A 130,000-nucleotide genomic window follows, 5' to 3' on the forward strand; every position below is an offset into this window, starting at 1 on the left:
ATGCCAATCGTCGCGGTTAATAAACGATCATGTTGCCAAAGTAGTATAAGGTAGGGGTGGCAACAATAGTCCCAATGGTAGAGTGCTAGGGCAGGAACAATAGTCCACTGATAGAGCACCGAACCCTACCCCTACGGACACAAGTTCAAACTCGACTCACCACCCCCCTCCCCTCTCACACCATACAGTATGCGATAAAGGAACAAAGCTCTCACACCATAAGACATGCAATAAAGGAACAAACCTCTCACTTTTTTAAAATGTATGTATAGGATGTACATCTTGAGAGGTGTACATATAATAAGAGAAATTAACTTTTGATATATCTCTTTACTAGGATATACCTACATATGTATTGCATATAGTGATGTAATTCATTAGTGTAGTAAAGCTTAAATAGATGGGTCATTGTGGTGGCAGCTTGAAGCCCAAAGCATGAAGGAAAATTTTTTATTTTTTAAACAAGTAGCCTCACCCATCTTCGATGAGGAGGGGTTGGGCACAATTTCACTCAAATGCTCAAACAGAGCTCCTCCACGAAGTGGAATGTGAATATTTTCCCTTTTCATGTTGGGCTATGCATCTCCCTACCATCTTCATATTTGGGACACGAATGATGGGTATCATAACATCAATGATCGTAACTTGACTTACATCACCAAGTTGCAAAAAAAAAAATATGTGGCGCCTTCACTCTAATGTAGCAAAACTACTAACTTGTTGGGTTCATCCCAAGACAATGGGTTGGACATAGGCACAAATCCACTTCAATTCAACAGGTGATCCAATCTCTCTCATAGATTTCATCATCTCCTATAATCTCTCTCTCTCTCTCTCTCTCTCTCTCTCTCTCTCTCTCTCTCTCTCTCTCTCTCAAAAGTTGAAAATTAGTAAATGACCAAAACAATAATTAGGATCATGAATGAACATTATAAAAATAACACATTGAAAAGCTATACAAAAATTTAGTGCCCGAAATGCTTTACATACAAAAGTCCCCATAAGTTATATAGTGGTCACCAAAAAATCTAATGAATATAATAGACTATACTAAAATGTGGCAACCAAAATGTTTCATAAAAAAAGGTCATCATAACCTATATAGATGTAGGATTCCTCTCTCCAGCTTTTGAGGTGAAAAGGTATAAGAACCTCCCCTAAGGGTCTATTTATAGGTGAGGGAGGCCACTAACCAAGTCCAACTGGGTTCTAGAATTTTATAGGTTCAGTTTGACTCGATTTGGACCAGTTTGGCTCCCTTTTTGATTTGGTTTGATCCAGGAGAGAGGAGAGATAAAAAATTACAATTTTTTTAAATTAAAAACCCTTCCACACATGTGAAAAAGGCACCTACCTCAAGAGTCCCCCTCTCCTTACCAAGGTGTCAAAAATGCATCATTATTCCAAAATATCTCATTTTTGTAGTAATATCTCATAATTTTTAACTAATAAACCTTTTACTCAATCAACTCTTCATCTTATGTGAGCATTTACTCATTTTTTGGTATTTTCTTTTATTCTTTAGATTTATCTCATCCCAACCCTTGGATTAATCCAATTGGCCCATTGGAACCTTAATTGGACCATAATCCAAAAATTTCTGAAAAATGTAAACCCTTAGGCTAAGGTCCGTTATACCATTTTTCAATTAATTCCTAATGCACATTAGAAAGTTCATTTTGCACTTCTGTTTCAGGGGAATCCATTTTAGACACTAGGAGGATTTTTATATCCAAAGATATCTAAATTTTGGATTATCTCTCTTTAGATATTTTCTCTCTCTAGGCCAAAACAGGGTAAAACAAGATCTTTCTTCTGTTTCAGAGAGGGGAATAATTTCAAGAACACTTAGTCTTTTGTAAAAAAATATTGGAGCTATACCATCCAGTATTATATTAAAATAATCATATTTTCTATTATCCCTTAAATTTTTCTCTCTCTTGGGAGCTTAAGTTCTCTCTCTCTTCAACAACTCTTGGAGCTCTCTTCTCCATTTGCTAAACTAATTGATTGGTTGGGGGCTTCACTTCTAGATAAAGAAGCAAGCTAAACCTTGAGGTAAGAAGGAATTTTATGGTTTTTGTTAATATTCTCAAATGCTTAAGAAGTTTCTAATTAATTGTTTTAAGTTCAAATCAAGCTTTCCCTAAGAATTTTAATGAGTAATTAAGAAAAAGTTAATCTTTATGCTTATTTAGAATGCTTTTTATGTATATCTTTCTCTCCCAAAAGAATAGTCATTCCTATGGCTAATTCTTTAACAAAAGAATGCTTCTCATTGATGAATTCTTATTTCAAAACCAAACTCTAAGCTTGTTAAGCTAGAGGATAAGAAAATAGTATTTTTATGCTTTTATGATAACAAAATAATGGTAAATTCTTTTAGATTATTATAAGTAGTTTAAAAACTACTTTAATTGATTCTAAATGTGAGAGATCATTTTGGGAAAAGAGGAATAATAGAAATAGCTTAATCTAGTAGATTAATCATAATTAAGTTTATGATTATGGCTAAATTTATGATTTAATTTCATAATTTAGATTTAAGTTTAAGAATAGATCTTCTATTGCAATGTCTTATTTTTTTAGAAAATTTAAAAATTATCAATAATAGCAGCAAAGCTATGGCAAAAATTTTAGAAAATAATACATATCTTATTTTTATGCATAATGCTAAAAGAGGACTTCCTACCATATTCTAGGATTGGACATCCAATGTAAAAAGAATGATTTTTATCATATTCATGAGAAATAATTTTTTTATAATTATGCTTAATTAATGGATTAAGAGAAAAAGAGTAATTTTTGGTAAATTTAATTTTATGCAAAAAGAGAAATTTCTGTGATATTTGAGAATCAAGTATTTAAATGGTAAAAGAGTAATTTTTGGTAAATTTATTTTTATGCAAAAAGAGGAATTCCCATGATATTTGAGAATCAAGTAATTAAATAGAAAAAGATGAATTTTTGGTAAATTTATTTTATGCAAAAAGAGGAATTCCCATGATAATTGAGATCCAAGTAATTCCTGTGAGAAGGAACCTAGAGGGTGCTGACCATACGATGCTCGGGTTCTGGGTCATCGAAGATACCCACGTGTGCGTCGAGAAAGAATCTGGAACAAGAAGTTAGAGTTGTTTTCTGAACTCGGGCATGGATCTGGTTGATTATCCTTGCTGGTCCTCAATGGATGAGTCCATGGCTCTTTTATATGGATCTGTTGTGGTTGATCTTGCTGATCTTCAACGGAGAGTCCATCTGGATTTTCTTATGTGATTATATTGCCGGGTACTATGAGCTAGGAACTATTGAAAAGACCCCTGAGTGAACAGGTGGTGAGCGTTCTAGTTGCCAATGATGCCATAGGTACACCAATGAAGGAATGATTGGAAATTAGAATTCAAGCTGGATATTTTGGAGGATTATGATCAGTGATACTATGGTTTCATTAAAAGATTGTTTTAGAGACAGCTGAATTTGTGAAAATAGGCAATTTCATATTGGGTGTGTAAGTGGTGTGACTTTTTTGAAGTTTGCTTGAAGTTTGCTTGAAGCGCGGCTGGGGGGGCCTAGGAACTCTTTTCCCTGGTACCCGGGACAAAACATAACCAAATTTCTAAATGGATCCTAGATATTACTAAAAAAATGAGATATTTTGGAATAATGATGCATTTTTGACACCTTGGTAAGGAGAGGGGGACTCTTAAGGTAGGCGCCTTTTTCACATGTGTGGAAGGGTTTTTAACTCAAAAAAATTATGATATTTTTATCTCTCCTCTCTCCTGGATCAAACCAAATCAAAAAGGGAGCCAAACTGGTCCAAATTGAGTCAAACTGAACTTGGAAAATTCTAGAAGGACTTGGTTAGTGGCCTTCCTCACCTATAAATAGACCCTTAGTCTTTTGTAAAAAAATGTTGGAGCTATACCATGCCAGTATTATATTAAAATACTCATATTTTCTAGTATCCCTTAAATTTTCCTCTCTCTTGGGAGCTTGGAGTTCTCTCTCTCTTCAACAACTCTTGGAGCTCTCTTCTCCACTTGCTAAACCAATTGATTGGGTGGAGGCTTCACTTCTAGATAAAGAAGCAAGCTAAACCTTGAGGTAAGAAGGAATTTTATGGTTTTTGTTAATATTCTCAAATGATTTCAATTCTCAACCCCTCTCAAGCTTGAGAAGTTTCTAATTAATTGTTTTAAGTTCAAATCAAGCTTTCCCTAATAATTTTAATGAGTAATTGAGAAAAAGTTAATCTTTATGCTTATTTAGAATGCTTTTTATGTATATCTCTCTCTCCCAAAAGAATAGTCATTCCTATGGCTAATTCTTTAGCAAAAGAATGCTTCTCATTGATGAATTCTTATTTCAAAACCAAACTCTAAGCTTGTTAAGCTAGAGGATAAAAAAATAGTATTTTTATGCTTTTATGATAACAAAATAATGGTAAATTCTTTTAGATTATTATAAGTAGTTTAAAAACTACTTTAATTGATTCTAAATGTGAAAGAGAGAATCCTATCATTTTGGGAAAAGAGAAATAATAGAAATAACTTAATCTAGTAGATTAATCATAATTATGATTATGGCTAAATTTATGATTTAATTTCATAATTTAGATTTTAGTTTAAGAATAGATCTTCTATCATAATTGTATTGCAATGTCTTTTTTTTAGAAAAATTAAAAATTATCAATAATAGCAGCAAAGCTATGGCAAAAATTTTAGAAAATAATACATATCTTATTTTTATGCATAATGCTAAAAGAGGACTTCCTACCATATTCTAGGATTGGACATCCAATGCAAAAAGAATGATTTTTATCATATTCATGAGAAATAAAATTTTTTATAATTATGCTTAATTAATTGATTAAGAGAAAAGAGTAATTTTTGGTAAATTTAATGTTATGCAAAAAGAGGAATTTCTGTGATATTTGAGAATCAAGTATTTAAATGGTAAAAGAGTAATTTTTGGTAAATTTATTTTTATGCAAAAAGAGGAATTCCCATGATATTTGAGAATCAAGTAATTAAATAGAAAAAGAGAAATTTTTGGTAAATTTATTTTATGCAAAAGAGGAATTCCCATGATAATTGAGATCCAAGTAATTCCTGCAAAGGAACCTAGAGGGTGCTGACCATACGGTGCTCAGGCTCTGGGTCACCGAAGATACCCACGTGTGTGTCGAGGAAGAAACTAGAACAAGGAGTTAGAGTTGTTTTCTGAACTCGAGCATGGATCTGGTTGATTTTCCTTGCTGGTCCTCAATGGATGAGTCCATGGCTCTTTTATATGGATCTGTTGGTTGATCTTGCTGATCTTCAACGGAGAGTCCATTTGGATTTTCTTATGTGATTATATTGCCGAGTACTATGAGCTAGGAACTATTGAAAAGGCCCCTGAATGAACAGGTGGTGAGCGTTCTAGTTGCCAATGATGCCATAGGTACACCAATGAAGGAATGATTGGAAATTAGAATTCAAGCTGGATATTTTGGAGGATTATGATTAGTGATACTATGGTTTCATTAAAAGATTGTTTTAGAGACAGTTGACTTTGTGAAACATGCAATTTCATATTGGGTGTGTAAGTGGTGTGACGATCTTGAAGTTTGCTTGAAGCGTCGGCTAGGGGGCCTGGGAACTCTTTTCCCTAGTATACCGGGGACAAAACATAACCAAATTTCTAAATGGATCCTATCACTACAGTGGTTGCGCGGTTGGCTAACCCATGGGATTGGATGGGGTTAGGCTGGACTGATGGATCCCTTAAATAAGACTCAATTCTGTTAAGTTACGATAGTTGAAGTAAATCCTGGATAACCCTTGTTCTATGGAAAAGAATCAACAGCTGTGCCTCTTGATGAGGAAAAAAGCATTGGACTCTATGATCCAAGTGCAAGTCTTTTCCTTGATCTGATCATGTGACTTACGGGTTCGGTCGGATCAGTTTGGTTAGTCAAGGCATTTGACTAAGTTAGAATAAAAATATCCTGGAGGAATCACCTGTCTGCTGGGCGAGGGAAGTTTTTCCGGGTTCGGTTTTGGAAGAACCGAGGGATTAATCTCTTGTTCTGATATCCATGGGTGAGGCCCTGAGTGAGAGGTTCTGCCTTGCGCAAGAAGTGCTACTTCCGGTGCTAGCACCCCCGGAATTCGTTGCGCGGAGGGGGCAAGGATCATTAAAAAAACTCATATACAATGACCCTAAATTGGAAGATATGATTTATCTAAGTAGAATCAGATGGTGCCATAGAATCTTGGTGTGCTATAGACGTAGAGTCTCCTTCATAAAAAAGACAGTGTCTATGCGCATGTTGTGAGACGTAGAATCAGATGGTGCCATAGAATCTTGGTGTGCTATAGACGTAGAATTAGATGGTGCCATGGAATCTTGGTGTGCTATAGACGTAGAGCCTCCTTCGTCAAAAAGGCGATGTCCATTCGCATGCTGCAAGACGATGCCTATACTCAAAATTGTCAGCTCTATTCTTAAATTAACATGTACCTAGGTAATACACAAAAACCCATTAAAAACTTTGGATTATTGAGATGAAAGGGCTTTATAATTATACGATCATAATATTTAACATACCTTGGTCAATAGACGACGTATTTTCATGGACAGGCATACGGGTAGGCCTTAAAAAGCTATACATATAGTCATCAATATGACCATGCCCAATAGCTTGCCAATCATAATAGGCTACCTAAGTAAGACACAGTGATGCAATTTGGACTGCAAGGTCGTGCAACCCTATGAATATCTACCTTATAGAACCCAAGCAAAATGCATTCTCCATCGAAGAACAAATCATGTACAAAGGGTTTCAATATAAGCACAACCACATCAAGAATGAACTTGTTACAAAAAGAAGATCCCTTGTACTCACTTATGCATGAACCAAACAACACCCTCTTCTTCACAAAGAATAATTACAAAAGATTAGAATATGTACCCACAAAGACTTGCAATCTCGAGAAGGTCAACTAATTAACTGAGCACACAGACACGAGCTCTCCATCAAAAGGGATATACATATTCAACTTGAGTAGTAGAACCCATAAGAACTTTGGATTTTCAAAGATAAAGATCTCTACAATCATACAATCACTATATTTAACCAATCTTGGTCAATAGATGTTGCATCTTCTTCTACAGGAGTACATATTCACCTAAAAAAGGCTTTATAAATAGTTCTCATCATTATAACCATGCCCCATATGCTCCCTCTTAGCAGGCTTTTAGTAGCCAAAAAGAACACATCAATACAAAATGGACTCTTAAAGCCTATAACTCCATCAAGCTAACTTATAAAACACTCACTCAAGACCAACAAGGATCACATCCAAAAAAGTCAAATAATACACAACAAGAATATACTTGTTATCATAACACTATCCCTTATACTCATGTATATACTAGAGAACATTATCTCCTTAATAAAAAATAATCAACAAAGAAAGGTTAGAATATCAACTCGCTAATTTTTCCATGTCTAAGAGCTCAACCAATAATTGAGTAGGGAGACTCTGAGTTCTTCGTAGAAAACAGATCTCTATAATTTCTTAGGTAAAGCACTTTAGTGTTGTTATTGAGGACACATAAGCAACACCCTTAGTACTTTTACAATTGTGTATCTTCCCCTCAAGTAGAGGAGTTTGTCAACGAGAAACACAAAAGTATTCGTGGGAGTCAGCACAAAACAACTCCTCATTCTAATCCTATATAAAGCACACATGTATTAATGTCTATGTAGAGCTAAAAATTCTAAAAAATTGTAAGCATAGAGGAGATACTAAAATTAATTTGAATCACATAAACAGTTAAGTAAATGACATAAAAACGTACCTTTCAAAGCCAAAAAAAAAACTTACCAAAGTACCTCTACATTCATCTCGAAAAGCTAATTGCAAGACCTTCTTGAATACCACATTCGTGGTGCAAACAATGTCGAAAGTACTCATGTCAGTTTCAGATGCACTGGTTGAAATAAATACTTTCATAGCATCTCATGATCTCACTCGTGAGAAAGCTACGTATAATTCTCCATGGTTGAATACAAGTGCCACCAAGTATAACCCTAGAGCTGATCGTGTTTATCTGTGTGATTTCTTGATGGTCATGGCAAATGCAAGCTTCACGAGAAATTGCCTTCGTCTCATATCAAAATGAAGCTACAAAGTACTTGGTATGAAAGTTATTATAGGGATGAAAACCCTACCGCCAATATTTGTACTTGTAATTATTTCTACTTAAGTGCTTACATATTTATCTCGTCCCATTGCACAATCCTTTTCAGCGGATCCAAATTTTGCAAAGAAATAATAGGAGCATTTTCTTGCAAAACCAATCGATGAGCTGGATAAGCGCCGCCTAGATTTAAGCTATTAAGATATTCTGTTGCATACAAAAGTTAGCCTTACCAACTCCAAGCACAGAATCTATACTAAAGTATTTCTTGTTATTTGCAGGCATTACATTGAAAGCAATGTCATTAATAGCATCAACCTCAACATTTCGAAATATAAGGATAGCACACACTTTAAAAAATCTTACATAGTCTCAAGTTCTCAAAAGCCCCATTTTAGTTGTTGCATAGACCTTATCTGAAGAAGCACTCTGGGAGGGATTGACACAACACCTTCTTCTATTTTGCTATGTACAGTCATATTACCAATGTCTAGGATCCACCATGCAAATTCTCGCTCCATCAAGTTACTTGTGTTCTGAAGAACATGCATGTTTTGCACATAAGCTTTAACACTTTGGTCTCTCTCCAGGCTTTTTAATGGCACAACGTTGAATTGACAAAGTCCTCTCTTCCTCCCTTCGGAACAACTAGCAAAATCTATCTAAAATTCCCACCAAAAAGCATGACCTTTCCACCAAAGAGCTTGTCATTATACATTACATCTCACACTGTTCTATCTAATGCGTTGAAGGTATATCGATGTGTCATTGGTGCCTCATCCCAGACTATCAATCTAGCCAATCTCAACACCTCTGCAAGTTGATTAGTGTCCTTTATATTTCAAGTGCTAGTGGCATTTAGATCTAATGGTATCCTGAATTGAGTGAGTTGTACACCCATTAGCTAACGGCAAGGCAACTATACCAGATGAAGCACACATAAGAGCAACATGGCCATCTCCACATACTCGACAAAGTAAGCAATTGTAGAGGAATGTCTTTCTAGATCCTCCAAGACCTTTAAGAAATAATACATCACCAACATTTCTATCAATTGCATCAAGAATCAGTTGGCTGACAATGTTGAGAGCCATTTACATCTGATTGGCCATTCCTACTTTTGTTGCATAAGATCAAACATTATCTCTTCTTGCAACAACCCATTCATAAGTCTTACCATGCTTGATCTATTAATCGAATGAATTCCTTCAAACTCGAACAACCTTCGCCAATGTTGTTGAAGAATGCACTCTACTTGTAATTTTTTGCCATAGCTTGACAGACAGTAATAGTTTACATTGTACCTTGTAAATCATAGAATATATCCTCTGAAAGATATGATGAGAATGTTTCCCACAAACGCCTGAGAAATGTAGGCTCACAAAAGACCAAATTTGTTGCAAATAATTGTCTCAATTATCCACACTTTAATGAAATGCAGCATTTGGCATACATGTAAACCACTCTTCATCAATTTCCATAAAGTTGATCATAAAAAATACACAAGTCAGATAAAGTCAACCATCAATAGTATGAAAGTCAGATAAATTCAACTGTGTCAACACTACGCAAGTAATCAAAAAACTTACAACCCCTACAAATAGTAAGCAAGATACGTAAAAAAATATTGCTCATTCACCATTAGCACAAGCAACAATAGATGGAGAAACATTGTACATGCAACCACCCAATGGTATTACTTGCCTTTCTTATAGTCCACTTCTTTGTGCATTTGTTTCTAACCCAATTGCAAAGGAAGTCACTATACATCTGAAGCTCATTAGTTACAAACCACTCTATAAGAGTAGTTTTCTTATAGTTATCCTCCTCAACTACATCTCGCAAGTCATCATTACCTTGAAACATCACGTTATTTTATAACGAGCACATGAACTTGCAATCTTTTGATATCCGGCTTCTCCTAATGCAAATCATATTCAAATATTCTCCAGCATGCCTCTAATGCTGATACATAACGTGCATCCAAGTATTTACAACCTTCATCCACTACACGACTATGCAATCATCCATCCTTACAGTTATCGTTGCTCTGTCAAGACCCTTACACACATACTTATATAGATATTTCATAGTGAAAATTATGGAGCACACTTCAATATTAATGGAGCTCTATATCTCATGGAAAGGAAAGGAAAGTATGGCATGACCCACCTATTGTCCATTTAATTCCCTTTACTTGTACACTATTACCATCATCTTAATGCGTGTAAATGGGATAACCATCACTATCCACTATTGTATATTGAGTGAAGTTATATGGATAACATCGAATACATCTCCCATCAACCATACAAATAGCACTGAGAATTAATGTATCACTATTTTGTAGATTGAGTGAAGTTACATGGATAACACCAAATACATCTCCCATCAACCATACAAATAGCATTGGGAATCAATGTACTACATGGACCAAGAACATTACACTATTTGATAACTTCATGTAACTCCAGAAACATTTCTCTATTGGGCAGCTTAGCACATACCAATTGATCTCATCGTGTGTTGTCACTTAGCTTGAATTCATCGCTCAAAATCAGTAATATGTGTGAGGGTGGTAGACCTCTCTTTTGAAATTCAATCACACACAGATACATAGCCATCCACTTTTCCAAATAAACTTTTCTTTGTGAGTAACCTCATTATATCCTTATGCTTTTTATAAAGCACACAGACAGTAAGATACGGTCAATCCAGGGTAGTTTGCTCCTACAATAGAGCATGTAATATTTCATTCCATTTTAGGTTGCATGTGAAGGTAATAAACAGGTATCGCTTACCCTTCTTCCTTCTTACAATTTCCATAGCAGCTTGGTAAAGCCGATACATAAAGCAAGGCCCTCCCGTAAAAGAAGGTGGCAACATAACTCTTCGCCATCATGTTGCACTCCTTGATACACTGTGCACCATCAGCTACATTAACCATGGCAGATAGTCCCTGGTAGATTTCAACATGTAAATTTTCTTGGTTATTTCAAACCCATACTAATCTTGACTCCTCGATAGCACTATAAGCATCAATAATGTATTACTGCAATAGTCTTCCCCTGACAAAAGGCATGCAATGGTATGAGTTCTAATTTCTAATCAATATGGATAATATTGCCTCTGAGTGACACATTTATGAGTCCTAGTTATTGCAGGCATGCGCACATCATCATGGAAATTACTTATTCTTTTCACACTCCATTACGAGAACAAATTTGAATATCTTGAAACCCAAGATCAAAATCATCCCCTTGCCCTAGCATAATTGAAGCAACTTTGCTAGTAGCAGTTTGGCACCAAATACTACCTTGAAGTACAATGTGTCTCACAAATTACCATCCTTAACTCTACATGTGGATTACTTTGCAGAAATTCCCCCACACATCGAAACACATTGGCATATGGATTACATTCAATGCATTATTTCTTGCAACCTTCCCAACACATCGAAATCCAACCCAGGCATGCCATCTAAATAATTCTATAACTCATGTTTTGTCTCATACACATACAGTTTTGTATATCGTGGTCTGTCTTCTCGTGTCTGGTTAGGCAACAATGTTTCGACACGATGATATAAACTACCATGGATTCAAAAATCATACACACCTTTATTTCTACCAAATCTTTCATCAACATGAGCATCAAGTGAAACAAAAGCTAAGGCATTATTGTAAGCTCGTATATCCTTTTGAAATAACTTGTTTTTGTCGTCATTACTGAGAAAAAGAGATTTTATAACCTCAAGGTGATTTTCTAAGGCCAACAAAGATACCTTCTTCCCAACTCCATAACAATGCTTCCCCACAACTTGTAATGGAGAATCGTTATCTCTTCTTTTCAACTAAGCATGGCAAAAACTACAAATATAATTCACACACTACAATGAGTGAACACTACACGCACCGAAAAATAATGGATATGTTGTTGGATGCCTTATGTCATCTCTTATAGGATATTGATAAGCAATAGAAAAGACACGGGACTCTTGAATCTCGCACATCACCTCTGATCTGCGAACCGTGCTCCCTGCAAACTAAGTAGTGAGAACCTCTATTTCCTTCCAAATGAGTGAAACTATTTTGATATGGATGAACTATTACTACTCTCTCTATAGAACGCTGTAGTGTTACATTCTAGGCCAAATCGATACAGTTACGTTGATCCCAACATGCACTTACTCCTAACACATAACATCCTTTCTTTTGTAAAGCTAGATACTTGATTACTATTTTGATCTTGATTAATTACTACTACTCTCTGTTTAGAAGTCCGTAGTATCATATTCTAGCCTTGATTATTACACTCAAGTTGATCCCTACATTCACTTACTCCTATGCTAACTACCACCCTTTGTTCAGTAAACCTAGATGCTTGATTTCTAACCACTATTCTCTGTGTAGCAATGTTGTGACATGCTCTACATGTAACATCCAAATAAGCAAATATATATTGATTTGGATCAACTACTCCAACTCTCTGTGCAAAAGTTTGTACAGTCACATTATGGGTTTAATCATTACACTCATGTTGCTCCCTATATTTACGTACTCCCCTCCTATCAGTTTTCACCCTTTCTTCTGTAAGCTTAGATGCTTGATTGTTAAGCATTGTTCTTTGTCTAGCAATGTTTGTGACGGACTCTACGTGTGATATCCAAGAAATGACATCATTCAAGTCATGCTAAACGTGAATTATTATACACTTCCAATAATTCATTATACCTTCGTGTCACCATCTTGCATTGGAGAACAAAACCAAGTCAATAACCCTCCTCTTCCATTCCCATACATTCATAGCTACTTATCCAAGTGTATGTGTATATAGTTTGTATTAGTGTGTGTATTAAAAACTATAATTAATTACTTATGTATGCACATGACATTGTAGTTTACAGATTTAAACTTATATGCACATTCATTTACATGGATATAGCTAAGGCCGCTTTATACGTTCCAATACCCTCTTACAACAAATTCAAGCAAGTAAGATGACAAAGCACCTACGATAGGTTGGATGGATGAAACCATGTTAAGCGCTATAAAGTGGTTAACACCACAAATGATTTTGAGTAGAGAAACACATTTGTGATATTAAATCACTTTGTTAATACTTCCTTTAATATCAATAGTACCACCATGGGTTTTTGCACTCGTATCTATTATGGGCTACCTAACCTCCAAGAGAGAACACAACCGTCGTGGGGTACTTACCAATGCTTCGATCTCGAGTCCCTTGAGGCCTCCAAGCTCGCTTGTAAAGCTCCAAACTCCAAGCTCCACCTCCACACTATCACTGTGGAGTCGCTCACACCATCACATAGACCAATCACACACTCTCTCACTCTCTCCCACGAGCATAAACACACAAGCATGAAAGAGGCACAATGCTACAATGCTCTCACTCTCTCACAAAGCATAAGGGGAGAGCTCTCAATAGCACAAAGGGGATTGTGTCCTTTTCTTATGAGAAAATACCTTATATACAATTGGCCCTTATTCACACCTGGGCGCCCAAAACCTAATTACTAAGCCTTGGGTGGCCAATATCTCATAATGTACAACCTTTATAGCGCCTTTGCAGGACACTTATTAACGTCCTCAATTGAGGATCATGTTGTTAATCCGAATGGGATTAACATTCCCCCCTTCCTGACGTAGGTTCTGTCCTCAAAACTTGTTACCGAGGTCGGAAGACCTGGTCACCGAATTTAAGCCAGTAGAAGTTGCGTCTGGACTGGAGTTTCCAGAGTGCTCGACGAAATGCTGAGTGGGACTTACAGAATCCAGTGTCGATCATGTCTTCAAATGTCAAATGCATATAAGCTAGAAGACATCTTAAGCGGTGGTAATATAGCATCATCTCTCTGTCTGAAGGACCTTGGTTCATGTCAAACTGTAGATGCTATGTGCTTCAAAGCCATCATAAGGTTCTTTAGGTTGATCTATGAGGACCACCAATAATTTCATGAACTGGCCACAATTGCAGGATCAGGTGTTTTGTGCCAAGCCCTGATCCAGGTCAGCAGTTGCTGTCGTTGTTCTTGAATATTGCCAAATGTTGCTGGATTGAATATAGGAAAGTTATAGCAAACATGAGAGTCCCTATTTTTGGCATCTTGGAACTCCAGCAGCGTCCACCTTCTCTTGATAGGCATGTACAGTGGCTCCACTCGCAGTCTTGGTGGCACACACATGTAAACTCTAATGTATTCAGGAACTGTTAGAAACTCCTGTCTCCATGTAGGTTGGAGTCCAAAATTTGGCAGTTGTGGCGCTTCTTCATTTGTGTGGATGGTGGTGTATCCACCTCTTGTATACACAGGATGCCGCTTCCTCCATCTTCTATAACAATAGAAAATCTCATGAATGTGACCAGGCGAATTTCCAGCAAGTCAGAGAGATGAGGGTTTGCTAGCCTTGTGTGTTTTGCGACATTCGCCCACGATGTTCCTTCTCCTGCCAATGGAAGTAATTCCTCTAACTCTGGATGTGTGGCATGGAGAGGGTATGGTACATAGTGTTGCCTTGTGGGTGTGACTGCAGAATATGCTTCTCGCAAAATTTGGTAGGTAGGATCAAATGGAGTAATCTGCATCAACACTTTGAACATGAGCTTCGGCTTTAAGAGTGGATTGCCTTCTTGGATAAACATCTCATACTCTACAGCTGTCAAGGAATCCAAAACATTTTGTTCAGTGTAAGGCACAACATTATCATGTGGAGGCAGATTACGTACCTCCTGAGGTTGCCGTTGGTGGAGATGGGATAGGTGCCAATACCTCCTCGCGCGAGGAAGAGATTGTTAGTGGGAAATTCTAATTCTGGCAGAGAGAAGGAAGAGTAGATAAAGTCAGCTTGGGAAGATGAAGTAGGTGGCGCGCTCGGATAAGGATGAAGAAGTCTACTGGCGATATTAGAATATACAGGGTAAGTGTTTTTGGAAACTGAAGATGGACCCTCATCTTCGCCTTGACTAGTGCTAAGGGGTGGGTGACTAGGCTTATGAGCTTTAAAAAAGTTTTGAATTTCAGGAATTTCTTCAGTATCAATATCCGGGTAATTTATGTGAGTGGCATCAAAATTATAGCTTACATTGGTGAGCATAGCCTCTAAATGCTTGTGTATATTAGTATAGAGCTTAAGTATGCCAACCGAGTGATATAAGGTAGATTCACAAAGATTTAAATGTTGGTGAGTATTGTATACTTCTAACCACCCATGACTAATTACCCATTGATAAGTATTAGCCACCACCTCGTAGTTGGCTGGCGTTGCGCTAGTATGCCATTTGGAACAAACAGATCGAGTTTTTTGACACTGTTGTGAAGGATGTCGAAATTTTGTAACACACGACACCAACTACGGAGGTTGAGGACTATAGGATGCAAGGGAGAGAAGAAGATGTCTTGAGGGTTAGTTGATATAAGGTCCCCCCTCAAAATGCCCATAATGATTGTTGGGTCAGCATCCCTTTCAGTATTTTGTTTAATTAGGGTTAATTCTCCTAAGCCTATATCTTCAGCTAAGTTGATATCATACTGAAGTAATGAGAGTGTCAGTGTAGATAAAAACAAAGTTAGAGTTTGAGGAGGGGCCTGAGGAGTTACTGGCAACTGTCCTAATTTCGAGGCACGCTCAAGGAGGGTACGTAGATCATCTGTGGGCTCCGACGGGCGTTGACTCCTTTCTTGTGCGGCTAATTGGTGAGCCAGATCCTACATGCGGATGTCAGCATTGTTGAGTTGGTCAGAGATGGCTGTTTCTCGGATCATTCTCTCAGCATCCATTTCCTCAAACCTTCTTGTTGCAGCTTCCTGTGCTCTCTTGCTGGCAGTGGCTTCTCATTGTTGTGCCTCAGTAATTTGATTTAGCCGTTGTGCTGCCAATCTTTGTGTATCCTGTAATTGTACTTCCAGTTGTGAGGTGATGATATGATCTCTTGACTCCTTTGCGCGGCTGCTTGGTTGGTGATGATGGTTTCGTTGAGGGCCTTGATTTTTTCTGCATGCGCTTTATTAGCCTGTTCTCTTTCGTGTTGCAGACTTTGCACTCTTTCTTGTTCTTCCTTTAGTTGGGATGTGAGGAGCTCTAATTGTTGTTGTTGAAGCATATCTTCATTATATTTTGCACTATCTTGGCACTCCTTTATTTCCCTGGCATGCATAGTTGTGAGGCTCTGTGTGTGTGCTATCTCTTTTTGAAGCTGCTCTTTTGCCTGCTCCAACAGCCTTGCGTTCAAGTCAGCATTTTTGGTGATTTTCTGTACAATGGTTTGACTTAAAACGAGATTATTGCTTTCCAAGGCACTGTATATGGTTTCTTATTTTTCTGCAGCCTTTAAGCTCTTCATGGTCACTTCTTTATGAGTGTCTTTGCTCCTACCGCTAGATTTGCTTTTACACTTTGTATTCGTGCATTGGCAATTTCTAGCTGCTTCCATAAGTCGGCGTTCCTGTCATGTAACATGTGTATTGTTAATAAATGGCAACGCCACACCTTTTGCTCCTGTTCCCAGTTGGTACTAGTGTTAGCACCCATTTCTGTAAGGGGAGCATGGAGTAGTGCCTCTAATCTTTCCAATGTATCCTGGATGAAATGCTGTGAATCCATGTCTTTCAAAGATTCAAGTTGCAAAATTGGCTCCTTATCATCCAACCTTCTCCTTTTGCTTGGACTGGAAGGATCTGGCGAGCGTTGGCGCTTACTAGACTTTACTGGATCCTCCAGTACTTGTGTTGCGATTAGTAATTCTTTGATTACTGGTCCTTCCACAGCATGGTCCTTTTGTGCTTGTTTCGCAACAGCTGCCTCTGTTGGCGTATCTGCTAGTTGTGAATTTTTGAGAGGAGAGAGGTCATTAAAGATGAGTTGTGCAGGGCTTGTTGGAAGGGTGAGCTGTTGTTGTTGTTCCTATACAGTGGGGCTTAGTAGCTTTTCCTGCAAGGCCTCTTGGTATGTTCTGATTTCAGTTGCCACTGCCTCTTCTAGTTGTTGTGATTCTGTTGACGTCTACAAGTAGTCCTCTCATCCTCTTGTCTGTCTTCTTTCGTCGGTTCTTTTTTATTGTCTTGAATGAGCTCTTACATTTCCATTAACACTGCCTGCCCCTCTTCTATCCTTCTAGTAGCGTCTATAGGTTAGTCGAGGATGATATAGCTAGCTGAGGCTCTCCTCTGGTTCTGGCTCTTTTAAAGGCCTCTTTGCTGCCACATGGTTAAGTATGTGCATTAGGAGGTAAGGATTGCTAATCTTTGATTGATGTGCTTTTAAATAATTCTCCATCTCCTTATGCAGATAATAGACCCAGTCCTCCTCCTTCTCCTCATAAGCTTTAGCTATCCTGTGTTGAAATATACAAGTGAATGGGTGTGTGCGGGAACAAGCCCTTAGCAAGAGGCTGTAAAAGAGAATCTGTAAATGAGTGAGAAGCAGTGAAAAGGTGAGAGGTATCTACTAGGAGAGAACAAAGGGTAGCATGAGAAGATTTAGGATGTATAGAGATATTCTGGGCAAAGTGAAGAGATGGAAAGAATCAAGCAAAAGAGGTGGAGTGAATCAAGGAGAGATCAGTGGGATTAGATGCTTGGCATCTTGTGGATGTAAACTCTATAAATTGAGGTATTGACCTAATGAGAATTTGCTGATTTTTGAGTATCCATGCCTACATTAAGCTATCAGTTAAAAGCTCACTAATCTCATCTTAATCATCATCTAATATCTTTGTTAATGATGTTGATTCTTGCATTTGATCCACCACAGCTAATCACTTTTCTTGCATTTTAACATGGTATCAGAGCCTAGCTTAGGATTAATCTAATTTATGAGCTTATTATCTTGCTAATCATCTTATTAATCTAATTTATGAGCTTATTATCTTGCTAATCATCTTATTAATTAGGATTAAGAGATAATCATTTTTTTAAATCTTTTTTTCAACCATTCTCTGCATCCCCAACTGGTGGAGGAGCTCCCTCTCCCTCTAGCCTTAACAATAGGCTTCAACCTTCTAACCACACCTAGCTACACTCCCCACGCTTTAGCCCATCACGTCAAATTGCCAAACCACCACCAGTTGCTCTTGGAAATTGCGAATTTACTGGCGCCTATTTTTGGAAGAAATTTATAGATCTACTCCTCCACAAAAGCAATTGGTCTAATCCTCTTGGCCCCAGGGGTTCTCAAGGGTGCTCTACATGCAAGTGATGTCAGATTTGTGAAATTCCTCAAGGAGAAGTGGCATCAAGCTCTGCATCAAATCTACAAAGTGACTTTGGTAAAACAGAGATTAAGCATTCAATGTTTGGTCAAATCTTTTGTTTCTTAACTTGATCCTCTACTAGACTAACTGCTATTGATGGCTTTGAAAGGACTGAGCTTATTTGAACTCTAAGGCCCCATATCTGGCCTCCCAGCACACTCTGTTTTTTGCACACAAAACAGGGGATTATTTTGCTAATCAATGATTAATCAATACTAATCACTATATTTTGGTGCAATTGAGGGTTCAAATTTACCATTGGGTATCTGATACAGATCCCTATTACTTCAAATTACAATTCGGAGATGGTTTGATACTCAAACCATTCAGTACAGATTTGTTACCCTTGGCTTTATGTAATTTTTGGTGAATTTATGCTTATAAATATGTTGTAATCATCACCTAAACACCAGATTGAGGTGTAAAAGGGTAGACATTGCCCTTGAATCTTGAATTGGATCAAGAGGTAAGACCCCCTTCACATCATCAGGAGCACGGCACAAGAGATAGCTAAATTTAATGGGGAGCAGTTTTATACATGGCAAACAAAAACCATGTATTTGCTCATGAGGAAAAATCTGTGGGGGCTAGTTGAGGGAAGAGATGAATGCCCAGAGGTGATTGGGGAAAATGAGTGGAAGAGCAGGAATGAGAAAGCATTAGGACTTATCGCACTCAGTTTAAATGATGAAATCATTCACCACATCACAGGGATACAATGGGTAAAAGATGCATGGGATGAACTCAATAAATTATTTGGCACTCAAGCAAAAAATTCAAAGATAAATCTGTTAATGCAACTCTACAAACTTGACATGAAGGAAAGTGAACCTTTAATCACACACAAACAAATACAAAAGCATTAAGCAACAACTGGCGGCCATTGGTAAGAAGGTAGAGGATGATGAGGCACTAGCAGTGCTTCTTAAGAGTGTGGACAAAGGTGAATATGAAAACATAGTGGCAACCTTAAAGAATGTACTTAAATTGAAGCTGCATGAGATAGAAGGAGCTCTACTAGAGCAAGAGACCAAGGTCAAAGAGAAGAAATGGGTGGACTCAACAGCTGGAGAGGAAAAAGCATTCTTCACCCGAGGAGGATTCTCACGAGGACGAGGAAGAGGAAGAGGCAGAGGAGGAGGAAGGACCTTCACTTGCCACAACTGTGGGAAGCCAGGACACATGGCAAGAGACTGCTACAGCAAACCCAGTGGAGAAGGAACGACATCGGCAAACTTCATGGAGACTCCTAAGGAAGTGGAGTCAGATCATCTTTTCTAAGAGAGAGAGAGAGAGAGAGAGAGAAACCCCACAACCCAATGTAACCTGCCCCAACAGAGTAAAACCACCTGTGAGCCATCGATGATGTAGGCCATGTGGTAAACGTATGTGTAAGCACTTTAGTCAAGGTCACGAGCACTTGTAGTAGCCTTGGACACTTAGAGAGAGAGAGTGTCAAGGACTATGAGTTAGGGACTTAAGGCACTGGTCGCGGGCTACTACCAAGTAAGAGGGAAACTTGGTATAGGGTCCAGGTGTGCTAGGATTATTCACTTGAGGGGAGGTGTTGAAATATACAAGTGAATGGGTGTGTGCGGGAACAAGCCCAAGAGGCTGTAAAAGAGAATCTATAAATGATTGAGAAGCAGTGAAAAGGTGAGAGGTATCTACTAGGAGAGAATAAAGGGTAGCATGAGAAGATTTAGGATGTGTGGAAATATTCTAGGAAAAGTGAAGAGGTGGAGTGAATCAAGGAGACATCAGTGGGAGTGAATCAAGGAGACATCAGTGGGAGTGAATCAAGCAAAAGAGGTGGAGTGAATCAAGGAGACATCAGTGGGATTAGATGCTTGGCATCTTGTGGATGTAAACTCTATAAATTGAGGCATTGGTCTAACGAGAATTTGCTGGTTTTTTAGTATCCATGCCTACATTAAGCTATCAATTAATTGCTTACTAATCTCATCTTAATTATCGTCTAATCTCTTTGTTAATGATGTTGATTCTTGCATTTGATCCACCATAGCTCATCACTTTGCTCGCATTTTAAGATGCTGTTCAAGCCCACCTTGTTGTACCTGTCAACCGGCTTTATTTGCATCATTAATGACATTGCTTTGCATGCTTTTTCGGTGGCTTCATCTCTCATGTTTTCGTATTCCACCCCATTTGAGTTGTAAGAATCTCTCTTTAGCATTTGTTTGATTGGCATTGTATCTATGGTGTGCCTGTGGGCATTCACTATAGCGAGGAGCTGTAAAGATTCTCTAAGTAATTCTTCTGTTATGAGCAGCTCTTCTGTGGTGCCATCTGCTTTTGTAATCCAGCCTCTTTTTGTCAGCTTGTCGTAGGTCCTTAGGTATTCTGTGCAGAGGTCGATGTCAACTCCTAGGGGTAGTACCTCTGCCATTCTGCCAAGGTCGACTTTGTCGAGTTTAGCTTTGACTTCAGCATCCTCTAATAGATGGAGGCACTCTTTATGCTCACTCTCTCACAAAGCATAAGGAAAGAGCTCTCAATAGCACAAAAATGTTATGGACTACCTTACGTCTAAGAGAGAATTGTAAACATTCACTTAATGCATGAGCAATAGAATACAACCGTCGTGGAGTACTTACCAATGCTTCAATCTCGAGTCCCTTGAGATCCAAGCTCGCTTGTAAAACTCCAAACTCCACCTCCACACTGTCACTGTGGAGTACTCACACCATCACATAGACCAATCACACTCTCCCACACACTACCATGAAAGAGACACAATGCTAAAATGCGCTCTCTCACACAAAGCATACGAGAAGAGCTCTCAATAACACAAAGGAGATTGTGTCTTTTTCATTATGAAAAAATATCTTATATACAATTGACCCTTATTCACACTTGGACGCCCAAAACTTACTAAGCCTTGGGTAACCAATATCTCATAATGTACAACCTTTATAGTGTCTTTACATGACACTTATTAATGTCCTCAATTGAGGACCATGTTGTTGATCCGAATGGGATTAACAGTATCCTTGGTGACAAATAACTACTTGCTTATCCTTGGTGATTTACAAAAATATTGAATTTGATGGAGAGTTTTTATCAGAATGTTTGGGTTTTTGCATCTCTAGACTCTATACCTACCCTTTGTACAATCGTGGATCTTTCACTTGTTCTTTTTGGTGGTTGGATAATCCAAGGCTAAATTCAACCTGAATTATGTTCAAGTACATGTAATTATGATCTTACGTTAGATATGAAGCAAATTTTGCTAGTAATGGAGCTTCAATTGTGCTTTTGAACAAGGTTGTACAAAAATGTCACTTCCAAAGACACAATGGGAGCATTAATGAGTTTGTGCAAGATACATGGCTTCTAGACTCCCAAAATGTATTTGAAACAATGTGTACCAAAAAAAGAAAAAAAGAAAAAAAGAAAAAAAAAAGAGCTAATAATTACACTCCATTTCTAGACACCTCTAGCCAAGGACGTTGAACCTATTTTAAGGGATAGGAGAAGCGCCTAAGAAAAGGTAAGCTCGAGTCACAAAAGAGAGAAAGAGCTAATAATTACACTCCATTTCTAGACACCTCTAGCCAAGGACGTTGAACCTATTTTAAGGGATAGGAGAAGGCCTAAGAAAAGGTAAGCTCGAGTCACAAAAGAGAGGAAGAAGCTTAAAGAGTCTATCACCTCATGTATATATCAAAATTCCAGTAAATTTGTCATTAGAGCGTATCTTAAGTTTCAAGGTTCCCAATTGGCTCTCCATTCATAAGGTTTATATTTCCACTCTAAAAAGACATGGACAAATGTTCCTAGGACCACTTTCAAGGATTGTACTCATTAAAAACCATTCTTGATTAGAGCTTCATAATTCCATCAAAGCAGTTAAAGAAAATTTGAGTATCAATACTTGGGTGTGCCTAAATGGTGAGTGGCATTGGTCCCAAGACAGATGTATGAATATACATAAATCTCGATCATCTTGATGGTGCCCTTTACCGAGGGTAGCTATACAGTAAGGATGTATCTTGTAACTACATTCTCTGAACCCCTTCATCTCCATGCGTCATTGGCAGACTTGAAGTATGCAGCAAGATACTTCTCATACAAAGAAAATCTTCCTAGACAAAGCGAAGCAATGCTCGAATCTTTTATGCCATGAGAAAAGCCCCCCCACCCCACCCCCCCGCCTGTCTCAGTATTCAAAGGCACGAACTGTGTGGTCGTCTGAGCTCGAAAGAATGAACCTTTCACCTCTGCCCAGTACAAGTTGAGTGAAATCAGCTTGAAGCCGTCGTGAGAATTCTCTAAAGTCCTACAGTAAAGAGGAAAATAAGATGCTTACTGTGATAAAGCAAGGTCTAAAATGGCATCTTCATGGCCACGAAAGGTTCTCTCGCATGTTCCAGTCCGGCTGTCCCAGACTCGTACCTTCCCATCAAGGCATCCCGTCAAGATCGCACTAGATGCTTGGGACCAAACCAACTTTACCACTCCTTCCTGCACACATCGAACATGCAGTGAATCACCCAAGATCCTTGATACAACATCAGCTCGTGCAAACATGGCATACACTACCTCATGGTGACAGGTACTCCGAGGAGAAGATGTCTGTAAATCCCATATTTTAAGCTGTCCATCCATTCCACCTGTGGCTGCCAGAGGAAGACTGAAAGAAAAGTAGAGTTAATCACCAAAAGAAGGTCAGAGGAAGATGCTGTGCGGGTGTGTCTATGTGCATGTGTGGAAAAACAAGGCTAATTGCCCAAGATAACATCCAAAGAAGAGGAGAGTGTAATCAGCTCAACCTCGTGAGACTATACTAACAACGCTCAGGCCAATCCAACTTAAGCACGCAGAGCACAGACTACGCATTCTGAGATTCCAAATCATATATGCACCACCTTATGCAGGCTGCAAGAATATTGCTTTCAGCCTGCATACACATACATGCATCCTGTCAATACCAAGGTATTACCATGTACACATGCACCCCCACCATTGAGGGGTTGTTTCAACCCGTAGCTAAACTTCCAAGATAAACCCAGAGGGCAAACTGTGTGCACGTTTGGAGGCAATGCACTCAAAGATTGCCTTTCTGCTTCACTGCTCATCCACTACTACTTAATGAATGTTGTGTCCAAAAGTCATGACCCGAAGACAGACAGCAGCCAAGGGAAAAGTGCAAACAATTTAGATCCAAGATGCTCTCTTGATCAGGGTCTTGAAGTTTCCAAAATCTCCAGCTTGAACCACCTATGTCAGAGCCAAGACTGAAGCTTCAAGCAACAATGCCCAGAATCTTAATGCCAAGCTACGCGTGAGGATTGAGTCATTGCCAGATGTGTATAAAAACTTTGCCGGACATTAGGAGGAGCTGTGAGCAGGAGAGACAGGCCTTGGGCAGCAGTTTGGTTGAATCAGCCAGATTCAGGCTGTGAGAGCATGAGGATAAAATTTTGGGCTGGCTGGGCAGCTGAGCTGTGGGCACCAAAAATGCAGGCCGACAAGAAGAATTAAGAGCACTTGGCCACTTAATACATTCGAATTCAGCCACTATACATACCTATTTGCAAGTCCAACACACTCAATTGATTTCGAATGACCATTGAGAGAGCCCACAACCTGAAATGCAAACCCCCTCCACACAAAAGTTAACCAGTCATTGACATGTTATTCTATCACATCATTATGTTGAACTCATTGAGAGAGCATAGAAACTACCTTTCCTGTGCGGATGTTAACAACATGGACACTCGAGTCAGTTGATCCGGAGATAACTATGCTAGAGTCAGAGCTGATACCAAGGCAGGTAAGTCCTTCAGCGTGGTAAGGATGCCCTACAACAATTTCCCCACAAGCTACTGTCATATACAAGTAGAGCATGAACAATTCCTACAAGGAGTCCATGTTCACCATTGGTGCCAAAGTAGACTTTTATGAAGTGGCAAGAGTAAGGTGATGGAAATGTGCAGCTTATTACCTTGCACAATGTGTACACTTTCACCTGACTTGGGGTTCCAAACCCTCAAAGTGGCATCCGCAGAACCGGTGCAGATGGTTTTTCCTGCAGCATCAATAACCTTTAACTGATTAACATAACTCATGTAGACGTCTCATGAAGGTTAGAAGAAAATGCTATCAACAACACACATGTTCAATAGAGCCCTTTGCCACGGCTTCCCACCCTCCTAGTCCACTAATACCATCGCACCTATCTTCAAAGATGGGGACCCATCTGACCCACGTAACTACACGACTATTATGATTGGTCACACTGGCCAAGCTTTATGGGTCTGTGCTAGAGGCCGAGCTTAGCTATGTGCTGAAGATGCATGGAATACAGGGCTACATGACAAGAAGGATTCTAGAGGACCTACTCTACATTGGACATCATCCTCATCTTGAGGGCTATTATCAAGGTGGCCAGGTCACAGAGACACCCAGTTTACTACTGCTTTGTGGAATTTCGCAAGGCATTCTTTTACAGTCCCTGGCACACTTTCCCAGACGCCTTCAGGATTTGGGTGTATCCTCAGGCATCGCAACCCTATAAGAGTTAGTCACAGGATGGGTTAGACCTCCAGGACGTATGTCACCTCCAGGAGGTATGTCACAGGAGATTTCTAGTACGATTGGTGTGAAACAAGGATGCCCCCTCTCCCCGACAGTGCAGGTGCCAGTTCCTCTGTAGCAGGTACCCTGATCCTTCTTACTATATGCAATACTCAGATTCAGCTGAGGGACTACAGAGGCATCTGGATGCTTTGCATGGTTTTTGTGGGCATCTGGGGGATCCAGTAGATATTGTATCCTCTTATGTATACCTGGGAGTTACTTTCTCTAGTCTGATTTTCACCATGCGCCTGGCAGCCCAGGCTAGAATGACAAGAGGTTATGCAGCCCTAGCCCTCCTTGACAGACCAAAAACATTTCCAGCATCCCAGGTCTAAGAGATGGCTTTTTGATACCCTAGTCACTCCAGCGACAATGTATGGGGCTCCTTTTTCAGGGCCAGACCTTGGTGATGAGGATTGGAGGACTCATGGTACCCTTGTAACATTTTGTCTGGTCTCATAGACCCTTTGTGTATTTCGATGGAGATATGAAGATGCAGTTTTACCAGGACCTGATTTATGAGGCTTACAGAGGGTGGCTTCATTCAGAAGCCTGGCTATCTTCATAGACACACATCACATGCCATGAGTATTGCGATTGACCAGACAAGTGTCTCATCACATCGCGCTTGAAGGTGAAGACCGGGTGAGCAGAGGGCATTGCTAGAGAAAACAGGACCTGCCGATTCTATTCACTAAAGGTTGAGACGGAGGAGCACTAGTTTTTCAGATACCCAATGTACTATAAGATGAGGAGGTTTCATTGCCTCTTCAAGGAGGGATTTGGTCCACTATCTCGGGTCATTGATTTCTTAGACCAGAAATGCTTGGGACTAACGGAGCTGCAGCGTGTCACGTGCACACCATTCAGGTGTACAGTGACATGGCATTATTTTATGGCATCATAAACATCATCAGGCATTATTCAAGCATTTAAATGAATGTTTTCAGCATGTACCACATGGTATGAGTTGGATTCAGCATGGTAGCATCACATTAGCCATATAGACCAGCATTTGGGGCTTGTGGAGGCAGCCGACAGCATGTATACATCAGCCGACCAGCGTTTGTACACTTTTATGACAGTCATGGGCTTTTTGCATCTGGCCGACTGCAGCCAAGCTGGCCGACCAGCACATGTTCCCTCATATAAATAGAAGCGCCTCATCACATCTCAGATCCCAGCATTCAGCAAAGTGTTCTCCAGCGCCCACGGCTGTCGAGGTTGGGAGGTGAGTCAGGCTTGCACCCCCGTCTTGTTTGTTTGGTTTGTTTGCAGGTTTCGAGTCTTGTACCAGGAGCGTTCCACGAGGAGATCCTATGGGGTTTTGACAGTGGTATCAGAGCAAGCCTTGTGAACGAGCAAGTCGGTAGGTAGAGGAAAAGAGGTCGAAGAAAAGGTATGAGTTCGAGAAGCTTGCTGTTTTTTCTGTGCATACTGCTGTTTTTCAGATTAAGTATGTTGCTTTTTCATCGTAGGAGCCCGTGATGGTAGAGATTGTGGTCTAGTTGGGTTGGTTTGCTTAGCAAGAAGAAGGGCTGTGTTTTTGCAACTGTTTGAACAGTTTTGAAGAGAGAGAAAACAAGAAAAGCCAGTCGGCTGTATGCAAGAGAGAGTGAGAGAGAGAAAGAGAGAGAGAAGTGACGCCTGGTGTGAAGCGTAGCCCTGAAGCATGTATACGCAGCCAAGGCAGGTGGAACTGAAATCGTTGGCGGCTAGTATACACAGAGAGGCGGTCGCTGGCAGGCTGGTACTCTCAGCCAGGTAGGAGCATAAAGCCCAGGCAGCCGTTGTACTCACAAGTAGGCGCAAGCGTGCCAGGTTATGCGCTGGCGGCCGACTGTATGCGCAGCAAGTTCAGGCGCACACGTTGAACGCTGGCGACAGTCGAGTGCAAGCGGTGCCCGACCGCAAGCAAACGGGTGGCGCAGAATTTAGAAAAGCAGTTGCGAGTTGTTTTTTAGCTTTTGTTTTTTTTTAAGAAAAAAAACAATCGATTGCTTTGGGTATTTTCAGATGCGCCTAACGTTTTTATAAGCCCACACTTTGGGAAAAGGGTTTTTTTTTAAATAAAAAAAACCCAAGTTTGCTTTATAATTGTTTTTTTTTCTTTTTTCTTTTTTTTGAAATCAGAATATATATATATATATATATATATATATATATATATATATATATATATATATATATATATATATATATATATATTGCCCAAAAAAAAACACACAAAAGCAAAAGCTAAAGTTGGCTTTTGGAGAAGCCTATATATTCCCCTTAAGCGGGCTCCTAGTCACACATCTCTCAAGTTCTCAAGCTCTCAAGCTCTCGAGTTCCCTAGCACTCTTATTTGTGCAAGATCAACTTTTCTCTCATCTTGCCCTCTTCAAGATATCGACCCAAGAATCCGAGTTGGAGTCCCTTATCGAACGTGAAGACCTGCCGGCTACGGAAGATACCGATGCCGATCTTTTCGACGATTATGTGTCAAAATCAGATTTCCAAGAATTTAAAGTTGCTCTTGAAGCTTCTTCCTCGGAGCGTCAAGCACAAATCGCCGCGCAGATGCAGGCTTTGTAGAACTCCATCTCTTTGTTGACCACTACCCTATCTACTCTTTCGGGTATGGATACCTTGGCATCTGCTTTAGGCCCCAACATTACTCCGGAACAGTTCGGGGGCGAGCACAAGCAGCGTACCAAGGAGATAGTGGACACTTGGCTACATAAGTAGCGCCAAATAAAAATCAGGTTTTTTTTTTTTACCGGCTGATATTCATGGAATCTTATCCAACTGCCACACAACGTGCCTCGGCTGTCACTAGTCATGACTCAGTTTGAGCATGGATTATGGGAGGTCTCAAAGCTCTGTTTTTTTTTTGTATCTACTATCGCCTTTCGACCTGTCTCTGAAAGCTTAAGCGTTATTCTGATTTGATTTGCAACAACGCTACTCAGAGTGTCCAGTCCTTGGACGCATTTTTGCAACCGGTCCAATTGAGATATCAATCTCTCGAGTCTCAGTAACCCAGGTCATCTACAGGTAGATTTTACGAAGGCAGGCCTCTTTGTAAGTTTGCTTTAATCCTCGTTTGTCATCAAATTAGCTCCACAATGCAATGCCTCTAATGGTTTGCTGCTGATACTACTGCTACCACTTAGCCTGATCATTGATATTTGTTTGTAGCAGAAGAGGTAGACAGTCCTTGAAGAAAATACCCAAAAAGCAGTGTCACGTATGTTTCAAGCTAGAGCTTTTTACCATACTTCAATCATACTTCCATATTCGTATGTGTATGCCGTATGATTGGAGTATGGAAAAACTATGTGTAAGACCCAAGCCAAAGGCAGCTAACCAGTTGTCTTTGACAGGTACGTCAGTTACTGTACTTTCTCGCCCTAGTACATGTTCTGATTATCTGTTCAACTCTAAAGTTCTTGGCTTGCATGATCTTCTCCGAGTTTATGGAGAAGTGAATGGCCATAGAATCCACATTCTTCTAGATCCTGGCAGCTCACACAACTTTGTTAACTACAAACTTGTGCAGAAATTGGGTCTTGATACGACACCCAACGATCATACCTATGAGGTATGCCTACCTGCGGGTCGACAAGTATGGGATCGAAAGGTGGAGAAGCTACCAATCTGGATTCAGGACTACAAAGATACTCTGGAATGCTATATTATGCACCTAGAACATGTAGACTTGTTATTAGGGATTGAGTGCTACCAATCTCGATTCAGGACTACAAAGATACTCTGGAATGCTATATTATGCACCTAGAACATGTAGACTTGTTATTAGGGATTGAGTGGTTTAAGACTCTTCAAGTCCAGATAGATTGGTCTAGTCATATTTTTTCTTTCGAACACAGGAACACCCAGTATAGTATCGTAGGTGATTGTATACATCCCTCTCAGGGACCTCTTGTAAATACAGTTGATTTTGGTAATATAATGGATTCTTCTTTGTATACTGCTTTCCATTGTGTATTGATTCCACTTACTTCATTTCTCATACCTTCTATGGATGTCAATGAATTAAGTGTATTTGAAAGCAAAGAATTACAGAAGATACTTGATTCGTTTCAAGATATATTTCCTAAGGAACTGCCATCAAGCTTACCACCTGAAAGGGCAGTAGAGATTACCCTGGCTTTTTAGTGAGCTCAGGAGTGAGCTCTTAGAGGAAGGGGAGTATGTCATGTGCACAGTGTGTATCTACCGTGTGCTACACACACACAAGACTAGCTTCGAGGTTTGGGGAAGCTTGGAGCTAGGCAGGCTGATTGACGAGCTGAGTTAGGGATAGACTAACGGGCAGGCACCCAAGTATGGACGGGCAGGCGCCCAAGTGTGGACGCCCGATGACCGGCCAAGAACCTTTAAAGGGTGGCCAAGGTTAGTCATTAGTCATATAGAGTCTCGAGTGACTTTGTGAGAGCTCTATGATCAGGAGCCTAGATCTAGTGCAAACATGCACCTGCTTCATGCAGCCGAGGCCGGCAGCAGTCTCGAGGCCCGCGAGGGTAGCTTCGTGGCGGTATGGGATGACACGAGGTAGAGATTGGTCGGTACGTCCATCTAGTTAGCTCAGCTCGTGGCTCGGTGGGGACAACCAAGTCTTGTGGGCTTGCCCACGGCTGTCGTGGTTGGGAGGTGAGTCAGGCCTGCACCCCCGTCTTGTTTGTTTGGTTTGTCTGTAGGTTTCGAGTCTTGTACCAAGAGCGTTCCACGAGGAGATCCTATGGGGTTTTGACATGGAGGCCCCTGCCAACGACCATGAGATAGCCTGACCCGGATGCCCCTACTCGACAAATTAGGCAATGCACACTATGTAATGCATGTCCAGGAAAAATTATGGATTAATGAAAGCAGCAGAGAGGGAGGATATGTGCCACATGTGCCACCACGCCTCCCAAGCCTCTCCCTAAACAATGCGATCCACGTGTAGCGAGCTGTATGCCCGAGACCCATTGGTCTGAGTAGATGCTCCACCCAACATTTTCGTATATGAGATATCCTGCAGAGATATAGGAGTGCCCCTCCACAAGCAGTGAATGTGGAGAGCCTCTACAGTCATAGATGTTGAGGACCCACTTTGATGATCCCCTCACATTGTATCATTGTAGCATTGTACCACTGAAACTTATAGGGCCCATTTTCTCTTTCAGCTCTAGTTGAGTTTTTTTAATTATGTTTTTTCCATGATTCTATCACTCATTGGACACATTGTTGTCTCTTTCGAGATGGGTTTGGCCCCTTATACAGTATGCAGAACTCACTGGATGAGGCCAATTGCAAAACATGTGGCATGTGTTTTTGTATGTATCCCGGATCTCCACCATGAGTCTCAAGAAGTGATCTCTATAGATCTCACACTTCTTACCAATCTTTGACAACATCATCCGTGTCCAATGTATGTATAGTCCAAGTAGATTTAACGTCTTCAAAAGACCCAAAGGGTCTACAAGACCAAAAAAGATGCAAGAATTCCATGATAATGCTAATCCATGGAAAAAGAATTGAAAAGAAAACCTGGAACAGAAAAAAAGACTGGCAACATGTGACAATACAAGTAGTTATGTGGCTATACAAGGTGCCAGTATATGGAATGTGAACGCCAGCCCAAGATCCTCCCACGCCTAAAAGTAGAGACTGGGAGAGCCAAGAATATCCCACAGGAGGAGAGGATATGCAGAGTATGCACCACAGGAGCAGTAGAGGATAAGGCCCATTATATGTTTAGCTGTCCGGCTTACTATAAGATACGAGGCAGATTCCATTGCCTTCCAAGAGGGATTCAAGCCATTCGCACGGGTGAAATAGTATGAGGATGCCTAGCAATGTGCTAAATGGAGCTCAGACAACACAGGGATGTAGTGTTGATGCAGCATGCTCACAGCCTTGATAGGACACCTCCTAGAGAGCCATCACATATTTCTTTGTGATATACACATTCATATCAGAGTCCACCATCCATACTAGTGCCTCTGCTCCGCCTTCACAGCCCACCACCCATACCCCCGCTCCGGCTCCGCACCCTAGAGGAGTTCTCAACGAGAGAGCCCGATCCATTGTTTAAGCTAGACACCCCCGACCCATAGCATCAGGACACTCCACCACAGGTGACCACACAGACAAATCTGGGAGGTTCTCAACCCACATGACATGCTCGTGGACCCACCTTGAGCTGTTGTGGACCCACCTCACTCGAGAGGAGTTACCTCTGACTGGGCCTCCGCATTCCAACGTGCCCCCCGGCCCCAGCCCCTTGAACATTGGCCACGATCCCCTCATCAGCTCCAGATCCAGGACATTCATAGCCCACCACCCCTACCCGCGGACTCCGCACCCTAGAGGAGTTCTTAGCGAGAGAGCCCGATCCATTGTACAAGCCAAACATCCCCCAACCCGTAGCATTAGGACCCTCAACTACACAGAGACAGATCTGGGAGGTTCTCAACCCACATGACATGACCCACCTCACCCGAGAGGAGTTACCTTGGACCGAGCCTCTGCATTCCAGCATGCCTCCCAGCCCCTTGAACGTTGGCCACGATCCCCTCATCAGCTCCAGATCCAGGACATGCTCCATCGCCATCAAGCTACCTTTCCACGTGACATAGCTGAGAGAGACCTCAGCCATACTCATTAGCACCCAGATCCCATGCTACCACAAACCCACCTCACCCGAGAGAAGTTACCTCATACCGGGCCTCCGCATTCTAGCGTGTCCACTGCCCCTGGCCCCTCGAACGTTGCCACAATCCCCTCATCAGCTCCAAATCTAGGACATGCTCCATTGCCATCGAGATACCTTTCCATGTGACGTAGCTGAGGGAGACCTCTCAGCCATACTCATTAGCTGAGGGAGACCTCTTGTCCATACTCATTAGCCCCATGCTTGATATTTTGGAGAGTGGTATACCGTCTACTGGGGGCAGATGCTCCTCTCATGTTTCATGTTCCTTGTATTCCATAATGATATTCAATGGACAGTTTTGTATCACTCCCGTAAGATAGTTTGAATTTATTTTCCGTTCCATGATGAGATATGCCATGGACGTTTTTGTATCACTTTGGTCTCATAGGCCCATTGGGTCTTTAGTAGACGCTTAGTATATCTTTCTTGCTTTCCTTCCTTCTCTACACACACACACACACACACACACACACACACACACACATTCCATTCTCACACACACATGCACACTTTCCATTCACATACATATATACAAATTTTAAATTCTACAACATAAACTTTTCAAATGCAAAATTTGATGCTTTGGTTTTTTTCAAAGCACAGATACTCACCATCTGGAGTAAAGTCTCCACATGTGACTGAACCATTATGCCCAGCAAAAACATTAAGACAAGCTCCAGTGTCAGCATTCCACATCCAACTGGTAAGGTCCTCTGATCCTGCTAGCACCACGTGCCCTCGTGGATGCCATCTAACCCACTACCCGAACAAAAAGTAAATAACAATCAGATTACCACCATAGATGTGACTACCGAACAAATCACATGCTTCACAATTTAACGTTTTTGGTAATCTTTGTGTATAATCATTTCTAAAAGCTTGCATATTTCAAACAAACTTATTAATATTTTGATTTCATGGGGAACAAAAGTTCAAAATATCAATGTAGCACCATGTGAAACAACAAGGCCTTCTTTAAACCTGAGTTTAGTGAGTCTTTAGCAATCCTTTAAATAGCATACATGAATCTGAAAGATGTAGTCGAGACGACACTAGATGGGGTCCCAAATTACCCACTGAAGGGCCCAACCCTACAGGTAGGAGTATTTGCTTTATTTCTTTTGGAGAACTCAATACAAGCTGAACTATGTCCACAAGACTGAGTGGAACAACTGATTGACTGACAGAAGTAGCTTTTTAGGATATTTTGTCATATGCCGTGACCCCTTTGTGAGCCCCATTCTGGGACATGTCAGGCACAATCTATGTAGGTCAGTCTCCTAGCCATAGAGGTCTGTCAGGTCAGTCCTCTTAAGCCACTTTGGAGAATTCAGCAAGGAGTCCTCAATGTAGGTGCATGTAGATGTCAGCCTTAGGAGTAGAATGCATCATAGGCATGTTAGTTGCATTCATGTAGTAGGGGAAGGCCAGCCCCAAGGCTTACCCAAAGGAGGGGCAGCCTTGCAAAAGGTATTAAATACCTTGAGCCACCAACTAGACCCAGTCAGCAGCCTTGGGCAACCAGACTACAGTCGGCCAAGGCTGACTACAGCCGGCGGAAAGCTTCAAACTTCTCTCGAGGCATGCTAGTAGCCTAGACAAGCCCACAAATATTTCTAGAATTTAATGCTATTGGATACAGTCGTGGCAGATAAAAACAAGCCGACAGCCTTTTTGGCAGTCGACCAGCTCCCAATGGACATATAAAAAGGTGAGCAAGCCTCAATCCATAAATCATTAAATGAAATCAAAGTTCTCAAGCAACACTCAAGCATGTGTGCTTAGGCCTTCAGCCTTTGCATACTTTCAGCATTCTTGTGCTTTCAAGCCCAAGGCAATCAGAGCTCAGTCTCTTCCAGAGTTCTAAGCACACTAAGCCTCAGTCTCGGGGGCCAGTGTATTCTCTTTGAAGATAGCTTCACAGTCGCCTACAGCTTATGCACAATTCTGCCAAGTGATGAGCCAGTTTGTCACCGTGTACCACAGTGCATGGGTGCACGTGACACTCAATAAGTTTACTAAGGAACGAAAGGTTTGTATATGAAACCCAAGAAACCTTGAAACGTTTCTTGTGACTAGGTTGCTCACAGGCAGAAATACAGAGTAGATATAGTCCTAAGTTATGTCTATTGAGACCATGTGCGTAGTTCAAGAGAGCTACAGGCCATTGTGAGACTTGTCTGATAAAGGGAGAATGCCATTCAGTGTACAAATATGATGTGCCCTGCCCCCCCCCCCCCCCCCCCCCCCCCCACGCGCGGTGTCGTGCTGTGCCGAAGAGTTTAGTTCCTTACTGCAAATTCCTACAGGAAGTGCAATGTGTGGATAGCAGATTTGGAGCAAGATAAATTAGCTGTAGGAAAAAGTGGTGCAAATGGGTGAGAAATGTGCTATAAAAGTGCTTCCACCATAGTATATAGTTAGTTCTTTTAAGAAGGGAAAAGGGGTAGCTATCTGACTTATTTATCGCTTTGAAAATTATCCATCATCCATAGAAGGTCCACTTCCCCATCGTGTGCATTCAGTCCCCTGATCATGGTGCCTAACCAACTCTTCCTTGCGTGGCAACCTTATGTATTCATCAACTTCATGGTACTCACACCTTTGCTTGTCTATGGAATGCAAGGAGCCCTATAATGTGGCATGATGACTTGGCGTTGGGACTCAATTTTGTTCTCTTTTCTTTTTGGCTACTTCAAAATGGTTGAGGGATTGTTGTTTCCATTCCTTAAGACATTTTGACAACTATCTTGGAGGATGCAACAAGTGGTATCTCTATGTGATGAGAGAAAGCCACAACTGGTTGATACAGGTGGCCTTTCAAAGGTGTGGGCTTACGAGCAGGTCAGACGGTGTCATAACTTGAAGGGACCACAAGCTAGGTGGTTTGGCTCTACACAAGCCAATTCATAGAGGAATCGGTTTTTGGTTGTGTGCCTATCATGAGACCATGCAACTCTCACTGGGAAGCATAAGGCACATCTTTGAGCCAGGCATGATGCATCCATCTACTATTGGCAAAATGTGGGCAGCTTTCGTGAAAGCACATCAAGCAGGCTACATGTTCATGCATAGACACAAGATTGTCACCATGGATGGCTGGCATTGGAGACAAGCAGTGGCCACCATCAAAGGCAGAGAAGTTGCACGATGTAGTCGTCAGATAAAACACACATTCAGCAGACAAGGTCGTGTAGCAGGCCTACCAAATTAGACCTACCAGATCGACCAGAAAATGAGGGAGTGATAGTGTCCCATATTTTGAGAGGATGCCAGGCCTCTTCAATCAACCTTAAGGGATTGTGTGACCCAATATTAACTTTTACATAGCTTACATATAAACTTCAAAAATGCCCTGACAATCGTTGGAGTTAGTTTACTATCACATTTGCTCAGTCAAATGTAGACTGTCATAAAAGATGAGTTGTTTTGTGCAGTAGTGATATCTATTATGACAGTCTCCATTCAGCCAAGTCCTCTTTGTGCTACAGCCCCAAAAGTGGCCCACCTCATCCAGAAAAAGGATAGCTCAAGGGTGGTTATTAATCAATATTACACTCAGCAGATGGGTCGCTGGGAAGAGAGAGGCATCTGGTGGGTACAAATATATGAGCAAGATAAGGCGCCTTCTTCCTCCCTCCTCTGCTTTACGTTAATCTCTCTTTATTTGGCTATCTTTTCAATCTATATAGCTTAGTCTAAAAAGCAAACACGCGCAAGAGGGAGGTTTTTTCTAAGATGGATAAGACCGCAACAATCACCACGATAAGTCACACAAGCAATCAAACGCTGAGATAGCAAAATGGAGGGACTCTCACAATAAACTAAACAAACCGTTCATGTGGCATAACCCAATCTTTAGTCCAAGCCCCACCAAGAGAGGCCGGGATCACCAAAAGAAACATACCATGGATGAGGACGCAAGTAGTACGGGCGAGTTCTCTTACCAGACGGCAAGGGATCGCGACAACGCATCCATAGAAACCCCCACCATAATGGATGGTTTAGAGTCCCTTCTATCGATGTCAAGAATAAAGCAGAAATACCTCCCATTATCAACATCGCGCCCGAAATGAGCCCCTCCATGTTAGACTCTTCAAAGAAGTGTACACCCTTTCGTTAGTTCCCGCATTAAATAACATACCACATATCTTTAATGCATGCTAGAATGATCGGAAGATGAAGGGTGCCGTTAACTCATTGAATGAGGCTAAAGCTGAGGCAGCTCTACAGGCAAGAAGTATCCTCCGGCCGAGTAGCGGCTTACACCGGAAAAAGCCTCACGCTTCTCGTTCTACTCTATGCTTGGACATCGAGGAAAGAAAAAACAACCAAGATATTATTGATGCTAGTAGCCATAACCTCGATAAGAATTGCTACAGCCAATGACCTCCAACAAATATGCAAAGAATGAGATGAAAAGTGAGGGGAAGGGCGAGAACCCTTATATATCCCTCTAGAGAGCTGGTCAGCCAGTTGTAGCAGGCTGACAGCTAATATGTAGCATAAAAATTCTATAAAATGCCTTAAAAATGGTAGAAAATTCCCTGATAATATCTACTAAATATGCCAATGCAGGGTCTCATAAAATGACCAATACAAGCATGAAAAAGGCGATGCAGACCCTCTGGAGATGATATATATTCCAACACCTCCTCTTCAACGCCGGAGGGGCGGTCCAATACCAGCACGCTAAAGTAACACCTCCAAAGTAGCTCATGGAAGCGGTTTGGTGAAGAGATCAGCCACATTGTCCTTGGTAGAACAGTAGGCTAGCCAAAGAAGTCCCAAATCGATCCAGTCACGTACAAATGATAATGTACTTCAATATGCTTGGATCGTCCCCGTATCATGGGATTCTGAGCTAGAGCAATAGCACTCTGAGAATCCGAAAAGATGGTAACTGGGGAAGTGTCGGTACAGCACAAATGCTCCAAGAATCTGATGAATCCAAAGTGCCTCAGTGGAAGAGATAAGGTAGGATTTATACTCAGCCTCGGTGGAAGAAGAAGAAACAGTCCTCTGCTTTTGAGACTTCCAAGAAACCAATCCAATACCAAGCATAAAGCAATATCCAGATGTAGACCTCCGAGTATCAATGTAGCCTACCCAATCACAATCTGTGAAACCAACCAAATCAGCACCACTGGAATAGGTGAGGCCATAATCTGAAGTACCTTGAAGATAACGAAGAACTCTCAAGGCTGCCTGCTGCGAATGAGACCTTCAAGCAGCTCATGAGAACTGGCTGAGCACACTCATAGCATAGGAGATGTCTGGACGGGTGTTGGCAAGGTAAAGCAATGAGCCAACAATTTGCTGGTACTCTGTGGAATCCACCAAGGGTGGATCATCCTCCTTGGATAACTTGGCATTGGGATCTATGGGACGAGAGAGGTGTACAACCTGACAATCCATAAAGTGAGAGCAACTTCTTTACATACTTTTGCTGAGAAATGAAGATACAGTCATCTTTTTGCTAAACCTCCAGCCCAAGAAAATAATGAAGAAGGCCAAGATCAGTCATCTCAAATGTCGCTGAAAGCTTGGACTAAACCTGTGTGACCAACTCAATTCTGAGCCAAAAAGAATGAGGTCATCAACATACAAAACAATGACACAAATATCCCCATAAGAAAGAAGCACATAGAGATTGTTGTCAACATGTGCCCTCTCAAAGCAGGATAACAAGAAGGCATCAATCTTTTGATACCAGGCGCAGGATGCTTGTTTGAGACCATAAAGAGCCTTCTGCAGAAGATACACATGGGTGTGATGGTATACCTGGTTGTAGGAGCAAATGTCTCATCAGAGTCTTCACCTGCCTTCTAAGCATATCCTTAAGCAACAAGGCGGACTTTGTCCTTATCCAAAGTACCATCTGCATGAAACTTGACTTGAAAATCCATTTCACACCAATCACACGACGATGTAAAGGCTGTGGCACCAAAGACCAAGTGTGATTCCTCTCAATAGAGGACATCTCTGCTTCCATAGCTTGCCGCCACTGCGGCTGTGAAAAAGCCTCCTCTGGACTCTCAGGCTCATCAATCTCCTGGAGAGAACTCGTGAGAGCATAATTCACTATGTGATGAGATGTGAAAGCCCACGATGAATGGCGAGGTCCAGGGATGGTGGTAGAGATTTGGTTATGGAGCTGTGCATTAGTAAGAGCAGACTCTCTCTAGAGTTGCTAAACCCACCGAGGTAGGCCAGCCTTCCTCTAAAAGCGTGAAGAAGATCCAGCTACAGTGGTTTTGAGGTGGCCCACTACAACCAATCTGCAAGAATTTGCGTATTCCTTCACGAGTCATTGGCTGGACAAGGGTTCTTCTGCCTCTGCAGTCGTCAGACATGAAGTGGCTGTCACATGTGGAAGCTCTGGGTAGTCTTCTTTCAGCCCTAAGCACTACATAGGAACACCTGATGCAAGAACAATCAACATAGACAGAGAATAGAGAGAGAGAGAGAGAGAGAGAAAGAAAGAAAGATTTTATTAACGTCTTCCAAAAGACCGAACTCGGCCTATGAGACAAATCGGTGTACCTGTATGGGGTATCCTCTGTCATCCCAACAAAATGAAAAAGTACTGAACTAAAAAGCTGAATCTGGGTGTGCAATAAGTACAATGAGTGGTGGAGGGGATGGAGCTCTACTACTAGGAGAATGCAAAGCTATATGCATGGAGTATACAATCATGATATGCAACCTAGCTAGCTCCATCCTGTACCATACTGGGGGTATAAAATGGTATACATCAATGAAGGGGGTGTCCACAGCTCCCAGAAGAACATGCCTGGGTGTGCTCTAAAGCGAGCCAGTCGCTCCGCACCCTCTCTGTGAAACTGAGCTCTGATCTCTGTCATCTCTCTCTGGTATAGGCGTGGTGTCCGAAAGCCAGGTGTCCTCTGTCTCCTGCGGGCTCTGAGTGTCTCTGCTCTCTGGAGAGTAATTCCCTGCCGTGTAGGGGCTGGGAGTGGGTTGGATCTCTGAAAAAATGTAGTAATCTGTGTTTGTCGTCCCCCCTCTAGAGCTGTCTGAGCCTGTAATGATGTCTCTCTGTGGTGCTTTATGTCTAGAATGAATCTCCCCAGTATGCGCTGGTCTGCTGCCTCAAAGATCCGGCGTAGGGAATGTGGCTCTCTGAATAAAATGGGATATCTCTCTCTCATGGCTGCATATGCTTTGCATCTGCATACATAATGCTCCTCACTCTCCACCTCCTCTCTACACAATCTGCATACCCTCTCCTCTCGGGGGATCCGTGCTGCTCTGCCAGTCTCAATCTCCTAAAACTCTAAGCTGACCAATAGCCACTCGGGAGCCGTGTGGTAAAAAGCCCTCCATGTATCTAGGCCTCTCTATAAATCCATCATCAGTGATACTCATGAAGTGATCTCTGTAGTATAGCATCTTCGATGGAAGAGGCTGTGTAGGTGATATCCATGTCTCTCGTGTATAGAGCTGCCATAGATCCTGTCTCAATACTCTGTTCCTCTCACTATGAGAGAGACGGATATGTGGTGCATCCCTGTCATACTGGAATGGTGGTAGATGATCCATGTCTAGGCCATGCTGTGAGAACCAATGTGTGACCTGTGCATACCATGATCCTCTGTCTCCTGCCTCAGCCAGCTGTCTAGATGCCTCAAAAGCTCTGTATGACAATCTATCCTGTGGCATCTCTCTGAATCTGTCTAGCAGGTATATAGTCTGAAATATGGCCTCTACCATCATAGGAGGCGCAGCAAACTCTGCTCGGATAATGTCATGAGGTACTGACGGTTTGCTGCGTATCATGCGTGCCATCATAAGGGCCTGTGGTCTCTCTATCTGTGTCCACCAATGGGTAGCAAGGCCTAGTGCCCATACCGCTGCTCCATACATCAATGCCGGTGTAACTAATGTGTCAAATAGCCACCCCTTCGTCCGGGGCTCCTGAAAATGCGCTTGGTGGCACTGTCTCTCTAGCATAGCCAATGCTGCAAATCCCCGTGTCAATCTAGCTCTGGCTGCTGAACCCATGGTGAAGCGTGTGGCTGCCTGCAGAGAAGGTAACCCCTAGATACATGTATGATGTCACCACCTCCACCTGGCGTCCTGCGAGAGTGAATGTCAGCTGACTCCTGCCCTGTCTCGATGTATGAAAGACCATAACCTTGGTTTTCCCAAGGTTCACAGTAAGACCTGTAGAAATCATCGAGTGCATGTAGATGCTGCTGTAGACCACCTGGAGACTCAGACACTAATACAATATCATCAGCATAAAGCATAATATGTACTTAGGTACCTGCTAAATCAACTCCATCTCCGCCTCCCCGTGTAATGAAGTCAGCCACCTCATCAATGTATAACCCAAATAGCGTGGGGGAAAGTGGGCATCCTTGCTTCACACCAATGGTGCTAGCAATAGTCTCGGACATACCTCCTGGACATCTGACTCGCCCAAAAACCTGCTCATATAATGCATAGATGCCCCATGTCATATCTGCTGGTATGCCAAGAGACTGCAGGCGCTGAAAGAGCCTCTCTCGTGGTACTGTGTCAAATGCCTTGCGGAAATCCACAAAGTAGCAATAGAGCTTTCTCTTCCTCAGTCTGGCCTGATCAATCATACATCTCAAAGTGAATACATGGTCAGTGGTAGAGAAAGCTCTCCTGAAGCCTGCTTGCCCTGATGAGCGTAAACCTGCTCGCTCAGCATATAAGCTAAGCTCTTGCTCCAACACTGCACCATAGAGTTTGGCCAGCACGTGGCCAACCATAACCGTCCTGTAGTTGCTCGGATCGAGCATATCCCCTGTTTTGTGAATCGGCACAATGGTGTGCATCGTCCACTCCGCAGGCAAACCCTCTGCTAGTGCCCTGTTAAACAGGTGTGCAAGAAAAGGAGCCAAAGAATCTACTGCATATATGAGATGCTCACCCTGCAGGCCCATATGGTCGGCTGCCCGTCCATGCTGTAGGCGGCGGATAGCTTCCTGTACCATCGAGTGGGTAAAGAAGCTAGCTGTGGTAGGTCGAGGCTCCTGTGGCTAAGGTATAGGTGGCTGCTGTGGGGTGTGGTATAGGCCCTCTGCATATGTGTGCCATGTCTGTGGGTCTGCAATAGGTGTCGGTGTTCGGGGCTCTCTGAAGTGCCGCCATGAGACAGGGCTATCTCTACTCATGAAGAAATGACAGATCTCTAGCTCCTGTATCTCTGCGAAGGCCCGCCTTTTGCGGCGAGTAAGTCTCCTCATCTCTCTCCTCGACTCCTGCTCTGTGATGGCTCCCAAGGCTCTCTGGATGCGGAGCCGTGAGTATAGGGCTCTGCACTCGTCATCATACCATCTGTTCTAGGGCATAGTCCCAGATCTCGCGGGCTCTCCTAAGTGGACACGATGTGGGAAGCTCTGTAATGCAGCCATGTGTAGGAGTGATGCCAGCTGGGCTGTAATGGTATCCATAGGTGCCAGGGGATCCATGAGTAGGAGCCCATCCTCTACTCTGCCAGTGTATATGTCTGCCATGTCATGTGTGAAGTAGATGGTAGTGTGTGGCGTCGGTATGTGGGGGGCTGGTGATACTGGTGATCCGGCTAGTGAAAATGCCAAGTATGTATGATCTGCCCCAATAGGACGAGGTGGAATGGAGAATGAGGTGACAAGCTGTGATGCCTCCAAAGACCCCATAATGTAGTCTACCATCATGCCTCCGGTCCGTGTATGACCTCCATGTGGGAAGCATGTCAGCCCTCCTGATCCCGGCCACTGTAGCATCCCGTTATAAATAACGAGACGATGCCTGGCTCCCAACTCTAGTAAGTCATAATGTCCTTTGTCTGGTCCAGTGTCCTCTAATGCCCGACTAGCCCCTATCTCCTCTGGATCCACAGGGTGGAGGATCTCCATGTCATCAGTCATACACCTCACACTGTCTGCTCTGTGTGTGGGCATTGAAGTCGCACGTAAGAAATACTTCCCCTAGTGTAGAATAATGCATAATCTCCTCTGACAGACAAGTGTATGGCGAGGCTCCTGTCTCCTCCTCCTGTGGCATGTCCTCTGTAATGACATAGGAGGATCCTGATGGAGAAAAGTAACATAGAGATATGTATATAACCCTGTCCTGTGACCACATGTATCTGGCCTCTGGATCCTGTGCTACCACTCTCAGTCTCCCCTGTAGCTCCCGTCTGAATAGAACTGCTACACCCCCCGACCCTCTCGAGGTACCCTGGTGTGTGGTCCTCCTGTATGCTGACTCCCACTCGAATCCCTCTACTCGAGGTAGCCCTCTCTCTGGGCTCTGATGTGTCTCTGTCAGAAGTATGATGTCTCTCCCCACCATAACATGCTCCTAGTGAACCATTACAGTTCCATATTGCCATGTGTATCTCTGTCAGTGGCCTGGTCTGTGTCCCATAGGCCCCAAACCGCTAATCCATGGGCCGGCCATCAATGATGACCCGACCATCTCGATAGAAGGCCTTCTTGCCTTCTCTCCTCGCGTGTAAGACTCGTGGCATGCAAGCTCTCCTATGCTCAAGCTGCATCCTCGAGAGATCATCATCCAAGAACATAGGAGCTCCCTCTAAACCCCGTAGTATGACCCTCTTCCTCATGAAGGTGACCCTCTCCGTCTCTCCTGCAAACTGTAGGATGAGGGCTCGCTTACGTGTTGAGTCTTTCCCGGCTCTCCATGCTTTGGTGAAGGGGAGAGGGTGCTCTTCCTTGTAGCGGAGCTTCATGCATAGAAGCTGTCCATCTTTCTCGGGAGTGGAGTCGGGTGTCTCGGCTATACCTGTGACTCGAATGTTGAGGCGGCGAGCATGCCTCATCTTCTCCTCCTCAATGGTGGTGTGAATGATTTGGTGTTCTTCCCTTTGAGTCTCCTCCCTCACTTCTTTACGGATGTTCTTCTTCACCACCTCAACCCATCCTGACTGCTTGGCTTCGAGTTTTCCCTCCATGTCCTTTGTGATCTCCTTGGAGATCTCTTCTTTGATGGCCGTGAGAGTGTTGTCATTGATCTCCCCTTCTTCCTTCTCAGTATTCTTGATGGGTACCATTTCCACTTTCAATGCACTCACCTCCTCCTTGAGTGCCATGTTCTCTTGTTCGAGGTTCGTGATCCGTGCTTCGAGAGCCATGATGTGCCGGTGTAGTTTGTTCTCCACCTCATTGAGGTTGGAATCGGATGTCTTCTTGTTCTCCTTGATTAGTACCTTCATTGCCGTCTCGAGGGCCTCGAGTTTCTCTTGGAGACTCGGGGCCATTCCTCCATATCACTCTGCAGTCCTTCCCACAGGCAGGGAGAGAGAGAGAGAGAGAGAGAGAGAGAGAGAGAGTTATGTTGCTGCCTTGGGGGCCTGAGCGTGGGTGGGTGGGAAAGGGGGGCCAGCCACCGCAGCCAACAGCGAACAGAAGGCACAGTCAGTGGGCGGCGAAGAGAGAGAGAGAGAGAGAGAGAGAGAGGGCGGACAGTGAAGCGGGCAGCGCAAGCAGGCCAGCCACCGCAGCGAACAGCGAACAGAAGGCGCAGTCAGTGGGCGGCGAAGAGAGAGAGAGAGAGGGCGGACAGTGTGGGTACGAACAGAAGGCACAGTCAGTGGGCGGCGAAGAGAGAGAGAGAGAGAGGGCAGACAGTGCGGGCACAGCAGCGCCAGGTGCAGCACAGTAGGGCAGCTTGGGCTGGTGGGTACGAATAGGCGCAGCACAGCGTGGACAGGGCAGCGCTAGGCGCAACACAGCCAGCGCGAGCAAAGCAGCCTGAACAGAGAGGGGGCGGCGGTGGCGGCACACAGAGAGAGATGGCTATATTTTTCAGTATATCCATCAAGTACAAAAACGGTACATCATCTGTGGCCTTTGGCCTTCCCAAAAGGATATTGTATCTATTTGGCCCTTCGAGGTCTTTTCAAATGATGGAACTCATGACCGGACACTTGGACAGGTTGATGGACGCATGGGAAGAGGGATCCTTGAAGTTTTGGACAAGATTTTTGTGAAGAATTTGTGGAAAAACCACCTTGGAGATTCAACTTGTGTGAGTAAAAAGCTTCATCATCATAGTCCTCCCCTTTGCCCCCTTGCGCCACCCTGCTCCGCCGGTGCGACCACTGCCCAGAGCCCATTTCTGCCTATGCCTCCCCCAACATGGTGTACTGTGTGAAACCCCTACACCCATCTCTCTCTCCCCCCTTTTTCTCTCTTTACATCTCTTGGACACATGGTAGAATATGTCACTCCACGCTTCGTTGGGCTTATAGTGGTATCACAGCAGGATTTCTCTTGAAGAAATCTTTCTTGGGGTGACACAGCCATGTCCAAAGTTGAGGGAGACCAAGTGCCTCAAGAAGGGAACAACTACAAAGCCAACACAGAACTTCTAGAAGGGAACCAAGGCCGCCAATCTCTCTCATGATTCCACGGCCATGACATCAACAGAATATCGAGATTTTCAAAAGTTCACACAGTATCTTCAAGAAGAAGAGTTCCTAGCTCCCTAGCTCCAAGAAGGAATACAACCAAAGAAAGGCTCGAATGTTTGAAGATTTCATCAAGGATCGAGCCACTGAAGCCGAAGGAGTTGAAGCTGCTAAAGCCTATCTTTGGGCCAAAGGAGTCACCATTGCAGAAGGATCCAGAGTTACCCGGTCTATTTCTCGAGGAGTTAACAGGAGGCTATCGCTAGGCCCACTCTCTCGGATGCAACTTCTTCAGGACAGGTAAAGGAAAGGAAGGCAAAGAAGACTTCATCAACCGGCAAAATGGACTTCAAGCCGGGAGAGAAGATCGTCATATTTGATGCTTTTCATGGAAAACGGGATACCCAGAAAGCTTTATCCTTTGTCAAGCAATTTGATGCTGCTTTTGGAGGTGATGACTACTCCGAAAAGTCAAAACTTTGCATGGTTCTTATGCATTTGAAGGATGCCGCCTTGAATTGGTGGCTAAAAGTAGTACTTGAAGGGACCCAGCCAAAGACGTGGACCGACTTCAAGACCATGTTCAACAAGAAGTTTCTACCCACAAACTTTGAAGCTGATGTGCAAAAGGAATGGAATGAGGTAAAGCAAAAAGTTGGTGAGAATGTGGCATCATATCTTAATGACTTTTCAGCAATTTCTTTGAAGTTTACTTCTTATACCCCCATTCCATCACTAATGGAAATGCATAAGTTTGTCAATGGATTACAACCTAAGCTTATGCAAGCAGTTTACATGGCGGAACCAAAAACATTGGAAGAAGCTCAAGACAGCTTTGCAAGTCGAGGCCTTGTACATGCCTTGGATGGACGACAAGACAAAGAACGACAATCAGGATCCATCTCAAAGGAAGAAGTTTAAAGACTGATCCCCATCAAGATCGGAGTCTCAAGAGAAGAAGGATGGGATTGGGGACAAACTCCCACTCTTTCGAAGAAGATTGTCCCTCAAGCAACTCGAGGAATATGCCAAAGAAGGGAAGTGTTTTCAATGTGGAAAGAAGGGACACTTGGCTGCAAATTGTCCAAAGCAAGAAGCTAAAGAGACCAAAAGATCATCAGATTGACATCCTGCCAGGAAGTTTGTCAAAAGAAGATTGCATTGGAGCAGTTTTGTACCATGAGGGCCATGTGACTTATGAAAGTCTTAGATGAGGATATCTAGGATTGTATTGGAACATATTTTTGTGTGATTTTTTTAAGGAGGAGGGATTTAACCTCTAGCCCTATATATATATAGGGCTAGAGGTTAAACTAGAGCATGTCAGTCCAATATATATATATATATATATATATATGTATTGGACTGACATGCTCTAGTTTGGGTGGCAACGATGCCCGAAAGCCCAAGGAGCAAGATTTGTATATGCGACAGAACGATGCCCGAACGAGATTTGTGTATGGGAGGCAACGATGCCAGATGACCCATTGGATGGCAACGATGCCAAATATCTTGGACTTTCCACAATCAGCGGTCATTGCAACCAGATGGCCCAGATGACTGTATTGGATTTCGCAATCGGGCGGTCACTGCGACCAGATGGCCCACATGACTGTATTGGATTTCGTAGTCGGGCGGTCATTGCGACTAGATGGCCCAAATGACTGTATTGGATTTCATAGTCGGGCGGTCAATGCAACCAGATGGCTCAGATGACTATGGAAGACTTCTCGGGCGGTCCTAGTGACCAGATGGCCTTGAAGATAGTCTGAGCGGTTTCCCTCGGGAACCAGATGGCTCAGCACGCTTTTGATGAAACCAAACAAGACAATCCATGAACAGGAGGATCATTACTTGTGCACTGCATACTGATGTATGTTTGAATTTCTTTGAATTTGTGTGTTGTTTTTTATGTATGGACAATGCTTGGATTTATGGCATGTGATAAGTCCACTGGGCTACAGACTAGCTGGCTAGTACCTAGAATACCCAGTAGACATGAATGATGCATACTTGTTTGTTGACTAGCTTGTGTCTAGTTTTTGAAAATGCCAAAAGGTGAGTATGCATTTATATCTAACACATGTAACAGGCTATGAAGAACATGTACCATCAAGAACAAGGACATCCGTCAAAGAATAGGCATAAAGATATTGCCAGATGAACAGAAGGCACCACATATATGCGGAAAGACCATATGCACAAGAGCATCAGATGGGGCTAGTACCACGATCTTATGGAATATTTATACCCCACAATTGAGGACAACTGTGATATAAGAGGGAGGGAATGTAACTATTTGGCCCTCCGAGCTCTTTTCACATGATGGAACTCATGACCGGACACTTGGACAAGTTGATGGACACATGGGAAGAGAGATCCTTAGGCTAGCACAAGAAAAAGCACCACTCAAACTATGTTGACCGAAAGCTGAGGGCACCATTGGAAAGAGGACATCGAACTGGATCAAAAGGCTAAAAGCCGCTTCTCCAAAAAGCAGCGGGCCAAAAAGCAAGGCCCTGAAGCTACAAAAGCATAAATCAAGAACATTGGCTATTTTTTACTATTATTAAAATATTTAAAAGAGAAAAACAAAAGGCAAAGAAAAAAGGCAAAAGCAAGCATGGCAAAAAGCAGGGACCTCTTTTCAAGTATATAAGAGGCTTGTACCCTCTTGAAGTTTTGGACAAGAGCTTTGTGAAGAATTTGTGGAAAACCACCTTGGAGATTCAACTTGTGTGAGTAAAGCTTCATCATCATCGTCCTCCCCTTTGCCCCCTTGTGCCACCCTGCTCCGCCTCTGTAGAGCTCAAGTCCGCCGACGCCGCCCAAATTTCCGCCTATTCCCCGCTCAATGTGGTGTACTATGTGAAACCCCTATACCCATCTCTCTCTCCCATGTTTCTATGTTCTTAGTATTCCATGATGAGTTTCCATGGACAGTTTTGTATCACCCCAGTGAGATAGCTATATTTATGTTTTCTTTCTGTTTTATTTTCATTCCATGATGAGATATGCCATGGACATTATTGTATCACTTTGGTCTCATAGGCCCATTGGGTCTTTAGTAGACGCTTAATATATCTTTCGTTCTTTCTTTATATCTCTTGGACACATGGTAGAATCTGTCACTACACGCTCCATTGGGCTTACAAATAACAAAAAACCCTAATCTCAGACCTACTCCCTAGGGGAGTGAGATGATTCACTATTGGACAAGCCCTTGTAGGCCTTGACATGCTGCTTGGCCCATTTAACTCCCTGTTGGCCTGCTAACGACCTCGATAAACAACCCATGCCAAGGTGCCATTCCCAAGTGAAAGAATCCTGCTGGCCGACAACTGTCCCAATCTGCCCCTAAGGCTAATACTTCCCAAACCTAATGTTTTATCCTTTGCTTAATCAGGGATTAACCTTGGAAAGCTGCCATGTCCATGTGTGCACATGACAGTGGCACAAGGCTACAATTCGATTTGTCAACTCGGGACAGGATTTTTTGGTCCCACTGGTGGGAAAGTACGGGCACCATCAGGGTGTGCAGTATCTGGATAAACTGTTTGAGGTCAATCTGATTTCAAGAAATAACTCAGAAAAACAATACTCCTTCAAGTTGAGAGCAGTGGGCGATGCCTACGAGGCGTTCGACTGCGCCGAAGTGGAGAATAGCCACATCCTCGAGAGGACACGCTTTGGAGCGGCACTGGTATCTCCCTTTTCCCTAGCTACTGCGGAGGATTCTAACGAACAGTAGACCACTCTTTTGGGCTATGTCAAACTGGTCATGCCCAGTAAGTTCTCTCTCTAGAGCCAAAGAAGAGGGCAAAAGTGTCAGCCATACAATTAAGGCAGCTTTCTGCGTCGGGTTCAGATAGCCGGCTAATAAGAGAATGATAAGGAAGAAGTAGCTGGAGTATGAATACAAATGTGTTGCCAAAGAGGGGCAGGCAAGAAAATTGGGGAAAAATGCCCCTATCTTTGACTGATTATAGAGCATTAAGCGACTTACTCGCAATGGGATGCCACCTCTATCACCAGAGGGATAAAGAGGACCTTCCCATGGATGCTAGAGTGTGCCTTGACTTAAACAACAGACATCACTACTGCATTGAGACCATGTGCAGCCTTGTCTGATAAAGGGATAATGCCCCTGAATCTTCAAAAAAACCATGCCTTCTAAGAAACCTTGCGTACTTGTGCTTGTACGTGGCCTATTGGAATATCATACACCACCTCTTGCCAAAGTACATGCTTATTGTAAGGCATGTCTGTCTAAAGCGAAACAATAATTTTGAGATGAAGTGAAGCAGAAACTTTGAACAAATCACATGCACACTCAGATACCTGACTTGGGACTACCACTACTCTGTATTTCCACCTGTGAGCAGCCTAGTCACAAGAAACCTAGTCCACTTGTGAGCAACCTAGTCACAAGAAACGTGAGCAACCTAGTCACAAGAAACCCAGTCCGCCTCTGAGTAACCTAGTCACAAGAAACGTTTCAAGGTTTCTTGGGTTTCATATACAAACCTTTCGTTCCTCAGTAAACTTCTTGATATTTTGAACTTTTGTTCCTCATGAAATCAAAATATTAATAAGTTTGTTTGAAATATGCAAAGCTTTTAGAAATGATTATACACAAAGATGACCATGAACATTAAATTGTGAAGCTTCCAACTAAAAGCTTAAAACATAAAAACTTAAAAGAATAATTCTAAGATTCTTCAAGAAATCAAAATATTAATAAGCTTTTTAAAAATATGTCACGCTTTTCGAAACCATTATACACATAACGATGACCAAGAAACAAAATCAAAACACATTGTGAAGCTTGCACTTGATAGCCTGAACATAAAAACTTAAGACCATAACTTTAAGATGCAGGTACAATCACTTGGATTTCAAAGAGACACTGTGGGAAATTGAAATAAAAAGTTAGGAAAAGACGGGACATGAAAATTTTCGTGATATTTACAAAAAATGAAGACTGAAGAAGAGAAAGAAGGAAATGAATAGAAAGACAAGGAAACGGGAAGAAGAAAAGAGTAAGAAGGGAGGGGAGGTAGAAGAAAGGAGGCCAATAGAAACCACAGAAGATAGGTGTAAGATCCCTCGAGGATCAACCCTAAAACACAAGCTTAGTACAAACATAGAAGGGTGCAAGCAAGCTCACCACCCCTCCCCCGAGCCAGAGGCTAGGGTTCACTCCCAAACATATCCATGCCAATCAGCCATGGCATCCCATACCACCAGCCCATACAAGCCCTCGGCGAGACTATCTGTGATCCGCCATTTCCACGGCAGGAGAGTGACAACTCTTGGTCCATGATAGGCCAACTATCAAGCCATAATGATAATAACCCATAAGTCGATTGTATAGTGACTATTATTGCTATAAATAACCATCAGCGATAAATAGCCAATAACCCGAATCTATTGCATCAGAGCCTCAGCAAGTCTGGGAAGTAGCCTTTTACACTCTCTGCTCACTGCTGACCCAAATTTCCCTCAGAGAGGTGGCTCAACAGCAAGTTTGGACACCCTTGGATTCCCCGTTCTCTAACATGGATCTTGCAGCCGCACTAGTAGGCTGTAGCCCTTCCACGCAAGAAGTGCCCAAGAGGGGATGGTTTGCCCGTTTCCCTCTTCCTTCGAGGTTGGGACTTCATGGGAGCAAGCTTTCGTGCTGCTTTCAATGAGATTATGCAAACAGGCTTTCTTCCTGAGTGCATACATGTAACTTGGTTGAACACAATGCTAATCAATACACTTAAATACACTAAGATTTGATGGACACATGCTCAATACAAGAAGTAATTTGCTGAATTGACAAGAGACACACAATGAGCCGGAACAGCCGGCCCCTCCCTGAAATAAAGTATATTGATCTTGGGAGAATCAAGTACATAGTGTCATGGGCATTTCTGACCAGATTTCCATACCAATGCATATGAATACAGTATTTAAGACAAGTGATTGTCGATGTAGACTTGCAACTCACACTACCCTCTCAAGTGCCCATGTTCCCTACCATCTGCTCTCTATTGTTCCACCAACACATGGTAGCAACAATCTTCAAGAGAGCACGTAAGACAAGAGAACACTACATGGGGTAATCGACTCTACTTGCAATTGGTAAGCTTTTATGCTTAAATATGGAAGCAAGTAGCAGGAGAGAGGAACCGGATTACAAGTTCACAAACAGTGGAAGTCTTTGCGATGGAAGTTCTTGGAGTGATGAGATCTTCGATTTGTTGCATTTCTTCGCGACAAAAGGTCTTCAAGAGGATGAAGGGAACCCTGGGAAAGCTTCCCCTATGGTTCAACTTGAGAAAGGAGGACTGAAATTAGGGTTTTTCCCAAAAAGACCAAAAATTACAGCAATAAAGAGAGCTGTTTTGTTGAATTTCAATCATTGGGAGCATGTAGGAGAGTGATTAGCACCTGGAAACACTCTTGGAAAACACCTTAGCAAGCTTGGATATGGAGTTGGGAAGAAGAGAGTGCAGACAATACAACCCAAATGCCCTCATGAAGGAGGCGCCTACCTCAAGAGAGAGGAGGAGGAGTGAGGTGGTGAGTTGTCCACTCTAGGTGGCAAGCAGGTGCTTTGTGGAGCAAGCTAGAAAGGACACATGGCTAAGACTTCTTCCGGCTGATGGGTACTCTCCTCTGTAGACATGATGCTGAAGTCGGTGGTCGTGCCGAAACGCAATCTGACCATCCAAGGATGCCCTCACGCTAGGATACGGTGTGTGTGGACAAGCTGAATTTGATACCAATGTAACATGTAGCGGAAGTATTCATATTGGAGGATCCTCTCACACAAATGCTCACACCGTCTTCTGTAGCCTGAGTTTCGCGAGTTTAGCAATCCACTTTAATACTTCAAACTTTTAAGAGATTTGAGAGAGAGAGAGAGAGAGAGAGAGAGAGAGAGAGATGAGAACTCTACACCGTATGGGGTCCCGAATTACCCACTGAAGGGCCCCCTATCCCGTTACCAAGATAGTATTTGCTTTATTATCTTTAAAGAGACTGACAGTGTGACTAACGATAAGCCAAACGCAAGACCTCTGAAGACCAAGTGTTGGGCTAAACTGTACACTGCTGTAGAAGCACCAAAGATGTCCAATCTTGAGCCTATGCACTCTTCCCAATGGAATGAGAAGGGGATGCAAAGCTGTGGCTGAGAGAGGGGCTGTTTGGGACTATTCTAGACTGAGTATGAATGCTGTAAATGCTTATGAATGCTGCGTTTTACCTTCACCAGGTGGCTGGGGCAAAACGATGAATAGATGAATGTTGAAAACTGTATGGATGCACAAAACACAAGGTCGAATGCTGGTTGAATGCTGAAACTGTTGCGTTTTGCTGATGCAGGGGCTGAATGCTCATGCGTTGAAAACTGTATGGATGCACAAAACACAAGGTCGAATGCTGGTTGAATGCTGAAACTGTTGCGTTTTGCTGATGCAGGGGCTGAATGCTCATGCGTTGATGCGCCTAGGGCTGTAGAAGGAAAACGCTGAGGTATAAGGGCTGGAAACTGCAATCGCTTTATGCTCCTTGTGCTGAAGGCTCCAAGCATTGAATGCTCTATGCTGAATATGATGAATGAATGGCTAAATCTATTTATATGGGCACAATGAGCCAATCAGTTGGCTACAAAGCTGGCCGACTGCTCATGTCCACAATAAATGCATAAATGATGTGTAAAATGCAGAAAATGATGGAAAAATTACCAAAAAATTCCTAGTAAATATCCTGATAAATACTAGACGATATCTGGGCTGTTTGCCATCGTCTAGATGCAATGGATGAATGATGTGCAATATGTAGAATGCTTTCTGATGCAAACCCTAAGGTTTCTATTGACTGTATATGCATGAATGCGTCTCTTTAAGTGGGTTAAGGGACTTAGACTGACTGACTGACTTGCTATGGCTAAGAATGACCTACATAGCTCGTGCCTGACTTATCCTAGACTGAGGATTACAATGGGGTCATGGCGTACGACAAATATCATCCTGGAAGGTACTAATACCATGGTTTTTTTCCAACGCATCCGTTTCACATTCCATACTCCTACCCACGTCCGCGTCCGTACATGTACGTTTGGATATACCGTACGGTGCCCTAAATGTTGGGCCTTTTTGGGTTTTTGGTCCACCCAACGCCGACAATGATTTGACACTTCCCCTGCGCGGCTGCTGTTGTGGGTACCCGATGGTGGACTACTGTGACCTGTCACCTCAGGCCTGTACCCAGCTGCTGTCGCCTATACCCAAGGGCCAACGTCCAAGACACGATTCACGACTCGCCTTCAGGACCCGTCACCCAACCTCCCGAGTCCCAGGTACACCGTACACCCGGCACTATTACAATTTAGTAACTTACCTGTATGAGACTCTCGACTCCGGAGTTTATGCATTTTTTGCCTTCTATCTGCGCCCCCTTCTAGTATGATAGTATCTGCCGCTTGCGCCCCCTTGAACCTTCTAAGTTCTATGCAGTACATTGTACTCTGTACACACTGCACACTGCACAGTACATACTATACACTGTAGTATGTACAGTATACTACATAGTACATAGTACACCCTGGTAGCCTGCGCCTTTTTTCTACCTTGGTCCTTCGCCCCCCCTTCCCCCTCTCGTGAGACTTGAGCTGCGAGCAACAACTTTGCGAGCAGTGCTACTGGGCCATTGGGATGTGCACACTTACAAAGTTACAACTTACAAGTGTGCACTGTGCACTGTGTGCCTTCCCTTTGAGGCTCTGAGCCCTCTTCAAAGTTCATACTTCAAAGTTCAAGAGTCAAGTTTGTTCAAACGTGAATTTTGTGCCCAATGTTGGCCTCTTCAACCTCTAACGAAGTTCTGTCTAAATCACCCTTTTTACAGATGGGTCGATCCAAGCGTCTGGAGTGGCAATATGTGATCCAAGTAAAGGCCCTTGGGAAAGGGCAATTCACCTCTAAATGCAATTATTGCCCTCATCAATGGGATGGAGGCCCGCTACGCATTCGGGCACAAATTTTGGGCTTGGTTGGCCATGGTGTGGGGCCTTGCGCAAATGTATCAGAAGAGGTTAAAGATGTTTGCAGGAGGTTGCATGCATATAGTCGTAGCGGTGTTCATGGCAGAGAGGCTTTTGTGGATGCTTTGGTGGATGATATGGGTGGAGATGTATCTCAGGGGTGCAGGGTCCACATCAATGGGCACACAGGGAAGTGCACAAGTTAGCCGTAGTGCAAATGTTGGGTCATCATGTAAGAAGAGAAAGATGTCTAAAGGGAAGGGGGAGTTGGCAAATGCATGGAATGTACAAGCACGAAAGCACGCAACCATTGCAGTGCGCAAATTCTTCTATGCAGAGCACGTTCCCCACTGGAAAGTGAGAAGTTCTTACTTTTTGGAGATGGTGAAGGGAATTGGACATGCTGGTCCTTCTTATGTGCCTCCATCTTACCATTGCTTGCGCACCACTGAGTTAGCGAATGAGGTCAAATGCATTGATCATGAGATCATGGGTGTGCGCGAGAAATGGAAAAAATATGGATGCACCATTGTTTCTGATGGATGGTCAGACACTAGGCGCAAGCCTATCATAAATTTTCTTGCATGCTCCATTCATGGCACTGTATTTTTGAAATCTGTGGACACAGCTGGGGAGTTCAAGTCTGGGGAGTTTATTTTCCAACATTTAAAGCAGATTATCATTGAGGTTGGCCCAGCAAATGTTGTGCAGGTATGCATGGATAATGCATCGAATTGCATTCGGGCTGGGGAATTTGTTGAGCAGGAGTGGCCAACCATTTTCTACACTAGATGTGCATGCCATTGCTTGGACCTCTTGTTTGAGGACATTGGCAAAATTTCTTGGGTTGCAAAAGTGCTAAACCAAGCAACTCAAGTTATCACATTTGTCACAAGAAAGTCCACAGTGTTGGCATTGTTTAGAAAACTCAGCAAGAAGGACTTGGTAAAGCCTTCTACAACTCGGTTTGCCTACTTTTTTATTATGCTAGTTACTCTCTTGGATGAGAGATGTATGCAGGGTGTGCGCAAGCTGATGATTGATGATAAATTTGTAAAAATGAAGGCATCAAAGACCCCTCAGGCGATTGAGGTGTCAGACATTGTGTTCTCTGCATCTTTTTGGCAAGAGGCAAGAACCATTGTCAAGATATGTGCTCCCATTTTGAAGATTCTCCGCTTGGCTGACAAGGAAGGAGCCACCATGGGCCTCATGTATGAGCTTATAGATCGTATGGTAGAGCAAGTGCAAAACATGCAAGGCATTGAGGCCAATAAGATAAAAGAGATCAAAGATCTATGCATTGGTAGATGGGGAATGATGCACACACCATTGCATGCTGTGGGCTATATCTTGCACCCTGTATGGAAAGGAAAAGAGCAAGATAGTGACTCCTCAGAGGTGCATGATGGATGGATGACATTGTTGGAAAAATACACTAAGGGTGATTTGGCCTTGCAAGGAGATCTAATTGATGAGCTGGACAAGTATAAGCGAGAAAGCGGCACATTTGCTCGTCCCATTGCAAAAGATGAGAAAAGAATGCAAGAGGGTGTGAAATGGTGGGAGACATTTGGGGTTTGTACACCCAAATTACACTTTCTCAAGGCACATGTGCCTCCCCATGTGAAAGAAATTGGAGCACATTTTCTCTAATTCATACTAAGAGAAGAAACAAGCTTCTTCCTTCTCATACGGAGAAGCTTGTTTTCATACACACAAACTTGAGGCTCATCTCCAAGATCAAAGAAAGAGGCTATGAGAGAATGGAGATCACATTGGATATACTTAACAAAGAAAAAGATGAGAAGCGCTTGATTGCCTTGCAAGATTTGCAAGAGGCTATTGCAGAGGACGATGAGGCTTTGGAGCCTCTTTCGATTGCTCCACCCTCTATAGATGGCCAGCCATCCTCTAGCCATGTTGGGACATCATGCTCAGTTTTGCTACCGAGGCTTATGAGTTTGATGATGAGGAGGAGGAGGAGGAGGAGGAGTTTGCAGATGAGGATGAGGAGCCCATTGATCATGCTGAGGATGAGGGGAGCTTTGATGATGCTTAAGCCTTAGGGTTACTTAGTATTCTTCCACTCTCTACTTATGTTTTGTTTTTCCTCACTACTCAGGAGTCAGTCTACAGGTTTTGCGGCTTGCCCACTGTGCAGTGAGGAAAAACAAAACATAAATCCATCATCCATCTTTTTGCTCACTTCCACTCATGTTTTATTTAGTTTCTTGAGGCTTGGACCTCCTCATGTTTGTCCACATGGCACAGCCTACATGTGACAAGTTTTGGCATTTTCCCACTCCACACTCCCTAGTCCCTACTTATGTAACATGTTACATGATACATCATTGATCATGCATATATGATGTAAACAAGTTACAGTAATATAAAGTCCGGACTCCGGAGTTTGGATTTTGGCTCTACATTATTTATGTTTTTTCTAATCCCAAAATCTTTGCAGTTTCAAGTTTCTTTGGTTTTTTGTGTAATATGTAGCATGTTTTTCCTTAAATTTAGGGTACCGTATGGTATCCAACATATGGAATTTCTTGGGGGTGTGAACTGTACTTTTTCCATACTTCCATACCCGTATGCGTTTGCCGTATGGTTGCCATATGGAAAAACTATGACTAATACGGTACAATGTTGCACTGATGATGATGAGCCAGCTTGTCACCATGCACTACAGTGCAGAGTGCATGTGACCCCCGGTGGTGGACGGTGGGATGGGCGCAAGCCCCCCCCCCAAACAAAGGGTAGAACAAACCACCCTGTAGATAACAGAAAATGCGTTTCACAACTTGCCAATGTTTGTGTCTAGGCTGTGCATGAACTTGCTCAATTGAGGCACCCCAAAAACTATTTCGGGCCTCGTGTTACACAAGTAAATGAGGCATTCCACTGCCTGGTTGTAAATGCCGGATTCAAAAGGTTCACCAATGGCGTGCATGCTAAGCCGTAAATCTGGTTCTACTGGAGTAGAAAGCAGCTTGCATTCTTCCATGTGAAACCCTTTCAACAAACTCTTTATGTACTTAGTTTGTTGCATAACAATGCCATCATCTCTCTGCATAAATTGTATGCCAAGATAGTAATGCAAAGACCCCAATTCTGACATATCAAATTCGGATTTCAAATCAACCTTGAAATCTGAAATTCGCTCTTCACAAGTCCCTGTTATGAGCATGTCTTGATGTCCAACTGATTTTTTCTGAGAAAAGCCTTTACCCACGTCTTGCCTTGTACCTGTCAATGGTACCATTTGACTTTCTTTTGACTTTATACACCCACTTTGTTCCAACGACATTCTTGCCCTTTGGCAAGCCTACAAGATCCCATGTATTATTCTTCATGATAGAAGAAATATATATCTAGATGAATCCACGAACATGCCGAAATTCACCTTATAAGAAAGTGCAATTTATAATCCCAACAAGACAATAAACCATCAACTCCATCATGCATAGTATAGACTAGATACTATGACATCCCCACTAACGTCATCAATGCCCAATAGTGGGTGTAGAACTTGGTATCAATATATGCTCCCACACACACACACAGCATACATTCATACAAAGGTCCGTGTACTGAGTTTCTGTCAGAGCTCCGAAGATACAGGCAGACTCAGCCATACTGAAGCCTAGTACCAAGGATCGTAACAAATAGAAAGAATTATTACAACAAAAAGGTAGTTGATAGGGCATATGCACCACTAAAGATAGAAAGAATTAACACAATCTCATCCTGCATGGCTTTAACCCAATGCTCATTCTCTTATGCTTCTTCATAAGAAGAAAGCTCTTTTGAATGAAAGATACAAATGCAGACTCCCCATGCTGTACATTCAATGCATGGCTGGAACTAGCCCTTGTTCTTCTTGTCATTGGAGCTGAAATTTTGCTATCTTGCAAGGTTTTCAACAACCATCTAAGCACAGATTTGGCTCCCTGTATAGCTGTTTGCTCTTCCCTGACAACATCTTCAACTTCTTTCATGCTGGCTGTTCCATATGTCTTACATCTTGTTCAACTTGAGGCATATCCTGGGGGCTGGCTGAATTGGATCCCCACTAATGGCTATGAATAAAAGCCCATCAAACATGTCCTGTGAGCCTGTATTATGACTTTTATACAAGCTGAGCATGGGCTGAACTGAATTTTCAACAAATACCACATCTCCACTAACAAAAATCCGGCATGTCACTAGATTATAGAGACGGTATCCCTTGCTCTCATTACTATAGCCCACAAAGATGCATTTGATTGCTTTATCATCTAGCTTTGTTCAGAATTGCTCTAGCACATGAGCAACATGGGCACCTGTTCAACACATGTGTTACACACATGATGGCTTCCCTCCAAAAAGTATTGAGGCGACTTATGTGCTTTCACCATACATCTTGCCATCTCCATGAGAGACTTGTTCTTTCTCTCAGCTACACCATTCTGCTATAGTATATAACGCATAGTGCACTGATGTTTGATGCCCTTCTCAAGTAAATAATCCTTGAATGCATTAGACATGTATTCTCCCCTCTATCTGAGCGGAGTCTCTGTACCTTACATCCAGACATATTTTCAGCCATTGCCACCAAGTGTTGAAAGCATGTAAACACATCTGCTTTTGCTTTCAAAGTATATACCCAAGCAAACCTTGAATGGTCATCAATGAATGTGACAAAGTAAAGATGCCCCCCATGTATCACTGTGTATAAGCTGTAATCTATTTTCAACTCTACCGGCTCCATCCTTGGCAAATGGTTTGCGGTGCATCTTTCCCAAAATACACCCCTCACATACATGTCTTGTTAAAATCATACGCAATTACAAAAAATGACCTGAACCTTGGAAAAATTACGCTCACCAAAAAAGATAAAGATTATTAAAAAAGGAAAAAAATTATAATGGCTGGAAATTTTAAGAAACTCCACGATTCACCATCTACAATTACCCCTTCTACAGCTTGAATTTTTCCCCAAATTTGCAATTTCCTCCCAAATTTTAGGGTATTTCAGATTTCTCATCAATTTCTCCCAGAATTCATGTTTTCCCTCTTCACATTCCCCTAAATTTCAAGTTTCCCTCCTCCTCTCTCTCCAATTGTATTCAATTTCCCCCAAAATTCAACATTTCCCCTCTTCAAATTTCTCAAAATTTCACTTTTCCCTCTTCAAATCTTCCCTGAATCTGAAATTTCCCTTCTTTATCAATTTCCCCCTAATTTTAGATTTTCCCTCTCCCCCCAAATTATAAATAACCTTTTTTTTTATCGATGTTTCCTATTTTATCCAGGGTGGCAAAAATTCCTAGGATGGACACAGGTGGACATCATTGTCGATAAAAGCCAACTTGAAAATTATAAAAAACCTTTTTTTTTTAATCGGTGTTTCTTATTTTACACCCTTTTTTAAAAACGTGCGAAGCACGTTTCAGACGTTTCTGTTTCTAAACGTTTAAGACGTTTCTGGCTACTATGGCCATGATTTTGTATTTGTTCCTTAATAGAAGTCTCTTTTTTTGCAAATAAAACTCCATTGCTCTTCATGAACCATAGATGTTCTAGAATATTGAGAAAGGACTCTTATAAGTAGAATTATTCCTAAGATGCTCATTAAGTGGAGGGATCCTTCTCAGTATGATAGTTCTTGGGAGACACTTGAGTCAACCAATAGACAAGTCTCTTATTTTCTTTCAAAAACTTCACCACTTGATAGGAAGCTCTAGTTTAACGGAGGGTATATTTCATGTTCGTAAGGAACATAGCTATGGTGTCTTACTTGATGAGACTAGGCTTATTATTAATGGGACCCTGTAAGCGACTTTAGGACACTGCTTTTATTATTAACTCAATGCCCATATAAGTGAGTGTGTTGCTCAACTAAGAATGCCCAAAAGATCAAGACCCTGATCAAGTCCTGACCAAGCTCAAGCCATACACTTGGATTGTATGAGACGATAAGGTTTGAGCAATAAGCAGAGTCAGTGATGGTCTAGCCACAAGCTCAAGGAGCTCCAGATGGAGCTATGGTTGGGTGGCGAGCTAGCAAGCAACCCCATTCATGGTCTTTGTATGTTATATGTGCAAGATGATGGCTCCACCTTACGAGACTCGGGCCAAAGCTACAAGAGCTCTGTGGAGGTAAGTGCATATCCATGACATCAATCAAGGACATGAACCAAATGTCATAATGAAATTTGAGATTATTTGTTTGATATATAAAACCCTTGCAAAGGTGAAGGCATGAGTTACCATGTACATGTTAATCTATCAAGAATATAGACATACCAAAATATTTAAATGGATTGGAAGCCATTATCGCACATCCATCCATCCATCTTTTTTTTTTTTCCTGACTAGCCTTAGGCCCAACACCCTCCCGTAGTACCATTTTTCACCGCCCGTGGGCACCCGTCTGTAGTAGGCGCTCTTTTGTCCACCCGTAGGCAATGTCACTAAGGAAGCACCTTGGGGGGTTTTGAACTCAGGACCTCTTGGTCCTAGGTTAACACCATCACCACTTGGGCTATCACCTCATTGGCTCCATCCATCCATCTTAGTTATGGGAACATCAAACATGGTTGATTTTTGGGCTTTTTCATTTGTTTCAAGGATCTCAAGGTCGGAAATGTGTTACGTCTGTTTCAGCCATTTCCATTTTCTGAAACGGCACATTTTCAGCCATTTATTCCTTGCAATTTTGGTGGGTTTCCTAACACCACCTAGTCTTTCACCTACAAAACTCCTCATGCAGGCCCAAAACAGTGATTTTCTTGCCCTTTCTTTTCTTCCATCTCCCCTCTCCTGCTCTCTACTCCTTTTCTCTCATATTTTCTTAAATTCATATGCCTTTTTGTTGTTCTTCTCCCCTCCTCTCCCTTGCTTGCATCTCCCTTGCTGACATGGCATTTCCCCGTCTCCCTAAAAAATGTTGCTTTCCCGTAACTATGACATACATAAAAAAAACTCAGTCAGCGACCTCTGACCTCCAAAATATAGTAATAAACACAAATCTTCAAAGAAAAAAATCACCTCAATTGCTTCACTTGGACCCTCTAGCTTGTGCTTTAACACACCAGACGATGTTACCCAAATGTTAACTAGACTATCCAAGCCTCCTGAAGCAAGCAATGACCCATCATTGCTAAAAGCCAACGCTCCGACAGAATCCAAATGATCTGCACGCCAACAACAATGTTATCTTTATTAAAAAAGACCAAAAATGGCGCCTTCATCTAACAGTGAAATATCCCATGCTAGTAATTTATTAATTATTTTGAGAAAACAAATTCCTCGTGGCATTGTAATTATCAAGTTGCAAAAAGAATCCATTATTAAGCTCATAGATAGCCCTTTGGATCATACTATTGAGCTCAAGAGGAGATGAGCTGTCTCTTATTCTCCATATGTAAGCTTTATCGTCCCCACCACCTGTTGCCACTAAATCTGGATCTGTCGGGCTGCAAGCAATTGCATAGACAGAATCTGTTCACAGTGAAGATAGAAACAATAAACAAGTGATAAGCCAGTAAATTGCCAATAAGATCAAATATTGTCAAATACTTTAAAGAAATGCTTGGGGAATCCATATAATGTAAATGATTCCTTCTCACCAGAAGCTTTAAACTCGTGTGCACGTGTATTTAAATTTATATTTATATTTGCATACCTGAGTGACCAGTGAAGATGTGAATCGAGTCATCCTCCTCTGGATCGCCATCTTTTGCAATCAGTCGATGAGATCCCCAGAACAAACAAAGAAACTTTTATGAGAGATGATTCGTACTATATTACCTTTTTGAGTTATCTTCCAAACCACAATTTATTCTTGACACACTATTTGCATGATAATAGAGAAGAGACTGTAATTAGAATCGTGCCAAAATGTTCCAACCCTTATAGAGAGTATGCCTGAAAAAATAAGCTTTTGATATATATTTGAGAAAGGAAAAAACTCGCCCAAATAGGTCCCTAGTTTCTGAAAAACTCCTTCGAGGGGAAAGAAAGGAAGAGAGAAGGGGGGGGGGGGGAGGGAGGGAGGTGGGGGAGTGGTTTTGTTTCAGGGGGAAGGGGGGAATTTGCTTTATGCAAAACACCACCCCTATGTGGATCACAAAGGGCCTTGTAGCATGGTGGTTTGAGTGTCTACTTATGAATAAATCCTAGTTTTTATGAGTTTGGTTTTAAAAATTACCCTAAGGTCTAATACAAGTCTTCAACCTAAGTCTAGACCTTGAATCAATGAAGAGGGCCTTGCCAAGCCCAATTCATTTTTATATGCCTAGATGAATCCAAGAACATGCCCAAATTCACCTTTTTTTTTTTTTTTCCGAGAAAAGATCCTTTCATTAGTTATATAAAAACGCCCGTAGGGCTACAAAAGAGATCTCTCCTGCTCCTAAGAGAGATAGAGCAGCGAATACACCATGGCAGCCCGGGAGACTCTCCCTAGGTGCTGCAAAATACAAGCATTAGTACAAAGAACTGAGCGGCTAAATCATACAATAGGGGGGGGGAAGAGCCAAACAGGTGGCCTGTAGTGCCAACGGGGGGATCCCGTGTGTAAGGTGTAGAAAGGGCCACAGCGCCAAGTGGTGTGAAAGGCCTGGCGCCGTAAGATCGCCTCATCCGAGTCTCCCCGGATGCGGTCATACTGTCCTCGCAGGGTGTGGATCAACTCCTGCCAAATCCCCCGTACAGTCTCTGCTGGTGGCTCCAATCTCCCCTCAAAGGCCGTAAAACACCGGGCCCTCCAGGTGAACCAGATGGTGAGGCTGCTGAGGAGCTCCCATCGTAAATCCCTCTCCTGTGTCCAGCTGGCAGACGAGAAATCCGGTGCCGGAACCAGGCGAGGCTGGCCCCTAATAAATCTGATGGCCTGACTGCCCTGCTCCATCTCATAGCCCATAGCAAGCCCTGACGAAGTCGACCAAGCAACGGCACCCCACGTAAACATACCCTCTGGAGAGAGGGGGGCCAGAATACGCAGCATCCGCAACCAAATCTGCTGTGCCTGAGGGCAGTCCCAAAGGCAGTGTCTCTATGTCTCCATAGGATGGCCGCAACGGACGCAGGCCGCCGGAAGACCGCTGTAAACAAGCCAAGTGCCAACTGCTGAGCCCCTGGGCGACCAGCCACTGAAAAGCCGAGATCCTGCGAGCCTGCCGACTAGCCCAGAGCCGAGCCCAGAAATCCTCCAGGAACTCCTGTGAGAGTCCCTGTAGTCGCCAATGCCCCGCTGCCGCTAGAGAAACCGTCCTCCTCGCCGTCAAAATATGCCGTCCCAGCCGAACAGTATACTGGAAAAAGGTGATCTTCGTGGCCTCAAGGGATGCATAAGGATCATGCCACTCGTACTCCCCGGGGTCCCACTGTAGCCGGGCCAAGGGGCGCGCTGCATATGCCCATATGCGCCAATCCGAGAGCACATCAGCAGGGTCGGGGTCAATATGCCACTTCCGGGAAGCGGCGGCCACTACCCGAATCCTCTGAAAGGTGCACTCTGCAACCAAAGGCGACTCCACCTCCACTCTCTGGAGTCTGCCCTCATCCTGAATCTCATAGTAGAGGCATCTGCCATCCTCAGTGCTAGCTTTGACAGCAATCAAGATCTCCAACTGTGTAAAGGCTCCCATCCACCGTGGGGCCACTGGCTCGAGAGGCGTCAACCACTCCTCTGTGAGTGCCTCCTGTATATCATCCCTCATAATCAACCCCCCTCTGAAGTGACTCAGCCTCTCCACCTGGATCTCCTCTGGTAGACTGCAGAAAGCCTGCCAGTCTCCAAAACTACGAGCTGGGCCTGCCGCTAAAGGTCCCCAGGCTAGACGAGGCCGAGAACCCAGCATATGACCCTGCTCCGTGCGAACCGCTGGGCTCCAAATAAGCGGCTGCCTGGCCCGCTCCTCAACACAGGAAGGAGGCCGCTGAGAGAGCCCCGGTCTCAGCAGCTCCCAAGCTCTCAGGATACTCAAAGCAAATCTGTCCTCCCATCCTCTACTGAGGCCTGTCCTCCTCATCTCTATGAAGATCCAGCGAATCTCCGGTGCCCAAGTACCCCCTGCTGGGGGCGCCCGAGCCTGTAATCGCTGCAAGAGGAGCTCTTTCCAAGGCTCAGTGCCTGGAAGCAACCCCCGAACAATAAGCTTCCCCAATAAGGCTCTACTTTAATCGACTGGATCTATAATGCCCAAACCGCCCTGAGCCAGCGGAAGTGTAATAACTGCCCATGCAACCTTTGCCCGAGCTGGCTGACCGTCCCTCCCAGACCACAGAAAGTTCCTGATCAGCCTCTGTACCTGGCTGATGCAAGAGCTCGAGAAAATCCAGCAAGACGTAATGTACCACATGGTCGCTAATAGCACCTGATTTGCCACCACCACCCTCCCAGCCAAGGATAGTCGAGCTGTACTCCAATACAATAGCTTCTTCCGAATGCTCAGAAGAAGCGGGGCAATCTGCTGCTCAGGTGACAAATCTAGGCCAATCTGGCATCCCAAATACCGCACTGCTGTGCCTGGAGGAATCCATCTAAAACCGGGGAGCACTACTGATCCAAAAGGCCACTGTCTTGCGCCAATTGATCAATGCTCCCAAAGCTGCACTAAAAACCTGGAGCGACTGCTCAGCCCGAATAAGATTGGCCTCATGGCCATGCAAAAATAAGCCCGTGTCGTCTGCAAACTCAGCATCAAGCAGGTCCTCCCCCCGGACTGGGAGCTGCAGTCCTCTCAAACCAACCTCTTCTGCCGTCAAATACATACTCATAGCCTCCGCAAAGAAGAGAAAAAGGAAAGGGGCGAGAGGACACCCCTGACGGACTGATCTGGTCAGCTCAAAACTCGGCCCCTGTCCTCCTGCAATCAGCACCTGGCTGCGAGCTGTGGAATACAAAGCTGCCACCCCTCTGATCCATCTTGGCTCAAAGCCCAGGCGAAGCATAGTGCCCTCTAAGAAACCCCAATCAACTCTATCGTATGCCTTCTCAAAATCGAGAAGCATCACGACCAAGTCCTCGCCAAGAAATCTAGCTCGGGCCGTCGCCTCCCAGAAAGGAAAGATGTTGTCAAGGATACTGCGCTCCTTGACAAATCCTGTCTGAGTAGCATGAATCAACTCCCCCAGGAAGGGCTGGATCCTCAAACTCAAGGCCTTTGCCAAGACCTTGTAGACACTATTGAGGATCGTAATAGGCCTCCAATGCCGAATGTCATCTGATACTCCCTCCCCCTTGGGGATAAGATAGATCAAGCCCTCTGAAAAGCTCTGCGGCATCACCCCAGTGTCCAAAACATGCTGAAAGCCCCTGCGGAGGCCTGGCCCCAATAGGTCCCAATAGCGCATAAAAAAGGCCGGCGTCAGTCCGTCCTCCCCTGGGCAACTATGTCGCGGCAGGACCCTCAAGGCCTCGGCAAGCTCAATCTCTAACAGAGGCGCACCTAGAACTGTACGCATATGGTCTGTGACCCTCCTCTGCACATGGGCCCACACAGTCTGTCTGCAAACATCTCGATCCTCAGTGGCTGGCTCCGCTGAAAGCAGGTCACTATAAAATGCAGTAGCAATGGCTCTGATCTCCCCGAGCTCAGTAGCTACCGATCCATCCGGTCTACCAAGCTAGCGGACTCCTGCTCGCGCATGACGGGGTCCAGTGATCTCAAAAAACTCTCCAGTCACTCTATCACCAAGCTGCGTCCACTGAGAGGCCTGACGACGATAGTAAAACTCATGTCTCTGCTCCTCTACCTCTCTAACCTCCTGGCGTGCCTGGCTCAGCTGGGACGCCACCCACTCACATGCAGGCTGCTGCTCCTGAAGGCGCTGTAGCGAAGCAAGGCTGCGTCTCAGCCGATGCTCCCGCTCGCGAATCTCTCCCAGTCGTGTCAAAGCTGCAGCGTGTAGAAAAGAGCTAAGATCAATGAGTCCCTGGGCACACTGGCCCGCTGCATCCTGGTCAGAGCACTGACTATCATGCCAGATCCTCTCAATGTCCTCAGCGAGACTGGGATCTGTAAGTACCCTCTCTGGGATCCTCAACTGCAAGCTGGGCTCCCGGGTCCCCTCCTCCAATGTCAATATAACTGGCGCATGATCTGAAAATGAGGTGCCAGCGAGAATGCCGACGGAGCCCCCTCGCTCCCCTAACCAGTCGTCCACATAAAAGCGATCAATCCGTGATAGATTAGTCCCTTCCTGCCGGCGATCCGACCGAGAGAAACTAAGACTGTCCTGAGACCGGGAGAAAGCCCCATGCTGCCATGCATCAGTGATCCTCAGTGACATGCAAAACCGGTCCCAAGCTGCAAGCTCCGTGCCGTGCACTGTAACATGACTGCCTCCCACCCTATCTGCCGGGTCCTCAAGCATGTTGAAGTCTCCCCCAACACACCAATGTGCGGCCTCTGCAATGCATCTGTAACCTGAGTCCAAAACTCTGCTCTGGCACTAGCATGATTGGGCGCATAGATGTTGAGCACACCCAATAGCTCATCATGCATCCTCAGAATGACATACTGTGCTCTACCAGGCACAATGATCCCTCGATCCACAATGGCCTGCCGCCATACATCTGCAATAACCATGCATACTCCTCCCTCTCCACCCAAAGGACCAAACCCTGCAGACCAAAAAGTGTCCCATCTACCAGGCATCACCGAACCATATCTCCGGATCCTGCTCTCACCCAAGTGGTGCTCCTGCATCATCAAAATGTCAATGCTGCCACCAACCAGGCATCTCTGAAGCTCCTGCCTCAAGCAACCTCGATAGCGTATAAAGTGTGCTCCGCCAAGGCCCTGTACATTCCATGAGATGATCCTCATGGATGCCCTGCTGAGGTGGATGCTGTCTCAGCCGTACGGCGGGCCTTCGCAAGCGGCTTGGATGGAGAGTAGTCCCCATCTGAACGGCTGCGAATCTACCCACCCGGTGTACTGCAAGAATCCCGGATCAGGCGCCAGTGGCTGTGGCCCATGGCGACTGCCTCCTGCTCTGACAGAGAAACCTCGTGTATACTCACATATCCAGGGTCGCGTGCCAAGTCTGCCACTATGCGCACGACCAAATGCCGAATCCCTGAGGTATCCACACTCCCGGGATCCAAGAAAAAATGAGCCAACTCCCAAAGTCGGCCTATCACATCTGTCACCTCCAGATCGCTCATGTGGTGAGAAAACTCAACTGCCTGAGTCTTCAAAGTGCTGAGAGCGAGCTCTAGAGTCCACTCCCGGTCACAAGGTCTACATAGAGGGAACGAGAAGGCCACCGCTGAGTCTAGTGCCTCCTCCCCGCCGGCCGGAGGTATCACTACATGAACTCGAATGGGTGCTGGCTCATGGGGGCCCTCTGCTCCAAAAAGCCGTGTAAAGGTATAATCAAAGGCCTCCGAGCGCTGTATAATGCCAAGGCGACTCAGCCGACTGCGGATAGATGAAATCCGTGAGGCCCTAATCGGCATAGGTCTCCTCTGTGATGCTCGAGCGAGGTCAGTGCTCAAGGCTCTCCGGACTGCAGGTGAGCGCCAGGGAACTGCCAGGGCCTCCCGGGAAGGTGAGGCGGGCGGAGGGGGAGGAGGGGGAGGCGAGGGAGGTGGAGAGGGAGCCGCTGCCGAAACCGGAGCGGGGGCGGGAGGAGGCGATGGTGGAAGCGAGGCGGTGGGAGGGGACGGGGGTGGGGGTGGGGGGGGTGAAGGAGGGGGAGCTGGCATCTCTTGGTCCTCAGTCGCTGCAGGGGTCTCCTCCTGAAGGGGAGCAAAGCTGTTCCTCACGGGAACCCAGTGAGGCTGAGACTGTGGCTGCTGCTGCAACGGTCTCTGGGCGTGCTGCTGTGGCTGTCTCCCTCGGCGGCGCCCCTGTCCAGGCTGCCACTCCGAGGTCTCTGTGGCCTGAGCAGGTGTCCCGGAGGCATAGTCACATGGGAACGCCGTTCCATTGGTGTGGAACGGGGGAACGTGGAGGAATGGACCTTGGGAACGGCGGAACGTGGAGCAACGTTTTTTTTATTTTTTTTTCCCTGATTCGCGAAACGGCACCGTTGACGTTTTTTTTTTCCACGTTCTAGCCGCCGGCAGCGTAATAGCGTATCCTTCTTTTTTTTTTTTTGAATAGAAGGGTTACGGGTGCCCAACGTTTTGGGCACCCTTTAAAAAAGGCCCAAATTACGTTTTGGGCACCCTTTAAAAAAGGCCCAAATTTGGGCCTTTTTTAAAGGGTGCCCAAAACGTTTTGGGCACCCTTTGTATTTTTAAAAAAAAACGGATACCTGCTTTGAGCGCCGCCGCCGACCCCTAAAAAAAAAACATGGGAAAAAAAGAATAGATCATGCAACGTTTAAAAAAAAACGTTGAAAGACGACCTGCCAGGCTGCCCTGCAACGTTCAAAAAAAAACGTCAATATCAACGTTAAAAAAAAACGTACCTCTCTGAGAACTTATAAAAACCTACAGAGTGCAACTGCAAGTACAGTGTGCATAGCCAAGTACAATCTCTCTCTCTCATTATTCATAGCCAAGTACATTGTACAATCTCATTGAGTTTGCTATCAAATTCTTGTCTTTTTTTGTCTACTTTCAATTGTATATTTGTCTCTTTTTGCCTGCTTTTAATTGTATATTTGTCTACTCATGTGTATTGAAATATGATAACGTGTCGTTCCGGATCCCGTTCCGGATTGCAAGGGGTCCTGTTCCCGTTCCGGATTGGCCCCTCGTTCCCATATCCATTCCCGTTCCCTGGTGACTATGCCCGGAGGCAGCCTGCCGAGCCGAATCTGTGGGCGGGCCATCAGTAGCCTGCTGCTGTGGTGAGGGTCGAGGTCTCCTGCGAGGGCAGGCCTTGGCCAGATGACCGACCTGCCTGCAAATGAAGCACTGGTTCGGGAGCCCCGAGAACTCCACTCTCTGATCTATCCACCCCCCCCCTATCCTAGGTAGCTGAATGACCTTAGGAAGGGAGGAGATGTCAGACACCAACACTCTGACCGAAGGTAGCCCAGCTGCTCTGGCCACCACTGAAGCTGCTGAGGGGCCCGTCTCTAGTACCGAGCCCACCAATGCTCCGAGCCTGGAGAGGAGCGGAAGAACTCCCGACGGAGACCAGGGAAACAAACTGTAACATGGAAGAGGCGCTCTCCCTGCTCCGCCGCTGCTGGGTCAAATCCATGCTGCCAAGGTCTAAAGAAAGCCCGAGCACCCCTGATGTCAAGGGGACTCATGGCAAGGACCTTGGCAACGCTCTGGGCGGCCTCGAACTCGATCTGATAATGTCCCCGGCCCAGAAGCTGTACATCCAGGATCTTGCCCACATCTGCAAGAAGGCGGGCCTGAAGAAGATCCCTGATCTCCCCTCTGCTGGGGCGAGTGCCGACTATACGGCAGATGGTGGAATGAGCCTGGAGGCGTTCCACCTCTGCGGTGAGGCTCGCTTCCTGTTCCGGCGAAAGAGAAAGCCTGATGGGGGTGACCTCGGGGGCGGGCGAGGGGGCTGCGGATGAGTCCCTCTGAGGCGGGGCGGGAGGAGCCTCCATCAGAGTCTGAAGCTGCGCGGCGAAGGCGAGGCGAAGGCGGGAACCTGCTGGAACCGAACTGCACACAGAGAGGCGGGATACGGAAAAACAAAACCCCAAGGGGGGGCGGAAGCAAGAAGGAGGGGGGGTGGGAGAAGGCGAAGGAGAAAAAAGAAAAAAGAAAAAAACCCCAAAAAAGGGGGAAGGCGGGGGCTGCGCGCAAGAGGGAAGGGGAGGAAGCGAGCAGGCAGCAGGGGGGGATGAGGCGCAGCAGAGTGGAGGGGGGGCGCGAAGACAAGGGGGAGGCGCGAGGAAAGGAAGCGAGGCGGAACAGAAAAAAAGGGGGGGGGGGGCGCAACAGCGGAAGCAGGCGGGGGGGGGGGGGGGGGGGGGGACCAGGCGGCGGGCAATGCAGGCGGAGGGGGGGAAAGAGCGATGGGCAGGCGGGGGGGGGCGAGCAGGTAGGGGGGGGCGACGGGCGCTATGCAGAACCACGAGCAGGGAGAGGGAGGCGGGAGCTTCAGCGAGCAAATCTCCTGTTGTTTTTTTTTTTATATATAAGATTTTGGGGATCGCCCAAATTCACCTTTTAGGAACATGCATGTTATATACTCATGGTAGTCAACCCACAAGACTATATAACTATCAACTCCATTATGCATAGTATGGACTAGATACTACGACATCCCCACTAACATCATCACTGCCCAATAGTGGGTGTAGAACTCTGTATCAAGATATGCTCTCACACACGCACTCCACACACACACACACACACACCAATTCATTTTTAGGTTGAATATAGATGGAGCCATTACGAAACATATATACTCTTCATTAAATCCTTCACTAGAAAAAGGACAATTCTTGTCTCCATTAACACTAACTACCAAATATAAAATAATAGATGTTCTATGCATTGCATGGATGAGCTCCGTGATTAGCTAAGACACTACATATTTTCAAAATTGAGTATCATGCATCTGCATACATAAGGTGCAAACCCTTATGTATGCATCCCCGCACTTGGGTGCCACATGGCATGCCACACATAAGGTGCAAACCCTTATGTGTGCTTCCCCGCACTTGGGTGTCACATGGCATGCTAAACACCATTATGTGCCAGTTTTGGGTTAGTGATGTGCACTATGCCCCCTTGTGAGCCCTAATCCAGGGACATGTCAGGCTGCTTGTCATCACATCAAGCTTGGGTAAGTCCAGGCAGTCTTATGCCCATGAGCCCCCCATAGTAGCCCACCTAGAGTTGAGGTGTGTCGAGATGTCCTGGTAGCTTATTAGACCATGTGCCAAACAGAAAACATCAAGGCAAACAAATCCAGTAATAGATCTCTTGCTTGGGAAGGGGAAGGCAGCCCACGTGGAAGTTTTCAAAAAGTTTTGGGAAGCCTGGGCATGTGCAGACCACCATAGCCAAAGGGCCAAGGGTTGGGCAGCTTTTTAGCCTGAGCATGTGCAGATCAATTCATAATACCTTTTGAGCTTGCTTTGAATGGTTCCTAGTTTTACATCAGAAGGTCAAGGTCAAAGATTTGTTGTACATATCTATAAGATCCTCCAAGGAAATAACCTAAATCACAGGCTAAACACGAGGTTAGTATAAACATAGAAGGGTGCAAGCAAGCTCACCATCCAACCATGGTCCGCATACACAAACCTCCCAGAGACTAAAGCTCACTCCTACAGATCCATGCCAAATCAGCCCTAGCATCCCATAACACCAGAGCCTACCCATACAGGCCCTCAGCAAGACTATATGTGATCCACCAAGCACATACCAACTAATTAGTCTCTCATGATAATAACCCACGCCTCACTTATCTAGTGATAACCGCTGCTATAAAAAACCATCCAATCATAAATAGCCAATTCCCATGGATTTATTAATAATGAACCTTAGCCATGTGTATTCACCTACTCTCCCTAATCTCAACGACCCCCTAGCCATGCCAAATTAGGCCCTAATCCCGAGGATTAGGGCCTAATTTGGCATACTCTCCCTAATCTCAACGACCCCCTAGCCATGCCAAATTAGGCCCTAATCCCGAGGATTAGGTACATAACATACTTCTCCTCATACATTTACTCTTGAATGAAGTCTGGGAACCGATGATACAACTAGCCATTGTCTCCCAAGTTGAGTCCTCCTCCTCCTCATACATTTACTCCTAAATGAAGTCTGGGAAGAACCGATGTTACAACTAGCTATTGTCTCCCAAGTTGAGGAGGAGTCCACCCAATTTTACATTTAGGGATCAACTTCTTCCTAAGGTGCCTCTCCCTGATGTCAACCATGAGCTCCAGCTCATGTGGAACAAAAGACAAGTCCTCAACCTCAACAAGTTCCTGAGGAGTAACAATATTATCCTCAAGCCCCAGTTTCTCCTAGAGTCTACTCACATGGAAACTGAATGAGCTCGCACATTCAAGGATCAATTTATTCCTAAGCTGCCTCTCCCTGAAGTCAATCATGAGCTCCGGCTCATGTAAAACAAAGGACAAGTTCTCAACCTCAACAAGTTCCTCAGGAGTAACAATATTATCCGCAAACCCCAGTTTCTCCTAGAGTCTTCTCACATGGAAAACTGGATGAACTCACACATAAGAGGAGGTAACTCTAGCTTATAGGCCACCTCACCATTTTTTTTAAGAATCCAATAAGGCTCACAGTACCTAGCGGATAACTTCCAAGCATAAAACCGTGCTCTCCTCAACACTTCTCATAGCATCCCATGCACTGACTAGCATCTCCTCAATATCCGTTAAGAAATCCCTAGTCGCATCAATCTAAATACCCTTAAGTCCTAAGGTTACCAGAGATCTAGGTTGATATCCATACATCAACATAAACCGACTCTAACCAATAGCCGGATGCTTAGCACTATTGTAGGCAAACTCGACCATAGGGATGTACCTCTCCTAGTCTAGATGGTAGCCTAAAGCCGTATGCACAACGCATATCCTCCAAAACCTAATTCACCCTCTCTATTGCCCACCAACTGTGGAAGATAAGAGGAACCATACTCAACATAATCTAACATTCTTGGAAAACTAGATGCCAAAAGTGTCCAGAACACTTCCTTGTCACTTACTATGTCACAAGGCAAACCATACAATCTGAAAAGCTGCTCAACAACTGTTGTGCCAATTCAATTGATTCCACAATCATCCTTGTGGGTAGAAATCTTGCCATCTTCATCAACCTATCTACCACAACCCAGAGAGCATCATGCCCTCTATTGGTCTATGGCAATCCGACAATAGAAAACCTATGGAAACACTTTCTCAGTTGTTAAAATGGATCTCCAAAGGATGCAACAACCCTCTAGTCAGAAGGCGTTCAACATCGTTCACCTAACATTGATAACATTTCACCACATAGTCTTGAGCTTCTGCCTTGATCTAGGCCAGTAAAACATCCGTTTTACCAAATCATAAGTTCGTTGTATCCCCGGATATCCTGTTGTAGGAGTGTCATAACATTTCAACAAGAACTCTCTCTTAACCTCAGCATTATTTGATACGCAAACTCTATAATCCTGAAACAATCACCTATTCCGAATAAAGTACATACTTCTAGCCAACCTGACAAGTGGTGTGACCCCTGAGTCTTATCTCCCGTTCATGGAACAAGTACAAAATATCTGTCGGGCACAAAAATGGCACGACATAAAACATAAATCCTCGTCTTTCTATGGAGTGACAGTCCCATAGGTAAGACACAGTTCCAGGCACGAGCCTCCCTATGAAGTGACAGACCCATAGGTAAGACACAGTTCTAGGCACGAGCCTCCCTATGGAGTGACAGACCCATAGGTAAGACACAGTTCCAGGCATGAGCCTCCCTATGGAGTGATAATCCCATAGGCAAAACACGGCACGAATACTGGCTCTTCCATGGCGTGACAATCCCATGGGTCGAACACAGTCCAGGTCATACACGGGTGGCACCAGTCTGGCTCCCGTCCATGTCAGCAAAATACTGGCCTCTTCACATGAGACACCGGCCTGGCCTCAAGTGAACGAGACACAAAATCTGGAGATGGACCAAATGGTCGGCCAATTAGTGACACCGCCCTCCGGCTACGCCAGACCCAGAGCGAGCCAGTCGACCAACTTAGTCTGCCATTTGATACATCGTTTCACGGAGCCAGTAGAGATGACCATCGCTGCCTCACCGATGCGGACTCTCCCTCCCGAGTCACCAAGCGGCCCCCAAGGTGCTAGGGTAGCCAGTTGACTACAACCTTTTCCGATGCCTTCCCATCGAAGGAGCTGGGATGTTCAAGGAGAGGGTGGCTCCAATCGCATGTGTGTGGTGTTATATCACTCTGGACCGTCCACACCAAAGAGTGGCGGGATGATCTTCTCCTTCCCACTGATTGTTGCTGTACAGGGGACAGGGGACAAGGGACAGAATGGAGCACAAAGTCAATGTCCGCTATTCAAGGCAAGCCATTGAGCTCTCCCATCATTTGCATGGCCTGCGTATCACTGATGTGCTTACCCACTTCTTGCCTTTGGCTCAGATGGAGTTGGGAGGATCAAGTGTCCTCCAGCCTGGAGGTGTTGCTCTTTGTGTTTGTGTTTCTTCATGTTTCAATGGCAGTACCACTTCCCCCCTCCTACAAATACCTACACTGCGACACGTGGAGTCCAGAGTATGTATACTCCAGGGCTCAAAGAGAGTGCCTCTGTCACAAATAGGGGACCCAGAACAATAATATAGACCAACACTTCAAATACCAGAATAAGCATGGAGACACAGGGGAAGAACCCTAAACAATATAAAAACACTACACTTAGCCCCATAGGAACTTCTTTACTCAAATAGAAGCTTTTGCAATTAACCCAGGTGTGGGTGCATACAAGACCGGACTTTCCACAAAGCATCAGCACAACTCTTGCCCAGATATATATCTGATACCAAGATATAAACACAACACCAAAAGCCATCCGAAAACTGTTTCAAAAACGTCCCATGAATTCAGCTTATAAACAGTCCATAAAACAGCCCGGTACGGAGCCAAAAACAGCCCCGAACTCCGTGCCAAAACGAAGCCTCAAATCAGCCCCAAAAGAGCTCTCAAAACAGTGCTAGAGTTGATGGTTTGAAGCTTTATGAGAAGACTTCAAAAAATAATAGGAACTTTTTCTTCAAAGACATATCCCGCTTGACTCAAGTGTTCATTTGATCTAGCCCTTGTGCAGCATGTCTACATACTGTAGCATTGCAAAGGCGGCAATATAGTCCATCGTAGGTTATTTGGGTGTCCCTTAAGTCATGGCTCTCCTTCATGTTTGCATATAGGATGGGTTTAGTAAAGACGCACTAATGCGAGCCGCAAAAAGGGAGCCAAACATGTGATGAGAGGAGAAATTGTGCAATTACTGTGGTGCATTAAGTTGAGAGAAGAGAGGGGAGAGAGAATTGAGATATGTACGGTTATTCTTTGACCTTGACCTTGTGATGTCTCCTTCCTTGCCTTGATGACTTTGGCGTGTGGTGTCGAGATTTATGAATAACCAGTCTTGCTGCTCCGAACGGTTCCTAAATAGAATAACCTATCTACTACATTCTCTGGAATACCCTTTGTCATGTAATGGGTTATAACAAGACTTTTGCCTTTGTCCTCTGCCGAAGTGGAGTTGCGACATCTTAATGTTTGATGCTCCTGCATGCTATTGTTGATGCCACGCATCTGGCGAGGATTAGGCCATCAATACCAACCTTGATCCCACATGACCCTGTCCATTGCCAAAACCAGGATGCCCAAATGCTCAAACACAACATTTCCAGCATGAGTGAGCAGGAGACCAAGCAAGTGATGATGAGGGTGAAGCATTGATTTCAAACACAAAGTAAGTGCTATGGCATCCCTAATTCTGCTATCTTAGCCTGAAAACGGTGTTTTAAACTCGTACAAAAACCTATGTACTCAATTTTTCTCACTTGGAAAAACTAAGGAGCCTGATAATGAGTTTAGATATAATGTAATGTAGAATCATAGAACGTAACTAACATTTGGAAAAATCATATTTTAAAACTTTAGAACATTTTGATGTCATATATTTGTCATGTTTCCTTACAACTAGTTGAATACCTATCTCAAGGCCACCTTCACTTGCAGCATCATCCCCATCTTCATCCACGTCCGGAAGGTCTACAAGACAACCCAATTCCAAAACAGTGATGTGAAACAGATTAATGACCATTGATGATTGGTAAAGGTTTTAGTTCTTTTTTTTGCAAGGAGGTTCATTAGGCTAAAGTTGAAAAAGGATAATTTTTTTCTGAATAAATAAATTCTAAATTTGAATTGGCTGAAAATTATAGTGATTTGAAGCGTGGAAACATATTTTTAAGAACATTCAACTTAATATAATATATAATAAGAGCATTCAGAATTAGGCATATTAACCAGAATCCACTAGGACCATGGCAAAACAAAAAAACAAAAAAAAAACCAAAATTAATTGGTTTGGTTGGCTCAATTCAAAAAAAATAAAAACAAAAAAGAAAGAAAAAAACCTTCTTCATCGATCAGAATCTCCTGTTCAACGTCTTCGTCGTCCAGGTAAACAGCATCTTCTTCCTCGCCCTCGTTGTGATTCTGGCAAACCCAAAAGGAGATTATCACGAGATTATCACACCACCAGAATGATAGACTTTGATGGGCGGGAAAAAATAACAATTAAGACAATTGAAGCTCTTCTTTTCTGTGTGCGTGTGTGTGAAAGAGAGACAAAGAGAAGCGCAGTCTTACAACAGGCCGATCCACAGCCATGATGAAATGATTCGATCGATTCGTGTTGTGTTGTGTTAAACTAGGGCTTTAGGATAGTTCCGTGAAACGAAATTCAGAAATAATATTGGAGGAAATTATATATATATATATATATATATATATATATATATATTCTTAAATAATATTGGATAGTTCAGTGAAGACGAAATTCAGAAATAATATTGGAGGAAATTATAAATAATATTGGATAGTTCAGTGAAGACGAAATTCAGAAATAATTGGAGGAAATTATATATATTATATATATATATATTCTTAAATAATATTGGAGGGAATTATTTTTTATTTTTATTTTTTTAAAGCCCCCTTTCGAGGGGATATAGCCGAGCTTGAAGTTACACCACTCACACACTCGATCGACCTTACAGCGTGAGGACTCGGACCCACGACCTCTTGGTTAGGGTGGGTCATGATGCGTTGCGCGCTGACAATTTTATATATTTTTTGTATTTTGGTTTTCGAATACTTTTATATTTAGTTTAATTATATTTTCATTAGCATTTAATGTGTGTGTAAGTATGTTATTATTCACAATAATAAGAAGTCAAACATGAAGGACAGAATGGATGAAGATTTATTTTGTATTTTTTATGACATGTTTCGATTAGCATTTTATTGTTTGTGTAAGTACAGTTATTGTTCATTATTATAAAGAGTCGATCATAAAGCAAATAAAGGGTGGATGTTTCTTTTGTGATTTTTATTTTTGAAAATTTTAGACTTTGCATGTTGTCCCCACACTCTGCCACCAATCGTCCAATTAAAGCTTCCACTAGTATGGCTTATAACTCACTATCAACACTAGTTAACAATAAATCGAGTATCGAATAGCTAGATTTGTTTAGTCTCCCTTCTCCATAGTTGCCTTTCTTAATGCAACCTTCTGAAAGGAAGGAGAATATGGGCTAAAGATACTATTGCAAAAGTGGTAGATTTTCTGCCAACCTACACCCCTAATTTAAGTTGAGCAATGTTGAATCTTGCATTCATGTAGCCGTGCAAGCAACCAAAAAAAAAAAAAAGAGGGAGTTTTCCTTTTGCTCTTCTTAAAAACAAATCCAACCCATAGTCATCACACTAGGTATTTTAGGTCAAACAAAGCTCATTTTTATGCATGATTTACAAAAACAACGAGAGGGCTAACCAACCAAATACTTAAAAACGATGTGGTTCTTAACCAGTTTAGTGCATAAAAGCAACTTCTTAATCATCTAGAAAAGTGATAAAACTATAGAATTAAGGGCTTTTGATTCTGGGTGTTCTGTATAAAGAGGTCTAATCACCAAGTGTCTAAAATGCGTACATTTTTGCACTCATTTTTCCGCCCTCCAGAGAAAAATGGGAGTGATTAACCACTATTTATGTTAATTTAAAGTGGTTAATTGTGAAATGATGATTGATGGTGTACTTGGTTGTAGCTTCGAAAAGTGTGTTTATAAGGAGCTCTGATTATGCAACAAGGCTTTTGGTTTCTCATATTTAGATATTTGAAATTTGGTTTTTATTTTTCATCACATTTAATTATGCACTTAATGGTGGACAAATTGGCTATTTACAACTTGTTGATTTTCCTTTATAAAAGGTCAAACCAAGCCTTAATGCTAGTTAGTGGTATGTAATATTTACTTAAACTCTAGTTTTAAAAATTTTTTCAAACAAGAGACAAATTCCTTTTTAAGGAGTTTGCTCTCTCTCTCTCTCTCTCTCTCTCTCTCTCTCTCTCTCTCTCTATATATATATATATATATATATATGTGTGTGTGTGTGTGTGTGTGTGTGTGTGTGTGTGTGTGTGTAGAAGTGAAGACATAATTACAAACACACAAAGCCCAACCTAAACTATGCATTAATCACTAGAGGCTTCTTGAATATTAGAAGGCACATGATGTAAGACCACCAGTATATCCTAAGAACCAAAACTATCGGACATCTATTAGTTATCCCGTGTATACTGTCGATCATCATCACAACACACATGCACTTGCCATCATCGATGCCTCCCTCCTCCCTTCACCTAGTCTCACAAAGATAATCACGTCAGTGCTGCACAAAGCTGTGAATAAACCAAATTACACACCAAGACAGTGCCGCACAAAGTTGTAAAGATAAATCACACACTAACAATGATTTAAGCCCAAACGTATACCACCTAGGATACTGTCAATGACCACGTACACATTCACAAAGGCACCATGTAACTTGATCAAGTTACATGGTGAATATCCACGTGTATTCAATCAAGGTAGAAGGTGGACATCCAGATAACTTGAATGAGTTATGTGATGGACATCCACATAGGTACCACGTAACTAGATCAAGTTACGTGGTGGACATCCACCATGGAACTTGATCAATATACGAGCTCCTTACATGGATTCCTAATAGATAACTCAACCGAGTTACATAAGTCATGGCATTCATATACATCAAGCATGCACCGATGACATTGCAAAGAAAGAAATCCCCTTTTTGTTCAAAAGAAAAATCAAAATTTTTTATGTAACTCTACTGAGTTGCACAAATTTTTGATTTTTTTCCCAAAAAAGGAGGGGGAATCTTTTTTTTTGCGGATATATTCCAAAAGTAGGCCTTGAGCCAAAAATAGAGTACACATCCATATTTGGACTTTGCCATTAAATTAGCCTTTGTCCTCAAGCCTTCTAAGATTTGCACAATTTTCTAATACAATAATCTAACTTGTGCACATATGCACATTACAAAATAAATCAACTAGTGCTCGCACGCACACTATACAATAAATTGACACGTGCACACACACACATCACAATGATGTCAAAATAATATCAAACTCCATCATACAGCCACAAAATATTGTGAATATAATAATGAGATCTGTCCACATGCCACGACTCAATCCACCATACGTGCGACACCTAAATCGGTACCCTTGCACTGTGCAACACCTAAGTCGGTACCCTTGCACACCTCATCACCTAAACTCATAAACATAAACCATGTCAGTAACAATCAATTGACATCGCATCAATCAATCCAAACGCGTTCATGAGAAATAGGCATCATAAAAAAAATATAAATCAAATACCAAAATGTCACCAAATACACGTGGGAGTCCACCCACACATGGAAATCCATCAATTACTGACTAGTAAAAATACTCGAACGTCCTCGTCAAATAATAAATGACCATGACTATCATTCGTCAAATAACATGGATCATAACAGTCCCCCCTATTGGGAAGCAACTGTCCTCATTTGCGCAATCAATGAGTGGATGGCTTCATGGCACAAGTGGAGGACAAGATCATCACATTGAACAATTTCTGAAAATAAAACCAAACAAGTGAACACATGTGAAACAGATCTTAGTGTCCCATTCCACAGAGGTACCTTCCACATACAAACACCGGTTGGTGAAAGATAGAAGACATAGATGCGTCTAGTGTAGCCATGTGAAACCAATCTAATGTCCCATACTATAGATTAATTCCACACAACACTACCTTAAGAACAAAAGTTTGAGACGGAGTAGCTAATTCCCTCTGAAACTTTCATTCCGACGACACAACTTTTCTCTATCCTCAAATTTAGACTACAAGTCTTATTCCAAAAATAAATTAGGTCAAAACGAAAATTCTTATCAACTTAAGATTGAAAAATAATTACTTACATTACTGTGAATAACTTGATGAGTTTTGGGGATTTGTTCTTGATCTTAATCTTGTAATTGTCTAACTAAATTCAAAAATTATAATCTTCGAATAGGTTTATAATTCTTGAATTTATGAATCGTATTTATAAACATTGAAATCTAAAGGGGATCCTGATCTTAAGATTGATCTAAAACTTAAAATCAGAACTTGAAGAAAGATGGACATCTTGCGCCCTAGTTGATAGCAAGAACTTGATATACTAGTAACGAATCTTAGCTTGGATTAGAATACTTGAATGGACGAGAGATTAGTCTATCATAATTGCAATTCTTGAATAAATTTTGTTCTTAAGGGGTTGAAATCTTGTGGTTGAATATATCTTTGACTTAGAGCAATTCTTGGTCTAGAAAGAATCTTGTAATCGAATAGATCTTGAACTAGAACACTTAAAAATTTAGATAAAACTTTACTTGAATTGGTATTGGTATAAACTTCGTAATTGTGATTGGCATACAACTTAAGCTTGGTTTCTAGTCACTTGAGAGCTATTTCTTTACTTTTCTCATCTCACTAGCCGATGGTTAAGCAATTGATAACTTGAATCAAAGACTGGAGAAACTTGCTTGGATCTTGAATCTTTAAATTGGTCTTAATCTTCTATGAAATGTCTAGCAGTCATTTTTACTTGAATTTGGGCAACTAGATCTTGAAGATAACTTTTGCTAATCTTGTCTTGATCTTTCTAGTTAGGTCAGGGTGTCTAAAATTCTTTTCAGGAGCTAAAGTTTTCTAAAATTTTATAACTAGGTCTAGAAGGAAAGAATATTGAGAAGACATATACAAAAGCAAACAAGAAATTGTATACAATAAATAATTTTTAACACATACCTCCACCTTTGGCTAATGTGTCGAGTGCGTTAACCTCTTTGGTGTCAAGCGTGTCATTCGGTGCAATTTGGTTCTTCTTTTTAGTCAGGCAAGATTTAGCATAGTATCCCATCATCTTACACCTGAAACACTTGACAATAGACAGCGTGGATACAATGTCATTGGTCGGGCTATGCATGTTAGATGCTTCCACAGTTTTAACTTTCTTCTTAATATATTTGTTCATTCTAGATAGACGTCGTTCAATCTTTCTTTGAAAATTGTCACGATGCTCTCGTTCTTGATTCAAAATAATATGGAGAGAATCAAGCTATTCTTGAATAGTAGGATGGTGCGGATATTCGCCCATTTCCTGACAATTAAAAGGAATAAGAAAAATTAAAACAAGAGAAAAGATAGGGTTTCTTATCTCATATGGAAAGTCGAGCTAGATGTGAGTCCAACCAAGTTAGCTTAATACACAAATGTATAATTTTTCAAGAAGTAATCCATGGACTGTTTTAAAATTAGAAAACTAGCCGTAGGTTAAAGCAACATTTTAATGATATCTTCATTAACAAGCTGTTTATATTATTCGAACTTCATGAGGATTTAGAAAACAACATTATTCACAAGAATTTGACTAAAGTCTCAAATTTTCTCTTGAGGTAAGTTCTAAAAATTTGTAGAAGAAATCCAAACTAACTATATGTACATGAGATCCTTTTCCATAAAATATGATGGGAATAGTCAAAAAATATTTTCTTTTGTAAAACATTTTATTGATCTCATTTGTAAGGCTTTAAGCTTATTTGAAAGCTTAGTCAAAAGCTTTTATATATATATTTTGAAATCTATGAAGCTTTTATGCTGATTAATAAGCTTATTAAAGCTTTTATAAGATTTACAATTTCTTTTTCTCCCACGAGTATTTCGATAGCGCAGCGCGCAAGAGTAAAAAGGGAGAATTTCTTTAAAAAAATCAGCGCCTCCTGGATTTCGCGCAGCCGGCCAAGATTTGAGGGAGAACCTTTTTTTTTAATTTTAAATGTGGGTTGAAAGCAAAAGCTCACAAAGCTTTTATATATAGCATAAATCGTTGCCATTCACGATGCGCAGGCCCCGTCGCGACCGTCGTTGGGAGAGAAAAGAAAAAGGAAAAATAAAATAAAATCCCAAGCTTCTAAAATTTTCTTGGCTGTGATTTTGGTGAAAGAAGATATAAAAATTTTGTTCTCAAAAGATCAATTTCAGAATTTTTCTCTCAAAGAGCTTATTTCTCTATAAATTAACTCTTGGTGAATTATACACGGTCCATTATAGATTGCTTCCTCCCTCAATGGTTTAGCAATTAGAAAGCTAAGCAGAATTGGCTATCAATTTTGAAACCCATCCGTACAATCGATACAAACAGATCACAAAGAGGTCAAGAATTTAGCAAAACGGCTTTTCAATTTTGAGAGAGGTTTCATAGTTTTCTCAGAATGGTTTACCACCTTTATTTTTCCCTTTAGGCAATAGCTTGATGGAGATTGGTTGCCCAATGGTTAAAGACAAGCTTACTTTCATCCATACATAAACAAAAATCCCTAAACGTGTTCTTATTTAATTTAAATTCAAAAAAATTTACCAAAATCACCTCTGTTTTTGTCTATTTCAACTCTTTTGACCGCCTTCAAGAAAATTAAATTACACCAAAGCTCTGATACCACTGTCACGGGACCCTTTAATCTTCTTGAAGCGAATAATCAAAAACTCATAAATTATATCAAATATTAACAACTACAAAACATAAGGCAAGAGAAAGAAAAACATCACCATCAACACAAGAGGCAACACAAGACTGGGTGCAATCTCCCCCCCCAACGTGAGTGGCTTCTTCTCGTGTGGGTATTTTTGATATATTCCAAAAGTAGGCCTTGAGCCAAAAATAGAGTACACATCCATATTTGGACTTTGCCATTAAATTAGCCTTTTTCCTCAAGCCTTCTAAGGTTTGCACAATTTTCTAATACAATAATCTAACTTGTGCACAAAAAATATAAATCAAATACCAAAATGTCACCAAATACACATGGGAGTCCACCCACACATGGAAATCCATCCATTATTGACTAGTAAAAATACTCGGGCGTCCTCGTCAAATAATAAATGACCATAACTATCATTCGTCAAATAACATGGATCATAACACACTCGAACTCCTCCTCCATGAGAATGCCTAACGCATGAGAAGCCATGTGCAAGCTATCTTCATAGAGTGCACCTCGCCTGCTCCGAGTGTCTGCTTGGTGCTTACAAGTTCCCTCGTGAACTTTGTCAACTCCAAGGTGATCCCACAAGAGCACCCTTTACCTATCTCCAAGGATGTAGGCAAGCTAACCTCTCCTCAGTTATGGTTTGCAAGGACTACTCTGTTAGTCACTTACTTTACTTGCCTATAGGACTTTGATATAAAAGCCCAAGACGTTGCGTGCCCTCGCGCCACTGTTGCTTGTCCAAGCACACTCTATTGTGCTTGTCTAAAGCCTTCTGACCCTGAAGTCTCTAAGTGCATCTTAGTCATGAACCAATCCACTTAGTCGTGACTCTCCCTTAGATGCACACTACTCGGTCCCCCTCATCATTGACCTCGTAGTCTATAAGCTACACCCACACATAGCTTGACACACACTGTCGAGTAATCACCATATCGGCTCCACCGTCCGACTCCCCATGACGGCTCGTCGGTGATGTTACCTAGTGGCCACTCTATGAAGAAGGCATCATGCCATCCCCATGTGTACATTGGAGTGTGGTTGACTCACGCTAACCCCGCTCGGTGTCCCAACGGCTCAACTATCCATCGTTGGCCTCACATCGTGTCTACACTCACATGGCCACGCACTATCCGTTTTGCTGCTTAGTCAACCATAGTGTTAGACTAACTCCAACTCCGTAGTAGAGAGTCACTCCATCGACATCTACGCTCGCAGCACTAATAGGTCTACTCATGCTAGAGCTTTGGTCTCACTATCCATCGTGATAACCTTCATGGACCACACGTCAAGTTCACCACCTATGAGGCCTCTTATTTGTGTGTCCAATCTCCCCATGATCATACCCTTAGTGGTGCGGCCTGCCACTATGGACCTTGCCTATGTGTGTGCCATCCAGCTCTAAGACCACTCGGCCTCGGCTGTGTTCATTGAACTACTCCATAGTGTTTCGACCAACCCTTCTAACACGGCGGCCTTACATGGTAGCACGTAGCTGACCACCCTCTATGGGTGGCGGCGCATGGCACACTGGTGGCCAACCCCATGACCACCTCCGCGCACAAGCCACCAGGCTAGGAGTTCGTCGACCAACCCCTCCTTGGGTTTGACCTAGACTCGCCAAGACCTTGGCGCTGGTGCACAAGCGGCTTGCCAGCCTCGTGCTCAGCCACCTCTTCGTGGCTCTTGGCGTGTGGCTCTCAAGGCTCACACAGCCAATCTCGCTCACGACGCCAAGCTCTCTTGACCGCAGCTAGCCAGCCAGCCCGTCCACCTTAAGCGCAAGGGCTTTGCCCCCTCTGTGTTGTGTAGGCCGACACTTGGCCAAGGGGCTTGGCCTACGTGCAACAGCCAACCCTCCTCCTTGTGATGCGCAGGCAGCCAACCCGCCTTCTCCATGCGCAAGGGTTCGGCCTCCGCTGTGTTACACTGGCAGCCCAGGCGCAAGGCCATGGCAAACCTTGTGCATAGGCCTGCCTCATGCGCTTAGGGCACGGGCACCTTCACATCGACCCGGCCTCTGTGATGCGCAGGGCATGGCGGCCTCCCTTCACGTCTAGCTCCAAGGTCTCCACCACCCTCTTGCTAAACGCGCCGCCACGATACTCCCTTTTCCGTGCCCCACATAGCAACTCATGAGGCTTGGCAACCTTTGGCCACTTGAGTACACATGGAAGGGCGCCCTTTCACTCATAAGCGAGCAGCCCTACCCTCTTCTCTCAATGGATTGGGCGGCCTTCTCCATTTCCATGGCCCCCCTTTCCTATGGGTTAAGATAGGCCTATTATATTAGATGCTCTAAGCTTTCCTTTGTGAAGCACACCTTTGTGGCCAGCCCCTTCGTCTCGGCCACTAGACATCCCGCACCACAAAACCATCAATATCTCTTGAGTCATGCTCATGACCATAACACATCAAGCTTGCGTGTGTCCTAAACGCACTAGCCATATATTGCAACCTTAATTAATGAGCGGACTCATCACACTCTTCCACTTGATTCAAGACCCCCTCCTATAGAGTCACACGAGTCTAAGGAATGATTTAGGCTCGACTTCCATCTAGCATTTGTCAAGCCAAGGAGTTTAATGGATATCCTTCTTTGTAACACCCTAGGCTCACAAGCCTCTCCATAGTGCTACTAAGCTACGTGACTAGCACACTCGTTTACTAGTGGCTATCACAATGCCATCTCGACATAGCTCAAGTTCTTAGTGCTAACTCCAAGTGATTTGAGTTCACTAAACCTCGCATCTATACACTAGACCTCTTCCCATGGTCATGTGTCATAGTGGATTCTCCATTGCCACTTGATGCATAGGGTGAGGGCCCCTTCCATCGGCTCCTTCCCTTTTATTTTGAACAAGCCCATTATTTATAGTACTTCTCACCATGTGACACACCTTTCAACTCTTCACTGCTTCCCCCATTAGACAACACCTCTAGTTAGGTATTTCAAATCCACGGGGTTGTGAGACCCATGTACTTGTTTTTTTTTTTTCTTGAACTCTAGGTGGTCACTATTGGCTTAGAGACAATTCGTCTTCCAAAAGAAGCATTTGGCTTGTAAGTTCCCCCTACCTAGGTGAAATCCATCTCTCCTAGGGCTCCTAGAGGGCTCCTAGAGGGCTCCAAGGCGTGCACCACTCCATCCATGTGTGCACTTATTCTCTTCTTTGGGTAAATTTCTCCACCCATGGTCTCTTGTGTCTCATCCAAGAAGACCCATCATAAGCACTAAGTGTCGGGTAACACAATGTGCCTCTTCTAGACCACAACCTCGCAGTCCTATTAGCAAGACCCTCTTCTTCAATGCTACTCTCACACGAAGCCAGGATTGCCCACGTGGCTCTCCGAACCACGTGCTAAAATGCATCTAAAGGCTCACTAAGCGGAGATCACCCCATGTGATCTAAGTTACAACTCTCCTTCGCCACAACTTCTCCGATCAATGGATCGTCAACGGTAAGGATAACAAGACTCCTTTGGCCTATTCTAAATATGCTACACTTCTTTTGACCACGCTCATGCTGAGCCTAGGTCTCTATGCAGAGTAGACCAAGCACGTGTTCTTTCATGTCTTGCACAAGGTTCTTTAAAGTACTCTTCTATAGGTGTACAAGATATCCCCTGATCTTTAAGAGAGCTCTTCATGGTGAAGTCCAGTTCCTTGCCATCTTCAACTTGAGTCGAGTGCTTGATGGTATCATCTTTGTTCTTATACCACTGTAACAAGGCAGAATCTTTCCCTGAAACTTTGCTTTCTTTGCCATTCCATGATCGTACGATGATTATTCCATTGTACTAAAAAAATGTCAAACACTCTCACTCAACTCTCTCTCAATCTCTCAAGATTTGTCACATCATTAGGGTGTCTTGCAACGTGGATGCTCCTTCATGCATTAAGTTCCGTCTCACTCGCTTTAATGAGCATACACTCACTTTAATGAGCATACACTAACTCTTTTAAGCTTATGACATATTGAACACATCATAGTCCACAAGTGAGCTGTTACGACATAGAGCACGATTCCTTTTATTACATTCAAAGGTACTACCACACATTGTTGTCAACCGTAGCAATGATCATTACTTAAGACAACCAAGAACAACCACTAAAGACAATCCGTCATAGCGATGAGATGTGTACACCAAGTAGATAATAGATCTTCTTTATTAAGATACAATGTGTACAAATTATCAACGAGTACTTATACCTTTGAGATTCTTCTTAGGCACACTCGAACTCCCCCTCCATGAGAATGCCTAGCGCATGAGAAGCCATGCACAAGCTATCTTCACAGAGTACACCTCACACACTCCCAGCGTCTGCTCGGTGCTCACGAGTTCCCTCGCGAACCTGTGGTCATCCCACAAGGTGATCCACAAGAACACCCTTTACCTATCTCCAAGGGTTTAGGCAAGCTAACCTCTCCTCGGTTATGGTTTGCAAGGACTAGTCCGTTAGTTACTTGCTTTACTTGCCTATAGGACTTTCATACGAAATCCTAAGACATTACGTGCCCTCACGCTGATGTTGCTTGTCCAAGCACACTCCATCATTCTCATCGGAAACCTTCTAACTCTAAAGTCTCTAAGTGCATCTTAGTCATCATGAACCAATCCAATTAGTCATAACTCTCCCTTAGACGCAAACTACTCGGTCCCCCTCATCGTTGACCTCGTAGTGTATAAGCTACACCCACACGTACACATTGTCGAGTAATCACCATATCGGCTCCACCATCCGACTCCCCATGATGGCTCATTGGTGATGTTACTTAGGTGGCAACTCTATGAAGAAGGCATCATTGCATCCCCATGTATAGTGGAGCATGGTTGACTCTCGCCAACCCCGCTCAGTGTCCCATTGCTTAACTGTCCATCGTTGGCCTCACATCGTATCTACACTCACATGGCCGCGCACTATTTGTCGTCGTGCCGCTTAGTCAACCATAGTGTTAGACTAACTCCAACTCTAGAGAGAGTCACTCCATCGGCTTCTACGCTCGCACTACTAATAGGTCTACTCATGCTAGAGCTTTGGTCTCACTATGTATCGTGATAACCTTCACGGACGACACGTCAAGTCCACCACCTATGTGGCCTCTTATTTGTGTGTCTGATCTCCCCATGAACATAACCTTAGTGGTGCATCCAAGGCCCGCCACTATGGACCTTGCCTATGTGTGTGCCATCCGGCTCTAAGACCACTTGGCCACGTCCACTGAACTACTCCACAGTGTTTCGGCCAATCCTTCTCCCACGGCGGTCTTACCATGGTAGCACGTAGCCTACCACCCTCTATGGGAGGTGGCGCATGGCACATTGGCGGCCAACCCCTTGACCACCTCCGCACACAAGCCACCAGCTAGTTTATCGACCAACCCCTCCTTGGGTTTGACCTAGGGTCGCCAAGACCTTGGCGCTTAACGGCCAACTCCATGCGCCGGCCCACGAGCCTTGCCTAGTCGGCTGACTCTCAGGTAGCTAGCGCTATCGCACAGATCCCGGTGCCTTCTACGACCAGCCACTCAACCTTAGGCGCAGACAATTGACCTCTTTTGTGTACACGGCACACAGGCGACGCACCATGGTGCACAAGCGGCCAGCCAGCAGACTCGTGGACAGCCACCCCTTTGTGTCTCTTGGCGCGTGGCTCTCCATGCTCGCCAGTCTCGCTCACGGCGCCAAGCTCTCTTAACCGCACATAGCCAGCCTGTCCACCTCAAGCGGAAGGGCTTGGATCGGGATAGATTTGGCGCTGTGCCATCTTGGGCTTCCATTTTCGATTCTTGCAATCATTCAGGCTACTGTGAGGTTAGGAGCATGAAATTTAAGATGTAATTTGTATCAATATTGTCTATTACCACCACAATAATATGTGCATTGAGGGTAGCCCCCTTTACTCGCATGCATGTGTGTGTGTGTTTATTTTTTTACTCATATTATATAATCTTGAATATTAATAACTATGGCCTTGAAAACACACACATACATATTTACATACCTAGTTTCAAGATAGTCTCGAGATAGATCAAAATATGAAGTTACCCTCTCTTCCTAGCCAAAAAATAGCTTATATTACTTCTCTGGAGAACTCCTATACAATGCTTGAGATCAAGCAATATGACTACCCAACGCAAGGACAAGGAAGACCGTATGTCCACCAATCCAAGGGCACTGTAGAAGACTCTTTGGGGCTACTTATGCAAGTCCAAGATAGCTTTAGGACTACACATATGCTGGCTAGAGGGGGTAGAATGTTGATTGCTGATTGCTGATTTGCTGATTACTGATTGCTGATTTGCTGATTACTGATTGCTGATTTGCTAACTAAAAGCTTCTTGAGACTTTGCTAATTGTTGAATGATTTTATGCTAAATATATGTGCCTCCTTTTATAGGCTGATAGCTACTAGTCAGCCAGTAGAAGCCTTGTTGGCCAGCTCTGCTTGGACAGAGTGAGAATAGTTATTCTCCCATTCATATTATCAAACATTGTATGTATACATGGGGCTTTGCCTAGCTACCCAACTCAAGTGGCTGCCCATATCCTATCTCCACTAGTACATATAAGCCTTATTGGTTGGGCATTTGCTACATCACTAAGGCCCATGGATATAGTGTGAATTAATAATAAGCTAGAGATAGGTATTTCAAGTGTAGAGAAAGTGTGAACACACCCTCTAGATAAACTATATGAACCCTTGTAAAGAACACTTAGACATCTTTCCATAAAAATTGTTTGCCTCTAAGCTTTCATAATATCTAAGGAAAATGATCCTTAAACGTCATCCAAAAATACAAGTATAAAGTCGTCTATCTTTATTCGAATCTAATTATACTTGGATTTTTGTTCAATCTTAGAAAAGATATTGGCTTATAATAGTTAAACTAACCAATAATTCATGATATTGGCTTATGATAGCTAGACTAACTAATAATTTATGAGTTGCAACAAGGATATTTGTTCCTCATAATCCATTCTCTTAATCTTCAATCTTAGAAAAGATACTGGCTTATGATAGCTAGAATAAGCAATAATTTATGAGTTGCAAGGAGATTTTTTCCTCATATTCCATTCTCTTAATCTTCGATAATTTATATGTAGACGGTTCCATCCTTCTTTTTCTAAAATGAAATGGATCACCCTAAGAATACAACTTGATCCAATGAATCCCTTCTTCATGATCTGAGGTGCTTTAGTTTGATTAACTTTTATACATTGAATTAATGTGGATGAATTGATGTATGGAGCACTTACAATTGGGGTTGCTTTCGGTATGAGCTCAATGGCATGGTTTAATGTTCCATTCCAGAAAAACCATTAAGAAATACACTGACATACTCTTTTACGTATTTGTTCACTATGGGAAATTGTTACTAGTGTCTACAAAATCTTTCTTCTCTTTCACCAAAACTAAACATATTTGACATCCTTGTTCAATTCCTTGGGTCACAATGGGAAATTATTACTAGTGTCGACATAATCTTTCTTCTATTTCACCAAAATTAAACATGTCATCCTTGTTCAAAAATGTTATTAGTGTCTACATAGTCTTTCTTCTCTTTCAACAAAACCAAACATGTCATCCTTGTTCAAAATTGTTACTAGTTTCTACAAAGTCTTTCTTCTCTTTCAACAAAACTAAACATGTAAGTTATAGATAATAAGTCCCACACTTTGTCTAATCTCTTTTAATGTCCTCACCAGCCTTCACCTCCTATTAAGCATTAATTGGGTTCAAATCTAAGGTTAGATAAACTATTGAATTTTTTTTATTTATTATATCTATTCTTCATAACTTTTGGATTCCATAAATTTTCAAAAACATCTCGTCATTCATAGCTATTGAAAAATGGAGTTATTATTTAGTACATTCAAACAAAATCTCCTTGTATGAAGATCACCTATGTAACATGCTAAATTAGGTCTTTAAATCTATGCTTCGATCTTGATTTTGGAAATATTCTAAGCTTGAAATCAAGCTTTTCATATAGTCTTTTAATTTACTATATTTGAACATATAGATTCCCTTCTTTTACTTGACCATATTTGAGCATATAGATTCCCTTCTACACTCCTTGTAACATGCATAACAAAAAATTAGCAAACTATTTGTTCATGGAGAGACTCCACATTTGTAGATCCATGGAAAAGACTCCTTTCATGTTTAGTTTTGTCCTGCTTGCATTTAGGAGTGGATGCCACCTTTAATCACCAAGGTTAAGAAATACCTTGCTTTTAATACAATGAAATCCAATCCTTTTGGGCTTAAAAATCATGTAAATAGCTAAGGAAAATTAAGACTCCTTTCATGTTTAGTTTTGTCCTACTTGCATTTAGGAGTGGATGCCACCTTTAATCAGTAAGGTTAAGAAATACCTTGCTTTTAATACAATGAAATCCAATTCTTTTGGGCTTAAAAATCATGTAAATAGCTAAGGAAAATTAAGGTTTTCCCCTTCAAAGACCACCGAATTAAATGTCCTAAAATGAAATGCAACACGATTGAAAACATCAAAACAAACACACCCAAGGCTTCAAAACCATGTTCCTTATTGGGAAAATCAAGGAACATCCACCTTAGGAGTTTAAAGAGCCAAAGATGTGAAGCCCATAACCTTAGTGTAACGCCAATAACGTAAAAGCCTTTGTAAAAGTGAGAAACCTTGGAATCTAACCCTAGTAAAAGAACCTCTACAAATGAAAGTGGGAAAAGAACATGCCTAGCCTTTATGTAGCCCACAATTGTTGACTCTAAATCCAAGCTAGCTTACAATCAAGGGAGAGAATAGTGGGTCAATGGAGAATGTAGGTAGGAGGTGATCTACGGGAAATCACTTGGCTCCTACTACTTTGTATCTTGCCTATATAAGAGGCTCCAAATCATGAATAAAATGTTGAAGATTGCTCTTATCAAAACTCATGTGCATGATTGTGTGGCATCAACATTACGGTGTGAGCAACTCTACAGTGACAGCTTGGAGGTTTGGAGATTAACAAGTGAGCTTGGAGGCCTCAAGGGACTCAAGTTCGAAGCATTGGTAAGTACCCTATGACAATTGTATTCTATTGCTCTTCCTTTAGGTGGATGCATTGAGTTCCCTCTTGGATGTGTGGTAGCCCATAACATTCTTGGCACTGCTACCGGGGAAACACCTTTGTTCCTTCCTTCCTCTTGGAGTTTCAGCTCCCATTGCATAAGATTCATGATTGCCTTTTGCATTCTAGTAGTGCATTGTGTATAAAATGAATGGATAAGATTTGTGTGCAAGTAAAAAATCGTGAGAAATTTGTTGTGTTTGTTGTGTATGTGTGTGGTGGAGTGGTCGTAGAATAGAGCTTCACTATTTTCTCTAGTTAAATTTTGATATTTGTATCACTGGAATCATCAACGTGAACGAGCAGGTTAATTTCTGTTTTTCTTCTTTTAGACGTGGCACAATCATTTTGGGAACTGTTAGATAAGTATTTTACACCCAGAATCACATTAGTCGATGCGAGAAGTTCCCACGTGAAACTGCATGAAAATGTTCATGTTGTGAACCGTTTTCTGCAACTTCGTGCCGTGAACCACTCCCAACATCAGTTTTGCGATTAACGTCGCAATTCACGGGATTACCTTACCAAAAATAGGTAGCCTTATCTTGACACCTCTGACGCCATGAGTTCTAACAAAAGTAAGAATCGTGAACGTGCAAAAAATCGTTCACGACATGAACTATTTCAGAACTCTTAACAGCGTGAACCAAATCATTCACGACATAAAACACTCCCAACATCAGTTTTGCGATTAATGTCGCAATTCACGGGATTACCTTACCAAAAATAGGTAGCCTTATCTTGACACCTCTGACGCCATAGTAAGAATCGTGAACGTGCAAAAAATCGTTCACGACATGAACTATTTCAGAACTCTTAATAGCGTGAACCAAATCATTCACGACATAAACCATTTTTTGAACCTTCACGGCGTGAATCATTTTTTGTTTCATGACGTGAACCAATTATTTTTCACGACGTGAAACCTTCTCTCTTCACGGCGTGAACTTTTTCTACAATCTCATGCCTTAATCAAATCCAACTCACGAGCTTGGTATAGTCAAGTTAAGGCTAAGGAGGTCTTAAAAAGATTGACACCTATAACAAGGTAACGTGGAATTCTGATCCCAAGAGCAAAAACTTTTAAATATGTGAGTACAGAAAATCATTACGACGTGAACTGTTTTCTCACACTTCACGTCGTAAACTGTTCTGTGCAATCTCGCAGCCTTAGAAAGAGGTCGACAGAATCTGATCAAAACTTAATTGGGACAGCTAAGTAGCTTATCAAATCATACATACATGCAGTTAAGGTATGGAAAGCTCATTGGAGACGATCTTACACTTGACAATAGTGTATCAAATCACCCAGGATCTTCCTATCAAAAAAGTGTGGGTTCAGGCCACTCAGTAAGCACTCACTTGAGTGTCTTAAGGAATCTGACCACCATTGAAACTAGTAGTGAAACTACTCTAGAATACCGACCCTCAGAAATAAAACCACACATCATTTCTAAGCTCATCCAAAAATTCTCTAAGGACGGAGATCCTATTCAACATGTAGAGATTTTTGAATCCACATGCAAAACCTGCAAGCCTGTCAGTGATGTGACAATGATTCATGCTTTCTCACTGACCCTAGAAGGGAAAGCGTATTAGTGGTTCCGAACCCTCAAACCCGAGGATAAGGTTAACTTCACACGACTCAAGAATGTGTTTGTACCCAGCTTTGCGAAGTGGTGATAGATGGAGCCCTGTGACGACACAGCTGCACAATATCAAACAAAAGGAAATGGAGTTGATGAGAGACTATGTGTCTCGACTTAAGCACTTAAATTTAAGGTGCAAACTACGGGAGAGGTTAATTGACGATCAGTTATTGCCTTGCTTTCAGAGAGGGGTTAGAGACCACAAGATCCATGATTATCTGGTACTAGCTCGACTAGCCACTCTAGATGCATGTTGCAAATTGGCAATTGAATATGAAGATAATACGCTCAAATTGTTGCAACTGAAAGATGTCAGAATATCTTCGGCAACAACGACTTCCCGAGTTTCGAGTCACTAAGAGATTGGGAGCAAGCAAGTCGGAAACATGATTGTGGACGAGCTCAGTAACGCAATACTAGAGAAATTGAAGGAGGTAAAGAAGGGAAGAGAAACACCTGGGCATGGGTATAACCATCTTTACCCCCCGTAGGGAATTGGTGTGGTGGTCCATGTGCAGATTGAATCACACTACCACCGAATGTCCATAGTTAAGAGCAAGGCCACTACTCGATTGTGCACACTGTGTAAAATTAGGAAATCGTGACACTTCAACATGCAGATATCCAAGGTTCCAAATAACTGCACAACTGCTGGCACCTAGAGCTCCATTGGCTTTACCACCACCACCTGGACAAATCATTGTAGCTTTAGGACAACCCAACTCTTCCTATTTGCCTAGGGGATGTTTCGGGTACATGACACTTCACCTGTACCACCATCGGTTCTACCACCATAGGCTAAAATCAACCAAGTATTGATTGAAGAGCCATCAGAAGATATTGATATAGTACGTGAAGCAGAACTTAGCGGAGAGTACTATGAGGAAGCTGCAGAGGTCACCCTTGAATTCTATGTCCTACGGAATAACATGCCAGTACTTGTGTTTTAAACCACGATACAATGGAAGGGTAATGACATGAACTCGAACATGAAGAGAGGACCGCTACAATGTTTTGGTTGTGGAGACCATATCGAATCACTAAGTGCCCAAACAAGAATACCAGGGTCAGAATCCAAGATGGATCCGAAGAAGATACTATCAACACCGGATCCACCCAATCAAGAGAAGAAGGGGATCAAGCGATCAACCACAAAGAGCCTGACCTAGAGGAGCAAAGGAAGAGACCATCAACCCTAAAGGAGTCAGTGAGTACCCAAATGCCGAAGAGGAGATAAGGAAGCTCGAAGACACCAAGGCCTTAGTAGAAGAATGTCAACGGCTTCATGAAGCCAAGGTAAGGGCTAACCAGGTTAGGGATACAATGTATCCAAGAAACGAGCCAACAAGGGAAAGAGAATTGGACGTACCTACTCTAATTCTAGAAGAAACAGAAGCGGGATCTCAAGCAAACACAATGTCCAAGATGTTTGAGGAAAATGCGTAGGGTGAGTCTATCCATTCCTTCCCTAGGGATGAATACGAGACACACACCTAGGGAGAATTCTCAATCTCCAGAGAACCCAGAGACATAGGTAGTCTCGCGGCTGTACTGTCCACGCCTGTGCAAATGCCATTGGGGCAATTGCTACGTAGTTCACCAGCCCTATGGCCGGGCTAAGGCCAGCCGACACTACAGAGGAGGTTCTGCCACCTCTCGCAGAAAGAACCCTAAAACACACAAGGGAAACCCGAGTCGTCAAGATACCAGATAATCAATTGGGATGTTATTACGAAAGTGACGACACAAATGCTACAATTCTGATTCATCACGGCGGGTACCACACACTGGCTATCCTAGATGGTGGGGCAGGGGTTAGCATTATCACAAAACATTGCTGGGAAAACTGGGGAAAACTCGATCTAAAAAGAGCATATCTAATCATTAAAATGGCACATGGGACATCTTCAAGACCCATTAAACTTTTGGAGAATATGAAACTCAAACTCTTTACGTTTTGCTACCATCATACATTTGTGGTTATGGACTTCCTATGCCAACCCAACTCATATGACATAATATTAGGGAGACCCTTCATGAGGGAGTCCAAATTGGTGCATGATTACGCATTAGATCACGTGTGTGTGCGTAGGGATTTGCAAATTTTAAAGATAGATCTGAGAACATGGAGAGCACACCCCATGGAAGGGCAACTATGCAATAATGATTCGGTCACAACGGAGCGGACCACATCCGTACAAATATGCTAGCCCACAGTGGAAAATTCCAAGGAAGAAGTGGAAACCGAAATGTATGCATCACTTCCTCCTCCGGACTTCAGTGAAAACTGGATGCATGTGCTAGCTACCATAGATGTGATGCAACCCAGGGGGACCCAATATGTGGAATCTAGAACTGTCCCTACTACGACCTCTATCTGTATGGTTAATTGGCAAACCATTGATGAAGAATCAGAAGAGGAGGCCTCTAGCATAGAAGGGACCGTAACACAAGGCCAAACCAACTCTCAATGCCTTAGAGGTTGGCGAAAACAGAAACGATATATTGCTCGACGAAATGCCCTATTATGAAGAAAACCCACGGATGCCCAGTGGTGGCTGAGATACCTCGAAGCCACTAAGGTACACGATGAGTTTTCTAAGGATTGGGGTGAGGAATTAAGATATCACTGGAGGGAAAACATAAGGAGAAAGTCACCCTTCAAGAGCTAGAAACACCAAAGCTTACGAAAGCTGGGCATAAAAAAACGGAACAAAGCTTTGGCAGAAGCCGAGCATGAGGCTAGAAAAGTCATGGCTAAAACAAAAAGTGAGAATGGGGATAAACCAAACTTGCTCTCAGTACCAGACCACTTCAAAAACCTACACTGTTGATGACAAATGGAAAGTGGTCCGATTGATGGGCAAAAAGGGTTAAGGAGGATGAGCTGTCCACATCATACCATGGCCCGACGAAGTCAAGGAAGTTGATATTGCGGGAACAGGGGGGGAGGAAGCCAGACCCGAATATATTGCTAAGGACTTGACTTCAGCTGAAGAAGATGAGCTCGTTGCCCTCCGTAAGGAATTTAAGGACGCCTGGAATTACAAGGAGATGAAGGGTATACCACCTGAGGTAGTGCAACATACGATTCTAATCATGGAAGGATCAAGACCAACCAGGCAGAAACCAAACCAGATGAATCCTAGCGGCAATTGTAAAGGAAGAAATAGATAAACTCATTGCTGCGGATTTCATCTATGAGATAGAACACACGGATTGGTTGTCACCAATCATAATAGTGCCAAAAAATAATGGAAAACTTAGGGTATGTGTCGATCTTAAAAAGGTCAACGTAGCTACTAGGAACGACCATTATCCATTGCCCTATACGGAGCATGTTTTGGAGAGAGAGTGGCTGGTGAAGAAGCTTTCAGCTTCTTGGACGGATTTTCAGGCTACAATCAGGTGTCAATAGCACCAGAAGACTAGCAATAAGACAACTTTCAATACAATATGGGGGACATTTGCATACAAAGTCATGCCCTTCGGTCTCACCGATGCCCTAGCAACATTTCAACGATTGATGTGCACAGCCTTCAAAGACTACTTGTAGAAGTGGTTGGAGGTGTTCATTAATAATCTGTGTGCACACTCTCGATGGGCCGCACCATCTGGCTTGCTTAAGGAAGTGGTTGGAGGTGTTCATTGATAATCTGTGTGTACACTCTCGATGGGCCGCACCATCTGGCTTGCTTAAGGAAGGGGTTGGAGCGATGCCGATTATATCGTATATCCCTAAACCCTTTAAAGTGCCAATTTTGGGTCAAACATCATGTGATATTGGGACACATTGTCTCAAAGAACAGTATATCCCCGCACCCACTAATCACAAAGGTGTGCAAAGATTTATGGGCCACGTTGGGTATATTGCCGCTTTATAATTTTCTATGCTAAAATCGTTGGGCGACGACCCACCAATTGGGACCTCATATTTCATGTGCATATTGATGCATCAAACTTTGCTATTGGATGCGTACTAGCCCATCCCGGTGAGTTTAAATTGGAATATCCAGTCTACTTTGCTAGTCGTCAATTGAATGATGCAGAGGTGAATTACACCACCACAGAGAGAAGGATTCACCATGGTTTATGTTGTCAAGAAGTATCAACATTACCTATTGGCCAACAAATTCGTATTCTTTGTGGACCATCAGGCCTTATTATACTTAGTGAATAAGCCTTGCACCACGAGAAGAATCACACGCTGGCTACTATTACTATTGGAATTCAACTTTATAATTACGGTAAGAAAAGGGACACAGCATGTGTTAGCCGATCATATGTCAAGAATTCCAAACGGGGAATCAACAACTGGTGTTGATGATGACCTCCTTGATGCTTGTTTGTTCAAACTGGACATGGTACCCAAATGGAGCGAGGAGATATCTGATTATCTAGCTAATGGTTTTTCGCAAAAGAAACACCCTTGAACAAAGATAAAATGCGGTGGCTTATCAAGCTTGCTGCACCTTATCAATTAATTACGGGAGAACTACATAAGCTAGGTAAAGATAATGTCCTACGAAGATGTGTGAGAGAAGATGAGTTTGTCACGATAATGGATGAAGCTCATTCAAGGATAGCAGGAGGTTATTTTGCTTGAGAGATCATGGCTCGCAAGGTACTCCAAGCAGGACTATGGTGGCCTACATTATTTGGAGACGCCATATAATTTGTCAAAAGGTGCAAAGAATGTCAGCGATTTGCTATCCCATAACAAAGGGACAAGACGCCGCTCACCCCTATTATTGTAAGACAACTCTTCGAAAAATGGGGGGTAGATTTTGTTGGGCCTATTAGTCCAGCGGCACAAGCCCAATATGTGATCATGGCCACAGACTATTTCACCAAATGGGCAGAAGCCAGAGCCTCGAAAAGCGAGCTGATGCACGAACAACAACAAAATTCTTGTATGAACAGATTATCTCGAGATTCGGTTGCCCGCGGCTCACATTTTATTAATGAGGTGATTGATCATTTACTTGCTGGATTCTTAGTAGTCCATCGGGAATCATCACCCTTATTATCCACATGCTAATGATCAAGCAGAGAGTTTAAACAAAATTTTGTGTACTATCTTGATGAAAACCTTGGAAGGAAGTCGAATGGACTGGGAGCATAAGCTGATAGTGGCCCTATGGGCATACCGAACATCATATAAGGTAGCGACGACGAGATACACTCCCTTCCGTCTAGCTTATGGTGTTGAGGCAGTAATGCCTATGGAATACCTAGTTTCGAGCTTAAGGATTGTAGTGCAAGAACGTCTGACGAAGAATGCATTAGTTGAAAGGCTAATTGATTTAGAGAAGCTTGATGAGACCAGGCTAATTACATTGCATGGACTCATGGTTGAGAAATTACATAGAAAGTATTGGTTCGACAAAAACTTGAAACAAAAAGAACTAGAAACGGGGGACCTGGTCCTCATGTATGGTGTAGGAAGCACCAAGAAAAAGAAACTTAAATACAGAGGCCTAGGACCCTTCCGAGTGTCTGAGATCACACCTCATGGGTCGGTTAGAATTGAGACAATTGACGGCGTACAAATGGAGGGTTACTTCAATGGAAGCAAACTCAAAAAATGCTTTGGACCACTGACCCAAGAGATGCTCTTGCACAAGAACATCTCTTAAAACAACAAAAACAAGTCACAAAGGAAAAAATCCAGCAAGCTCAAGAGGAGGCTAAGGCAAGGGAGGCCAAAGCTAAACAATTACTCCATAAGAGAATGTTATACGTGAACATGGCTTCCTTGACTCTCTTGGACGAAGAGGAACTGAACATTGAGCCAGCACGACTCAGAATGGAACTCTCTATGGCTAAATGCCATGCAACGAGCATTGCACTAATAGATACGGGATCAAGTCATAACCTGATCTCATATGAGACATGGGTAGCCTTAGATAGACCGCACCTTGAACCCACCAATGCACAAGTATGCAGTGTGCACTTGATAACTACGAATGCTGAGGGATTTTTATTAAGAGTTAACATTTCCATCAGAAATAATTCCTTGATTGGAAAGGTGTTTGTCATGCCTGCAGGTTCCATGGAAGAGGAAATGATCCTAGGACGATCTTGGATTTACGCGCCAGCAAATGTAATATCCAATGGGAGAAGAGGACATCACTACTGAATGGGGGCAATAGTGTCATGTCTATACTCTTATGGAGCCTAACAAACACAGGGAAACATGCCATGATTGAGGGGATATCAACACCGAGCAACGGTGACATCAACTCATGAAACAAAAAAAACATTAGTTCCACAAACCCTACACAAACAATATCCAAAGTATATATAATTATTATTGATTCCCAAAAAAAACTTATCCATTATTTTGAAAATAGCTTCACAAAGCATACATAACAATGGGTGCCCAAGGTTAGACTGAGAAACTAGCCCCACAAGGAGGAGAAGGAGGTTAATACGGAAACAATAAGAAGGATTCAAAAAGGGGGCAAAAATAAAAAATGGCCTTTACAAGCAGGTTGGTAGTACTTCAGACAAACCAACACCCCACAAAGCATTCATAAGCAATGGGTCCGAAAGGATTTACTACTGGCACAAGGATACTACCAAGGCAATATGGTAGTGTGGGTGCCCAAACCCCACCTAGTTGCCACCATCTTACAAACTGCTCCGAATACAATGGAAAGGGTAGTAAAAGCATGCAGCATCAACTCCCAACTAAAACCAATGCTCAAACTGTACAAACACTGGTATGGAGGAAGAAGACAACTCAATAAGATGGGTTGAGTGTTGCTAAAGCAATATTAGTAAACCACTTCGATCAAGGAGCTGGACAAGGACCCTAAAGGAAGAAACAAAGAAGTTCTCAAAGGGACACGGATAAAAGCCCCCAACCACAGGACCCAATAATAACATTGTTCAGTTGGGTGGAAGGAAGAATCAAACACTCCCACACGGAGCTAAAACGCCTGCAGGCAACACCTACCTAGAAGTGCCAAGGTGTCACCTTGGTTTTCATGGCAACAATAAAAGATGAAGGTATCCATTTGTCACACAATGGATACAAGGTAAAGCTAGGTATCATTCACTCATTTAATGCATGTTTGAATGATTGAGCATGAAGAGAAGTAGAAGTTATCAATCTTGCGCTCATAATCCAAAAAAGTTCACGCCGTGAGCTAATCTTAAAAGGTTCATGCCATGAGCCAATCCTTAAAGGTTCATGCCGTGAGCCAATCCTAAAACGTTCACGCCATGAGCCAATCTTAAAAGGTTCACGCCGTGAACTAATTCAAAACAGTTCATGCTGTGAAATTGGTCCAACATGCTTCATGTCGTGAAATGGTTACTTCTCCATGGGCCGATCGCAAGATGCCATGTGGTATTCTTCATTAAGGGATCCACCCCAGTCTGACGGTTGCGCTATAAATTCAAAAATCTTTCCTTTTTTTGTCATTTTACATCATGTGCTCCAACGCAAATCGTTTTCCATTGTGAGCTTCCGCATTCGATCTTACATCGCATTCCTCGTTTCCTCTAACTCTAATTGACATTCACACATTAATGTGTGAGCTTGGACCCTTTATTATTTTCTTTTCTTATTCTTATTTCTTTTTTATCCTCTTTTAATTTTGATTATGATCGACCAATGTCGTGCACTTTAAAATCATATACATTTTCATCACACGATTTCCATGTTTTTTTAAACTCCGCTTGGACTCATCACTTGTAATAGTTAAATCTTTAAGATAAAAACAAAAACATAAAAACGTAAACACCATAAAAACTTGCAGTTTCACGAAATTGCCAAAGAAAATGCAGTTTCACGGAACTATTAAAAAACCTACAACTTCACGGAACTGAACCTGTTGTTTCACGCTTCCAAAAAACTCACAGGATTCCGTCTCACGAAAATCCCTTTCACACTTTTAAATCTCACGGGATTCTATCTCATGGAAATCCCTTTCAACGTCTCTAACTCTCACGGGATTCCGTCTCACAGAAATCCCTTTCACGCTTTTAAATCTCAAGGGATTCCATCTCACAGAAATCCCTTTCACGCTTTCAAATCTCAAGGGATTCCATCTCACAGAAATCCCTTTCACGCTTTTAATTCTCATGTCTGTAACTCTCAAGGGATTCCATCTCATGGAAATCCCTTTCACGTCTCTAACTCTCACGAGATTCTGTCTCACGAAAATCCCTTTCATGATTTTAAATCTCACAGGATTCAGTCTCACAGAAATCCCTTTCACGCTTTTAATTCTCATGTCTCTGACTCTCACGAGATTCCATCTCACAAAAATCCCCTTCATGCCTTTAACAATCAACGCCTCTAAGTCTCATGGAAATCCCTTTCACGCTTTTAAATCTGACGGAAATCCCCTTCATGCCTTTAACTCTCACGTCTCTAAGTCTCACGAAAATCCCTCCTCACACGACCTACAGTTTCACGGAACTACTAAAAACCTGCACCTTCATGCTACATAATTAACCTGTTCAATTAACACACCTTGTTTATTGCTCCTACCACTAACACGCTTCTCATCTCAATTAACCATCTTTCACTAACACACTTCTCATCTCACGGAGTTAGAAGAAGAAACCGACACGGAGAAAGATGAACTACTTAGGCCCATATACCCAAGCCTTCCATGGGGCCATCATCAGTAAGGAGATCCATATGGCCCATGGAAAGGTGGCCTTGCAGTATCACAGCCCAGAGTGCCTCCAAATCCTGGAAGAGGAGGTAGAAGTAAAAGAAAACCTGGAGAAAGTGGGCCTAGACAGAATGGCACACAGATTCTTCCCAAGAACATCGACACGGAGCTTTGTGCATCTGAGTATATTAAAACTTATGACAAAGCTACCAAGCAAGGCACAGTCTCACAAAGGCCGATGGCACAACAGAGCAGGTCCTAATCACCAAAGAACTAATCTGTGAAGCTTTGCAGCTCCCACCACCAGTCAAAGTACACGCCCATGCCTTTGACAAGATGCCCTTGGATGCTATGCTGAAGAAGAGTTCATATAACTCCAATGGGACAGAATATGAGAATATCCGAGATGAAGCCACAGAGAAGGCATGCAGAGCAATGTCGTTGGTCATGCAGGTGAAGACAATGGATCGCTAACAACAAGGTCCCACTGAACAGAATTGCAAAAATCCATGAAGAGAAGGAAGAGGACTAGGCGTACTACATACACAAAGAGATGGAAAACTGACTCAAAGCCCATCAGTCCAAGATATGCAACCCCTACCTGCTGACACAGGTCCTAAACCATGTGGCAAAAAGGACTCTTCCAGAACCCAAACCAATAGAGCAGATCCAGTTAGCATTACTGGTGAACAACCAGCACTGACAGCTCTGCAGAGATGCAAGAGGGCCAAGCTGTCCTAATAGAAACACAAGCAGATAAAGAAAGGGAGGAAGAAGAAAACAGGAAGGAAGATGAGGGGCATCATTCCTGACGTGGTTGTGCAATCATAAAGGATAGAGGTTGAGTTGGCACAAGAAATTAGATCATACCAGGAAGTAGTGACACTGCAGGAAGCCAATGTCAGTCAGGCCACTCAAGAACAACCGCAACAGCAGATTACTCCTCCTCAGAGCCCAGCGCAATCTTCACAAACCTATCCCCACTCAAGGATTCTACCATGGCAGACACACCTGCAGAGATGGAGCCAAAGACAGCAGCATCAATCCCAGTGCCGGTTGAAGAATCACAAGAAATTGAGACAGCAACATCAACCCCAGTACAAGATCTAGTAGCCCAACCGGATACAAGTAAAAGACCGAGTGAAGATACATCCCCAGTCCAAGCAAAAGAAGGCATCTGGAGAATGAAGAAAGACTACCCCAGCTATCCTTCCTACAGAATATCGATTATGAATAGTTCATGCAAGAAACTATGGAAGGTTTGGATGGACTATTAAACCTACTGCATGTTGGATTGGACGAGGCCGCAAACACAAGTGCACCACTATGGGAGCAGGAGCAAAGGGTATGGTGCTGCCATCTCCTTACTACACACAATGTCATGCTGCATGATCGTGATGCTGCACTTTGGAAGCAAATTCAGGAGTCAAACACACAAGTATAGACCTTAAAGGAACACTTGACAACAAAGAGGCCATGCATCGAGATGTCATCACATGAAGAGTTTGAAGGCCACTAAGGAGCAAGAGGCTAGGTATAAATCACTAGAAAGCAATAATTTGGTTGTAAGACAAACTATTGCTCAACAATTAAAGAGAATATAGATTTTAAGGCAAAGCTGGAATAGGCTAAGGAGCAACTCTAGAAGGAGGTTACCCACAACCACGAGCTTACAGCTATTCATGCCCAACAAGTACAAGAACTCTAGCACATGTCCATGGCCCCAAAGAAGAAGAGCTGAAAAGCCAAATCTAGCAGTTATACTCAAGTCTAAAGGAAGCATAAAGAAGGGCTACTCACTTACAACAAGAAAGAGAACAAACAAACAAGGCACATGCAGAGAAAGTGAGAGCCCTTAATGATGCCATTAGTTCTAATCAAGTTGAGATGCAAAGAATGGTGATAGCACACCAAGTAGCACAAGTCACCCACCAGCAGTTACAAGACAGTCAAAGGTTGGCTGCTACCGAAAGACTTCAGAGAATCACAGAAGCTCAAGAGAGACTACCACCCAACATGCCCAAGAGGAATCAACACAGTGATTTGAGGAGTTGGATGCTGCAAGGATGGTTTGCAAACCGCCATATCAAACCTCCTTAACACCAATGACTCATGTCTACAAGAGTTGGAATGCCAATTGGCAATACAGGATTGAAGTCAACGACAAGAGCCTACACATGACATACGCCTACTCCTTGAGTGAGCCTCGGAGATAGGTTAGTTGCCAGTTACCCCTTGGGCCCCTCCTCAAACTCTTACTCTATTTTTGTCTACACTAACCCTCTCCTTACTTCAATATGATATAAATTTGTCTGAGGACCTACACCTAGGTGAACTAACCCTCATTAAGCAGAATACTGAGTGTGATACTGACCCCACTATTATAATGGAAATTTTGCAAGGAGATATAGTATTAACTAATCCATATGATATCTACTTTTATCCATTACATCCTATTGTGTTAAACCTTCATAGTTGGTGTCGGTGGGTACTACAAAACTCTAAAATTCTGGACAACAGTGTCAACAAATTAGACCTGTTTGTTCCAGATGATATTCCCGAAAACACCATCCAACTACGAGGTGGTAGCATAAAGTTATCAATGGATTATAAGCCATGGGTGGCTTGAAGTCTACAATACTCACCAACATTTAAACTTATGTGAGTCTTCTTTATATCACCCTTTAGAATTCTGAAACTATACTCTAATATCTACAAGCACTTAGAATCCATGTTAACCAATGTACTTTACACTTTTGATGCCACCCATATTGAATATCCTAACATAACTCTTGAAGATATCCCTGACCTTCAAGAGTTTATGAAATCTCACAAACCTAGCCACCCACCCCCTAGCTCAGGTCAAGGTCAGGAAGAGACACCATCTTCATCTTCCATCTCCACTCACCCCGTATATTCTAATGTTGCTAGTAAATTACTTAATCCCTATCCTAATACCCCACCTACTAAAACAAGTCTCAGGCCGACTGCATCTTTTCTACTCTTACTCCTCAACATATAGATTTTTCCACTAACCCTCTCGCCCTCGAGGAGATACTGGCACCTCACCTGTCTCCCCAACGAAAACCTCAGGAGGTACGCTATACTGTTCCCCAAGACAATATTGAAGCTTTTACTGATGATACAGTTTTGGAGTCATTGTCTGGTGCAGAATATGAAGGCTTCATTCGAGCTGGCAATCCATTGTTAAAGCCAAAGCTAATGTTCAAGGTGTTAATGCAAGTAACACCATTTGAGCCAACTCGAAGAATTATACTAGAGGCCTACTCCGAGGTCACACTGACAAAATAGCCTTATGTACCATACCCTCTACGAGCCCCTCGCCCAAATTTAGAAGAACTACTCCCTTTGGCTGGAGAGGGTACATTGTGGTCTAATGTGGCACGGCATATAAAATTAGCCAATCCACAATTGGTTGACCTTGCTAGAAATCCAAATTGTTACCTTCATGATCAGTTTTATTGCTTTCGCAGCCAAGTGGAGAAAAACTCACCCAGTCCACACACGCCAGTCCACAAACGAGGGGGCTATGCCACTGTCATCACAGATGATGCACATCCCAAATTAAAAGATTTTGGAATACAGCTAGATTGGAGAAAGGAATTCTTAACAATTCCAAAATATAACCAAGTCTATATGTGCGTGCCACCAACTCAATGAGTTGACCCATTATACATGCCACTAAAGAGAAGATGGACTCCACTGGAGTTTCAGGAGGCTAAGTAGTGCGACTTGCATGTCTATTACGATTTCCCAGTCTTCATGCCAGCAACCTTTATAGACATATGTTGCATGACGAATGAAGATCAATGCAAGGATGCAACAAAAAAGACACTTAGGGCTCTTGTAAAGAGTTCCAAGTTGTAGCTGAATGTGGGAGAGGGCTTGACAATAATCCCACATGGGAACTTTTGGGAGTTTTAGAGTTTTTGTATAAAAAGTGGCTCATTTGAGAGCTATAGAGGACTCTTTGGTCATTTGGTCGAGAGGCTCATAGAGAGAGCTTGCTCCATAGCTCCTTCTCATGTGCTCTCCCAAGGCTCTCCATCTCCATTTCTTGCTTCAATCTTGTACTCTCTATTCTCTACGTATTCAATGATTTGAGGTTGCGGTCTACACACTTGCTAATCTAGATTTTGTAATGATGTTTTGATGCTAAAATCTGGTTTGTGAATTGTAGAATGCATGTGATGAAGCTTGTGCATGAAATGATGTGTAGTTGAGGCTTGTGTGATAGCTCTTTGCATGTTAGATTCTTTGCATAAGTTGCATTTTTGTGCTTAAGTGTAGCCTAATCTTGATGCGTTGATTATGTTAGATTGATTGCTTGATTGTTGAAGAAGGATTGAGTAGGACTAGAAGTCATTAGTGTGTGGTTAACTAATCTTCTCCCATTCGGGATAGCCTCTATGCGCTAACCGGGTTGCATTCACAGATTGACAAAGTGTGTGGGTTGGAGTGTAGCCTCCGCTATGCTATGATGTCCCAAACAATGGCGCTGCTGCTGCCGGGGAACGCACACCTAAGTTAGTGAAGGGTGTTAACCATTACTTCTTACTAAGTGCTCCATTGATTGCAAAATCATGGATTAGGGTAGATTAGAGTAGAGTTTGCAAGGGCATTGAGTGTGTGATCTCAAGGGCGCCTTGTGTGTTTTCTGTTTTTTGATTAGAAGCAAAAAAAAAATTAAAACCCCATTGCGGTTGAGTAATCCCGCCATTAATTAGGATTAAGAGTTTTGTTTTTGTATTGTTTGGCATATCTTTTTTTCACTAATCAACTAACACACTGCGACCAAGAGGCAGGCAGTGGAGGCGAGCTGTAGCAAAAAAACGTTGAAAGGGGCTGAAAATATATATATATATATATATATATATATATATATATATATATATATATATATATGTATATATATATATATATACATATATATATATTTATATATATATATGCGCTGCAGCGTGGAATAGAAGGGAAGGTCGTCGCTGCAGCTGACGTGGCGGCTGACAGAAGAAGGCTGCTGGAGGCACAGCAAAGAAATATATATATATATATATATATATATATATATATATATATATATATATATTTCGTTGAAGCGTGGCTGTTGGGCGGCCGGCAGAAAGCGAAGTGGGAGTGAAGGCGTCGGAGTGGAAGGCGTCGGCAGCATGGAGTGAAGGCGTCGGCAGCATGGAGTGTCGGCGTCGGCAGCATGGAGTGTCGACGGGCTGAGTGTAGGCGGGCAGAAGCGTAGAAGGCCGGCGTGGAAGACAGGCGAAGTGGGAGGTATAAGGTGCCAAAAGGCGTCAAGCTGAGGGAGAGCGGCTGAAAGCGAAGGCGAAGCGTTGCGTGGAGGGCGTCTGCATTGAAGCGGGCGCAGCTTGCAGTAGAGTCTGTGTGGGTAGCTGCAAGAGAAGCAGCGGGAGCAGACGGCTGGCAGAAGCGACTGAGGGAGAGCGAGGCGCATTGAAGACGAGTGGGTGCGCGCCGGTGAAGAATCCGGCGAGGCGGCGAGGGATAAGGTTGGTACATTTTTATTTTTTTTATTTTTTATTAATTTTTCATGTTTTTGTATTTTTTAAATAAAAAATAATAATAAATAAATAAAAAAACAACAAAACAAATAAAAAAATATAAATTTTTTTTTAAAAAAAAAAGAGAAGAAAAAAAAAAGAGAGAAAAAAAAAGAGAGATAAGCGAAAAAAGAGAGAAAAAAGAAAGGAATTTTTAAAAAAAATATTTAAAAAAAAGAAACAATTTTTATTTTCGTATTTTGAGTCCATTTTTTATTTCTTAATTTTTTGTAAAATTTTGCATAATTAAAGTAGCTTGCATTTTTTTTAGAATTTCTGTAAATTGTGTGCATAATTAGTAATTTTTTTAGCGTGATTCATAATTTTGTGTAATTAGTACGAAATTTATTAGTATAAAAAAAACAACCAAAGAAAGAAAAAGGAAGAAAACAAAAGAAAAGAAATAGAAATTTAAAAAAAATCTATAAATTATGTGTTTTTTTTAGGAATCCATATTCTTTGCATATTTTGTAATATTTCATTTTTTTTGCATAATTAGGGTAACTTGCATTGTTTTAAAATTTCTGTAATTGTGTGCATAATTAGTATTTTGTTTAGCGTGATTCATATTTTTTTGTAATTAAGAAAAAAAAAGTAAAAAAATAAAATCGTTCAAAAAAAATCAACAAAATCAACAAAAAAAAAGAGGATAGATAGTTACACACGTACTCATTTTAGTTGCATTTAGAGATCAGTAGGGTAAAATATATATATATATATATTTATTTAAAAAAAACAACCAAAAAAAAACAAACAAAACAAAACAAAACAAAAAAGAAAAAAAACACATAAAAAACCAAAAAAAATTGACCTTATGCACTTGCGGTCGGGACGTCTTATAGATTCTGCCATAGGGCCTAGGCCACCTTCTAGAGTACCTACGCAGGAAAGTGGGACCCAATCGGTAGGAAATTTGGCAGATATTGCTGAAACCCTTTCTGAATTCCAATCCGATACCCTTTCTGAATCCCAATCCGATACCCTTTCCTCCAGAACAACTAGTTCATTGTCCATGGACAATCTTGGGCCGTCAAATAGTCATTCCGTAGCCCCAAATAGGACACCCACAAGATCTTTTAATCCATTTGAAGCCGACACTATGGGGTTAACACTCAATGTGAGACTCCAATATGTCTACACGAATGCTCAAGGAGCTGAGATCTTTAGAGATCCACAACAACGGTATCTTGTTAAGATCGCAGACATTTTCTCAGAACTTGATAGAGCACCTCTAGTCAATGACCAGGGTAACATGTACATGGGTGGAGATGGTGTTCGCTACGAAGTCACCTACCATCCAGAAAATGTAGACAAATTAGGGGAGCTCTCTAAAACTGAGTTCTTTGACTTATCGAAGCTTTCCAACGCAAGGGAGTCTAGAGATGACTGGCTCATTAAGCCGGACATGCCTGGACCATCCAATGCCCAGTCCTCAAAGCCATCCATAGATGATTTACTTCTTGTAGATCTAAATTTGGAAAGGGATAGGAAAGGCAAGAGCAAAATGGATCAGGGGGCTGAGAACCAATGGGAGTTTGTACGACAAATTCCAGTGACAAAGGTCTTACAGGATGACCCACTTCAAGAGGTCTATAAGGACTCGTTAGAGGGATATTATGCCACAACTAGATTGCCACAGCTCGATCTTCCTCTAGCACTGGTGGTGGTAGTTGAGAAGCTTGCAGGACACATGAACCGAATAATTGATAAATGGGCCAATGAATACCGAACCTTAGATTGGAAGGAGATTCGAGAGCTCACGTGGAAAGGACAACCATTATTCATGGAAGTGTTCTCAACAAATACGGCCAAACCAGGAGAGACAGCCTTTCTTGGAGAAACTGTTGCTCCTCCCCTACGAGAGTTCACTAGAGAGGGACCCTCAACATCAAAGTGGACCACTGCTAGTAGCCCAACTCTAGCACCAAGACATTATCCGACACCAAAAGTGCGACCACAGATCACAACACAACAACAGTTTTCTCACTATAACAATCGGAGGATAGGGGAGCCAACTCGGCCTCCCATAAATGCACCTCCTGAAATGCGGGTGACAAGATCTTTGGAGGGGTTTGGTGAGGCTGGTAATAGGGGACCCACACCAATTTTGGATGCATGTGGACCATCTTACCAAAGAGAGGAACAATTCCCGCTGAGAGTGAGAGGCCGTAGGCCCTATGATGAGTATTCAAGACAAGTAAGGCCATCAACTCTTCAGAAACTGGTAAAGAAGTACGAAGGGTCGGGAGATCCATACGACCATGTAGCAGCATTTAGGCAAGCAGTTCGAGCTGAGCAAGTGGCTGATAAGCATACTCAAATTAAAGGATTTGGACTCACTCTTGAGGGAAAAGCCCTTGCTTGGTTTCAGGCACTAGAGGCTTCAGACAAATCTTCTTTACGAGTTTTGGAAGAGAGATTCATTGCTGCTTTTTCCTTGATGGGAATTCAACATGACACGGTAGCACACATCTACTCTTTCAAGCAAGGCGAGAATGAGAGTGTTAGAGACTGTGTAAATAGAATGAAGCAGTACATTAATTGTTGCCCAGAAGATGAGAAGCCCGCCCAAAGTCGATTAATTTCTCTCTTCTTAAAAGGACTCAAAAATTCAACACTGCATACACATCTCTATGCGAAGAAGCATACAAATTTCAATGAGTGTTGCCATGATGCTATGGATTTCACCGATAACTTCAAATTCCAAGATGGTTCTGGCCCTGAGGTGAAACCTAGAGATCAGTGGGGTGATGACCAAAGTTCAGGGTCTAGCGCGCTAGTAAATCCAGACCAGATGGCTAACCTAGTACTAAGGAGATTGGGACAGACCTATCGTCCACCCATGCAGCCACAACAACAGCAGCAGAGAATGAGGAGTGTACTTCCTACAGGTCCTCATCTTTGGGGAGCATGTGGCGGTAACCATAAAACAGAGGAATGTAATACCTTTTCTCCTCTAGTCACAAACCAACCCACAAAAAAGTGGTGCCAAGCCTGTGCTTGGAACTTTACCCACACCACACAAGAATGTACTCGCATTGCAAGAATGAGACAGGAGCTTGAACAGCCAAGGGGTGGAGTGGTTCCACAAATGTATCAACAGTATACTAATTTTGAACGTAAGCCACCGATAGCACAAGAGCAAGCACGACCTGTTCTTGGTGCCCAACCTCCTGCTCCTGGGACTGCTCCTGTGAGGGTTGTTGACTACGACAATTCAAATATGTGTAGAGAATTGGTAAACCCAGGCTATGTGGAGGAGGAATATGCATCATATTCATCCAAAGAAAATCTCTTTGAAAGTCCCACATACCCAAGCCCAGCACTGGAGACTCAACCAGGGGAACAAAACTCTTTAATGTTGCTAGGCGGCTACCAACCTAGGACTCCAGGCCCCTCAGGTCAATGGCAGCCAAGGAAAGTAGAGGCCAAACTAATGGGCCCCTGTTATGAGTGCGGAGAACCCCATTGGGCTCGGGATTGTCCACATCGCTCAAGGCAAGCATCTCGATCCAATACAACAGTACAACAGTTTCCACCAATTGAAAGATATTGTCTAGGGTGTTGTGTAGAACACTTCCCAAAGGATTGTTTGCTGAAACCACATGAGGAAGGCACCTCTCAACCAAAGGTCTCACTCAACCTTGTAGGGGCAGTTCCATCTCCACCTTCATCTGAGAATGAGGATGTCGTGCCACTTAGAGTCATGACTAGATCACAGACACGAAATGCCGAAATACAGACTGATGAGACACCTCGAACTAGGGATGCAAAGACAAATCTAGTGGACAAGACCCTACAGTCCAATAGAAAAAAGACCACTAGGAGGAAGAAGAACCGAAACAAGCAAACTAAAAGTGCATCCACTAGTTCTCAAGAAGCCTCTAAACAAAACATGAGGGATCAAACTTTTACATCCCAAGAAGTGCATGAGGAACATCAACCTCAACCTGGGCCTAGTGCTAAACAAGATGAGGCTAGTACGACTGAGGATAGTTCTGGGGGTTCTGTTTTTGTGGATAAAGTGAATGAGACTCTAGATTCCATCATTGACGCTCATAGAAGTCGCATTGCAGCTTTATCTGAGCTACCCAAGAAGCTTCAAGAATACCCGAACCCTCGTGAGGAGAAGATCAATCTAGCTGTACATCAGCAACTCATTAGGGAAGCTCAGTCAATACTTGAGGGACCACCACCACCTATTCCTCGGGGCCCAACCTCTATTAAGCCAACATTAGAAACCATACCAGAAGTGTCATCAAGTCGGGAAATGAAAAGTGAGCTCATTTCACAAGCTCATAACCACCACGTAGCCTTGTCTTCCCATGCAATGATGAAGTTATTGATGCTAACGAGGACATGGCAAATGAGATGTGGGCCGCAGTTTATGAGAAAGTTAATGAGAACATGTCCTCTATTAGTTCGCCTCTATTCTCTGAGGTGGATTTTTCCAGGGGCACAGAAAACAATTCTAGTCGACCAAGCATCCAGGAGGAAGTTCAAACAATTGTTTCTCCTAGAAGTAAGCATACACTGAAAACCTTACCATCATATCTGGGAGAATATGAGAACTGTTCTCAAACCTTGAGGATACCCTCCATGCATAAAAGGTTGACAAAGGAGAAGGATATGAGTATCGTGCAAGCTATTTTGTCAGCACCAGTGGCTTGTGCCTTACCTTTGCTTGATTTGATCAAAATTCGACCTGAGTTGTGGAATGATATTGCCACATGTTTGTCAGAGCAGGTATTGCTACAAAAGGGTCACCATGAGTGTACTATACACCCTGAGACAAAGCATGTTATGCCAGTTCCTATCAACAAAGTAGGAAAATTTTGTGAGGACGATCAGGGAAATGCTACCCTCCCATTAGAAGTGCGAAAAGTAGCTTCAACTGCAATACTTGATAGTGGTGCAGGAGTGGGCATTGTGACAAGGTCCATTTGGGAAAAGTGGGGCAAACCAGCTATTAGGAGTACCAGGATGCACTTGCAGCTAGCAGATGGAAGCTTAGAACATCCCCTTGGGCTGCTTGAGAACATATTGGTCACCCCACATGTGGGATTGAATATGAGCACACCTTTGCAGTAGTGGATTTTGGAAAACATCCAAACTATGAAGTGATATTGGGTAGACCATTCATGCGACAATTTCAAATGATTCAAGATTGGGGATACAATTATTTGTACCTCCGACATGATTCTGTCATCACAAGAGTCAACCTAAGGAATCACTCTTATCGTGATGTAACAAGGTCTCCAATAGATGAGTTTGATTCTGCTTCATCTGAGGGCTCAAGAGTTACATTGTCAGACGGGCGAGAAGATCTGTGGATGTGTGGAGCCTCATGTAGGGATTTCAACACTGAGAGACTTAAGGGTAATCGAAGTGTATCAGACGAGGCATACATTCCACAACCCTTCCCTGAGCATTTAATTGATCCATTAGAATGGAGTCATGTCCTTGCAACATTATCGACATGTGCTTTACCGAAGCCAATTCAATTTTGTGACTCAGATGGATATGATATTATTCCTATACGAATGGTACAACCACGTGCCCTTCTAGATGATTTGTACTATAGGGATACATCCACAATAGCACTGCATGTCGAGGAAGTCTCAGTAGAGGATTTAACACTCGAATCTGCTAATGATGCTGATAAGGAAGATGGATGGGACTCTGATTTTAATAATGATGTGACAATCCCTGAGGAAGAGTTAGGAAAGGCATGCCTACTCTTGAGAGGAAGGGAGATTCAAGTAGAGATCCCTCGAAGCCGACCTAAACGTAAATGCTGTAAGAGCCATAAAAGAATCCGTAAACAAGATGAGAGGGAACGACGTGAAAGACTACAAAAAGACAAGGAGGAGTCTAAGAGTGAACACTCTCGACCACCACCTCACTTCTCAGGAAAGAACGGATATCTATACTATGTCCAAGCACAAGATAGTATCAAAGACCAAGTAAAACGATCAGATGGATTCCAAGCACGAGAAAAGCTAACAACTGTTAACAAAAATTGTAAAAAAACGAAGAAACAAAAACCAAAACTCAAGTCTAAAACCGATTCAAAAGAGAGTGTCGAAAGTGCAAAGACAACGGTTGAACAAAAAAATCCGATGTAAGATAGCAAAGGAGAGCTCAAAACCGCATGGTCTTCAATGAGTGAAGACTCAAGTGGACAAGAACAAGGTCTCAATGTTCCTCCCAATTTCACATAGTACACTCTTCAAGATCGGAAGATTGTTCTTCAACAGCCCATGCGACAAAAACCAAGCATGCCAGGGGTTTCATACGATGGTCCAGAAGATGCAAAAAAGATTGATATTGCTAAGCCAGGAGAAGAGCCTCGCTATGTGTGGATTGCCACAGACTTGTCCTTAGATAAGGAGAAGTTATTAATTCAAACAATAAAGGAGTATCGCGATGTTTTTGCTTGGAGTTATAAAGACCTCAAAGGAGTTGATCCAAGCATATGTCAGCATACAATTCCATTGCGAGAGGATGCAAAGCCTTCCAAGCAACGTCCTTATACTTACAATGAAAATTTTGCACGGAAGATAAAGGAAGAAATAGACAAGCTCTTAGAGGCAAAATTTATCTATGAGATTGAACACACTGAATGGGTCTCCCCTATTGTAGTGGTGCCCAAGAAAAATGGAAAACTTCGAGTATGTGTAAACCTCAAGAAGGTAAATGCAGCTACTGTGCGTGATCATTACCCACTTCCAATCACGGATCATGTTCTGGAACGAGTTGCAGGGAAAAAGGCATATAGTTTCTTGGATGGATTCTCCGGTTACAATCAAGTGTCAATTGATCCAAAGGATCAACACAAGACAGCCTTTGCTACTGAAGATGGCATCTTTGCCTATCGTGTTATGCCATTTGGTCTAACAAATGCACCAGCAACCTTTCAGCGGTTAATGAGTCATGTATTCAAGGAGTACCTTAGGCAATTTCTTGAGATCTTCATGGATGATTTATGTGTTCACTCACAAGAGCGTGATGATCATATAGAACACCTCAGACTTGTGTTTCAAAAGTGTCAACTTTATCGTATATGCTTGAATCCTGACAAATGCAAATTCATGGTAAGATAAGGGAAAATTTTGGGCCATATTGTTTCTCGCAATGGGATTTCAACAGATATGGATAAAATTGATGTCATTGTCTCATTACCTCGGCCTATCAACCCTAAAGGGGTACAAACATTCATGGGACATTGTGGCTATTACCGTAGATTCATCTACATGTACGCTGTCCTAGCCAGACCATTATATGCTCTTCTTGTAAAGTTTAATTGGACTGATGAGTGTGAGGAATCCTTTGAAAAGTTGAAGCAAGCATTAGTGACTGCACCCATATTACGGGCACCAGATTGGAACCAAATCTTTCATGTCCATATTGATGCTTCAGACTTTGCAATTGGATGTATTTTGGCTCAATCAGGAGAACATAATAAGGATTTCCCAATCTCATATGCTAGTCGACAGTTGAACAATGCTGAGAAGAATTATACCACAACAGAAAGAGAAGGGTTGTCCATGATATATGCAGTGAAAAAGTTTCACCATTACCTTTTGGCAAACAAATTCATATTTTTTGTGGACCATCAAGCATTGCTATATTTGGTAAATAAGCCTTGTGCAACTGGAAGGATTGTAAGGTGGTTTATCATCCTTCTTGAGTTTGATTTTGAAGTGGTAGTTCGAAAAGGAACAACTCATCTTAGGGCAGATCATTTGTCTCGAATCACCTCTGGCGAAGCTCCTATGGGTGTGGATGATGATATGTTAGATTCAACACTTTTCCTTGTAGAGACAGCTCCTAGATGGTCTGAATCCATTTTAGAAATTTTGACAAGTGGGCAGATACAACTAGCGGGTCCTAATGTGGACCTATGGCAACCATTCAAGTTAATCTCAGGGAGTTATATCGTCAGGGTAATGATGGAGTGTTGCGGCTTATACCTAACCCTGACCAATATGAGGAAATCTTGGAATGGGCACATGCGGGTATCGGTGGAATCCATGCATCAGCTACTACTACTTGTGTGCGACGTATATCTCAGGATGGGCAATGGTGGCCTACCATGCATGCGGATGCTGAAAAATTTGTTCGTAACTGTGCTTCATGTCAAATTCAATAGCCAATTCATAATGTCACATTATTTCAAATTTCAACTACACCAAGTTGGAGTAAGTATATTGTGGACTATCTTTAGCATGGTCATACGGATCAAAAAATTCCTAAACATCGAAAGCATGCTATTAAAATTGAAGCGGCAAACTATATGCTGATAGAGGGCCAACTCTACAAGAGGGGCAAGGATGGCAACTTACGCATGTGTGTATGTGAAGCTGACTATTTGAAAATCTTAACTCATGCACATGCAGGTGTTGGGGGTGGACACTTTTCGGGCAATACCACAGCTAAGTTGATTAGGTGGTCTGGGCTTTGGTGGCCAACCTTACAAATGGATGCCGAAGAATATGTGAAACGTTGTGATGATTGTCAAAGGACCAAACCTCCCATCACAAAGGACAATATGCCATTGCGGCCTATGTTAAGCACACGTGCTTTTGCAAAATGGGGTATTGATTTTGTCGGTCCCATTAAACCTCCAGCTCGTCACACGCATGCTGAATATATTATAGTCGCAACAACGGACTATTTGACCAAATGGGTTGAGGCAAAGGCAACAATAAAAAATGATGCCAGAACCACAGCCAAGTTCTTGTATGAGTACGTGTTTACACGCTATGGCTTACCTGTTGAGATCGTTAGTGATCAAGGTGTACACTTTGTAAATGAAGTCATAGAATTTTTGCTTCAAGAATTTATGGTAATTCACAAGCGTTCTGCACCCTATCATCCCCAGACCAATGGACAAGCTGAGAGTACTAACAAGATTCTCTGCACAGCACTCACAAAGATTGTTGAGGGACATAGGACTGATTGGGAGCAAAAGTTGCACTCAGTTCTTTGGGCATATAGGACAGCCTATAAAACATCTGTGGGCACAACCCCATTTGAGCTTGCTTTTGGGCTAGATGCAATTCTTCCCATTGAATTTCTTGTACCTACTCTACGAGTAGCTAAACAATTGGATTGGACTGGTCATGAGCTTTCACAACGCATTGATGAATTGGAAAAGCTTGATGAGACCCGCTTATTGGCGGTAATGGGGATGTATGCCGAGAAGAGGAGACAGAAGTAAATGGTATGATAGAAATGTAACAACTGGCCGATTCAAAAAAGGGGACCTGGTGCTCTTGTACACACTTAAGAAGCATAAGAGAAAGCTCAAGAAACGTGGCCTAGGACCGTTTGTGATTAATGAGCTTACTCCAAGTGGTGCAGTGCGTTTAGAGACACTAGAAGGTGAGCAAATGCCTAACTTCATTAATGGAAGTCGCCTCAAGAAATATAATGAACCATTAATTGAAGCCATGCTTCAACAGATGCATGCCGCACAAACACGGAAAGAAGCACTTGACCTACTTAAACGTCAAGCTCAAGAGGAGGCTAAAGCTAGAGTTGCAAAAGCCAAGGAGCGTCGCAAAGCTTCTATGTTGGCCCTACAGTTGGCTACTGATGAACCATATGTCGATCCATTCAATATTCAAGTGTGCCTTCATCTTCATGAGACTACCTACTTTGTCTCTACCTTAATTGACTCTGGTGCAGATTATAATGTTCTCTCGTTTGACACATGGATAGCCTTGGGTCAACCCACACTTGTACACATTCCTGTGGACCTACGAAGCTTCTCAAGGGAAGATAACCCTATAGAGGGAAAATGTGTCATTATGATGTCCATTCAGGATCACCAGATGTCAGTGTCCTTTTATGTGGCACGTAAGTCCAAGGCAGTAGTAGAGACTGTTCTCGGTTGATCGTGGTTAAATGCTACCAATTGCACATTAGATTGGAAGAATAGACAATACAAGTTGCAAATTGATTCGGATTGCATCTTGGGATCTGCTACTCCACGAGCTTTATCGAGTCAAAAGGGTAATGTTTCTACCTTACACAACCCACTCTCAAAATCTGCTCTTGAAGCTCCACAACAAATGATGTGGATAATTGATGAGTACTCAAGTGAGGGCCATGGCTGGCATGTTCCAACTACTCTAGTTGCTGCTCAAAGAAGGCCAGGCAAGAAGGAATTATCAATTTGGCTACCCAAAGATGCGTACAAACTTGTACCATCTAGCCCAGTTGCTAAGCCTCCTAAGAAGCACATCTTTTCCAAGCCTAAACCTCAGATTGTTACTCGTTGGGTCCCAAAACATGTTCTTAAAGCACAAGGCTATTATGAGGGGACAACAGCAATTTGGCTTCCAAAATGCCATGGTTTGCTAGGGGTAAAAGAGTGTTTCAGAAAGATTCCAAAAGCCACCCTTGATTTTCCATATCAATGGGTGCAAAAGAAATCAACACAAACTCTTCAAGATAGGATAGGTGGCTGTGATAGCACCTACAAATCTACTTGTGTTGATCTTCCTAAAACATGTATTGAAACACCGATTGTCCCAATTTCTCCTTGTTACACAATTCCACCAGCAACTTGTGTACCTAAGACAAGTCCAAATGAGTCTCATTTGAGCATAGATTCTAGCATTTCAATGCCTAAATCCTCTTATCTTGCTCAAATTCCAAGACAATTGCTAAAATTCCCACCTAAGAAGGACATACCAAAAACTAAAGACAAGGCATTAACACTACAATTGAAGCTCTTTGGTAGATCAATGTTTGAATAATGTGGTTCCTTATGCCTTTAGAGGATTGTGTTCTTTTTGAGATAATCTTGTTTTTGATTGGAATTGTAATGATGGATATGAGTGTTCTAAATTTCATTGTTCTACATCCAGATAACTCCTGATGGATATTTGGCGAGATACATGTCCACCATGCATTGACCCTGATAGTACTCGACCTGATCATCGCGGGGGTTATAGTGCTCCTTCGTTTCAAACACATTCTAGGTACTTCTATGCTCCCTTAGGTGAAAATTGCTGTGGGCATCACTTTGTCACGTTATTCTATCAACAACATCACCCATTTCCACATTGTCAAGAGTGTGCACGACTCGTGTTAGGAGAAGCTTCACATATTTGTTGGATATGCCGCTCTTACTTTAGACGATATGGCACGGGCTTAAGGAAACAAATTGTGGGAATTACACCCCAACGCCATAATCTTCTTAATGTGAGAATACCAGAGAGAGGACCAAATCAACGTAGATTACCTGAGGAGGTTCAAGCACAACAATGGAGAGATACATGCTTAAATGACTTGCAACCACCTATCTTGCAAGCCCTCCTTCCCCAAGCCTCAACATGTCAATATTGGATCAATATGAGTACCTATATTGCGCAGTTCCAAAATCGAAATTGTCTGCTTAACCTTCCCATAGAACCAATGCCATATTTTAGTGAGGAAGCACTCCTTCCTCTACCACCTTCTCCAGAGGCCGGTTTTTGTGAGGGGTTGTCCCTGCATCCTGAGGAAATTGATACCATCTTTCCAGCAGAAGTGGACACGGATCCACCACCAGCGCAAGGGTAAGCTCAGCGACTCCACAATAAGATCGACAAGCCAGGGCACTTTTCTCCCACTGGGTTTTTCCCCTCGGCTATATTCGGTGATTGGCACCAATCGTAAATTTTATTCTTTTCTTTTCTTTTCTTGTTTGTTAATAACCATTTTGCAGAGATCTCAGCTAAACATGAGCATCAAACACGCCCCAATAGTCCACCTACCGTGCCCACAAATTAGGAAGGGGGGAGACACGCTACGCCTACAAAGACCAAGGAGGAGCAATCTGCACAAAAACAGCAATGCATCAATGCAAACGAACAACATCAACGGGCACTACAACAGGTGTATTCAAATCATAATCTTTTGTTCTTTATGTGCTTTTATCTTTTGGATATATGGTTTGCATGTTCACACAATATTGGCTGGTTTAAGTTTTCGATTAGTTGTTAAAATATGGTGAGTAAATTCTAGATTCTTAGAGGACTTAGTAAAAGATATTTCTATTTAAAGACAGTGTAGGATATATACCAATGGAATATGCCAAGTTCTTATGCTTTCAAGGTATATTAGTTATCCCTAGTGGTAGCTACCTCTTAGGTATGAGCTAGGTGCTAGGAGTAATAAAAATTTATGAAAATATACCCTTAAAAAAATATACAAAGTGAATTGAGACATGACGTGTCTACAGCCATGAGGAATGCTTGGTAGGACCTGGGGTTGTCTTAGCACCTTGGGGACGATGCCTTGGTTTCCATGGGGTGAACACTGACGTCTAAAAGCTTCAGAAAAAGACCTTCAAGGAATCTATCGCCTTGATAGATGTTGGTAGGACTCTGGGGTACATTATGGGCCCTCGAGACCGATGCCCTCATCTTCATGGGGTACTTATGTCATAAAAGAAAGAAAAAAAGGTCTGTCGTCCTTGAGATACTTAGCGGTTTTTAGATTCTCTTGGCGGAGGTCTCTTGGCCATTGCTTGGGTCTCAGTGGGATGGAACCTTAATCTTTATCACCTTCTACACACATATCAAAAAAAAAAAGAGTTCCAATCACCTTTGCTCATATTTAGGAGTAGGTTTGCCACTTAGGAATAACTTAAATACTTGTAGGACATTGAGACTGCGGTCATAACCGGCGGTGTACAAGCACACTTGCCTTTGCATAGCACTATCTACCACTTAGTCTCACTTTGACTAGTCTTTACTCACCTATTTTAGTACTCTTTAAAACACTAATCAGCCTTGCATTTGTATGCTCACGTGTGAAATTATCATTGCTGGTTTTTTTTTCTTTTCTTTTCTTTTCTTTTTCTCAATAAAAGGCTTTACTTGTATCCATTGTTTTTTGCAGCTCGTGCTCCTACCGCGCTCGAGGACGTGCGCAAAATAGGAAGGGGGGAGTGTTGCATGACGAATGAAGATCAATGCAAGGATGCAACAAAAAAGACACTTAGGACTCTTGTAAAGAGTTCCAAGTTGTAGATGAATGTGGGAGAGGGCTTGACAATAATCCCACATGGGAACTTTTGGGAGTTTTAGAGTTTTTGTATAAAAAGTGGCTCATTTGAGAGCTATAGAGGACTCTTTGGTCATTTGGTTGAGAGGCTCATAGAGAGAGCTTGCTCCATAGCTCCTTCTCATGTGCTCTCCCAAGGCTCTCCATCTCCATTTCTTGCTTCAATCTTGTACTCTCTATTCTCTACGTATTCAATGATTTGAGGTTGCGGTCTACACACTTGCTAATCTAAATTTTGTAATGATGTTTTGATGCTAAAATCTGGTTTGTGAATTGTAGAATGCATGTGATGAAGCTTGTGCATGAAATGATGTGTAGTTGAGGCTTGTGTGATAGCTCTTTGCATGTTAGATTCTTTGCATAAGTTGCATTTTTGTGCTTAAGTGTAGCCTAATCTTGATGCGTTGATTATGTTAGATTGATTGCTTGATTGTTGAAGAAGGATTGAGTAGGACTAGAAGTCATTAGTGTGTGGTTAACTAATCTTCTCCCATTCGGGATAGCCTCTATGCGCTAACCGGGTTGCATTCACGGATTGACAAAGTGTGTGGGTTGGAGTGTAGCCTCCGCTATGCTATGATGTCCCAAACAACATACGAGAGCAAAGAAAACAGATGCTCACTTGGATATAGGCATGGCACCGTATCCCGAACCCAGCATCGTGGCCAGTGTTAGATTTTTAAAATTGCTTGCGGTCCTGATTGATCAACCCAAAGAGCCCTATGATGGATATGAAGCTGAACAACTACAATTCAACATGAATCAAGGCCCATTTGACAGGGATATGATGCTATATTATCATCGTTTTGCGGTGTCTTCTTGCATACATGCATGTCATATTCGAAGACATGGTGGACACAGGGTTCTAGTGTTCACACTGGGCATTTAGAAGAATCCTAAAAAAGCTTCAGTCATGCCGAAACTTCTACCGTTCATAAGTTCGGTGACCAGGTCTTTCGACCTCAGTAAACAAGTTCTGAGGATAGAACCTACATCAAGTAGGGGGGATGTTAATCCCATTTTGGATTAACAAGTATGCTCCTCCAATTGAGGACATTAATAAGTGTCATGAAAAGGTACTATAAAAGTTGTACATTATGAGATATTGGCCACCCAAGGCCTTAGTTAAGTAAGTTTTGGACGCCCAAGTGTGAATAAGGGCCAATTGTATATAAGGCATTTTCTCATGAAAAGACACAATCCCCCTTTGTGCTATTGAGAGCTCTTCTTTGTGTCTTGAGAGAGATTGAGAGAGAGCATTCTAGCATTTATGCCTCTTCCATGCTTGTATGATTCATGCTTGTGTGGGAGAGTGAGAGAGAGTGATTACCTTATGCGACGGTGTGAGCAACTCTACGGTGACAGCGTGGAGGTGGAGCTCGGAGGTTTGGAGCTTAACAAGTGAGCATGGAGGCCTCAAGGGACTCAAGTTCGAAGCATTGGTAAGTGCCCTATGACAATTGTGTTCTATTGCTCTTCCTTTAAGTGAATCCATTGAGTTCCCTCTTGGAGGTGTGGTAGCCCATAACAAGAGTGATTGAGTTGGAGAGTGGTTCAAGCTTGCTAGCTTAACCACTTCCATTAAAAGGGTTGTCAAAGAGGATTAAGAGTAGAGGTAGGATCCAAACAAGAGGGATTGACACCCACACGTCTTAGCCTTTTCGCCTCTCCTATTGGATTTCCACGATCCAAGGTAAGTGGTTTCCACTATCCTATGGTTCTTTGTCAAAAGATAAGAAAGACTATGTAAACACTAATAACAATTCTGAACAAGGATGACATGTTTAGTTTTGTCAAAAAAGAGAAGAAATACTATGTTGACACTAGTGAAATAGAAGAAAGATTATGTCTGAAGATCCCTTGTTGCTTCTCTCATGCTTTATGTCGATGTTGTGTCCTTATTCACTTTGTTGAATACTTCTTGGCATTTGGTCTTTTCTCTTTCGCTTAACTCTTGGGTCTTTGACTGCCTTTATTTGCTTGTCTTCATGTCCACCTTTTGGCGTTGTCTTTGCCTTTGGTGTAGACTTTATCTTTGATGCCACTTGATGCTATTTTGATGCTTTATTCATAATTTCCTTTTGTTCCTTTAAAGCAATTGGTGTGGATGCCATGGTGTGTGATGTGGTCATCTCGTGCACTTGTGCTTTGAGCATGCTTAGGATAGTGTTTAATGCACCTTTTCTTTGCTTTTTATGCTTATGCACATGTGTTTTCCCATTATGAGTTTCCCAAGGATTTACCCTTCCCCAAATGATGCCTTGAAGTGAAAATGCTTGCCATTTGAGAAGGTCTTACCAATGAGATTGTGTTTTACTTCACTACTAATGTCTAATCTTATACAAGATTGGCAATGTGCTCTGGATTTTCATGAAATGATGATTTCAAGCTGATGCAAGTGATGAGATGCAAACTACGTGCTTTAAAAAAAGAACTACATGCTCATCATTTAAATTGAGTAATGCAAGTGGATGAGATAGATTTTGATGTAAGAGAGAGTTTCCCACAATATATTTACACCCTAATTTTCTAATTTTGAACTTTAACTAGCCCATTTTTTGCTAATATTGCACTAATGATAGTGATTAGTGCTTAATCACAGTGACTAACATGGCTAATTATTGGAGGCTTCAATTGAGCTCAATGGTGAGAGCTTTGATGGGGATTTTGGTATTAAATTCTTCCTCTTGATAAGGAGTGTTAGATAGAGTTAAAGAACAAGCTCAAACTTGTAAAAAACGGGTGCAAATTGCTAATTAGGGGGTACTGGTTATGTGCTTGCCCCAGCCACTATACTAAATCAAACAAAGAACCCTTTAGTGCTTGCCCCAGCCACTATACTGGTTATGTGCTTGCCCCAGCCACTATACTAAATCAAACAAAGAACCCTTTAGTCAAGTTAAATATTAGATCATAGGCTATCTTCAGTTAGAAGTGCTTGGCCCAATTTGTAGCATACGTAGAGAACCGGCGAAAAAACTAGTCAAGAAGGATACGCCGATTTCTAGCCGTACAGTGCAAAATTTGTCAAACCCTTTGGGCTATGAATTCGCCTATGAGATCTTGGCTAATGGATGAGAGAATGAGAAATTCCAAGCATTTCAAATTTAGACCACAAATGGGAATATTTAGGATTAGTGGGTAATTAGTGAAGTAATTAAATTAATGTGAGTTGGGATTAGTGACGTGGGGATAGGGAAGGCTCTCATACCATGTTGAGAATCATGGATACAATGTGCATGATTATGGCAAGATTAATCTTAAGCTTAAATTAATATGGTGATTAAGCTAATATAAGGTGGATGATGCCTAAGCTTAAACATGATGATTAACTACTAAACTAATTAAGCTTAGACTCAAGCATAATTAGGTTACAAGATTGAGACTCAAGCATAATTAGGTTACAAGATTGAGACTTGTACTCATAAAGAGGCTTGAGATCTTGCTTCATATTTCATTTCTTGAAATGGCCCCCTTTTATATGAGGAGGTACACCCTTGCGCTTGTACAACAATGTGGAATAATTCCCTTTGCTCGTGTGGCTTCTTGCTGGACTTTCTTCTTGTTTAGCTTACTCAACTTGCTCCCTTTCTTTTCCTTGTGCTCTTTGGCACCATATTTCTCAACAAATCTTTCCCACAATATGCTTTGATCCACCCTAATCACTCCATTAGCATTAACATTACCTCTCTCTCATTGATCTTCACATGCCTTTCAGAGTGTTACCTCCTAATTGACACTAGGCAATATTGGGTGATTCTAATAGCTTAGAGTGGATTGACACTAAGAAATATTAGGTGATTCCAATAGTTTAGAATGGTGTTATATATTTTCAAGTTCAAAGCTTACCTAGCCTTGCCGAAACATGTGTCATTTTGGGAGCTGTCTTAGAGCCATGAAATGCAACTTCTTGGCTGTGGGTGTGCTAGTCGTTCGAATCCTTTCATTGTCACACTGAAGAGCTCCATAGCCATGGTTGTGGAGGAAGAGCTCGATTTGCCTAGATGGAGGTAAGAAGAAGATTTCTATAATATGGATCAATCTCTCAAGAGATGGATAGAAGGGGGAAGCTCATAAGAGGGAAATCCTGCAACCATCATTCTTACCCAAGCATGCATCAATCTGGCTATGCAAGGATTCAATAAAACACAAGCAAGAAAGTAGGGAGAAGAGGGAAGAGAGCTCATGAGTATTGTGAGGGGAATGGTTGTGTATTACTAAATGTCAAAATTTCCTTATATACAAATGGCCAGCAGTGTTACACTTGGTGTGCAGCCATGACTTAAAAATAGTCCATGGCCACTATGTCTAGCCTTCAGCAACTATATACACAAAGTCTTAGACTTCACTTTTTGGCATTAAGCACATAGTAAGGTTGCTTTATATATTCCAATACCATCCTACAAAAGATAAGCTTTTGCTATATACAGAAAAGTGCAAAGCGCCTTCATAAGGATGGGCGGGCGAGATCATGTTAACCGGACTGGTTAACATTTCTTTATTAGTTATTTATTTCCACATTTTGTATAATTAGCTAGATCTATTTTTATAGTGTACATTATTTGACATAGGGCATCATATCACTTGTACTTTCATATATCCCTCATCTTTTTAGAAATGTGAGATAAGTAATAAGATGATATAGGACATCATATCACTTGTACTTTCACATATACCTCATCTTTTTAGAAATGTGAGATAAGGAATAAGATGGGAACAAGGGATCATATCACTTCTACTTTCACACATACCTCATCTCTTTAGGAATATGAGATAAGGAATAATATGGGAACAACTCATGGATCTCTATTGCTTTGTCTTTGCATAGTTGAACCCTAGGTCAAGCTTAAAGTGATTGAACATCTATGATTAATCGCACCGTGGTTTGCATAATTCTCCTTATCCTTTGATGTAACCATTGCATGTCTCGAGCTAGTTCAAGTGGTTAGACATCCTCCAAAATATGGCCACTATATTTAGACATGCATTGCCTATCTTTATAGGTGGTATTTTTAAGTAGTGATGAGCATGTGCATACACGTCCAAATGAATAGTCCAAACATATAGGGTAGTAGAGCATAGCACATAGCATGATATGTGTGGCATGCCTAAGAGTTGTTTGTACATCATTTTTTGTCCATCTAGTTGCACATTGGTTTATTGCATAAGTGAGTATAAAAGGACCATTCTCTATGTCAAGTTTCTATCTTTGTTTCATTTTTGGAAACCCTAATCTTATGTGATTAGTAACTGATACTACTAGTTATATTGTTTTGATACTACCAATTGTATTGTTTTGAACACTATAGTGGAGGTTATTTTCAAGTAGATATTCGCATTGAACCTATGGTACAAACCCTAGGGTTTTCAAGAGACTCCCTTCCCTTCCAATGTTGTGTAAAGGCCTTAAGGGTTTTCAAATTTCTCACCCACCAACACATATATTTATATATATTTGACAAAATTGTAGAGGTAAACACATGCTAGAGAGGAGTGGACTTAGATGAAGGTTTACTTCAAAAACCCAACCTAATGCACGTTACTTGCTTGTATGGGTGGGTCACCGAGGTAAATGCACAAGAATGTGTGTAGTACAGTAATCTTTTATACGATGCTAGTAATAAGATGGGTGGGGGGAGCACTGAGGTAAATGCACAAGAATGTGTGTACATTAATATTTTATACAATGCACAAGAATGTGTGTAAGATAATCTTTTATACGATGCTAGTAATAAGAAAAGCAAAGATTTTTACCTTATATGAGTAATACTAGGCAACATGAGATGAAAGATTTTGTGCTAGTAAATGAAGTGCCATGGGAAACACTTAATGTGAATCCTCAAAAAGAAAATAGCATGTAGAAAATCCTTGTGGATTAGGCACCCAACATCGTTTTTTGGGGATTAATTTTACTATAATATGCCTTGTTTATCTAAGGTCTAATGTGACTATTTGTGACCATAGGTAGTGGGACCATTAATTAAACATTAGGGGAGTGTGGTTGTGGGACCATAAATTATCATTAGGGGAGTGGAGAGTGGGTGGTATAGTGGTGGTAGGTGCTTATCTTTATGCTTTCTTCTCTAGTCACCTTTGCCTTCAAGATTTGTCTCTCTTCACCTTCTTGATGGTTTATCTCTCTTTGCCTTCATGGTGCATACCCAACTACTTTGCCTTTGCTTAGTGCATGCCCAACTACTTCGCCTTCTTGTCTCTGATGGCAATGGAGTCCCGTGCATGTAATTTGTGGCTCCTTCTTGGTGTTTTGTTTATGTTTGCATGCCTTGTTGCTTGTTTCTAATTAGGGTTTGTGGTGCATGTCATCTTTACGGTTGCTAGGGTGGTGGATTCAATGTTGCTAGGGTGGTGGATTCAATGTTGCTTGTGGTTGTCATTGTTAGCTTTAATCATGCATGGGCTCATTAGCTTTGATCATACATGGCGGTGAGCAATTATCTCCATGATTTCTTCTCTAGTTTCCTTCACCTTCATGGATTCAATGGTGCTTTATTATACATTTTTTAATGCAATCAAAAAATTGCCATGTAATAAATGGTGAAAAATGATGTTGGGGGTCTATGTGTGATTTTTTACTTATTTTCAAGATGAGATGGAAAATTCTTTTTTTTTGTAATTTTGAGCTCTTTTTGCAATATTTTTTTCTAAGTTTTGTAAGCTAAGGTACAACCTTACAGTATAATCAATTAATTAATGCCCTCATAGGGCCATTAATTAATTAATGCTAAAAAAGTGAATAGGTGAGCATGGTTATGATCATATAACTTTGCACACACACACACACTCACAAGTGGCTACTACACACACACACGTGCATCCCCCTCCCCCCCAAAACACATACATACGTTATGTATATATGCCTAATAAAACCACAAATACAAATATATAATATGACTAGCCCGGACCCGCCTTTGGTGGGTTGATTTCTCTTTTCTCTCTTTCTCTTTGACACTTTTTTATTTTCCCCTTTTAAAACAAAACCAAAAAATACATCAAAACTAATTCTAGTGTCTCTCTCCCTTCCTCTTTTTCTCTCTCTTCCTTCTCCTCTCTTTTTTCCTCCTTGAAAAAAGGCTCATTTTTATCTTTCCCCTTTAAAACCAAAAAAAAAAAAACCTAATGGTGAAAAGTGAATAGGTGAGCATGGTCATGATCATATAACTTTGGCTATTATACACACACATACAAGCAGCTACTATACACATGTGTGCATCCCCCCCAAACACATACATATGTTATGTATATATGCCTAATAAAACCACAAATACAAATCTATAATATGAGTGGCCTAGAGTCGCCTTCGGTGGGTTAAATTCCCTTTTCTCTATTTCTCTTTGGCACTTTTTTATAAAACAAAATCAAAATTAATTCTAGCCTCTCCCCCCCTCTTTTTCTCTCTCTTCCTTGTCCTCTGTTTTTTCCTCCTTGAAAAAAGGGTCATTTTTTCTTTCCCCTTTAAAACAAAAAAAAAATTACCTAAAATAATAGTAACTCTCTCTCTCTCTCTCTCTCTCTCTCTCTCTCTCTCTCTCTCTCTCTCTCTCTCTCTCTCTCTCTCTCTCTAACTCTTTGTAACTCTCTCTCTATCTCTTTCTCTTTTTTTAACTCTATGTACTCCTCTTTAGAACTCTCTCTCTCTCTCTCTCTCTCTCTCTCTCTCTCTCTCTCTCTCTCTCTCCACATGAAAAATAAGCATAAACACATGTATGTATTACTAATACCATCGAATAAGTAAAATGATATCCAAATAAACATGCAAAGAAAATCCTTGTTGTATAGTGATGATGAGAAAGATCGATATATATATAAAAGAACATAGTAAAAGCAACAACAATCAATCGAATGATCTAGTGATCATCAGAGAAGAAAAGCGAAACTTTTGCTTCCTAGAGCCATCAACTATAGGTAATGCATGCCGTCATTCCCCAACATGATACACAGGCGACACATCTCCACTACACTGACCATAAAGTGTGGATGTCTTCTTCATCTACACAGAAAAGAGAGAATTATTGATAAAACATCGATTTAAAAAATTACTAAAAATCTATTATAGTTATTCTTACCAGACACAAACAAAGATTGAAATAAAGTTATGTTATAAATCTATTTAGTTAATCTTACTTAAATTTATTAGTTAATCTTATCAACAAACACAAACGACACAAACAAAGACCGAAATAAAGCTATGTTGTGCAAGTGCCACAAATAACTTGCATCAAAAGGAGAAGCTCCTATGTGTAGTGAAGAAGATACCTCTGGTATACAATATCCTCAAAAGAGGCAACACATCTCTCCATGTCATAAACAGTGTAAGAAACACACTTTTTGGTATAAAAAAAATATACCCCTAGCTCCTCATCAGGAACACTAATCCCATATCTCTCAATGCCCTCATTCAAAACTCTGACCACCACGAAGAAGTCCACCATAGCTCGAATCCTAAAACAAAGAAGAAATTAAGAAGTTACATAAAGAAACATGCAAATGTTTGTAATAATTTCTTATAATTTACACACCCATCCTTGTGACTATCTAGCATAATCCCAGTAACATATTGATAAGGAATGAGTGTGCACCAAAGAGGTGGCTTTGTAAAACAAGTAAGCTATATAATGTCATGTATTTTAAAAAATATATGAAAAATATGAAAAAATGGATATAAATTTATTAACCTTCAACCCTCGACTTTAACATATTGATAAGGAATGGGTGCACACCAAAGAGTTGGCTTTGTAAAAAAAGTAAGTTATATAATGTCATGTATTCAAAAAAACTACAAATAAATACGAAAAAGTATGAATAAATAGGAAAAAATAGATATAAAAATGTTAACCTTCAAAAAAGTATGTATGTATTCAAAAAACTACAAATAAATATGAAAAAGTATGAATAAAAAGGAAAAAATAGATATAAAATTGTCAACCTTCAACCCTTGACTCCAACATATCCAAAGTGAATATGATGCCATATCATGCTTGTCCCTAAAATAAAACAAACTTTTTTAGAATACATACACAAAAGAAAGCACAAAGAGCCATGGAGACTCCTTTTGGAATACATCCTCCTCTCCCCATGTGGGAGGGGAAAAGAGCGTGCTTAATAGGAAAGACACACATACATACAAAAAGGCAAACATAAAAGTACACATACAAAAAATTTATAACACAAAACTTCAATACGATACCTGAAATTATCACCCAGAAGCATCTAAGATCTCCTTATAAACAATGTTAATTGTTGTAAGCCAAGCAATGATGTGGATATCCCCTCCCTAGATTGAGATCATAGGTAAGTGGTTTTGGTAAAAAACTGTAGCTGTCAAATCAGGTCGATCACATGCACTCTGTCCTAGAAGGAAAATGTAGCTATCAAATCAAATCGATCACATGCACTCTGTAGTTGTAGCTGTCAAATCAGGTCGATCACATACACTCTGTCCTAGAAGTAAAGCATCTAAAATGTCTTGCTAGTTTAGATTGCAAGTAAGAGTAATAAACAAATTAGGCTTGGCCTTGGAACATACAATTGCCATTGCATCTGATATATTTATCGTGGGTGACTAGTAAAATTCGATGGTAAATGGTGCCACTTATGTTCTAAACCCACTTGCATGGAAAGTCATTTTGTAAAGCAAATCTTTTGCATCATCATGCAACTCATTGTATGTGAACCACTTTATAAGGGTAGTTTCTTGTTACTTTCTTTGTCCATTACGTGCCGTAAATCGTCATCATCTCTCGAAACATGACATTGCTATATAGGGGAAGATGAACTCGTAATCTTTGGACGTCATGCTTTTCATCATGCATATCATATTCATAAATTTGCCAGCATGCTTCCAAGTACATGATCTTATCCACCACACCATTAGCTAAATTTTGTAGTTCTTCTTGCCTTTCTACTGCATCATGACTATTTCTCTCTCATGACCCTTGTACACATATTTATATAAATACTTAATTGCTATGATTGTGGAGCAGACTTTAACATTGATGTGTGCCTTGTATTTCATGGAGAGGAAAGGATTAAATGGCATTATTCCATAGCCCCTTTCACTTGTATGTTCTTGCCATCATCCTAATGTATGTAAATATAATAGCCATCGCTA

At 42.4% G+C, this 130,000-nt stretch overlaps 1 protein-coding gene, 1 non-coding gene and 1 pseudogene across 2 annotated transcripts; 1 reads left to right on the top strand and 2 right to left on the bottom strand.

Moving 5' to 3' along the window:
- Positions 1–22,290: 22,290 nt before the first annotated feature.
- LOC147618875 (transducin family protein / WD-40 repeat family protein) lies at positions 22,291–75,614 on the bottom strand. The gene is made up of 13 exons (XM_086773972.1): positions 75,519–75,614; positions 75,284–75,365; positions 74,856–74,915; positions 60,902–60,952; positions 60,598–60,717; positions 60,265–60,410; positions 32,386–32,533; positions 24,437–24,520; positions 24,178–24,293; positions 24,020–24,078; positions 23,032–23,122; positions 22,799–22,953; positions 22,291–22,709 (listed from the first exon to the last, which is right to left on the bottom strand). Exons 1-13 carry the CDS (start codon positions 75,537–75,539, stop codon positions 22,649–22,651), a joined length of 1,194 nt encoding a protein of 397 aa, XP_086630098.1. The 5' UTR covers positions 75,540–75,614; the 3' UTR covers positions 22,291–22,648.
- LOC147618876 (uncharacterized) lies at positions 52,917–55,315 on the top strand (annotated as a pseudogene).
- LOC147618877 (small nucleolar RNA SNORA11) lies at positions 67,356–67,447 on the bottom strand. Its single transcript, XR_015262062.1, has one exon. It is a non-coding gene; the product is annotated as a small nucleolar RNA SNORA11 (small nucleolar RNA).
- Positions 75,615–130,000: the final 54,386 nt, after the last annotated feature.

This window comes from Cibotium barometz, chromosome 34 (genome assembly GCF_041138505.1).
Source record: "Cibotium barometz isolate CiBa-2024 chromosome 34, ASM4113850v1, whole genome shotgun sequence".
Lineage (NCBI taxonomy): Eukaryota > Viridiplantae > Streptophyta > Polypodiopsida > Cyatheales > Cibotiaceae > Cibotium > Cibotium barometz.

Coding starts and splice junctions, on each gene's coding strand:
- LOC147618875 (XM_086773972.1), bottom strand. CDS start 75,539: ATGGCTGTGGATCGGCCTGTT. Junction 24,521..32,385: donor TGGAGACTTTACTCCAGATG/GTGAGTATCTGT, acceptor TTGATGCTGCAG/GAAAAACCATCTGCACCGGT. Junction 22,710..22,798: donor TTAGACCTTGCTTTATCACA/GTAAGCATCTTA, acceptor TGTACTGGGCAG/AGGTGAAAGGTTCATTCTTT.